The sequence below is a fragment of the Geotrypetes seraphini genome, chromosome 2 (assembly GCF_902459505.1).
Source record: "Geotrypetes seraphini chromosome 2, aGeoSer1.1, whole genome shotgun sequence".
Lineage (NCBI taxonomy): Eukaryota > Metazoa > Chordata > Amphibia > Gymnophiona > Dermophiidae > Geotrypetes > Geotrypetes seraphini.
Window position 1 is genome coordinate 504,061,987 of NC_047085.1, and position 121,466 is coordinate 504,183,452.

Genomic DNA, 121,466 nt, shown 5'->3' on the forward strand with positions numbered 1-121,466 from the left:
GAGGCTTACACACATATTCCTATCCATCTGACGTCCAGGCAATATCTGCGCTTTCTCATCAATCAACATCATTATCAGTACAAAGTGCTACCCTTCGGCCTGGCCTCCTCTCCCAGGGTATTCACCAAATGTCTGATTGTGGTAGCGGCCTATCTCCGCTCTCACAACTTTCAAGTCTTCCCTTATCTGGATGACTGGTTGATCAAAGCTCATTCCCCTCAGGCGGTTCTGCTTGCCACCAATCAGACCATTCACTTCCTTTGACTATTAGGGTTCGAAATCAATCTACCCAAGTCTCACCTCATTCCGACCCAGCGACTTCAATTTATTGGAGCCGTTCTGGACACTGTTCTGATGAGGGCGTTTCTTCCATCCGACCGCCTTCACGCCATCCTCCATCTCTGTCAGCAGGTGTTTCAACAGATTACCATTTCTGCGAATCACATGATGGTGCTATTGGGGCACATGGCTTCGACAGTACATGTCACACCCTTCGCACGTCTCCACCTGCGTACTCCTCAATGGACCTTAGCGAACCAATGGTCCCAAGCGACGGATCCTTGTTCACAACACATATCTGTGACCTCGTCTCTTCGACAGTCGCTTCTTTGGTGGTTGACATCTTCAAATCTATCCAGAGGTCTACTGTTCCATCTACCTCCTCATCAACTAGTCATCACCACAGATTCCTCCCCCTACGCCTGGGGAGCTCACTTGAATATCTACATTCAAGGGGAACAGAATTCCTTAGCGGACAATCTCAGCAGAATTCTCCAGCCTCACGAATGGACTCTCGATCCCTCGACTCTTCAGACCATTTTCGCTCAATGGGGCACTCCTCAAGTGGACCTTTTTGCAGCTCCCCACAACCATCAGCTGCCCCTGTTTTGCTCCAGATTCTACTCTCCTCACCGTCTGGCGCCCGATGCATTTCTCCTGGATTGGACCAGTCTCTTCCTATATGCTTTTCCCCCTCTACCGCTCATGCTGCAAACACTGTTCAAGCTCAAGAGGGAACAAGCCACCATGATTCTCATCGCTCCACGGTGGCCCAGGCAACATTGGTTCTCCCTTCTACTTCAACTCAGTTCCAGGGAACCCATACCTCTTCCACTGTTTCCTTCTCTGCTTTCTCAGCATCAGCAGACCCTACTGCATCCCAACCTACAGTCTCTGCACCTGACAGCTTGGTATCTTTCGGGCTGACTTCGGCTCACTCACTCCTTTCTCAGCCTGTCCGCTCTATCATTGATGCTTCCAGGAAACCGGCCACGCTCCAGTGTTATCAACAGAAGTGGTCTTGGTTTTCTTCCTGGTGCTTCTTACATCACCATGATCCCATGTCTCTAGCAGTGGGACTGGTGTTGGACTATCTTCTTTCCTTGTCTGACTCTGGTCTTCAATCTACTTCTATCAGAGTTCACCTTAGTGCAATTGCTGCCTTTCATGAGCCAATTCATGGAAAACCCCTCTCGGCTCATCCTTTGGTTTCTCGGTTCATGAGGGGCCTTTTCAATGTGAAACCACCTCTCAAGCCTCCTCCTGTGGTTTGGGATCTCAATGTGGTTCTTTCCGCTTTAATGAAGCCTCCTTTTGAAACTTTGGCCACAGCGCATTTCAAATTTCTTACCTGGAAAGTGGTCTTCCTTATAGCTCTCACTTCTGCCAGGAGGGTCAGTGAACTGCATGCACTAGTGGCCGATCCACCTTTCACTGTTTTTCACCATGATAAGGTGGTTCTCCGTACACACCCCAAATTTCTTCCTAAGGTTGTGTCTGACTTTCATCTAAACCAGTCCATAGTCCTACCTGTATTTTTTCCAAAGCCTCATTCTCATCCAGGTGAACAGGCTTTGTATACCTTGGACTGTAAACGTGCTCTGGCTTACTATCTTGAACGTACTAAGCCCCACAGATCATCTCCTCAACTATTTTTGTCCTTTGATCCTAATAAGTTGGGTCATCCTGTATCTAAACGCACTCTCTCCAATTGGCTTGCTGCTTGCGTTTCTTTCTGTTATGCTCAGTCGGGCCTGACACTGGAAGGTTCTGTCACGGGCCACAAAGTTAGAGCTATGGCAGCGTCTGTAGCTTTCCTCCGATCTACTTCCGTTGAGGAAATCTGCAAGGCTGCTACTTGGTCCTCAGTTCACACTTTTACATCACATTATTGTCTGGATGCATTCTCCAGACGGGATGGACACTTCGGCCAATCTGTTTTACAAAATTTATTTTCCTAATGGCCAACCTTCCCTCCATCCCTCTTTTTGTTAGCTTGGAGGTCACCCATCAGTCAAAAATATGCTGCCTGCTTGTCCTGGGATAAAGCACAGTTACTTACCGTAACAGGTGTTATCCAGGGACAGCAGGCAGATATTCTTGCGTCCCTTCCACCTCCCCGGGTTGGCTTCTTAGCTGGCTTATCCTAATTGGGGACCGCGCGCCTCTGTCGGGCGGGAAGGCACTCGCGCGTGCGCGGTGCGGCCTACTAGAACTTTCAAAGTTCTTAGAGTGCAATCACTCTAAAATTGTCCGTACCGGGGCTCCGTCGGTGCCGTCACCCATCAGTCAAGAATATCTGCCTGCTGTCCCTGGATAACACCTGTTACGGTAAGTAACTGTGCTTTTCTGTTATAACAATTTCTAAAATATTCTAAATATGTATTTAGGATTACATAAAATCATAATGTGTATTCTTAAAAGGAAGACTCTTTAGCACCACTTATCTTACAATTTACCAAAGGAATGCAAAGCTTGTTTTGAGAAAGAATGGTTATCTTTTTCTTAACCAAAACCTTTTTATAAGCTCCGCATGTCTTTCTACAGTCTTAAAGAATGAATTAAAAAAGCTCTTTCTGACCAAGATAATTTTCTCTGGACAAGTGACAGTTTTTCACAGACACAAAACCAACTAATTTCTTCTTCAATACCTTTGCTTTAAGATCTAGACAGGCTACATAAATTTTTCCTATACTAATAAGAGAAAAGACAGTTTATCCCAGGACAAGCAGGCAGCATATTCTCACATGTGGGTGACATCATCTACGGAGCCCCAACGCAGACAGCTTTTCAACCAAACTTGATTGAAGATTCAAGTTTGCTGTGCTGTACCACGCATGCGTGACTTCCTGCTCCACTAGAGGGCGCATCCCCTCCTCGTGGTCTCCAGTTCGTTTGTTTTCGTTTGTTGGCTTCTGCCCAACAACGTACCTTCTAGCACCGTGGCTTTCTTATTTTTTTACGATCGGAGAGTTGCTGTGCGCCTGTTTGTTGTTTTACATCGCTTCGCATTCTTTTTGGTGCCCGGAGGCTCCCGGGTTGTTGCGGCCGCGTGGCCTTGTCGGCCGCGGCCGGTTTTTTGCTTATGTCCCTGTCCTTGACCGGGTTTAAAAAGTGCACCCGGTGCAAGTGTCTTCTTTCTATCACCGACCCGCATCGCTGATGCATTCTCTGTTTGGGGGCTGATCATCCAACCGAGTCCTGCCCCCAGTGTGCTACGTTTCAGCCCTGGGCTCTTCGTCGACGTAGGGCCCGTATAGCAGATCTTTTTGCGGTCGACCAGCCCTCGACCTCGAGGTCGGCCTCGGCTTCGGCCCCGGCCTTGACCTCGGGTGCCTCGGCCTCGCCTCGGGACCCAGGCCCGAAGTCTTCGACGGCATCCAAGGCCTCGGCTCCGGGTAAGTCTCCTCTTCCTCTCACAGGTTCTACTCCCGTGAAGAAGCCTTCCTCGGGGACGCCGGCCGGGCCTAGTGGGGGTTCCCTGCCCATTGTTTCGGCGATGTCCTCTAAACCCTCGGGTCGTGCCTCCGCCACAAGGGAATACTCTGTATCGAGGTCGCCCTCGGTGGAGTGCACTATGGCACCGGACATGCCCTCAATGATGCCCGTGCCGGTTTTCCAGGATATGCTACGGGCGATGATCTCGTCGGAACTCTCCGCTGCGCTGGCCCATCTGCAACCGGCCTCGACCTCGCGTGCGCTGGACCAGCCTGAGCATCGCATAGGAACTCAGGGGGCCAAGGTGCGCCGATCCCGACGTTTGTCCTCGTCCTCAGACTCCTCCCCTCGGGCCTCGAAGCGGTCTTCCCCCCGCGGGGCGAAGCGTCACTCGAAGCACGCCGAGACCTGGGCCCGGAAGGGTTCTAAGAGGGCCCGAGGTTCCCCTCCGAAGCGGGGTCGCTCCCCGACTTCTCGTGCTGAGGGACCACTGAGGGTTACAGAGTTGTCTCTGGCTAACCCTCGGCTCTTACTCACTCCCCCTCGGTCCGGGGTTCCGGACCGAGGCTTGAGGCTTTCACCGAGGGAGTCTGGGGACCGGTCTCCGACGGGCTCCTTGAGAAGGCACAGGTCCTCGACCCCTGCGCGCTCTTTGAGTGCCTCCTGGGGTTCGGAGCGCGCTACGGAGCGGGAGGCTTCCCCGTCCTTTTCGGAGCCGGGACGGTCTCGTTCGACGTCGCCTCCTGGGGCCAAGGGAGCACCCCGCCCATCCTTTACTAGGTTTGTCCGGGACATGGGTCAGGCGTTGGATTTGGACCTCCAGGCTGACTCCAGATATTCGAAGGAGTATCTGGCGGAGCTGGTCATGCCGTCTCCACCTCCCTTCGGCTGCCGTTGAACCCTGTGCTCCGGCAGACCTTCATCAGGAATCTTGAGACTCCCTATATGGTGACGGCTGTCCCCTCTAAGATGGAGTTGAAGTATCGCACAGTACCCTGCCCGCGGTTCGAGCGCCCACAATTGTCTCACCAGTCGTTGCTGGTGGAATCGTCACTGAAAAAGTCTCACCCCTCCCGGGTCTCGGTGGCGGTCCCTCCGGGTCGTGAGGGCCGGACCCTTGATAAGTTTGGCCGCAGGCTTTACCAAAACTTCATGATGGCCTCTAGGGTGCTAAATTATTCCTTCACTTTCACGTCCTATCTCAAACACCTGATTGGATTGTTAACGGCCTTCCAGGCGGATTTGCCGGCATCTCGCCAAGGGGCGTTTGGCCTGCTCCTTGAGGATTTTGAAAATTTGAGGCTTCATCTGTTCCATGCGGCGTACGATGGGTTTGAACTTTCATCCAGGGTCTGCGCCTTTGCGGTGGCCATGCGTCGGTTGGCTTGGCTGCGCCTGGTCGACATGGACCCGAATCTGCAGGATCGGTTGGCCAACCTCCCCTGTGTGGGCAAGGAATTATTTGATGACACCATTGAGGCGGCTACGAAGCGCCTCTCGGAGCACGAGAAGTCGTTTGCTTCGTTGGTCAGACCGAAGCCTAAGCCTTCCTCATCGAGGCCTTATCGGGCTCCCCCGTGGCGCTATCCGCAAAAGTCAACTCCGGCCTTCTCTGGCCTCCGCCCAGACGTCAGCAGGCGCATCATAGGGCCTTGCCCTAGTCCCAGCCGTCTGCCATTGCGAAACCCTCTCCGTCTTTTTGACGGGGTGAGCAGATGGGGGCGGGCCCCCTCCGCACCAGTGACAGGCCTCCTCCCCATCAGGGGCTGCCTCAGAGCCTTTTTACCTCGTTGGGCGACCATCACGTCGGACGAGTGGGTCCTGGACGTGATTTCCTCGGGCTACTCTCTCAGCTTTCGGGAGCTTCCTCCCGATCATCCCCCAAGCGCGTGTCCTTCCAATCAGGCGCAGTTGTCCCTCCTTCTCTCGGAGGCTCGGGCCCTTCGCCTGCGGGCGGTGGAAGTGGTCCCTCCTGGTCAACGGGGGCGGGGGTTTTACTCCCGTTACTTCTTGGTACCAAAAAAGACCGGGGACCTGTGCCCGATCCTGGACTTGAGACGCCTCAACAAATACCTTGTGCGGGAAAAGTTCCGGATGCTTTCCCTTCCGGTGCTTTATCCCTTGCTGGACGAGGGCGATTGGCTCTGCTCCCTCGATCTGAAGGAGGACTACACGCATGTTCTGGTGCATCCCGCTTTTCGCTTCGTCCCCTCGGGTCTTCACGAAGTGTCTTGTTGTGGTCGCAGCGGTCCTGCGGTCCCGGGGGCTTCAGGTGTTTCCCTATCTGGACGACTGGTTAATCAAAGCGCCGTCCAGGGAGGGGGTTATCTCAGCGACCCGACAGACTATTATCTTTCTTCAAAGTCTGGGGTTCGAGGTAAACTTCCCAAAATCTCAGCTGTGCCCCTCACAATCTCTACAGTTCATCGGGGCCGTGCTGGACACGGTTCGCCTCCGTTCATTTCTTCCTCCGCCTCGATTGGAGACGCTCATCCGTCTGAATCAGCAAGTTTCTCTGCTGCCCTCGATTTCGGCAAAACGCATAATGATTCTCTTGGGTCATATGGCTTCTACCATCCATGTCACACCGTTTGCCCGATTGCATCTGCGGATCCCTCAGTGGACATTGGCCTCTCAGTGGCGTCAGGACCAGGACTCGATCTCCAGTCCCGTGACGATGACTCCCTCTTTGAGATGCTCGCTCCATTGGTGGATCAACTCTTCCAATCTTTCCAGGGGTTTGCTCTTTCTCGCCCCTCCACACCACAAGGTCTTAACCATGGACTCCTCGGAGTATGCTTGGGGGCTCATCTGGACGGACTGCGCACTCGGGCTGTGGTCAGCGGAGGACCGTCGCTGCCACATCAACGTCTTGGAACTTCGGGCCATTTATCTGGCCGCAGTGACCTTCCGCCACCTGCTTCAAGATTAGGTGGTTCTCGTTCGTACGGACAATCAGGTGGCGATGTATTATGTGAACAAGCAAGGGGGCACGGGGTCCTGGTCCCTGTGTCAAGAAGCTCTTTGACTCTGGGAGTGGGCGATTTCCCACAACATCTATCTTCGAGCGGTTTACATTCAAGGGGAGCGGAACTGTCTGGCGGACAAGCTCAGCCGCCTACTCCAGCCGCACGAGTGGTCGCTTCACTCTCAGGTCTTACGACAGGTGTTCGAGCGCTGGGGGACCCTCCAGATAGATCTGTTCACCTCCTCCCTCAATCACAAACTGCCCCTCTTCTGTTCCCGGATGTACTCCCCAGATCGTCTCGAGGGCGATGCCTTCCTCCTCGCGTGGGAGGGGAAGTTCCTCTACGCGTTTCCGCCTTTTCCTCTAATCCTGCGGACGCTGGTTCATCTCAAATCCACGCAGGCCACTCTGATACTGATTGCTCCTCGGTGGCCTCGGCAACCGTGGTTCTCCCTGCTTCTTCAACTCTGTGTCAGGAAGCCTCTACTTCTGCTTGTTTTTCCCTCTCTGCTGTCTCAGAGTCGAGGTTCACTGTTACATCCCAATCTGCGGTCTCTACATCTGACAGCTTGGTTCCTTTCCACCTGAGTTCTCTTCCCTTGTCTCAGTCAGTGAGGGAGGTTTTGGAGGCGTCTCGTAAGGTTTCGACTAGACTTTGCTATTCTCAAAAGTGGACTAGATTCTCTTCCTTGTGTTCGTGTCATCATCTGGATCCTGTCAGTCCCGGTGTCCTCAGTTCTGGAGTATTTGCTTCATTTGTCTCAGTCTGGTCTTAAGACAAATTCTATTATGAGTGCATCTTAGTGCGATTGCTGCCTTTCATCAGCAGCTTGATGGGAAGTCCCTTTGGTTTCTTGTTTCATGAGGGGTCTCTTGAATGTCCATCCTCCTCTCAAGCCTCCCCCTGTGGTTTGGGATCTCAATGTAGTCCTGGCTCAACTTATGAAACCCCCGTTTGAGCCTATGGATAAATCTCATCTCAAGTTTCTCACTTGGAAGGTGATCTTCCTGCTTGCGCTCACTTCTCCTCGAAGAGTTAGTGAGCTGCAGGCGTTAGTTGCGGACCCGCCTTTTACTGTGTTCCATCATGACAAGGTGGTTCTCCGCACTCATCCTAAGTTTTTGCCTAAGGTGGTGTCTGATTTTCCTCTCAATCAGTCCATTGTTCTTCCGGTGTTTTTCCCGAAGCCCCTCTCATCCTGGAGAAGTGGCGCTTCACACACTTGACTGTAAGAGGGCGTTGGCTTTTTATCTTCAACGCACTCAGTCTCATCGGAAGGTTTCTCAATTATTTTTGTCCTTCGATCCTAATAGGTTGGAACGCCCTGTTTCCAAGCGCACCTTGTCCAACTGGTTGGCTGCTTGTATTTCCTTTTGCTACGCTCAGGCTGGTCTCGCACTGCATGGTCGGGTTACGGGGCATAAGGTCAGAGCGATGGCGGCTTCTGTCGCTTTCCTTAGGTCAACACCTATCGAGGAGATTTGCAAAGCTGCCACTTGGTCTTCGGTTCACACTTTCACCTCCCACTATTGTCTGGATACTCTGTCCAGGAGCGACGGCCGGTTTGGCCATTCGGTTTTGCGTAATCTGTTTTCTTGAATTGCCAACTTCCCTCTGTCCCTTTTTGGTTAGGTTGGAGGTCACCCACATGTGAGAATATGCTGCCTGCTTGTCCTGGGATAAAGCACAGTTGCTTACCGTAACAGGTGTTATCCAGGGACAGCAGGCAGATATTCTCGCTACCCTCCCGCCTCCCCGAGGTTGGCTTCTTAGCTGGTTATATGAACTGGAGACCACGAGGAGGGGATGCGCCCTCTAGTGGAGCAGGAAGGCACGCATGCGTGGTATAGCACAGCAAACTTGAATCTTCAATAAAGTTTGCTTGAAAAGCTGTCCGTGTCGGGGCTCCGTAGATGACGTCACCCACATGTGAGAATATCTGCCTGCTGTCCCTGGATAACACCTGTTACGATAAGTAACTGTGCTTTGTGAACAGAAAATATTCTTAAATTAGGAAACCTTATACAGTGGAACCTCGGTTTACGAGGGTTTTTCAAGATGAGCAAAACACTCCCGCAAAACTTAACTTGCAAAATGAGCACCCCCCTGCCTGTGAACACCCCTCTCCCCCATGAGAACCACATTGCACCCCTGTGCTGGAAGCGGCATCTGCCTGCCCACCCACCCACGCTCCTTACCCCATCTGCTGCGTGCCGGTGCCAGTTAAGGAAAGATCCTCTGGCCTGGGCCTTGAGCATCTGCACATGCTCAAGGACTTCTGGCTCTCGTTCTCTCTGAGATCTCTGAGAGAACGAGAGCCAGAATGCCTTGAGCATGCGCAGATGTTCAAGGCCCAGCCCAGGCAAGAGGTGGGATTTTTCCTTAACCGTCACCAGCACGCAGCAGATGGGGTAAGGAGCTTGCTTAGGTGGGCGGGCGGGCAGGCAGATGCCGCTTCCAGCACAGAGGTACAATGCAGTTCTCGCAGGGGGGCATTCGTGGGCGGGGGGTGCGATGCCGGTTTGAGGGGGGGGGGGAGAGGAGGAGGTGGAACGAATGAAAGCGAATTTCCCTTACTTACCATGGGGAAACTCGCTTTGATATACGAGCAATTTGGTTTACGAGCATGCTTCTGGAACAAATTATGCTCATAAACCAAGGTTTCACTGTATTTTACATTTATTTTTAAGTTATTTTACCTAAATTGGGCAGGGTCAAACAGTTGACCTATCTCTTGTTTTGGGCCTCTTGGAATGTCCAGTGTCTGCAATCAAGCCTCAAGGACCGAGAATCTCCATGGCAATGATCCAGGTCAGCTAGGTCAAACTACACATGTCTACCTTCTCTGGACTTTCCAAAGTTTAAACCTCATAGTATTTATAAATTTTTTTAGAACATTTTCCTGTTTGAATATCACATACAATAATGCAATTGGTCAGTCATTGCCCAGGGAACCACATTTATGGTCACCTCTATTGATTCCAGCACCTGTAAGTAATGTCAGGTTGTCAGAGCGGTCTCACTCTGAAATTCCTGTGTCTGACACAGGAGCTTCTCTGTGGGTTGCGGGTTGGAACACCTCATTCTTCCTTGAGTTGAATCAAACTCCCAGATGCTTCAAGCACTGTGTTGGTTCTCGGTGGCTTTTCTGAAAATTGATTCAGCCTCTGCAGTAGCTGAATCACTTTTTGCATAGCCGGTCTGCCTCTTATCAGCCAATTGTCTAGGAATGGAAGTACTTGTATCCCCTTCATGCAGAGGTGCGCTGCTACTACAACCATCACCTTGGTGAAGGTGCATGGCACTGTGGTCAGAATAAAGGAAGGGCTGAGAACTGGAAGTGCTGCTCCAGCACGTGGAATTGCAAGAACATGTGCTCTGGAAAAATGGGAATATGTAGATAGGTCTCAATCAAATCCAGTGAGGTGAGAAATTCCCCTGGCACCACTGAAGCAATTCCTGATCTCTCCACATCTGGAAATGTGATATCTTAAGAGTTGCAATGATTTCCTTGAAGTCTAAAATTGGCCTCCAGTCTTCTGAGCCTCTCTTGGGCACTATGAAATATATTGAGTATCTGCTGGAGCCTAAGTGTTCTTCTGGTACAGGTTCTGTGGCCTCTTGATAGCCCTTGTCATCCCAATCCTCCTCAGACTGGGCCTCCCCAGCTAGCGCATGACAATGTTGCTGGGAAATTGTGCTCTTAGGGGGGAAATGCCCGGTGCTAGCATGGCTGCGATCCCTGATGTTTCCATGTGGCCCTTGTTAATCATGTAAACTTCAAAACTCATATTGATTAATTCAAGGGAGAACCCCTGTCCAGGACATCCAGACAGCTCCTGCAGATGCTCCTGAGCTCCTTTCTAGGGGTTTGCGGCAGTGGCACGGCTGTGCTTTGCTGGGGACATACTTGTGCTGCTCCCTAGCTCAAACCTCGACTTCTATTCCTGGTCCTCGTCGTACCATCTGAGCACTAACATTCCCTGAGGGACTAGAAGAGGCTAAGCCAGTGGCTCCCCCCCCCCCCCCCCCCCCCACCTTCCAATGCAGTACACAGCACGTGGGACACGGACATATAAGAATTGTCGTTGCTGGGTCAGACCAGTGGTCCATCCTGCCTGGCAGTCCTCTCATGCGGCGGCCCCCAGGTCAAAGACAAGTGCTCTAAATCAGTGTTCTTCAACCTTTTTATACCCGTGGACCGGCAGAAAAAAAAGAATCATTTTGTGGATCGGCAAACTACTAGGACTAAAATTTAAAAACCCCGTTTCCGCCCCATCTCCGCGAGCTCGGTCCCCACAAATCATCTGATCCCATCCACACAAGCCTCAGTTATGATTTTATATTGAATGTATTTTATTAAAGTATAAAAAGAAACAATATTCTGTACAATTGTCATTTTATAAATACAAATAATTCAGAGCAAGGATCAACAAAACCCCTGTCTCCCCTCCCCTTCACATATATCCCCTCTACTATCAAGAAAACTGAACAAGCCAAATTATTACAGAATGCTACACAGAAATATCATGCTAACAGAATACTGCAGTCACACATGACAGGAATAGTTTTAGGGGAGTGCAACTAGGGCAACTGCCCCCTGGTCAGAGAGCGCCCTAAGCCAGCTGGAAGCTAAAGAAGCACTGCCTGGGTTTTGCAGTCCCCAGTTATGTCTAACACCAGCTCTAGCAGGATATATATTTCAAATCTGATATATTCTAATCACAAAATAGAAATAAAATTATTTTTTTCTACCTTTTGTCGTCTCTGGTTTCTGCTTTCAATCTTCTTTTCACTCTTTCTTCCAGTGTCTGCCCTCTCTGTCTCTTCAATCCAGCATCTGCCCCTTCCATCCACTGTCTGTCCTCTCCCCCTTCCATATGGTATATGTCTTCTTTCTATGCCCCTCTCCCCTTTCCATCCAGCTTGTACCCCCTCTCTCCTTTTTATATGATTCATTCCAGCTTCACTGCTCTCTTCATTTTTATCTCTCCTACACCAGATCTATCATCGTTGTCCCTCTCTGCTTATTTTTCTGCTGACCCCTTCCTATCATCAATCTCTCTACTTTCTCATGCCTGTGTCTCCCCTTCCCCTCTTCTAATCTCTCTGCCAGCTGTTTCCTTCCTTTTTCATTCTCCCTTCCCTCCTCCTCCTGTCCAGCAGTAACTCTCTTCCCTTCCTCCCCTCCCAGCAGCATCTCTACTTCTCCCTCTCCAGTAGCAGCTGTCCCTTTTTTTTCCCTTGCCCTCAGGCTTCCCTCCAGGTCCAGTAGCAGCTGTCCCTTTTTTTCCTTTGCCCAGCAGCTTCCCAGACTCCTTTGACTCCTTTCCCTCCTCCCCTCCCAGCAGCATCTCTCCTTCTCCCTCTCCAGTAGCAGCTGTCCTTTTTTTTCCCTTGCCCAGCAGCTTCCCAGACTCCTTTTCCTCCTCCCCTCCCAGCAGCATCTCTCCTTCTCCCTCTCCAGTAGCAGCTGTCCCTTTTTTTCCCTAACCCAGCAGCATCTCTCCTTCTCCCTCTCCAGTAGCAGCTGTCCCTTTTTTTCCCTTGCCCAGCAGCTTCCCAGACTCCTTTCCCTCCTCCCCTCCCAGCAGCATCTCTCCTCCCTCTCCAGGTCCAGTAGCAGCTGTCCCTTTTTCCCCCTTACCCAGCAGCTTCCCAGACTCCTTTCCCTCCCACTTCCCAGCAGCATCTCTCCTTCTCCCTATCCAGGTCCAGTAGCAGCTGTCCCTTTTTTTTTTTCACCATGCCCAGCAGCTTTCTCCCCTCCCAGCAACTCTCCTTACTTGCCAGCGCTGCGATTCAGTAAGGCAGCCCCGGGTCCTTTGTTGGGTCACACTACCTCTGAGGAAAGCGGAAGTTGCATCATCAGAGGCGGCCCGACTCACCAAAAGCTCCAAGGCTTCCTTCTTCAATCGCTGCATTTGTAAGGAGAGCCACTGGGAGGGGAGAAAGCACAGTGTGAGGCTCCCTATTATCTCTCCGGCCCTGCGCGAGTGACAGCTCCTCGATCTTGCCGGTCCTGTGCGGACCGGCAGGAAATTGAAGAAGTTGATCTTGCCGGTCCTGCGCGGACCGGCAGGAATTTTCTGCGGACCGACACCGGTCCGCGGACCAGCGGTTGAAGAACTGTGCTCTAAATGAATCCAGCCTCACCTGCATACGTCCCAGTTTAGTAGGAACTTGTCCAGCTTATTCTTGAAACAGACTCCGAAAGAGCATTCCAGCTCTCCACCACTCTGAATAAAGAAGAACTTCCTTACGTTTGTACGGAATCTATCTCCTTTCAACTTTAGAGTGCCCTCTCGTTCTCCCTACCTTGTAAAGTGTGAACAGTCTGTCTTTATCTACTAAGTCTATTCCCTTCAGTATTTTGAATGTTTCGATCATGTCTCCTCTTTTCAAAGGAGAAGAGGCCCAGTCTCTCCAATCTCTCACTGTAAGGCAGGGGTGTCCAACCTTTTGGCTTCTCTGGGCCGCATTGGCCGAAAAAAATATTTCTGGGGCCGCGCAAACGCTGCAGCAAGACAGAGGAGGGAGCCGGCAAAATGGTAAACACCCGGGGGCAACAGAGGAAAACACTGCATCGCCCTCGACCGGGGCTGCACAAAATACTTCATGGGGCCGCATGCAGCCCTTGGGCCTCAGGTTGGACATCCCTGCTGTAAGGCAACTCCTCCAGCCCCTTAACCATTTTAGTCACTCTTCTCTGGACCCTTTCAAGTAGTACCATGTCCTTCATGTACAGTGACCAGTGCTGGACGCAATACTCCAGGTGAGGGTGCACCATGGCCCGGTACAGCGGCATGATAACCTTCTCCGAACTGTTCGTGATGCCCTTCATCATTCATAGCATTCTATTCGCCCTTTTTGCCGCCGCAGCACATTGTGCAGATAGCGTCAACGACTTGTCGATCAGAACTCCCAAGTCTCTTTTCTGGGAGGTCTCTCCAAGTACCGCCCTGGCGTGAATCCAAGGTATCGTGGCCTGAAGAACCCATTACACCTGTTTTTGAGTAAAATTAAGGTATATTGAGGCAGATAGAGGCTTTTATTTTCAACAACAGCCTGTGGGAGCTAAGCTGCGGTCCAAAAACTTGACTTTTTGATTTTAGAGATGGGAGATCCTTGCTGTAACCCCAGAACCCAAAAAAAACCTACTTTAAAAGATGCCACCCCCCCCCCCCCACCACCACCACCAATTCAGCCTGTTGCTCACTGTGTCATGCTGTGTGCTATTTGTAGTGAGGCTGCAGGCATTAAAGGGAGATCCTCTGCCTCAAACAAGTCTGGTATGTGGACTGCTTCTCGGGCCCAATAACCAGCCATAAATCTCAATCCCCACCGGAACCTCGCACACACAGTCGACGGGAGGAATTCAGTTGGCCCCGATCCTGGAAAACCTCCAAGGAGCCTCTCAGCCTGCACTCAAGCCCACTGCGGACAGAACCTGGGGCAAGCCTTGCTCCCAAAGGCAGTCTGCCCCTTCGATGCAGACCTCCAACCTGAGAGTCTGTGCTCTCCCGTAGCCAAAGATGTTCCACCACAGGGATCTTCTGCAGTACCGAAAAGCATCACAAATGGTAGAAAAAATAAACACGAGCAGAAAAAGCAGGCTCCAACCATCTCACTTGTAGAGACAAATGGGGAATTGGAGGACAGCCCAGAGAGATGGGAGGCAGAGCAAAAAGATGGTAATGTGGCTCTCTACAAGAATTCTCACTGGAATAGTTTAACTACCCAAAGGTTCAGGAATAATGTGTCTATCGCTCTAGAATAGCTTTGCATCACTCCATGGTGCATCCTCACTTTGAGTATTGTGCAGTTTTGATCACCGTCCCTGAAAAAAAGATACATTTAAATTAGAAAAGGTTCAAAGAAGTGTGACCAAAATAATAAAGAGGACGAAATAGTAATTCTCATTGTTCAAGCCTCATTCTGGGTCTCCAATAGCAATTCTCATTCTTGGTCTCCAATAGCAATTCTCATTGTTGCCAAGCCTCATTCTGGGGCTCCAATAGCTCCTCTCATTGTTGACCAAGCCTCATTCTGGGGCTCGTTAAGGGCATTCCAGGCCTCGTTCAGGCGTAGCCTCCATCTCCTCTGCTCTGAACCCTCTCTGGAGCGCCAAAGTCTTCCCTAGTCGCCAGTTTGCGTAGAAGGCATCAACTGCGTTTTGCTGCGAGCTGCCGGTGTCCTTTTTCCCGCCTTTTGGAGGGAGCCGCCCCGCCTCGGTTGCTCCTACCTGGCCAGCCTGCACTAACACTGAGATCGATCCCCTGGCCCCCGTGTCAGTCCCTGGGACTTTTATCCCCCAAAGAGGAGTGAAGAGCTGTGGGGTCCAGATACAGTCACTTCTCAGGCTTTAGGCTTGTCTGAGGCAGTAAGTCTTCACTTTCCAGCTTGGCTGAGGGAGGCATGGCACCAGCTGCACCTGAGTACTCCGCCTTCATTCTCTAGGGGGCACATCGGGGGGGGGGCTTTACTTCCTAGTTTGGGGGGGGGGGGTCCCTACCTCCAAAAACCCTTTCCTCGTGACTTTGACGCTTTTCCCTCGTTGCCTCGTGCTGTTTTTTGCTGCCCTCGTGCAGCTGTAAGGGCCATCTTGTAATTTCGGTCTCAATTTTAACCACATCTATTTGTCTTAAATACTGCTCATTTTATTCAAAATTGAGAAATATGGACTCCTCAGTGCCTTTGGCATCTGGTTTGTGCCAGATTTGCGCTGAGTTGGCGCCTGAGGAGCGCCCATGCTCTAAATGCAGGGTGGCACTTGATGGGGAGGAGGAGGGCTCCATGCAGTTAGCCCCTTCTGACAATTCGAGGGCCTCTGAGTCACAGGGTTCTCCTTCCCTTGAGCCATCGGAGAGCGACTCAGCGAAGCGCCAGTGTGCAGAACTCGCAGAGAGCATGGGGGGGCAGGGAGAAATGAAGGGGGTTAATCCGTCCCTACTGGGCTTTCCCCCTGAATTTGTTCAGCTAATGGTTGAAGCATTTAAGGGCTTTCAAAGTACATCTGGCTTTGCTTCTTTATCTCAAGGGGTTTCCCTTCCCTCTCATACTGTACATTCTGCCAGGGCTGCACAGTCTTTCGACACTGAGGTCCAGCCGGAGGGTGACCAGGATGACGGGGGGTCTGATTCGATGACCTTACTTCCCCACAAGGATTCCTCACTCTTGAAGGATGCTGGGTCCCAACAGAAGTGTCCAGATCGGAAGTCTCTGATGCTTCTTGATCAGGGAGAGGATGAAATGGTTAGCCGTCTGTTTAAGCCAAAAGCCTTGATGGAGGTTATTACAGAATCCTTGCGAATTCTGCACCTGGATTCCCCTCAGACCACTGCGGTTAAGAGAACAGTCATGAGCAGCGCTAAGCCACAAACTGCCTGCTTCCCTTCTCATCCGGACATCACCAAGATACTGACAGAGCAGTGGGATGTTCCAGACAATCCATTGCAGGATACGCAGATCATGAATAAGCTATACCCACTGGCTCAGGAATTTCAGGCACTTTTAACGTGGCCTAAGTTGGATTCTTTGTTAGTGCATATCACCCGCGACACTTCTTCATGCAATTTGGATGGGATGGTTTTCAAGAATTCACATGACCGCAGGGTGGAGGCAGTACTTAAAAAACAGTTTAGAACGCTGGCATTGGGGCTGAATGCAGCAGCAGCAACCTCCTTCGTTGCCCGTGCCTGTCATACTCTCCTGCGTCAGACTTCTGCAGCAGAGAAGGATGTCTACCCCGAGTTTCTGTTATCGGGGGTGGATTATGTAGCAGATGCTCTTTATGATATGTTTCGGGTTATGAGTAAAGGTTCGGCCTGCTCTATCTCTGCCCGTAGAATTCTCTGGATGCGACACTGGGATGGAGATTCTTCCTCTAAAGCCTCACTGAGTCGACTACCCTTTAAAGATCAGATGCTGTTTGGGAAGGGCCTGAACGATCTCGTGGCCTCTTCCAGGAAGAAAAAGGTTCCAGCTTTCCGACAACGTTTCAATAGAGCCAGAAACTCTCGGGGCTCAGCTTCAAATCCAGCAGTGGCCCCCAAGAAGTCCCAATGACGACAGGAAGAAAGCCAGTCTACCCCAGATTGCTCAGACCAATTGATGATGAACATTATTCGAGAATTATCGTCCCATCCTCCACACCTCTTCATGGACTCTCCCAGCGGATGCCCAGAGAAAATAAAAAAGGTTCAGGTGACAGTAATGCGGCTCTTAGCTCTGGTGGCCTTACAGCAGGTGCCTTTCATGGAGTCTGGCTTGGGCAGATTCTCCATCATGCCCATGAAAGACTTGGAGAATTCAAGACCCATCCTGGATCTCAAAGCGGTCTGTGCAGCACTCAAGATGCCTCACTTCTGCATGGAAGCATTGTGCTTTGTCAAAGCTTTAATAGCACTGGAAAAGTTTTTGACTTCTCTAATTCTCATGGAGGCCTATCTGCAGATCCCCATCTTTCCCGTGCAAGAAGTTATCTCCGGTTTCACATTCTGGGACAGTACTTCCTGTTCATGGCACTTCCCCTTGAAATTGGCCACTGCTCCACATATCTTCAACAAGGTGATGGTCGCTTCGATAACATATCTCCACAAAGAGGGGATAGAGGTGCATCCATACTTAGACGACTTTTAATCAGGGCGCTATTTAGGTGGCACGAGTTATCCACCTCTTGCAAGATCTGGGTTGCATAATCAATTCCCGGAAGTCATCTAACACAGACACAGTCCCTGGAGTGTTTGGGAGTCTGCTTCAACATGGCGGAAAGCCATGTTTTTCTTCCAGAGCCCTGTAAACTAAAATTGTGTCTGAAGATTCATGATATCCTTGCTTTCGGGGCTCTGACAGTTTGGCACTATCTGCAAGTGCTGGGGTTGATGGTGGCTTCCATAGAGGTCGTCCCTTGGGCAAAAGCTCTCCTTTGGCCTCTTCAGGATTCCCTTCTGTCCTACTGGTTGGACTCGCTTCAGATGGCACTGCCCTGGACGCTCGAGGCACACTGCAACAATTAGTGATGGCTCATGCCAGAGTCCCTGACAAAAGACATGCCTCTCTGCATTACCTCCTGGACAGGATGGATTTGATTAAAATCAAACCAATTTAAATCAGATCAAACTGATTTAAATCACTACTTAGAAAGACTTGATTTAAATCGTGCTTGTGACATTATGAATGGATTAATGGAATTAATTTACCAAAAAATTTTACGTTGCGTAAATATACAGCCTCATGCTTCATAAGTAAAATCTGATCCTTATTTCATGATGAATAACTTTTGGACAATAATGCACCTTAAAAAAGATCTAAAGATAATTTTATATTTTCCTTAAAAAAAACATTGATGATGGACGCCTGCCTCTTTGACTGGGGAGAGCATTGTATGAGAATGGCCATCCAGGTCAAGGTCTGTGGTCGCCTTCCCAGTGAAAATGGTCCAACAGACTGGAGCTGCGAGTGATTCGTTTGGTGTTGCAGTGCCTAGCAATGAACCTAGAAGGCAAGGCTGGTTAGAGTTTTACTGAGCAGGGACTCTCTCTTAATGTTTTAACATACAGCACTGTGTACAACTAGCAGCGTTTTAGAAATTATTATTATTAGTAGAAGTTTTCTCGGAGAATGCCATAGCGCTGGCTTATGTCAATAAATGGTAGCACCTGATGCTGGAGGCCAGGTGATGGTTCCATTATGTGGAAGGAAGCTCACCTGCTAGCGCTGTCTGTGGTGGGAGTGGACAATGTGCAGGCCGATTTCCTCAGTAGACAGATGTTAGATCCTAGGGAGTGGTCTCTAGCCCAGGAGGTATTCTCCGTGATTGTACGATGCTGGCGTGTTCTAGCGTTTGTTCTGATGGTGTCGGCAGCCAACAAGAAAGTTTTTTCGCTTCAGCCAAAGATGTGAGCCAGGAAGTGCCAGTTTGGATTCTTTACTGCAGCCTTGGCCTCAGATGAAGCTGTATGTGTGTTTCTTTCTTGGCCCATGATTAGCAGGGTCTTCAGGAGGATAGCAGCCAGCGATTCTTGTCGCTTCATATTGGCCGCATTATCCCTGGTATGTGGATCTGGTGAGGCTTCGGTTGTCTCAGTGGATCAAGCTTCTACTGTAACTGGGCCTTCTCTCTCAGGGTCCAGGGTGGATGTGACAGCTTATGCAGATGCCACTTGTGGATCTTCTGTTTTGTCAGCAGGCTCCTTTGTCGCCCCCTAGACTCGAGGGACTACTTTGATACGTCCCACTAGTGAAGACTCTTATGCCTTTTGCACTAGAAGTGAAGATTAGGTACTTACCTCAATAATCTTTTTAATAGAAAGGCATATGAGTCATCACATCCCTCCCTCCCTCCCTCCCTCCCTGTTAAATTTTTATGTCATCTGCTTACTGTCTCAGACATAGGTGTACTGTACCTTCATTTGATCGGCTCCTGCTCTGGGGTCTGCAGTGTTGACTATCCTGGACAGCTCAGCAATTTTTACATGGCCGCCTCCATGGGAAGCTAATGCCATACAAATAAAATTCTTCCTGTTTGAAAGGGAAAATAAAGTATACATGAAATAAGAGAGCATAACCACTTGACATGGATGTTACTTCAGTGTTAGTGCCTGTTGCGCTGTGGTATGGTTTTGTTATATGCTCATTTTCTAACCGATTTTCTTTACGGTCAGAGCAGACTTGAACTGGGTGGGGAGTTCCCTCTATCCCTCCTCTTTCTTTCTTTGTATTGATCTCTTGACTACATTGGTTCAAAGTAAGGAGCAAAGAGCAGTGTTGGAAGATGAACCGAAAAATATAGATGATGCCTTTTTCACAAATTTGGGAGTTCGGGAGCACAACCACTGGTCAAGACTTGTATGCCTTTCTACTAGAAAGAAGATTATTGAGGTTAGTACCTAAATCTTTCCATCCTTGGTATCTGTTCCCTTCCATCTGCACAGTTGGGAAGCAGGCTGAGGTTTCTTCTCGCCTCAGTCAAGAGGACGGTGTTGGGTGAGGTAAATACAGAAGATTCACTGTTCGCAGGGGTCAGATATGTCCTTAACATTATAGGGACTCTTAAAGATGCTTACATATATCTGAGCTTCAGTGTAGCTGTGGATGAAAATGGCATCGGGTTTTATGTGGTCTTAATTAATAACGGGGTTTATGTTTCTGGTTGCCCATTTTAGGTCAGTTATGAAATTGCTTTGTGCGTCTGTCCTAGAGTGCTTTCGAATGCAATTTTTTAAATTAACAGTTTCTATTGAAATTTAGTCAACGACATTAATACAAGCCAACAGCACAACATATTTGGCAGCGACAGAATTGATAAGAGCGCAGGTTTTCTTTAGCGCTCCCAATGTAAATCGAACGCATTTTTGTTTCAATAGTGATGATGAGTTTCTACTGGTGATGGGGGAGAGTGCTGGTAGATCTCACGTTTAAGGAGAATGCTTAACTTGATCTTGGGGTGCCACTGATGCATTTAGGCCATTCAGTTATTCATCTCTCATTTTTCTCTATTTCACTTCTTTCTGCCTTTAGGGTCCTTTTACTAATGAATTAGTGTGCGTTAAGTGCCGGGTAGCCTGGGCTGTATGGCACATAGCATGCATTAAATCCGTTAGTGTGCCTTATTAAAAGGACCTCTTTATGAAAGGGATTTTCCATGGCTTCCTAATCACAAGCGGATCTCACAGAAAAGAAAAAAAAAAGAAATTGCTAGCCTCGGCTGACTATTCATATAGTACATGAGGCAAACAGCCCAAAACCCCTACTGCATGCAGCTTCTTACCTACCGTAACTTGTTAATATGTAAGCAGAATACAGCACAATAAAGAAGTTGGTAAATAGCTTGCCATTATAGCAAAAATAAATCTTGATGGTGTGTTTGTCAAAATTGGGTTATTTTTGAGCTGCTTTTGGCATGAATTGGGCTAGAAGTGTTGCAACCCTGCTTAGTATACAGCTCTATTCTCCCCCTTGGGAAGTCATCAGTCTGTGCCCAAGAGGTGATGGAAGTCTTTTCTTCTTTTAATTTGTAGGTTTAACAGAAATCTCCAGCCTCAAATCTCAGCTTCTGCCTGTTCCTTCCTCTCCGCCCAGTGCTGCAAGAGACAAACCTTCAGCACTTCCCCAGCAGCTGTAAGAAGGAGCCTACAAAAGCGGAGAGGAAAATGTCTGCGGGTGCTTCTCTTCAGGTAGGAAATTGTCCCCAACCTCTTGCCTTCTCTCTGCAAACACTGTTTCAGATTTATTGTTCAAATATATTTTATTGAGCTCAACATGGAAAATAAGCAATAGTACAAAAGGTATCAGAACAAGCTCAAGTTATATCAAAAGAACCCAGAACAACCGACTACCCATCCTCCCAAACAACCCCCCTACCCCCCCCCCTCGTTCCTCCTTCCAGGTACAGCCCCTAGAACAGGGGTGTCAAAGTCTCTCCTTGAGGGCCGCAATCCAGTCATGTTTTCAGGATTTCCCCAATGAATATACATGAGATCTATTTGCATGCACTGCTAATAGATCTCATGCATATTCATTGGGGGAATCCTAAAAACCCGACTGGATTGCAACCCTCGAGGAGGGACTTTGAAACCCCTGCCCTAGAATGAGCTGTATTACAGTACAAAAATACGTATGCATACATAAAAACAAAAATAAGTATGCATACATAAAAGGAACACAATAATATAGAAAAAGATATCAACTGTTAAGCAAGCGGCTACGAGCCAAGGGAGTCATGGTGGTCCAAAAGGGTTCCCAAGTGCGCTGAAAAGAGCGCCTTGGTAGAGGAAAAGTCCAGCACATCCCATCATTCCCACATCAGGAGAGTAATCATCCGGCACCGCCAGAGAGAGTAGTCCGGAGCCTCCCCATCAAGCCATTTAAGTAGGATGCATTTCAATGCAAGAAGAACTGTCCACTTGAGGAAGGCAGCAGCCCCCCGTTTACGGGGGGAATAGTGGGGGACAGCTCCAAATAAAACCAAGGGAGAACGTTGGACAGTAATGTTCCAAATGCGCTCAACAAAGAGAAATATGGCATCCTAGAAGGAAAGAATGGTGGGGCAAGTCCAGAACATGTGTCCCAAGCCCGCCTCAGGGGCTTGACATCTAAGACAGACAGCTGACTCACGGAACCCAGAGATAAGCCCTCTTAGGAGAGATGTACAAACGAAGGACCAGCTAATAATGTTGTTCCCAAAAAGTAGTATATTTACAAAAAGCAGGCATCCTGCGAATGGCTTGTAAAATCACATCATCAGACAGGTCTACAGCAAGGTCCCGAGCCCAGGCATCCCTTAATCTGGCATGGTCAAACAAGGGGGACTCATCTTTCAAATGACGATGATGGAATTTAAGAGGAACAGGGAGTTGGGAGCCAATAGTAAAGGCCATAGATAACAACTCCTGACAAGAAAGCCGTTAAAGAACCAGAGGGTAGAGAAGGTAATGTTGAATTTGCATATATGCAAAATAATCAGTGGGCGGGAGATCAAATTCTTCCCGCAACTGAACAAAGGACTTAATCTTCCCATCATCGTCCACCAATTGAAACACATAATGAATGCCCCTTGCTTCCCACCGAGCAAAACTCGCTCCATGTACCCAAGGAAGGAAATAGCTATTAAAGCGAATAGGCAGGAAAAGAGTAATGGTAGAACTAACAGAATGAAATTTACAGACCCAATATACAGACCAAATTTACAGACCTTCCGCAAAGGACTGTGCAGCACCCTACGAGAGAGAGGCTCAAGCGAGGTAGAGGGAACAGAATGAAAGTATGTACTAAAATGAGTAGTCCGAAAACAAGAAAGTTCTAAAGAGGTATTGGTGAAAACAGAAGAACCCCGAAAGAGATCGTTAATATGACACATGCCGCAACCAATAGTCAAATAGCGAAGATTCAACACTGTTGCAGCTTTCTAACCTGAGACACTGCCCAGTCCAGAGGATCTCGACCAGTGCTGTAACTGAGGGAAGGCATTTTGAGACCAGAAGAGGGGAATTAAGGGAATCTCATAAAGGGAAATTTTTTTTTTAATCACAGATTGTCTAATTGGTCTTTGGTTACTATAATCCTGCTCTGAGATTGTATTCCATAGGTGAATTTAATATGTACAGAAACAACTGTCCGTCCCACAGAGGATCTGAAATGTGGGACTGTATTATGTGACTGTGAATTTTATACCAGCATCACTTTTCCCTGCCTCGTTGACCAGCATTGGGAGATCTCCTGATAAAAGTGCTGCAGAGGATGCTGAGTGTATTCCTGGTTTTTATCTCAGATGCAGGTGACATTTGAGGACATCGCTGTCTCTTTCTCCCAGGAGGACTTGGAGATATTTAGATGAAGGGCAGAAGGCGCTTTACGGGGAAGTGATGAAGGAGACTTATCAGACCTGATTTCACTGGGTAAGGGATCATTTGATATTTTTATTATGAATATTTGGGCATTGGTTATAAGATCTTGTGGTATGATTTGATGAGAAAGCGAGCGAATGCTGCAATGTACATGTTGGGTGTCAGAACCTGAAGGTGAGAATGAGGTTCAGCTGATTTGGAGTTTATGAGCCCTGGAAGATGAGGAACTGACTTTATAATGACTGGGTTGCTTGCGTATAGGGCTAAAATCAGCCTTTCTAGTGCAATGTGTCTAGAAGTCCTGAACGATAGGGTTACGCTTCTGAACCCACGGATTGCTTGCAGAAAGATGTCGCATCATTGTTTCTGCCTCCTCCTTAATTGGCTGACCCATATATCCTTGGTGTTGTCTTCTGCAAGTGGATTGAGAAGATGTTTTTCTGATCTGCTCTGACGGTTTGTTATTTTCAGGCTTTTTAAATCTGAATCCAGAGGCTTTGGTGCCCAAGAGGTCCCCACTAAATTAGGGTAATTCTGCCTGGGAGAAAACACAGACTCTCAGTGCAGCAATCTGCAGCTGGTAGGGCATCCCTTTGTGTACCTGTTCAGCCGTCCTGCTCTAATATTTGTGGAGCTTGTGGTCCATTTGCTTTGAAGCTAGCTCGCAACCTGATTTATCAGGTGCTTGAAATAGGTTGTTTGGCCCCATTGTGGTTCATTTGAGGTATCAGTCCAGCTTCATTCCATCTGGCATCCCAAAGATCACAGCTATTGGACCTGTATTTCCCTGTCTGAGGCAAAGGTTTTCTCCACCATTCCAGCTGCAGTCTGAACTGAAGTAGGGAGGCATTAGCATTGGCTCTGAGTAAAGGCTAGTGTAGCCTATGGGTAAAATTGGGGGTGTCTGAGTTTTTGGAGCCAGGAATAGGATCCCTCACCAACAAAAACTCCTTTTCTACAATTTTCTGACATTCCATAAAGCTAACCCAGGCCGCTTTTGGTGTGAAATCACTGCCGCAGCGGATATCTTAAATTTCCTAATTTTATTTAAAAAGCCTCTATCTGCCTCAAAACCCCTTGATTTTGCTTAAAATTGATAGGGATGGACTCCTCAGACCTTTCTCTATATCATGCCAGCATTGCGCTGGATGGCAGCTTGAGGAGCATCTGTGTTCCGTTGGCCTCCTCTGACACCTCTAGGGCTCAGAATCTGTAGGAAGCTCGGTTGTTAGGGAAGAAATCTCTTCCAGTGTCTACTAATGGTGATTTGGTGAAGCGCAGATGCTTAACCACCATGGAGCCTAAGAGGAGACTCAGCTAGTCTCTTCAGGACCTTCTAGACTGGGCTTCAGCCCAGATTTTGTGAGCCTGATATGAAAAGCATATTGCCAGGGTCTTCCCGCACCATCTGCAGATGCACCAGTGGCTGTACAAATGGGGTTGTCCCTCAGAGTGCACTTCCCCCCCCCCAGAAAAGGATTCGATTTGGGACCAAGAGGATCATTCATACTGGGGCAGCTGGGAGGTCAGAGTCCATGTCTTTGCTATCCAAGGGAGAAGCTTTGCTCCTCAGAGATGGCAGTTCGCAATCAGTGACTATTAGTCAAGAGGCAGTGGTAGCCCTTGACCAGGGTAGGACTCTACAGTACTGTAGGAATGGAACACAGCAAATACACACACGCAGGCTATGAGTTGGGAAGGAGGCGCTGCCAAGAGCTAGCTCAGAGTCCCTTTTATTATGCTTCTAAGCTAATGACATCATAGTAACGCCCTCGTTTACACATCTAATGAATGGTGGATACAAAGGTACATGCTTTTACATTGGTGGATACAAAGGTTCATGCTTTTACATCGTGATTACCCTCCCTTTACCTCGTGATCACCCTCCAACTCAACACTTAGACAATACCTGTGTTTTTGCACATCCTCAATGCCTGTCAGCTGATGTCCTTTCCAAATAATGACAGCTTAAATAAGATAAGGGTTAATATGTGACAGGGGTCTTGTGACAAGAGGGATGGGGGGAATTCCTCAGCATTCTGTCAAAAGGTGCTAACATTTTCCCTTGCTTTAGAATGGCTACGTGGCAAGAGGGGAGAGGGAATGAGGAATGATTCGTAATTCTTTCACAGGGCCTCAGATCAGTGTGCTAATATGACCTGGTATCAGAATTGTGTCCCTTCATGGTACTCCAACTTTTTAAAGTCAATAGCTCTCTTGGACATTATTATGGATTCGCTGCAGGAATTAAATTTAGAATCCCTGCAAGCTTTGATGTCACAGTGCTTATTTTATGAGTGGCTCAAAAATCGTAGACCATGTTTTTTCCCTCGCATCCAGACATCACTATGTCAATCACGGAGCATTGGGAGGCCCCGGAGAGTTCCCTACAGGTAGCTAAGATTATGTCAAAGCTTTACCCCATGGCTCCTGAATTTCAGCAGCTGTTTCTGCAGCCTAATGTGGATTCTGTGGTGGCTCAAGTCACCAAGCATACTTTCTTGCCTAGTGAAGGAGGTGTAATTTTAAAAGATGTGCAGATCCACCCTGTCATCCTCAAAATGTATTTTGAAGCCTTGGCTCGGAGGATTAAAGCCGCAGCAGCGGACTCATTCGTGGCACGTGTATTCCTTACCATATTGCATCAAATTCCAGTAATGGATAATAACGTCTTCCCCCAGCTAGTTCTGGCAGGGGTGGATTATGTGGCAGATGCTCTCTATGATATCATTAGAGTTATGAGCAAGATTTCTGCATATTCTGTCTCTGTCTGCAGAATGCGCTGGATTAGACATGAGCGGAAGTTTCAGCTTCCAAAGCCACGGTCTTATGGCCAGTTTTGCAAATCGTTACCCTAAAGCTTTGACAGGCAGCAGGCTTCAGGCCTCTAGAGGGTCTAGCCAAAGCAATTTTCGAAGTTCTCAAGAGAGTTCTTCAGTACTTGGGAGGTTACTCAGCTCAGAGATCCTATCAGGGATCGAGGCAGAGGTTTAGCTCAGCTAGACGTACTAAGCCCTCGGGATCTCACATCACACTAGCTTCCAAGAAAGCCCAGTGATACCAGGTCAGGGGCCCTGCCTCTCCAAATAGTAGGGAGATTATCAGCCTTTTGAGAGGCTTGGGTAAACATCAGCTTGGTCCTGAACATCGTGAATTCTTCAGCTAGAAAGTGATCAAAGTCCGAGTAATGGTGAAAAGGTCACTGGATATTCGAGCCATAGAGCCTGTACCTGACAAAGAATTGGACTATACAGTATATTTCATAGTACCCAAGAAAGGCTCAGATGATGGGTGACCAGTCTTGGATCTGAAGTTAGTCAATGCAGCTGAGAGTACCTCGCTTTCACTTGGAGACCGTGCAGTTGGTGATTGCGGCAGGGGAATTTCTGGCCTCACTGGATCTGACATAGGCCTACCTTCACATTCCCGTATTTCCAGCTCACAGGAGTACTTAAGGGTTCCATCTCCTGGAAAGGCATTTCCAGTTCTATGCAGTGGCACCATGCACTTTACGAAGGTTGTGGTGGCAGTGCATCTTTGCAAGGTGCGATTCAGGTGCACCTATATTTAGATGATTAGCTAGTCAGAGCTCCATCCAAACTGGAGGGAAAAAAACGGTGACACAAGCCATATGATTCTGGTGGCTCCAGTTTGGCCCAGGAGCCCATGGTTCGCTGCTACTCTCGCCTAATTTTCTGTCTTGGGGTCCCATTCAAATATTCGATCCGGGTACCTTTGGTCTTACGGCTTGGCTCTTAAAAGGGCTCGCCTAATAAAACGGATATTCTGATAAGGTGATCTCTACTCTCTTGGGTTCACAGAGGCTTTCTATCTCTCGGGCCTATTTGCATGTTTGGCATATCTTTGAGTGATGGTGCTCTACGTGTGTGTGTGTGGGGGGGGGTCCCTCCGCACTGCTTTGCTTCTTGGAGTTTCTGTAGGGTGGCCTGGAGCACGGCCTTGCCTGGTCCTCTCTTTGGGTACAACATGCATGGTCTGCTTTTGGCCTTTTCTCCAAATGTGCTCGGATTCCTAGAGCTGCAACATTTCTCCGAACACCTGTTAGGCTGTTGGTTCCTACCTGGGACCTCAATCTGGTGCTCGTTCGTCCACCGTTGAATCCTCTCAGTTCCTGTAAGTTGCAGGACCTTGGTCTTCTTGGTGGCCATTACTTCTGCGAGACACATTTCTGATCTGCGAGCTTGCTCTTGTAGGCCGCTTTTCCTGGAGTACTCAGGAGCAAGTTGTGCTGCAGCCGCTTTCCTCTTTTTGTACCAGAAAGTGTTTTCGTCTATTCATGTCCACCAGTTCATGGTCCGCCCGGTCTTGCATATTCGGGAGGGCTTTGTGGAGCAGAGGCAGTTGTGCTACTTGGATGTCTGTAGGGTCCTTCGCTCTTTTGTTCAGTGGATCCACAAGTTCCGGAAATTGGATCGTCTTTGTCCTCCTTGCGGGTCCTCGTAAGGGAGATGGCGATTCTGAAGCATGCCTTCTTCAAATGAAACCTGTTCCGGCATTTTTCAAAGTTAATTCTACTCGGGGTCAGGCAGCTTCTATGGCTGAGTCTTCTCTTGTACTTCCGGTGGATATCTGCACAACTGCGGTTTAGTCTTCTCTCTATTCCTTTGTGCAACATTGCCTTGTAGACATTCAAGCACATCGGGACATGGTGTTCGGTGAGCACATTCTAGTGGTGACCCTTTGGGGGTCCCACCCAAGATGGGTACTGATTTGGTATGTCACAGTAGTTTCTGTGCTGGTCTGGAGAGACGATAAGGAGAAATTAGGTCCTTGCATACTAATTTTCTTTCTTTTAGTCTCTCCAGACTGGCACAGAACCCCACCCTGTTGTGTTCAATGTTTTTTTTTCTTAGGGTGTTTGTTGTTGTTGGGGAGTTGCAAAGGCAACGGCATTGGTTCATCTGGTTTAACTGGCGAACTATGGGACATTTTTGGGAAAAGTTCTTGTTCTAATCAGTATCCAACAGTGTTTTTTCCTGGTCCATTTGAGATAGGCATATGTCTTCAACATGAGTATATGTGGTCGTAGGTTTTGGAATAAGCCTGGTATATTTCTGATGCACAGCCCACTTTTACTGATCTCAAAAGTTAGTGGCAGAGGAGTGTAAACCCATCAGTTTCTGTGCCGGTTTGGAGAGACTATAAGAAAGAAAATTAGCAGGTAAGGACCTAATTTCTCCTTTTAACAGTCTTTTTATGCTGTCACTTCCAAGGCAAATCTCATCTCGCAGACTAGCAGTGTGTGATGACAAATGTTTCAAGAAATAGTTTGTAAAAAAGAAACTGACCGATTCTTAAGCCACACACAGAAAATCCCATTGCAATCTTTCCTTTTAAAATCTTAGAAAACCATTACTGTCCTCTACCACATAAATAATACCTTCTATTTACTGTCAATCCAGCAGATCATTTGGATCACGAAAGGAAGAGGAAAAAGAGTCCAGGAGAAGATCCTGTAGAGATGGAACAAATCTAAAGACAATCGGAAAATCTGTGAGAATATTTCCCAGGGAACTGAGAGGAGAAACACAAGCAATCGACATCAGGATTATCAAATGAGCAGAGAGACCCTGCAGTGAACTCACCGAGTGGAGTCACTAACTGTGAGAATAGTGACATGGAGCTCACTAACATTGACCACCAGAGCCACATAGCAGAGAAAAAACCTTACCAAATGATGATCATCAGGAAGAGGGGAAAGTAAAGAAAGACCAGAAAGAATTTACACATAATGCATCCAGCACCAATTTTATTTGTTCTCAGTGTAATGAGAGCTTCCTCTTGTATTCAGAATTTAAAATGCACAAATGGAGTCGCACGATCCAGAAACCATTAACATGTACTGAGTGTAATAAAGGCTTTATTTGGCTTTCTTCTTTAAAAATTCACCAAAGGATCCATACGGGACTCAAAACTATTTACATGTACTGAGTGTAGTAATAGCTTCATTGAGCTTGCAACTCTAAAAATAAATAAAAATCACAGGAGTAGTTTGCAATTGCTGGAAGGCTGCTTAGAGCTTTTTTTGAGCTGGGAGATCTTGTTAGGGAACTTCATGTGCGGTTCCTCATTAGCGGGTGCCGTCAGTGGGAAGCCCTGAGAGATGCCATAAATCCATCGACATCTGCGGCCTGTGGGCACGAGCCCAAAAGGACATGACCAAAGAGGAGCACTCCTCTGGAGCCCAGAGGAGCAAGGAGCAGAATTTATCTTCCTTAGCAATCCTTAGGGGACGAGAAAAGCCAAGATAGGGAGTCACTATAATTAAAAAACCCATGGATCAACATGTGGTCCTTAAGAAGGATCCAGTTTCATCTGAAGTTGCGAGTACATTATCATTAGCTATCTTCCTGTCTTCTTCTGACCAAACCCCTCCACTACCTAGTAAAACTGAGTTATGACTCTGTTACCTAATGTTTCTTTAAGAGCTTAGCAGGAGAGAGTGTGAGCAGGGCAGGATTAATTCATCGAGGGCCCCTAGGCACCCAAGTACACTGGGCCGCCTGCCCCGCCCCACCCCTCCATGTGCCCAGGCGGAAACAAGAAGCTGCGTCAGAGGGAAGCTTTGGGCAAGCAGCAGTGCTTGCCTTGCACAACTACAGTTCCCATTGCCTTTCTTACCCGCATTGCTTGCTTGTCTTACTTTCCGTCGATGGGGGTGGGGGCCTGCATTGCCGATCGATGCTGGAGGGGCCCATCGCCATTTGGAAAAAACAATGTTGATGCCCTCCTTCATTGGGCCCCCCTGACCATTTCGGGCCCTAGGCACATGCCTACTTGGCCTATTGGTTAATCCTGCCCTGAGTGTGAGACCTAAAGCACGTACTGAAACTGGTCTCGACGCCTTCTGCAAAAGGTTCTGTGACCGACCAGCAAGATAAAAATATTACCTTACAGGACATATACCAAGTTGTTGTTTCTTGAACAGACCCATTTGTTAATAATAACTTTATTTTGATATACCGCAGTACTACAAACAGTTCAAAGTACCATATTTATTCAGAAGACTACCAGATTTATATGAATTTTCTCAAGAAAATGTGTTAAAAATTTCTAAACATGATAGATTACATCAAAATGAGCCATGGACACAAAAAAGAAAAACAGATAATATCATCGCTTTCAATCTGCCTTTTCCTTTTGATCTAGGAATTTAAGATTTCTGAACTTTTCAGTAACACATTTACTGCCTTTGAAGTTGTTAAAAATGTATTTGAGAGATCTTGCAATATTCTCAACTTGAAGCTCTTATCAGTCAAGAATCTTTCTTATGTCGCTAGAGGTTCTAAAGTTGTTCAGGAAGAAGGAGGTCTTGATCAATTAGCCTTTCCTGACCTCCTTGGCACGTCTTAATTTTTGGAGACTACTCACGAAGTAATCTCTAAGCTTGCCACGTTGTTAGAAACTTTTACCTCCTGAGGCTGTCAAGAAGCAGAATTTAAAGTTATATTTTTCTAAATGCCAAGTTTCTTTTTGTGGGCAGCAAATATATGTCTCTCCGAATACTTCTAGGCAGACTCAGTATCGAAAGAAACTTCCTACAGCTGAAGCCTAAAATCTTAGCTGTTGGAGCTACGTTTTTCCTTTGCGTTCTTTTAAATGTTTTTAATTTTTTATCAAATAGATATATATTTTCAGGTTCAGCTAATTTGGAAAAGTTTCATCAAAATAAAGCCTTTTTTTTTTTTTTCCAAATTTTTTATTTATTGAAAAATAATGCAAAACAATACAGCTTATAAAGCAGCACAAGGCAAAAAGCTAACAGTAACCAGAAAGTTCCCTACCCCAACCCCACAGCAATATAATGTACAGGAACTCTTCAGTACATTGCCTGAGAACACAACCAGTAGGAATGTTCCCCTCTCCCACTCCTCTGGGTCAGTATTACAATCAAATAACAGTACGGTAGGTAAGCAACTGAAAAAGAGAGAAAGCAAGACACATCACTGCTCAGGAAGGCCTCTCCTGCCATCGTATATAAGGATCCCACACCTTAAGAAAGGGTGTAAGGCGATTATGCAATAAAGCTGTCAATTTAGACATATGAAAAATACAATTCAGTTTATTCAACAATTGACTCCGTCCCGGGGCGATGAACTTGCTTCCAAGGGGCAGCCACTAAAAGTCTGCCAGCCGTAAAAATATAACAAGCCAATTTATGGGTTTTACTAGTCAGCCGGGCCAAAGGAAGGTGAAGGAGGGCACGGCCCATGGACGGGGGAAGCTTAAGATGCAGGATCTCTGATAAGACATCAAAAACCATTTCCCAAATGGGGATTACCCTCGGGTAGTCCCACCAAATATGAAGGAAAGAATCCCGTTGCCCACAATTGCGCCAACACAGGTCAGAGACATGAGAATAGACGTACTGGAGTGAGATACCACTGATACAGCATTTTGTATCCATTTTCCACCAAAGAGCTAGCTATAGAAATATGCAGCAAGAAGATAAATACTTGCTCCCATTTTATAGCCGGTTCCGCAGGAGGCAAAAAACCCTCCCAAAGTGGGGTAAATTTAATAGGAGGGGTATTTTGTTGAATAAGAGCCTTATAGAATCTAGATATGCAACAAAATAAAGCCATTCTTAATTAAAGTTTAATTTGATATTTCTAGAAGTTGGAAGAAGGGTTTAGATAATTAAGTTTAATGTTATTGCCTGTCATTGGTATGCTTAGTTTACTACCTTTAATTACTGATAGTCTTCAGAATTCTTGCATTCTCCATGTTGTGGAATAAAGATGAGACTTTTGCTTTTTATTGGAATATAATTGCTGGAAATTTTTTATTTCTTTTTGTTTTACTTTGTAAATGTAATATTACAAATGCTTAAAAAAGGGGGGGAAAAAAAAAGATCCACACAAGAGAGAAGTTGCTAAATCCTCAACTAAAAAAAAATAAAATAAATAAATGACCAACTGATCTACACAGGAGAGAAACCATTTACATGTGCTCAGTGTAATAAAGGCTTTCTTTATGCTTCACAAAAGAGAGAATGTTTGCTGTGGATGGGCAGACTGGTTGTGCCATTTAGCCTTTATCTGCCATCATGTTTCATTTACATGTGCTCAAGTGTGATCAAAATACAGTAAGGCAGGGGTAGGGAACTCCGGTCCTCGAGAGACAAATTTGCTCAATGCATATTCATTAGGGTTAGCCTGAAAACCCGATTGGCCTGGTGGTCCTCCAGGACAGGGTTGGGAACCACTGGTCTAGTGAATCCCCCCCCCCAATCCCCTAAACCAGGGGTAGGGAACTCCGGTCCTCGAGAGCCGTATTCCAGTCGGGTTTTCAGGATTTCCCCAATGAATATGCATTGAAAGCAGTGCATACAAATAGATCTCATGCAGATTCATTGGGGAAATCCTGAAAACCCGACTGGAATACAGCTGTCGAGGACCGGAGTTCCCTACCCCCACACTAAGGGCTCCTTTTATGAAGGTGTGCTAGAGTTTTTAGTGCGCGCTAGCCAAAAAACTACCGCCTGCTCAAGAGGAGGCGGTAGCGGCTAGCACGTGTGGTAATTTAGCATGCGCTATTCCACGCGTGAAGGCCCTAACACGCCTTCGTAAAAGGAGCCCTAAATGTTCCACACAGGAGTGTAATTAATGCTTTGTTCAATCTTAAGATGTAAAAAGGCACCAAAAGAGTCGTACGACAACAGTAAATTTGAAAAACTGATATCTTCTTGAACAATCTCACTCTATTCTTGGACAAGTGGGGAATGCAACTACGGTTGCCAGACAATTTGTTGGACCATAGCATAAAACTCACTTCTATACCGCTAAGTCAGGGATGCCCAATTCCGGTCTTCAAGCTCTACTGGCAGGCCAGGTTTTCAGGATATCCACAATGAGCATGCAGGAGAGAGATTTGCATATCAAGAAGGCAGTACAGGCAAATCTCTCTCATGTATGTTCATTGTAGAGATCCTGAAAACCTGGCCTGCCAGTAGATCTCGAGGACCGGAAATGCCAGACAATTTTTAGGAACATAACAAAACTCACTTCTATACAGCTAAGTCAGGGGTCTCAAAGTCCCTCCTCGAGGGCCGCAATCCAGTCGGGTTTTCAGGATTTCCCCAATGAATATGCATAAGATCTATGTGCCTGCTCTGCTTTCAATGCATATTAATTGGGAAAATCCTGAAAACCCAACTGGATTGCGGCCTTCAAGGAGGGACTTTGAGATCTGTGCGCTAAGTTCTATACAGTTCACAAAAGATAGAGAATACAGATTAAAACGGCAACAAAATATCTAATTTCCAAAAGATTCCATAAAAAGATGTGTTTTTAAATCACATCAAAACTGTTGGTAAGAGTTAGAAGACATAAATATGTAATTCAAATCCTTAGCCCATAAAGCTGCTTGAAAAGACAACAGGTGCTCTTTAAATTTTTTGAATTTACAACCCTTAGCACAGGGGTAGGGAACTCCGGTCCTCGAGAGCCATATTCCAGTCGGGTTTTCAGGATTTCCCCAATGAATATGCATGAGATCTATTTGCATGCACTGCTTTAAATGCATATTCATTGGGGAAATCCTGAAAACCCGACTGGAATACGGCTCTCAAGGACCGGAGTTCCCTACCCCTGCCTTAGCAGAAGGAAAAGAGAATAATGCATGACATTTCCTAGAATGTTTGGAGTTGCTAAGGATAAAGAGTCCATGAGATATTCTGGGATGAGGCCTGACAGTACCTTGAAACAAATGCATCCAAACTTAATCCACGCCTCAACCGGCAACCAATGCAATTGACGGTAGAAAAAGGTAACATGATCATACTTCTTCAAGTGATAGATCGAACTGCTGCGTTCTGTATTATGCGCATTCTTTGAAGTTTTTTTTTTGGCTCCAGCGAAATGCACAGTATTGCAGTAATCAAGTTGGCTAAGAACCAGTGATTGTACTAACAATCGAAAGGAATTTATATCAAAATATGCTCAATGGTTCTTAGGTTCCACAACACATAGAAACCCTTTCGGACTATTGAGTTTTCAACCCCTTCTCTCTTACTTTAGGACTGCTTCCCAGGAATCCAGTTGCATTTCATGCAAGCCAGACAGTAGGGCCTTGTCTTTTCTACTCATAGTAACATAGTAGATGATGGCAGATACAGACCTGAATGGTCCATTCAGTCTACCCAACCCGATTCAATTTAAATTATTATTATTTTTTTTCTTCTTAGCTATTTCTGGGCAAGAATCCAAAGCTCTAGGCGGTACAGTGCTTGGGTTTATTTTTCTTTAAACTCATTGTTCACGAATTGTACCTTGTGCTACAGAGGTTCCCTGCGGGGAAAGCTCTAACTGCGGGAGATCACAGACTTTGCGGAAAGTATGTTTCCAGGGGGTTGGCTGCCTGGCAGCGCACCCTCTGGACAGCCTGCATTTTTAGATTGGGGCTCAGGGACCATTTCCTTGGGAGCTTGCTCACCCCAGGTTCATCCACTAATGGGTTTGAACTCGGGGCTTCGTAGCTCCATGGAGGCTTGACCGAGATTGGGGCCAATTGCATTCTTCCAGCAGGTCGCATCCATGGGGGTGTCCGGTGATGGCGGAGGTTTCCGAATGTCAGGATCAGGCTGATAGGGCAGTGAGAAGACCAGCAGTCCAGTTTGCTTGCTTTTTGAGGCAGCGGATCTCCCTGTAAGCTGTTTCAGCTTCCTTCCTTGCAGTTTCCAGTACCTCATGCACAGTGAGTAAAGGGCTGACAGCCTGTTTAGGTGATTTAGGGGGGTCTACAAAAGTGGATTTTAGGCAGTTTGGGAATTAGCCCTAGGCCCCCCCTCTCCCCATCACTATAATCTAAAAATCGCCGTGTTTTGGGGGGTTCCTGTGCTTTTCCCAGGCTATTTTGTACACGGTGGTCATCGTGGATTTTCCCAATTTGAATTTAAATTTATTTTTTGCCTCTACAAGCTTCATTTTTGCAAGAAAACCGCTCAGATTCCCCAGGGCAGGATTCTTTAGATTCATTCCCCAGTTGCGCTGGATGGAGTCCGGTGTGCAGCCATGTTCCACGTGCACTGCAGGGGGAGGGGGGGAGATGTCATTGGATCAAGTTCCCTTGACCCCTGAAGAGGGTCCTGCCACTCTTTCCACCTGGGGGCACCATAAAAAGTCCAAAGCAGGCCCTGAGGACAGCGACATTGCAGCCCTGGTGAAATGCAGCCGCAATTTGACATCTAAACCTTGCAAGTCCTCCAAAAGTTCTGAGACGGGTCCGCAGGATGCGGCTTCCGTCTTGGATGATGAGTTTCCCCCTGAATTTATTAACATGATGTATCAATCTTATTTGGCAAAGAAAATGTGCCACCAGCCATGGGGACTCCTCCTTCCCAGGATACAAGTTTTAAGCTGTCTCCCTATGGCGCCCCTTCCTGTTGCTCTAGCGATTAACACCACCCTGGATTCTCTGACCATGCCTTTGCTTATGCCGGCTGGCACTACTACCATGGGGGATAATGCATCTCTCGTAGATCTCGAGGATCAGGATCCGGGAGGGACTTGGGTAATGACCCCATGGTGCAGAGGTTTTTCAGACCCATTAACCTGTTTTATTTGATTTCTAAGACCCTCCAGCAGTTGAAGCTGAAGGTTGATCAGTCTGCTATTGCAAATTGCTGTCTCATGAGTAACAAAAAACTGCAGTCTGCCACTGTTCCCTGATCTGGCCATTGTCAAGATGCTCATGGACATTTGGGAGGTGCCAGAGGGTCCCTTGAAAGGCGCCCAAGCCATGCCCAGGCTCTACCCAATGGCAGACACTTAACCAATGCTTTGCATCCCCGAAGGTTGATTCTTCAGTGGCAGAAGTTACTAAAAAAACACCAATGTAATGTAATGTAAAAGCACCTCTCTCCCCGGTGATGGGTAGTGCTAAAGGACCCTCAGGACCTCAGAGTGGCTGCCGGGCTGAAGGCGGTGGTGGCCTCTTTCATTGTGGCTAGAGCTTGTCACTCAAAGCTCCATCATGATCCTGACACCACAGTGATCCAGAATCTCGCCTTTCTGATCTCAGGAGTGGATTATATGGCAGATGCACTGTACAACATTTTCAAAGTATTTAGCAAACTGTTGGCCTATTCCATTTTGGCATGCAGGATATTGTGGATTCGCCAGTGATCCGGTGATTGTAGGAATGAGGCTTCCCATAAGGCTCAGAGTGTTATGAGGCGATCCTAATGGATGGTCTCTCACCCTTGTATTGAGTATCTTAACTCCCTTAATTACATAGCTAATGCTTTGCAAGGTTACAATTTCATCATGCATTTACAGTGCGGATTATAACAAGGTAACTCATTGTTTACATATCTAATGTGATTCTCAAAGCTACTATCTCACGTTACATATGAATACATCACAACAGTTACAATAAAGTGATTCTTTTATGTACACTTTTAATATGTCTATAATCTTACTATAGCATGTGACAATCCAAAGGTTATAATGCATGCTCCTTAAGCTCAGTGCGTGACAGAGGCCTGCTTTTGCATGTAGGCAAAGTTTGATTGTTGCCCATATAAGGAATTCTTAAGCGATAAGGGTAAATGTGTGTCAGGTTAATATGTGACAAGAAGCGAGGGGGGAATTCAGCATTCTGTCACAGGGTGCAAACATTTTCCTTGCTTTGTCTACGTGGCAGGAGGGGAGAGGGAATGAGAAAGGACGTAGCTTGATGAATACATTCACCAAGCCAAGATTGCAGTTTACCTGCTTGAAACGCTAAGGTCCTGTCAAAAAAAGGTCTTATAATGGACACCATTTGGCTTAGGAAAGGCAAATAAGTGAAAACTTCTTGTATTCCTTGATGGTCTATATAAATCAAAGTGAGGGGAAAGATAAACTGGAGACAATCCTGATATCAACTTAAAGCAGATACAAGAAAATTTGAATAGCACTCTTGCTTCTAATGCTAACCAATGCAATAAACGATAATACGGGCTGACGTGGTCATTCTTCTTCAGACCAAAAATCAATCGGACCACGGTGTTCTGAATTATTCTCAATATTCTTAAAATTTTTTGGATGATCCCAAATAAATAATATTTCAATAATCCAGAATAGGTAAGATCAATGATTGTCTAAAAGACACTGGATCAAAATATTTTTTAATGGTCTGTAATTTCCATAATATATAAAAACATTTTTGTACCACTAAATTAGTGTGATTGATCCAAGTCAGATGACGGTCAAGCGTGATTCCCAGAATTTTAATGGAACTGGTTATTGGATAGCCATGTCTGTTGAGATGAAGTGATGTTTCTGTTATTTTATCATTAGGGCTGGCTAAAAAGAATTTAGTCTTTTCTGTATTGAGTTTCAGCCTGAAATTGATAGCCCATTGTTCTATCTGAGATAATATAGACGATATCCGGTTTATAACTTCCAGTGAAATTATTTAAAGGAAATTTATTTAATAATTAACTACATATTTGTGTAAGGGGTCCAAGTTGATAGGAAGACCTTTCTCTTCCTAGGAGACCTGCACGCTACATAAGATTCCTATAACATAGGAACATGGAATTTATTTCTCCAAAACCAAAATGATGGTGGGCTAGGATTCAACCAATGATTAAGTATATATTTTTTTTTCCCCCAAGATAAAACTCTTGCTGTGTCAAAAGTTCTCAGCCAATCCCTTAGCTCCCATGCATGTGGTTTTTGTTAATATGATCCCTTCGAAAGAGAAACTCATAAAATGGCACACCACTTTGTGGCCCACTTATTTGTGGCAGCTAAATTGTCCTTGGCCCAATGGTGGAAGCAGGCAGCAGTCCCATCCTTGGGAATTGTTTTGATCAAGTTGGACTATTTTTGCTTAAGGTCTAAGTTGACTGCATTTCGTCAGGGGCGCTTTGTTGATTATCATAAATGTTGGGATTTATATATCTCCTGGCATAACTTGGAATGATACTTAGTATACTAATTTCTTTAATACTTTCTGACCCTACCTTCCATTTTTATATAATTTATTTTTTGTTTGTTTTATTTGTCTTTTTATTTTTATTCAGTCTATCCAACTCTCCCAGGGATCATGGAGTGGTTGGGAGGGGAGGTTGTAAAATTAAAGCTTTTAGATTTTCTCTTGGTATATCAGAGAATGGTAGGCGGGGGGGGGGGGGGGGGGGTTAGTGCTTGTTCTTTCATGATATTCTTTGTATGGCTTTGCTTATTTCTTAATAAAATCTTGAAGAAAAAAAAAAGAAACTCAGGACATGTTCCACCAAGGTCTGCTTAAAGTTCTTGAGGTCTAACCAAAAAGTCTGTATCGCCCTAAACAGCCATAGACCATGACCAAGATAATTCTCTTTTAATTGGCTTTAATGGCTTTTTCAATTATCATGCCATTTAAGCCAATTAAAAATTGTTAAGTTTCATGTGGCAATCTATATACTTTGGAGGAAAGGCAGGAGAGGGTAGATATGATAGAGATGTTTAAATACCTACATAATGTAAATGTGCATGAGTCGAGTCTTTTTCATTTGAAAGGAAGCTCCGGAATAAGATGGCATAGGATGAAGTTAAGAGGTGACAGGCTCCGGGGTAATCTAAGGAAATACTTTTTTACAGACAGGGTGACAGATGTGTGGAACAGTCTCCCGGAAGAGGTAGTGAAGACAGAGACTGTGGCTGAATTCATGAGTGTGGATTTCAGAGAGAGGAAGAGATAATGATGGTTACTACGGATGGGCAGACATCATGTTTCTATGTTAATCATCTAGGCGCCATTGACAAAATCAGGGCCTAATTTCTTACGTAATGCTGCAGCGGTCAGAGGGAATATTTAACAAAGCTACATGCCGCTAGATATTCCCTCCTACCCTGCCTCATTTAACCTTGTAGGAGCCTTTAATAATGGAAATGGATTCTGGACATTTAGGGGGGAAGTTATCATCATGGACTACTGTTGTTGGCTTATTCTATCACAAGTCAAGCTATTCGAGAACATTTATTTATTTTATTTATTGGGATTTATCAACTGCCTTCATGGAGAGATTCACCCAAGGCGGTGTACAGCAGGGTAGTTTAACATTAAAAATGTACATTTTTTTAAACTGCAAAACAATAGTAAAAAATTACCAAATATAAACATAATTTATTTATTTAAAAAATTTCTATACCGTTTAAACCTAAACAGTTTACATAATTTTACATACATAATTTCCTGAAATTGCCCTTGTCACAACATCTTCGTAATTGGCTCACAAGTGAATTCCACAGTTTAACCCCTGCACAACAGAAAGCCATTGTGCTGGTCTCAACATATTTTGGATTAACAGTACAATCAAGATGGCAAATTGAAAGCTAATATACCATGTTTCCCCGAAAATAAGACCGTGTCTTATATTAATTTTGGGTCCAAAAAATGCCCTAGGTCTTATTTTCGGGGTAGAGCTTATTTTTTTCATGTACATGATCATCTCTTCGTTCCTCTCCTTCACCCAATTCTTCTTTCCTTTCTCTCCCCTACAATTCTTCTTCTTTCCTTCCTCCCCTCACCCATCCCCTTGTGCCTTCCCTCTGCAGCATCCTTCTATCCCTCCCTCCATCCCATCTCTCGTGCAGCAGAACCCTTGCCCAGCTTCTAGCCTTCCCTCCCATCCTTGTGCAGCAGAACCCTTGAGCACCCCTCCCCCCGCACCACTGAACCCCCGCTGGCCCTCCCATCCTTCCTTCCCATCTGAACCCCACCGACCGCGAGCCATACCTCCCTCCAGAGCAGTGTCGGGCTAGCATCACTCTAAACAGGCTGCTTCGCGGCTTCTTCCGTCGGGGAATTCCCTCTGCTGCATCACTTATGTCATCAGTAACCCGGCACACGGAACGCTCTGACGGACACGCTGCTCTGGGGGGATATATGGCTCACTGTCGACGGGTTTGGATGGAAGGGAAGGATGGAGGGTCAGCGGGGGTTCAGTTGCGCGGTGGGGGGCGGGGGAAACACTGCTACCAGCACCTAGGGTTTATTTTTCGGGGTAGGGCTTATATTAAGACCTACCCTGAAAATCATGATTATCGGGGAAACACGGTAGAACTGCCATGCAACACGTGGTCTCCCTATATAAAAGGGGACCTGTGGTAAAATGTAACATAACATAACATGTTCATAAAATATAAAACTAAGGGGGAAAGTTAACCTTTTTTTGTGAGTGTGTGACACTGTGGTTAGAGCTACAGCCTTAGCACCCTGAGGTTATGGGTTCAAACCCACACTGCTCTTAGTGACCCTGGGCAAGTCACTTAATCCTCCTTTGCCCCAAGTACATTAGATAAAGTGTGAGCCCATCAGGACAGACAGGGAAAGGTGCTTGAGTACCTGAATGTAAACCACTTAGGCTATAAGTGGAATATGAATACTAAATAAACATTTGGATCTGATGATTTTGTTAAGTTGGCCTATAGCTCTACAGCTATAATCCATTTCTGAGGCCCATTCCTCCTTCCACTTGGGGAATTTATAATCTTGAAAACAACTGAGATCAGGCTGCAATTTGAAAACTGTATGAGAGTGCAGGAATTATGCGGTCATGCTCCTCAGGGGGGTAGTATCAGACAATCGACACCACTCCTGCGCATGACACATCATGATGGTGAAAGTATTTTGAAACAGGACGTGACATAGGGACATCCACTAATCGCCATCATCTTGAAAAAGGGGTGCAACATTGGCACAGTTATGATGTCACTTCCTGTGATGTCACCAAAAGGGGTGTGGTTTGGGCTGAGACCATGTAAAAAGAGGAACAGGGTTTGGGACACGGCATAACCTTACCCTTAACCTGCCTTTTTGCATAGCCCTGCCCCAAACTCTGCTTATATCTTATTCCATGTTAAAGCATTTTTCAATAGCAGCTTGTTTTTTTAATGCAATTTTGAAAAGATCTTTAAGGGCATCATTAATAATAGTCAAATATCATAAAGAGAGAGAGAGAAAAAAGAAAACAATATTCAATACTAAACAACCACAAAAGGGAGGAACTGAAAATCTAGAAAGGGGATGTAATTTTTACAAAACAATATACCCTAAAATCAAACAACTAAAGTGTGCAACATATATCATACTTCTGGAAGACTTTCAAATGAAGAAGGAACACTCAATTATTTTAAAGAAACACAACACTCGATATTCAGAAAGAAAGTTGTGTGGGTCAAAAAATATATACTTAACATTACAAGTAGTATAGTTACATAGCTTTCATCAAATCTAATTTGCATATTTTTGACAGGTGGCCACACCCCACCTCTAGTCATAACAGCCAATCAGAATCAAGGTTTCATTCAAACCATGCCCACTTCCTGCCTGGGCCATGCTCACGCCCCACCTCTTCAGATCATTCCATTGATTTCATATTTGCTCTATCAAGTTCTCCCATATATAGTGTATCCATTTTGCTTCTCGGTTGTGCTTTACAGGATCCTAGAATACATTTTCTCTAAAATGTTCTAATTCATCTACAGTTGGTGGCTTTTCCAGTACCCCTGTAGAACTGTTTGGTGTTCTCTCTCAATAATACATTCTGATTCCTCTCTTTTCTGTTTTCTTCATATCTCCTTAGTTTTTGTGTTTCTGCTGTTATTTTCAATTCATTACGGAGCAAATATAAATGTAAGATCTTCCATTATTAATTCATCATGTTCCAGTTTGGTTGGGTTTTTTTAATCTTTGTCACTATCTTTGGTGGTCTTTTTAGATACCCTTCTTTTCACAATAATTTATTTCTTCTTCAATTTGCTGTTTCCGATGAGCAGTTCTCATTCTCTTCTGAACTTTTTTTGCACAATATATGATATATTTCTTTGATGTTAATAGATGGCCCCTTTATACAGACTACGGCTTTATTTATTTTTCTAATATCTTTACTTTAAGTACTAAATTCATCTTTTGCCACATGGGTTAGGAGTTGTCATTAATTCTTCCTCCACTTAGGTTTTCTCCTGCTTCTTCCTCCTCTTTAGTTGACTTCTTGGCAGGTCCTTTATTTATCTCTCTCATTTGTGTCTCTGGAATCTCTATGCTTTCCTTTGAGTACTCTGTCCCAAGCTTCCTCTTTCTCTCTCATCATCAACCTTTTATTCTGGTGTTCCTATACGGATTCGTTCTCTTTCTCACTGCACCAGTTCTTCTTTTTGGGATCCTTTCCAAATCCCTTCCAGAACTTTTCTTCTGTCGCTTTGTTTCACACCACCTTTTTCCACTTTCTGTCCCTGCTTTTTCTTCAGTTGTTTTCCTTCAGAGGCTCTTTTTTCATTCTTGTTCACTCTCTACTTCATTTGAAGATGTTATCACCTACATACGTCTTTAAAATTAGGGCTCTTAGATTTGCATCAGCAGTTTTTGCAGCATTTCCCCCCCCCCCCCGAGTCATTATTCCTCTTTGACCCAGTTTTGGCAGACTCTCTTAAAATACCCGTCTTGATGTAAATATAGGGTTTGTAGCATAAAGGTAGTAATATTTCATGCCCTTTATCTGCAGGAGTCCACTTAACTGTAGTTAATCCTTTTAATGTTTTAACTTCTGTGGTTTATTCTTTGTTGCAGTGGCTCTATGAACAAGTTTTAGTGGTCTTTAATTGTGTCAGAGGTACTATTTTTTTTTTGCAGTGTCTTCTCTATTGCTATCACTATCTGTAGCCCTCATGCATAAGCTAAGACTGGACACCATTTTATCCTGGGTGATATGCAGTCAGTTTGTATTGGTTTTATTCTTTCCTACCAAATTTCAAGGGTATCGTCACCTTGCTGAGATTCGATATAGACTGTATACAACAAAAGTCACCACATGAAGGTACTCTGCAAGACTTGAGGAGAAAACTGTATTATCTCCCCCCCCCCTCAGATATGCAGAAAAATTCACGCTGCTGAATTTTTGTTGCCCTCTTTTTTGACTACTTTTTCTTTTGTGTGAATTTTCCAGTGCCTTTTCAAAGCTGACAAGAGGGTGAAGCTTTTATCGCACACATTACATGCAAATTCTTTGTGTCCCACGTGGACCATTTGATGAATTGTGAGATTTGAAAGGTGAATGAAGCTCTTATCACACCTTGCATCTAAATAGTGTCTGTTTTTGTGTGTATTCGCCGTTGACTGTTCAGCTTAATTATAAAATAAAGTGTTTATTACACTCAGAACATGTATATATTTTGCTTTGAGATTTCTGACTGGATCTTTTGGTGTAATTTTAGAGATGAAAGGTGAGTGAAGCTTTTATCACAATCAGTACATGCATATGGTCTGTGTCCCTTGTGCATCATTTGGTGAATTTTTAGAGTTGAGATCTGAGCGAAGCTTTTATTACACTCAGTACATGTATATGGTCTGTGTCCCTTGTGCATTATTTGGTGTAATTTTAGAGTTGAAACCTGAGCAAAGCTTTTATCACACTCAGTACATATAAATGGTTTGTTGTCCTTGTGGATCATTTGGTGAACTTTTAGAGTTGAAGGCTGAGTGAAGCTTTTATCACACTCACTACATGTAAATAGTTTGTTTCCCATGTGGATCTGTTGAATTTTTTGATTTGGAAGCTCAGCAAAGCTTTTATCAGACTGCTTAGATGTAAATGGTGTGTCCCCCATGTGGGTCATGTGATAATTTTTTAGAGCTGAGGGTGAAATTAATCTTTTATCAGCCTCATTAGATATAATTGGTGTGTCCCCCATGTGGGTCATGTGATAATTTTTTAGAGCTGAGGGTGAAATGAAGCTTTTATCAGACTCATTAGATGTAATTGGTGAGTCCCCCATATGGGTCATGTGATAATTTTTTAGAGCTGAGGATGAAATGAAGCTTTTATCAGACTCATTAGATGTAATTGGTGTGTCCCCCATGTGGGTCATGTGATAATTTTTTAGAGCTGAGGGTGAAGTGAAGCTTTTATCAGACTCATTAGATGAAAAGTCCCCCATCTGGGTCATTTGATAATTTTTTAGAGCTGAGGTTGAAGTGAAGCTTTTATCAGACTGATTAGATCCAAATGATGTGTCCTTCATGTGAGTCCTTTGATCATTTTTGAGAGCTGAGGGTGAAGTGAAGCTTTTATCAGACTCATTGGATTCAAATACTGTGTCCCTCATGTAGGCCATTTGATCATTTTTTAGAGCTAAGAGTGAAGCGAAGCTTGTATCAGACTCATTGGATCCAAATGGTGTCTCCCTCATGTGAGTCCTTTGATCATTTTTTAGAGCTAAGAGTGAAGTGAAGCTTATATCAGACTCATTGGATTCAAATACTATGTCCCTCATGTGGGTCATTTGATCATTTTTTAGAGCTAAGAGTGAAGCGAAGCTTGTATCAGACTCATTAGATCTAAATACTGTGTCCCTCATGTGGGTCATTTGATCATTTTTTAGAGCTAAGAGTGAAGCGAAGCTTGTATCAGACTCATTAGATCCAAATGGTGTGTTCCTCATGTGAGTCTGATCATTTTTTAGAGCTGAGGGTAAAGTGAAACTTTTATCAGACTCATTAGATCCAAATGGTGTGTCCTTCATGTGAGTCCTTTGATCATTTTTTAGAGCTGAGGATGAAGTGAAGCTTTTATCAGACTTATTAGATCCAAATGGTGTGTCCCTCATTTGAGTCTGATCATTTTTTAGAGCTGAGGGTAAAGTGAAACTTTTATCAGACTCATTAGATCCAAATGGTGTGTCCTTCATGTGAGTCCTTTGATCATTTTTTAGAGCTGAGGATGAAGTGAAGCTTTTATCAGACTCATTAGAACCAAATGGTGTGTCCTTCATGTGAGTCCTTTGATCATTTTTTAGAGCTGAGGGTGAAGTGAAGCTTTTATCAGACTCTTTAAATTTAGATGGTTTATGTCCCATGTGGATCATTTGGTGAATCCTGAGATTTGAAAAGTGAGTGAAGCTTTTATCACATTTACTGCATGTAAATGGTTTGTGTCTCGTGTGGATCTGTTGGTGAAGTTTTAGAGTTGAAAGCTGAGTGAAGCTTGAATTGCACTCATCACATGTGAATGGTTTGTGTCCTGTGTGGATCTGTTGGTGAAGTTTTAGAGTTGAAAGCTGAGTGAAGAGTGTTTCGCACTCATTGCAAGTAAACGGTTTGGCTTCTGTGTAGACCATTGGGTGCTTTTTCAGCACTGATGGATATTTGAAGCTTTTCTTCCACTCAGGACATGTCAACAGATTCTCACTTAAGTGACTCCCGTTGTGCATTTGGAGATCTGAATACAAGGTGAATTTCTTATTACATATGGAACAAATAAAACTTTTACATGTAGTTTCTTTCTGGGTTTTTTCCCCTTTCTCCTCTCCCTGGTGGACATTGGAAGTCACTTGATCACTATTATTAGTTTGGAAGGGTCTCTCTGATGGGTGTCTCTGATGCTCATGGATGTTAGTGAACTCACTGTCACGTCTCTCAAACGTAGTAATTTCATCCAATGAATCTCCTGTGAGGACTCTGTGCTTCTTCTGACGATTCTTTGTGTTTCTCCTCTTTGTTCTCTGAGAAATATTCTCAGAGATATGTTCTGATTGTATTTTGCTTTCTTCCATTTCCACAGGAAATTCTCTTTGAGTCTCTTCTCTCTGACAATCTGTTAGATACAAACAGAAGATATTAATCATGTGTTAGAAGCAGTTTCAAATATATTACCTGTGTATAATCAAATAATAGGTTTTGTTGCATTCACATTTTCTATGCATGGCTTAAGAATCAGGTCTGAATAAGAATATGTGCTAATCAAGGAATTTCTTCCGTTGCGATAAAGTAATGATCCAGACTCCTATTGAAAAACAAAACTGTTGGGTCAAGTCTGTCTCTACCCTAACTTACAGGATTATGGATTATTTATTTTACTTCCAGTGCTTGACATACCGCAAGGAATTCAAGAATGCGACTATACAATTAACAGTTGGAAAAAAAAAAGGTAATCAGGGGAGGAGACAAGAGGGAGAGAAGACAAGGTCAAGGAGTAGAAGAACCAAACAACTCAATAAACAAACGAGTTTTGAGTAACATAGAAACATGATGGCAGATAAAGGCCATATGGCCCATCCACAGTAACCATTATCTCTTCCTCTCTCTCTCTGAGATCTCACGTGCTTATCCCAGGCTTTCTTGAATTCAGATACAGTCTCCACCACCTCTTCCGGGAGACTGTTCCACGCATCTACCACTCTTTCTATAAAACAATATTTCCTTGGATTACTCTGGAGCCTATCACTTCTCATTCAGGAGCTTCCTTTCAAATGAAACAGATTTGACTCATGCGCATTTACGCCACGTAGGTATTTAAACATTTCTATCATATCTCCCCTCTCCCGCCTTTCCTCCAAAGTAAACAGATTGAGATCTTTAAGTCTCCTTATGTGGTCTGAACTGGACTGGCTCTACAAAAAATATTGCAAATCCTCATGTGATCTGAACAACTGCCCACCATACCTACTAGCAACAGCTTCCACCAAATTCAAAGCTAGCTACACGCTATGGTTGCAAACCACACTCAGGGAAGGCCAGTTCCCATCGGACCTTGGTGAAATCATAATTACCCCTATACTGAAAGACCTCAAAGGTCCAATAAATAACCCATCAAATTACAGGCCAATCGCCTCTATCCCACTATACGTCAAAATAATAGAAGGTCTAGTAGCACAACAACTCTCCATGTACCTAGAAGCCCACAACATCCTACACCCATCTCAATCTGGATTCAGAACTAATCACAGCACAGAAACTCTTTTGGTATCACTACTAGATATAGCCCGAAGACATCTCAGCCTAGGAAACAGATTGCTAATCATCCAACTTGATCTCTCAGCTGCATTCGACCTAGTGGACCATCCCATATTACTCCAGATACTAGACGCTATAGGAATCTCAGGTAAAGTTCACAACTGGTTCCAAGGCTTCCTTAAAACAAGAGCATATAGAGTTAAGTCAAAAGATACTCTATCTGAATCATGGTCTAACCCCTGCGGAGTGCCACAAGGATCTCCCCTCTCACCCATACTATTCAACCTATTCATAGCTTCCCTAGGCACCACCCTAGACGCCCTAAACATTACTTCTTTCAGCTACGCGGACGACATAACCATCCTCCTTCCATTCGACATCCAAGACCCCATCTCCACAGGACGCCTGAAAACTACACTGGAAACAGTAGAAAAATGGATGACAAATCATAAGTTGAAGCTGAACTCAGACAAAACCAAATTCCTACTCCTAGAGAAGGACAAAAAACCTTCCCTAACAGAACTGGAAGTAAACTCAATCAAGTACCCAATACAGAGCTCCCTCAAAATCCTGGGAATAGAATTAGACAGATGCTGCACTATGCAGACTCAAATCCACAAAATCATCCAAAAAGCATTCTCCACAATGCGAAATTTAAGAAAAATAAGAAAATTATTTAACAAAGATCAATTCAGGATCATTGTCCAATCCCTTGTGCTTAGTATTCTAGACTACTGCAACAGCCTCTACCTACCATGCCCAATCAAAACAATAAAACAATTACAGACCATCCAGAACACAGCCCTCAGACTCATTTACTCACTCAGCAAATATGACCACATTACCAACGCATACTTAGAATCTCACTGGCTACCGATAAAAGCAAGAACACAATTCAAATTCTACTGTCTTTTATTCAAAATAACCCATGGCACTGCACCCAGCTACCTAAACAACCGTTTTTATTACTATCTCTCACCCAGAAGAAGGAGAACACTGAACCTCTTCTCCTACCCACCCCTTAATGGTACTCGACGTAAGAAACTTTACGACAACCTTCTAGGGACACAGGCGGCTAAAATTGACCCTACCATCTCAAAATTACTGATCAAAACAACAGACATAAAAGAATTCCGAAAAGAAATAAAAACTCTACTATTCAAAAAATATCTCCCATCACTCTAACCACCATCATACACCTCTACAGTCTATATCATCAACATTAAGAAACCAACGTCATGAAATCATCAACATTATGTAACCACCTTCACTTATAGTTATTTGATGTTACTCTCTACCCGATGTAACTTGATTCAGTTGTTATGTACATCTTCTGTGATCTTGAATGTATTATAATTATTTACTATTTACCTGCAATTTACTCTTCTACTGTAATATACTCCACTGGAAATGCCCAGATATCTTCTAAATTGTAATCCGCCTAGAACCGCAAGGCACAGGCGGAATAGAAATCTCTAATGTAATGTAATGTAATGACGAAGACCATGAACCATTTTAGTAGCCTTCCTCTGGACAGACTCCATACTTTTTATCTCTCTTTGAAGGTGCAGCCTCCAGAATTGTACACAATGAGGTCTCACCAGAGTCTTATACAGAGGCATCAATACCTCCTTTTTCCTACTGGCCATACCTCTCCCTATGCACCCTAGCATCCTTCTAGCTTTCACCATCACCTTTTCAACCTGTTTGGCCACATTAAGGTCATCACATACAATCGCACCCAAGTTCCGCTCTTCTGTCGTGTTCTTCACCCCCTAAACTGTACTGTTCCTTTGGGTTTTGGCAGTCCAAATGCATGACCTTGTATTTCTTCGCATTAAATTTTAGCTGCCAAATTTCAGATCATTCTTCAAGTTTCACTTGGTCCCTTCCTCATGTTATTCACACCAACAAGGGTGTCTACTCTATTGCAGGTTTTGGTATCATCCACAAAAAGGGCAAATCTTACCTGACAGTGCTTCAGCAATAGCACTTACAAAAATTATAAAAAAAGAACAGGCCCAAGAACCGAACCTTGAGGCACACCACTAATAATATCCCTTTCCTCAGAGCGATCTCCATTGACCACTACCCTCTTTCATCTTCCACTGAACCAGTACCTGACCCAGTCCATCACTTTGGGGCCCATACCCAGGGCACTCAGTTTATTTATTAGATGTCTGTGTGGAACACTGTCAAAGGCTTTGCTAAAATGTAAATACAGTGGTACCTTGGTTTACGAGTGCACTGGTTTGCGAGTGTTTTGCAAGATGAGCAAAACATTTGCAAAATCGGCACCTCGGAAACCGAGCGTGCCTCGATTTGCAAGCACCCCCCCCCCACTAACCGGCACCCTCCCCCCCGCGATCCGGCACCCCCCCCCCCGCCACCATCGGGTACCCCCCCGCCGCCATCAGGCACACCCCCGCCGCGAGCTGAGGTCCCCCACCCACCCAAATCCTCTTCTTACTTCAGTGTAGCCTCCGCACCAGCACCGGCACCAGCATGTCCTGCCGGTGCCTGAAGATCTGCTTCTTGTGCTGGGCCTTGAGCATGTGCACATGCTCAAGGCCCAGCACAGGAGGCAGATCTTCGGGCACCGGCAGGACATGCTGGTGCCGGTGCGGAGGCTACACTGAAGTAAGAAGAGGGTTCGGGTGGGTTGGGGGACCTCAGGTCGTGGCAGGGGGGGTGCCTGATGGCGGCGGGGGGTGCCGGATCGCGGGGGGGAGGGTGCCGGTTCACGGGGGGGCCTTCGGGGGGGGCAATGCCAGTTCTCGTGGGGAGGGAGCAGCGCTGCTGGCCTTGGTGGGGGTGGAGGGTGGGAACCTATCAAAGCGAGTTTCCATTATTTCCTATGGGGAAACTCGCTTTGATAAACGAGCATTTTGGATTACGAGCATGCTCCTGGAACGGATTATGCTCGTAATCCAAGGTACCACTGTACATCACATCTAGCGCACTCCCTCTATCCAATCCTATGGTCATCCAGTCAAAGAAATTGATCAGATTTTGTCTGACAAGACCCGCTTCTAGTGAATCCATATTACCTCCGGTCCTATAATCCACTGGATTCCAGAAATTTCACCATTCTCTGTTTTAAAAGCATTTCCATTAATTTGCTTACCACAGAAGTCAGACATTTGAATCTTAAATCAGATAATCTTTTTTCTTCTTATGATCTTCCTACTTACTCTTAGATTAAGTCTTCTTTTAAATATGTATTTTTAGCCCGTTTCACTTAAATATTAATGCTGCTTTTTTTTTTTTTTTAATAATCTTCCTGATGTTGCTCTTCCCTAAGATGTTTTTCTTTTGGTTTTTTACTTTAAACAAATGTAGTTTTATCCCTGTATTCCTTATGTATTATTAATCGTCTATGGATATGTTTTTATGTCTATTGTTCAAATGATTTTATTTAGCTTCCAATTTTATTTTTGTGATGCGCATTGAAAAGATTTGATATTGCGTGTAAATCAACATTTTAATAAACTTGAAACTGTAATTCCCTACTTCTTCCTTCCACTTTTGTGGAGAAAGACCACATCCGCCCTTCTCCAGTCCTCCGGTACCATCCCAATTCTAGATAAGCATTGGAAAGGTCAGTAAGCGGAGCCACCAGAACTTCCCAGCAGCCTTGGATGTACACCATCCAGCCCCATCACTTTGTCTACCTTTAATTTAGCTAGCTCCTCACGTACACAACCCTCTGAAAATCAATCAGGGTCTACCATCCCTCCATTCCTAACCGCGTTTGTCTTCTGCAGTCCCACTCCCGGCGCTTCAGCCATGAACACAGAACAGAAATTTCTGTTAAGCAATTCAGCCTTTTCTTTATCAGCTTCTACATATTCCTCCCCTTCACCTTTGAGTCTCACAATGCCACTTTTGCACTTCTTCCTATCACTGATATATCTAAAAATGTCTCCCTGTTTTACCGTGTCAGCTATTTTTTCTTCCATTTGCATCTTTGCTTAATCGACTACTTAACCAGCCTCTCTTAACTCTTCCAAATATTTTTGCCTGCCTTTCTCTTTCTGCGTTTAGTTAATTTCCCCCAAACACATCTAATGTCATCTGAAATTATTTTTAGGAAGTATCTCGGAGAGATATTGGGATTACAGAATCTTGAAACAGTATTGATTTCTAGTTGGTATTATATCCCTCAAAAACAAAAACACTTGAACAGGGATTAGACCAGCTTGTATCAACTGAGTTTAACCTTATAGAATTTCTTGAAGATTCACAAGATATTATACAGGCTAGGGCTTGATTACATAAGAACATAAGCAATGCCTCTCCTGGGTCAGACCTGAGGTCCATCATGCCCAGAAGTCCGCTCATGCGGCGGCACAACAGGTCCAGGACCTGTGCAGTAATCCTCTATTTATACCCTTCTATCCCCTTTTCCAGCAGGAAATTGTCCAATCCTTTCTTAAACCCCAGTACTATTACGCCCTCTGGAAGCACATTCCAGTAGTCCACCACTCGTTGGGTAAAGAAGAACTTCCTAGCATTCGTTTTGAATCTGTCCCCTTTCAACTTTTCCGAGTGCCCTCTTGTTCTTTTATTTTTAGAAAGTTTGAAGAATCTGTCCCTCTCTACTCTCTCTATGCCCTTCATGATCTTATAAGTCTCTATCATATCCCCTCTAAGTCTCCTCTTCTCCAGGGAAAAGAGACCCAGTTTCTCCAATCTCTCAGCGTATGAAAGGTTTTCCATCCCTTTTATCAGACGTGTCGCCCTCCTCTGAACCCTCTCGAGTAACGCCATATCCTTCTTAAGGTACGGCGACCAATATTGGACGCAGTATTCCAGATGCGGGCGCACCATCGCCCGATACAACGGCAGGATAACTTCTTTTGTCCTGGTTGTAATACCCTTCTTGATTATACCTAGCATTCTATTTGCTTTCTTAGCGGCCGCTGCGCACTGTGCCGTCGGCTTCATTGTCATGTTCACCATTACCCCCAAGTCCCTTTCTTGGGTACTCTCATTCAATAACATCCCTCCCATCGTATAGTTGTACCTTGGGTTTCTGCTTCCCACATGCAATACTTTACATTTCTCAACGTTGAACTTCATCTGCCATCTCGCCGCCCATTCCCCCAGTTTGTTCAAGTCCCTTTGCAATTCTTCGCATGTGTGAATGAATTTGATAAGGCTTTAATCATGAGGATGTATTTTAAAAATAAATATACAAAATTTTGTGGAGATAAAGTCTTGATATTTTCTGATGTGGCCAGCCCACACAGCTCAAGAGAAAGAGCTTTTTGGCACTGAAACCCAGAGCTGTGGGATTAGGAGTCATTTTTTTCCTGAATTTTCCATGCAAATGCCTGATAAAATTTCAGAGTAAAGAATACATCTCTTGGGACTCAATACAATTGGAACAGTTTCTCAAAGTCCATGAGAAATAGGATCTGGGGGGGGGTTGTGTGTGGGGGGGTTTATTTGGTAAAAGGAGTTAATAAAGATAGTTTTTGTAACTGGATATTTAGGAAGATATCCTATCAAATTTCCTTCTGTTATTTTGGCCAAAATAAGACATTTTCCTCTTATTAATGTGGGCTCGATGGAATTTAATTTACATACTACCTGTAAAGCTTTATTTTCCTTTGTATATTTGTGATGCATTTCCATTTCTTTATATTTTTGATAATACAATGTAAAAAAAAAAAAATCTCTTTCCAAAATCTTTTTTATTGACATTTTACAGAATACAATCCAAACAAAAAAGCAGCATCACTTTCTCCACCACCCAACCAGTTCCTCCCTCAAAGCACTCACCCCACCCTCTTATCTCATATAAAGATACAGAAAGACTGAAAGCAATTAATCCCCTCCCCACAGAGCTCCCCACCCCCCTTCTCACCCACAACAACAGGACTGGAGTCGGTGCAGAGAATGGCCACCCGGATGGTCTCAGGACTCAAGGATCTTCCATACGAAGAACGGCTTGACAAATTACAGCTAGACTCGCTCGAGGAGCGCAGAGAGAGGGGAGACATGATCGAGACGTTCAAGTATCTTACGGGCCGCATCGAGGCGGAGGAAGATATCTTCTTTTTCAAGGGTCCCACGACAACAAGAGGGCATCCGTTGAAAATCAGGGGCGGGAAACTACGAGGTGACACCAGGAAATTATTTTTCACTGAAAGAGTGGTTGATCGCTGGAATAGTCTTCCACTACAGGTGATTGAGGCCAGCAGCGTGCCTGATTTTAAGGCCAAATGGGATCGGCACGTGGGATCTATTCACAGGGCAAAGGTAGGGGAGGGACATTAGGGTGGGCAGACTAGATGGGCCGTGGCCCTTATCTGCCGTCTATTTCTATGTTTCTATGGACCAAAGCACACAAGATTACAGCTATAATGGGGAGGAGTCTGATCTCCAGGCAACATAACTATCCCAAATTTTATGATAAGGAACCAACCTCAGGCACCGTAGCACCTTTAATTTACACATTAAATGTACATAAATCAGACGGCAGAGTAAGTGTCGTCGCTCAGGAACCATTGTGGAACGCCAGTGTTTTGCCAAGGCCAGGTGGGCCACAGTACAAACAAACAAAGCTAATCAGTTTTATCCCAGGACAAGCAGGCAGCATATTCTTAACGCATGGGTGACGTCACCGACGGAGCCCCGGTACGGACCTTTTTAACTAGAAAGTTCTAGTTGGCCGCACCGCGCATGCGCGAGTGCCTTCCCGCCCGACGGAGGAGTGTGTGGTCCCCAGTTTCTTCGTTTCCGCAGAGCGAAGAAGACGCATGTGTTTTCAACGGCTGTTGAAAAACTATTTTCTGCCTTCCCACTCGCGTACTTTTTTCATTTTTTCAGTTTTTTTCCTTTCGGATCCCGTTACTTTTCTTAAAAAAAAAAAAACTTGTCGAGTTTTCTTTATTTTTTTGGGCCGGCCCCGGCGGGGCCTGTTGCCACCATACAGGCCTCCAGCTTTGATTTTGCGGAGGCCGTGTTTCCCTTCATGCCCCCTCAACCGGGCTTTAAGAAGTGCCAGCGGTGTGCACGCCCGATCTCCCTCACCGACCCGCACAATTGGTGCCTCCAGTGCTTGGGTCCAGAGTATCGGGCTGACACCTGCACCCGCTGTGCTACGCTTAAAAAGCGTACTTTGAAAAATAGGCAGATCCAGCAAAATATTTTGTTTGGTACCGGATCTGCCATGGAACCGGCTGCGACGTCGATGGCACCCCAAAAGTCGGCACCGACGACATCGACACCACCGGACCCTTCCTCGGGGTCGTTGGGCCCAGGTAAGCCGGCTAAGAAGCCTCCCACTTCCCTTGAGTGCCCTCCTGCCACGGTTGCGACACCGGCCCTCCCGGCACCGCACCGGCCCCGCAAACGCTCCGCTCCGATCTCGGTGAGTGCCTCATCATCGGCCTCCTCATCGCCGGAGCGTAGAGCGGCACCTATGGTATCGAAGAAGAAAAAAGCGGTACCGGTGCCTCCCCTGGATGACCGCATCGCGGCCATACTTCAAACACAGTTACAGGAGCAGCTGCAACAACAGCTCCAGTAACTGTTGCTGGCGTTGCTGGCACCGCACCTTCTGGTACAGGACCGGTCCGAACCTCGCACTATCCCATCGGTGTCAACCCCCTCGGTACCGATTAATACCTCCATGCCGGTGCTCTTGGCAGAAACACCTACAGTGCATACCCGTGATGCTGCCGACCCTGTCCGGTCCCAGAAACGACATCGGTCTTCCTCACCCGGTACCGCCTCGGTGCGCTCAGGCAAATCTCTCTCAAAAACCCGCCATGCCGAGCCCCCCACACTGATGTCCAAACGTATGCACCCCGACATTAGGGACCCGGACTTGTGGGAAGACTCCCCTCACGGTACCGAGGAGGACGCTTCGTCAACCGACGAAGAACCCTCCATGACCGACACCGTATCAAAACCAAAGCAATCCTCTTTCTCCAAATTCCTTAGGGAGATGTCAGCAGCTCTTTCCATTCCCTTAGAGTCCGACTCTAAAAAGTCTCAAGCTTTCCTCGACGCCCTAGACTTTGAGCAACCTCCCAAAGAATTTCTGAAGTTGCCCGTCCACGACATCTTATGGGAAACTTTCTATAAAAACTGGGAGGCTCCCCTCACTGTTCCTGGAGCCCCTCGTAAATTGGATAGCTTGTACTGGGTTATTCCAATCCCAGGGTTTGACAAACCTCAATTGCCCCACGAGTCCCTCCTGGTGGAATCTACTTTGAAAAAATCTCAGGGTTCCAGTGTATATGCCTCCACCCCTCCTGGCAGAGAGGGAAAAACCATGGATAAATTTGGTAAGCGCCTTTTCCAAAATGCCATGTTAGCCAATAGAGCCAACAACTACACCTTCCACTTCTCCTTCTACATGAAGCATCTGGTGCAACAGCTCTCCTCCTTACAGAAATATCTTCCTGAACGTAAGGTCCCTCTTTTCCAGCAACATATTTCTAGCCTCCTCCAACTCAGGAAATTTATGGTTCGCTCCATCTACGACTCATTTGAGCTGACCTCTTGCGCATCTGCCATGGCGGTGGCCATGCGCCGTTTGGCATGGCTGAGAGGCTCTGACGACATTAACCACCAGGACCGCCTGGCGAACGCACCTTGATGCGCACGGTGATGAACTCTTCGGAGAGTCCCTGGACTCAACAACCCAGAAGCTCTCAGCACATGAGACCAGGTGGGACACTCTGATCAAACCTAAAAAGAAGACTCCACCTGCTCGCCCCTACAGACAGCAGTCTTCCTACCAGCGCAGGTTCTCGGCCAGACCTCTCAACCCGCCCCAACAGCAGCCTCGCCGACCTCGTCAACAGCATCAATCTCAGGCTCGCTCACAGTCTCACCAACCTGCCAAGCCTCTACCTCCGTCAAAACCATCTCAGCCCTTTTGACTTTTTCCTCCAGGGCATAGCCAGTCTCCCACCATCATTGCCTCTTCCTCAGCCTATCGGAGGTCGCCTCCAAATCTTCCTCAGCCGTTGGGAGGTCATCACATCAGACCAATGGGTCCTCAACATCATTCGCCATGGCTACTCTCTCAACTTCCAGACTCTTCCACTCTGCTTCTCACTCCTCTCAAACCCCCCTCCTCCTGAGGGAGGTCCACTCTCTCCTTCTTCTCAATGCCATCGAAGAAGTGCCTCCGGACCAAAGGGGTCAGGGATTCTACTCCCGCTACTTCCTGGTTCCCAAAAAGACAGGAGACCTCCGTCCCATCCTCGATCTCAGGGACCTCAACAAGTGTCTGGTCAAGGAGAAGTTCAGAATGCTCTCCCTTGCCACGCTTTACCCTCTTCTCTCTCAGCACGACTGGCTATGTTCCCTGGACCTCAAAGAGGCCTACACTCACATCCCAATCAATCCGACTTCACGTCGCTACCTACGGTTTCAGATACAGCACCATCACTATCAGTACAAAGTGCTACCTTTTGGCCTCGCTTCATCGCCCAGGGTGTTCACCAAGTGCCTTATTGTGGTGGCGGCCTTCCTCAGGTCTCACAACCTTCAGGTGTTCCCCTACTTGGACGATTGGTTGGTGAAAGCACCTACGTCTCCACTTGTGCTACAAGCCACTCATCACACCATCTCTTTCCTCCATCTCCTGGGGTTCGAGATCAACTACCCCAAGTTGCATCTGCTTCCCACACAGCGACTTCAGTTCATTGGAGCAGTTCTCGACACCACACTGATGAGGGCGTTTCTCCCCTCCGACCGTCAACGGACCCTGCTCCACCTCTGTCGTCAGGTGCTCCTTCATCACTCCATTCCAGCCCGACAGATGATGGTCCTCCTGGGCCACATGGCCTCGACGGTCCATGTGCTTCCTCTGGCGCGACTCCACCTCAGGACACCTCAATGGACTCTTGCCAACCAATGGTCACAGACCACGGATCTTCTTTCTCATCCCATCTCTGTGACATCGCCTCTTCAGCAATCTCTTCAATGGTGGTTGAACTCCTCAAATCTTTCCAGGGGTCTACTCTTTCATCTACCCCCTCACTCCATGATCATAACTACGGATGCCTCCCCCTATGCGTGGGGAGCTCACCTGGGAGGTCTACGCACCCAGGGACTCTGGACCCCTCAGGAGCATCAACATCACATCAATTTCCTGGAACTCAGAGCCATGTTTTATGCTCTCAAGGCCTTCCAGCACCTTCTCTACCCTCAGGTTCTTCTCCTGTGCACAGACAATCAAGTCGCCATGTACTACATAAACAAGCAAGGCGGCACCGGATCTCGCCTCCTTTGTCAGGAGGCTCTCAGCATCTGGACCTGGGCCACGGCCCGCAATCTCTTCCTCAAGGCTGTCTATATCCAGGGCGAACAGAACTCCCTGGCCGACAATCTCAGTCGCATCCTTCAACCTCTCGAGTGGACTCTGGACCCTTCCACACTCCACTCCATCTTTGCTTGCTGGGGCACTCCACAGGTGGACCTCTTTGCAGCTCCTCACAACCATCAGCTGCCCCAGTTCTGTTCCAGACTCTTCTCTCCTCATCGTCTGACCCCAGATGCATTCCTGCTCGACTGGACGGATCGGTTCCTCTATGCCTTTCCTCCACTACCTCTGATGTTGCGGACGTTATCCAAACTCCGCAGGGACAGGGCCACCATGATTCTCATCGCTCCTCGGTGGCCTCGCCAACACTGGTTCTCCCTCCTGCTCCAGCTCAGCTCCAGGGAGCCCATTCCTCTTCCTGTGTTTCCTACTCTACTTACGCAGCAGCATCGATCTCTACTACATCCCAATCTGTCCTCGCTCCACCTGACAGCTTGGTTTCTCTCGGGCTGACCTCTCCAGAGAATCTGTCTCAGCCCGTCCGTCGCATTTTGGATGCCTCCGGGAAACTGGCCACCCTCCAATGTTACCATCAGAAGTGGACCAGGTTCTCCTCTTGGTGTCTACTGCATCACCACGATCCCACCTCATTGGCGGTGGAAACTGTACTGGACTATTTGCTCTCTCTATCTGATGCTGGCCTCAAGTCCACCTCAATCAGAGTCCACCTAAGTGCCATCACTGCGTTTCATGAGCCTATCCTCGGAAAACCGCTTACAGCTCATCCTCTGGTTTCCCGGTTCATGAGAGGCCTCTTCAATGTCAAACCACCTCTGAAGCCTCCTCCTGTCGTCTGGGACCTGAATGTGGTTTTATCAGCCCTCATGAAACCTCCTTTTGAGCCTCTTGCCACAACTTCGCTCAAACTTCTAACATGGAAGGTGCTTTTCCTCATTGCCATCACCTCTGCCAGGAGGGTTAGTGAGATGCATGCACTGGTCGCCGATCCACCGTTCACTGTTTTTCAGCATGACAAGGTGGTTCTGCGTACTCATCCTAAATTCCTTCCCAAGGTGGTCTCGTCTTTTCACCTCAACCAGTCCATTGTGTTGCCTGTCTTTTTTCCCTAAACCCCATTCTCATCCTGGGAACAGGCGTTGCACACGCTGGATTGTAAGCGTGCCCTCGCATACTACCTTGACCGTACCAGGGCTCACCGCTCGTCCCCTCAGCTCTTTCTGACCTTCGATCCTAACCGTCTAGGTCGTCCTGTCTCTAAACGGACGCTTTCCAACTGGCTTGCTGCCTGTATTGCGTTCTGTTATGCTCGGGCCGGTCTCTCACTGGAAGGTGCTGTCACGGCCCACAGGGTCAGAGCTATGGCTGCTTCTGTGGCTTTCCTCCGTTCCACACCCATCGAGGAAATCTGCAAGGCTGCCACTTGGTCCTCAGTTCACACGTTCACTACTCACTACTGTCTGGATGCCTTCTCCAGACGGGATGGACACTTCGGCCAATCTGTGCTACAAAATTTATTTTCCTAATGGCCAACCATCCCTCCTCCCTCTCTGTTAGCTTGGAGGTCACCCATGCGTTAAGAATATGCTGCCTGCTTGTCCTGGGATAAAGCACAGTTACTTACCGTAACAGGTGTTATCCAGGGACAGCAGGCAGATATTCTTACGTCCCACCCTCCTCCTCGGGTTGGCTTCTTAGCTGGCTTATCTTAACTGGGGACCACGCACTCCTCCGTCGGGCGGGAAGGCACTCGCGCATGCGTGGTGCGGCCAACTAGAACTTTCTAGTTAAAAAGGTCCGTACCGGGGCTCCGTCGGTGACGTCACCCATGCGTTAAGAATATCTGCCTGCTGTCCCTGGATAACACCTGTTACGGTAAGTAACTGTGCTTTCTGGTGGGGTATAACCTGTTTTGGGAGCATTAAGTAGAAAGCATTCCTTCAACATAGGACAGTGCTTCTGGGCAATGTGAACTATCAATTGACCCACCATATTCCAATATGGCTTTAATACGACCACCATATATGTTGAAAGGTTCCCACACATCCACAAGACCTCCAACATAGATTCTCATGAAGGTCATAAGTCTGGGACAAACGTTGAGGAGTCATATACCATTGGTGTAGCCATTTTCAATTAATGAGAAGGCAAGTGGAATAGAAAAAAAGACATTTACATAATGTTAACCATGCAGGGTCTCCCGACTCTAAACTGAGGCTGCTTGTGCCTATTAGCTGTGCTTTATACTGGTACTATAAGTTTTAAAATAGTCCCTTGAAATGTTAGCCCAGTGTCTTGCAAACTTTCCGGCTGACGGCACACTAAATCCAGTTCCCCGGCCGGAAGGCACCCAGAAGTGTGCGGAGACCCATTGGGCCGTGAACCACTTCGGTGGAGGGATCCGAAAGGTGCAAGAGAGGAGCGTCATCTGCGCTGGCTGACAGCCTACAGGTCGTGCTTTTCACCGCGAGAGGCACGTTCTGTAGGCAATCAGCCAACGTGGATGACTCTCCTCCTCGCCAGTGTGTCGTGACACACCTGAAATCTCAGGAGGCACACTGATGCGCCATGGCGCACAGTTTGTGACACACTGTGTTAGCCTATGAACTCTAACAGAGACTTCCTATGCTTCCTGTTTAGCTTTAGGTCTCCCTTTCCCTAAGTCTGCAAGCATTTTCCCAGCACAGCCTTACCTGTGACGATCTCTTCGTCTCTGGGCATCTTCTCACAGCACCTCTTCTGGACTGGGGAGAGGAAGATGAGTGTGAGAAAAAAGAAAGCCAAGAGGCACTCAAGGAGAAGGAGGACTTATGGAAACATATGACCAAAATATTTGCAGACAACCTGTTTAATGTATCTGAAAACTGTCTTGATTTGGGAAAGTTGGCAGTAGTGCAAATTAATAAATCATAAAATAATTAAGGAAGAGCTGTTTAGACTAAAATGTTAGAGTCTGATGTTAACTGGCACCTATCCAGGTGCATCATACTGCTATAACTACTACTTTTAAAGATTAGGTTCTTACCTTTGCTAATCTTCTTTCTTGTAAATCAACACTTTATTCTGGGACCAGTGGGTTATTTCCCTCCACCTTCTAGGACTTTGTAGGAAGCCTCAAACTTTGTAGAAAGCCTCAAACTTCAGAGGCTTAAACCCCTCCCCATCTTACCTCATCACTGTCCCTGTGAACAACAGTTAGTCTTATAGCAGCCAAGAACTTCTGAAGAGGATAAGAATAAGAGAGAACTGGGGACAGCTCCCAACAAATAAGTCAATTCTGCTCATATCAACAAATGCAAAAATTAAAAATGAGAGAACATGTCATAAAACAGAAACTTGAACAAAACAGTGCTACAAGGAGATACAGCCTGCCAGAAGGGGGCACCTAATTGAGGGACCTTCCAAAACTAAATGCTAAACTCATTCTGATGGCACTCTTATATAGAACATAAGAACTGCCGCTTCTGGGTCAGACCAGTGGTCCATTGTGCCCAGCAGTCTGCTCATGTGGCGGCCCTTAGGTCAAAGACCAGTGCCCTATCTGAGACTAGCCTGGGTCTGGTCAGAAAACAGAAAAGCACAGTTACTTACCATAACAGGTGTTATTCAGGGACAGCAGGCAGCTATTCTCACAAGTGGGTGACGTGATCCAACGGAGCCCCGATGTGGACGCCTCACAAGCAGACTTGCTTGAAGAAACTCGAAGTTTTGAGTCGCCTGCACCGCGCAAGCGCGAGTGCCTTCCCACCCGACATCGGGCGCGTCTCCTCAGTTCAGATAGCTAGCAGAGAAGCCAACCCAGGGGAGGTGGGTGGGATGTGAGAATAGCTGCCTGCTGTCCCTGGATAACACCTAAGTAACTGGTAAGTAACTGTGCTTTATCCCAGGACAAGCAGGCAGGTATTCTCACAAGTGGGTGACCTTCAAACTAATCAGAATGGGATGGTGGGAGAGTTGGCAACTTAGGAGAATAAATTTTGCAATACTGTTTGGCCAAACTGTCCATCCCGTCTGGAGAAAGTATCCGGACAATAATGAGGACCAAGTGGCAGCTTTACAAATTTCCTCAATAGGTGTAGATCTGAGGAAAGCTACAGAAGCTGCCATTGCTCTGACCTTATGGGCTGTGACTTTACTGTGAAAAGGAAATCCAGCCTGGGCATAGCAGAATGAGATACAAGCCGCCATCCAATTGGAGATGGTACACTTAGAGATAGGACGCCCCAACTTGTTCGGATCAAAGAAGACAAAAAGTTAAGGAGCAGTTCTGTGTGGTTTGGTGCGTTCCAAATAGAAAGCCAAAGCACGTTTACAGTCCAGAGTATGAAGAGCTGATTCTCCAGGGTGAGAATGAGGCTTTGGAAAAAACACTGGAAGAGCAATGGATTGGTTGAGATGAAATTCTGAAACCGCTTTAGGAAGGAACTTCAGATGAGTGCGAAGAACCACCTTGTCATGGTGAAACACTGTAAAAGGTGAATCCACAACCAAAGCTTGAAGCTCACTGACTCGTCGAGCAGAAGTGAGGCCAATCAGAAACACCACTTTCCAAGTGAGATACTTCAGATGAGCCTTGTCCATTGGTTCAAATGGAGGTTTCATCAGTTGAGTAAGAACAATATTGAGGTCCCAAACCACTGGAGGCGGTTTGAGAGGAGGATTGACATTGAAAAGTCCTTTCATGAATCTGGAAACCACAGGATGAGCAGAGAGAGGTTTCCCTTCAATAGGTTGATGGAAAGCAGCAATTGCACTAAGATGAACTCGGATCGAGGTAGACTTGAGACCAGAATGAGAAAGGTGCAACAGATAGTCCATAACAGAAGATAAAGAGGAACGTTGAGGTTCCTTATGATGAGAAAAACACCAAGTAGAAAATCTAGTCCATTTTTGGTGATGGCATTGTCTAGTAGTAGGCTTCCGGGAAGCTTCCAAAACATTCCTCACAGATTGGGAAAACTGTAGAGGAGCTATGTTGAGAGGAACCAAACTGTCAGGTGTAGAGACTGCAGGTTGGGATGAAGTAGAGATCCCTGATGCTGCGTAAGCAGAGAGGGAAAAACTGGTAGAAGGTATGGCTCCCTGCTGCTGAGTTGAAGGAGAAGGGAATACCAGAGTTGCCTGGGCCACCGAGGAGCAACCAGACTTCAGCTTGACCTGCGTCTTTTGAATGAGAGGAAACGGAGGAAATGCATATAGAAAGAGATTTGTGCAGTCCAGAAGAAAAGCATCTGTCTCGAGGCGATGAGGAGTGTAGATCCTGGAGCAGAACTGAGGCAGCTTGAAGTTGTGGGGGGCTGCAAAGAGATCTATCTGAGGCGTTCCCCACAGAGAGAAGATGTGATGAAGGGGCGTGGAATGGAGAGTCCATTCGTGTGGTTGTAGAAGACGACTCAAGTTGTCTGCTAAGGCATTGTCCGCCCCCTGAATGTAGACAGCTTTGAGGAAGGAGTTGTGGCGAATTGCCCAATCCCAAAGTTTCAGAGCCTCTTGACAGAGGGAGGCAGATCCCGTGCCGCCCTGTTTGTTGACATAATACATTGCGACGTGATTGTCCGTGCGAATTAGGACTACACGATCGTGAAGCAGAAGCTGAAAAGCATTTAGAGCATTGAAAATCACCCTGAGTTCCAGCAGATTGATGTGGCACTGACGATCCGAACTGGGCCAATAGCCTTGAGTACGGAGACCATCTAGATGAGCCCCCCCAAGCGTAAGTTGAAGAATTGGTCGTGAGAACCTTCTGATGGGGGAGCGTGTGAAAAAGTAAGCCTCTGGATAGATTGGAAGAGAGCATCCACCAGCGAAGAAACTGTGTCAGAGCAGGAGTAACTTGGATGTGTTGAGTCAGAGGGTCGGAAACCTGCATCCATTGAGATGCCAGGGTCCACTGAGGAATTCTGAGGTGAAGTCTGGCAAAAGGAGTCACATGTACTGTGGAAGCCATGTGACCCAGAAGAACCATCATGTGTCTCACCGAGATGGACGGGTGACAGGAGACTGACTGACAAAGATGGAGAAGAGTCTCTAGACGTTGTTGAGGAAGGAACACTCTGAGTTGGACTGTATCCAGAACAGCTCCGATGAATGGAAGAGTCTGAGAAGGCTGGAGATGGGACTTCGTAAAGTTGATTTCGAATCCCAGACTCTGCAGGAACCAGATAGTCCGCTGGGTCGCTAGGACGACTCCCTGTGACGTGGAATCCTTGATGAGCCAGTCGTCCAGGTAGGGAAACACCTGAAGACCATGGTTCCTGAGCGCTGCGGCCACCACTACCAGACACTTGGTGAAGACTCTGGGTGACGAGGCCAGGCCAAAAGGGAGCACTCTGTACTGATAATGTAGATCTCCCACCCGAAATCTGAGGTATTGGTGGGAGGCCGGATGGATGAGAATGTGAGTGTAGGCCTCCTTGAGATCGTTTTGCTCAAGGAGGGGATACAGAGAAGCCAGGGTCAACATGCGAAATTTTTCTCTGACCAGAAATTTGTTGAGCACCCTGAAATCCAAAATGGAATGCAGATCGCCCGTCTTCTTCGGAACAAGGAAGTACCGGAAGTAAAATCCCTTGTTCTGCTGAGCCAAAGGAACTGGCTCATAGCTCAGAGCCGAAGCAAAGCTTGAGCTTCCTGAAGAAGAAGGGCAGTCTAGGCAGAATTGGAAGGATACTCTCTTGGAGGATGTTCCGGAGGAACTTGATGGAACTGAAGAGAGTATCCCTCCCTGATGACGGAAAGGACCCAGAGGTCAGTGGTAATAGTCGTCCATCGGTGGAAAAAATGATGGAGACGACCTCCGATAGGGGGAAAAACGGGAAAGGGCAGAACAACTGAGGTTATACTCTTTTCCAGACAGTCAAAAAGGCTGAGGAGCCTTAGGAACAGCAGGTGGTTGAAGCTACTAGCCTCTATGCGAGGAGCACACCTCAAGCAGATGGTACTGGAACCCACCAGAGACCAGGCAATCCTGGACCTGTTGCTCACTAACGGAGACAGTGTCACAGGGGTATCGGTGGGTGAAACCTTGGCATCCAGCGACCACAACATGGTTTGGTTCTGCCTCCAAAAAGGAACCACTAGGTCAAGGACATCGACTAAGGTCCTAAATTTTAAAGGAACTAACTTTCAGGGCATGGGCGACTACGTATACAAAGTGCTGCAAAACCAAAGCGCGACGGACAATGTAGAGGAACTACGGTCTACTCTGAAGTCTACCCTGCATGAAGCAACTAACATGTACATAAAAACAGTGAGAAACGACACAGAAACAATAGACCACAGTGGTTCTCCGTGGAGATCTCAGAACTAGTAAAGCAAAAAAAGAAAGCTTTCGTTACCTACAAACAATCACAACGACTGGAAGCTAAAGAAACCTATAGGCCAAATCCAGAAAAGTTAAAATGACAGTCAGGGAGGCCAAACTCAGGATGGAAGAAAACATAGCTAGGCAGGTAAAGAAAGGGGAGAAATACTTTTTTAAATATGTTAGCGACAGGAAGAAGAGCACAAGTGGAATTGGGCGCCTAAAGAAATCTGACGGCAGCTTTACAGATTCGGATGCAGACAAAGCAAAAATACTCAATAGCTACTTCTGCTCAGTCTTCACCTGCGAAGCGCCGGGATCTGGTCCTCAGCTACAGACAAAGGGAAGTTCGAAGGATCCATTCTGGGACATGGAAATTACTGCGAGCGAAGTCTACCAAGAGCTATCAAAATTAAAAGTAAACAAAGCTATGGGCCCGGACAATCTACACCCTAGAGTACTTCGAGAATTGAGTGACGTCCTGGAAGAGCCGTTAGCTTGCCTATTCAACCTTTCCCTTAGCAAGGGAAAAGTACCCCAGGACTGGAAAACTGCCAACGTTATCTCGCTCCACAAAAAGGGATGCAGGTCAGAGGCTGAAAATTATAGACCGGTGAGTCTCACATCAATAGTGAGTAAACTCATGGAAAAGTTGATTAAGAACAGATTGGACACGTTTATGGATGATGAAAGATTAAGGGATCCCCACCAGCATGGCTTTACACAAGGGAAGGTCTTGTCAATCCAACCTGATAAGCTTCTTTGACTGGGTAACAAGAAAACTGGATGGGGTTGAGTCCCTGGACATCGTGTATCTGGATTTCAGCAAGGCTTTTGATAGTGTTCCACACCGGAGGTTACTGAACAAGATGAAATCATTAGGACTAGGAGAAACACTGACAGCATGGGTACAAGACTGGTTAAGCGGCAGACTTCAAAGAGTAATGGTAAACGGTATTCCATCAAAAACGTTGACAGTGACCAGTGGAGTGCCATAGGGCTCGGTATTGGGCCCGATGCTATTTAATATCTTTGTAAGGGATCTGACTAAGGGACTTCGAGGCAAAGTTACATTATTATTAATGATGCTAAACATTGTGGGCAGGGCAACAGAACCTGACAGTGCAACCAAGCCCAGTACTATGGAGCAGGATCTGCTTTTATTGGAGCAATAGTCCAGTACTTGGCAATTAAACTTTAATGTATATAAACAACTAAAAATAAAAGAGAGAAAAAATCAATACAAAAAAGAAGGGCAAAACTAGTCAAATCAAACTCAGAACCCCTCACATTCAAAAGCATCAATAATATAAATATGATGAACGTTGAAATGCAAAAAAATATTATGATCTAAATATACTTATAAACAATTCTCAAAAGTTTTGAGAATTGTTTATAAGTATATTTAGATCATAATATTTTTTTGCTTTTCAACGTTCATCATATTTATATTATTGATGCTTTTGAATGTGAGGGGTTCTGAGTTTAATTAAACTTTAATGCCAAAAAGTGCAAGGTAATGCATCATGGGAGCAGTAATCCATACAGAACATACACCTTGAACGGGGAAAACTTAACTAGAACTACTGCGGAAAGAGACCTGGGAGTTCTCATCCGGGAAGATATGAAAGCTGCCAATCAGGTAGAGAAAGCGTCAGCAAAGGCTAGACAAATGCTGGGTTGCATCAGAAAAAGCTTTGTCATCCGAAAGCCTGAAGTCATACTACTGTTATACAGAACCATGGTGAGACTTCACCTGGAGTATTGTGTCCAGTTTTGGAGGCTACATTATCAAAAGGCTATGAAGAGAATGGAGTCAATCCAGAGAATGGCCACTAGGATGGTCTCAGGACTGAAAGACATCCCTTATGGAGAACGTCTGACCAGACTGCACTTATATTCTCTCGAAGAGCGAAGAGAAAGGGGGGACATGATAGAAACATTTAAATACATCACGGGACACATTGAAGTGGAGGAAGAAATCTTCTTTCTAAAGGGTCCTTCGGCGACAAGAGGGCATCTGCTGAAACTTAAGGGGGGAAGATTTCATGGTGACACCAGGAAATACTTCTTCACCAAACGGGTTATTGATGATCTTCCACGCCATGTGGTCGAGGCCAGTAGCGTGCTCGACTTCAAGAGTCGATGGGACAAATAGGTGGGGGCTCCACAGAGCTATGCCCAAAAGATGGATACCCCAGGGAGGAGGGTTCGTAATGATTAAGTGGGTAGACTTGCTGGAGGGAGGGTCCTGAGTGGGCAGACTTGTTCCTCTTTGGAGTTCGAATGTAATGGAATAAAGGCCATTTCTTTAGCACTCTCCAGACCAGTAGAGGTTAATCTTTACAAATGGGTATATATCCAATCATGACCAGCAGGTGGAGACTGAAAACAAAACTGTGGGACAGTATATAATATACTCCCTTCTCTATTTACCTCAGTCTTCTTTCAGTCTCCAGCAGGTGTTGAGTGATCTGTACCCATCTCCCTTGGTAAGGCTGTTGGAATTTGTTTAGGGGGTTTATAGTCCCTGTTTTTGGCCGGACGGAGCTTGGGCGGGCCCTGTTTGGGGGTCCGTCCGACCTCGGGGGTGTCAAACCCAGCGGGTCTCGAGCGGGGTCCCTCCCCCCACTTCCTCCACCTCCCCACATTTTTCTAGAGGAGCCTCAGCAGTAAGCCTTGCCCCCTAAATCAAGCAAGGCATATTGCTTCGAGAGCCTGTGGAGTCTGTTCTGTAAAAAAAAAAAAAAAAATCCTGAGGTAGTGCTGGTCTGGAGGGTTGTTTCCCTTTAAGAAAACTGTATTTTACTGTATTTTTTATCTAACCGGCACTTTTTTATAGCTAGGTCGCGTATGGAGCAATGAGCACTTCTAAGGGGAAAAAGTGCTCATTGTGCTCCAGGCGCGAGGCACTCGTGGCCGGCCTGTGCAAGCGGTGTTCAGGCCGGTGCGGTGGAGGAGCTCCGTCGGCAGCGGCTGCAGGTGCCCAGAGCTCCCCGCCAATGATGCCTCGCGAGTCGGCTGAGAGCAGTGGGGAAGCCCGGTCTTCCCCAACCGCCCACGAAGGGATTCCCCGAGCCGCTGACGGTTGGGTTGTTGGGGATTCCCTCTCAGCTGATGTTTTGACAGCTGATGCCGACTTGCCTGTTTTAGCGGCTGGGACTGTTCAGGCTTCTCAGCTGCTACAGGCTATGGAGGGAGCAATTTTGGCGGGAAAGTCACCATTTTCACAATCTGGCCCCTCCATTTTGTCTTCCACCTCAGGTGACCTTCCCCCTGTATTGGAAAAACAGGGGCAGGTTTCTGCTGGGTCCCCTGCTGTGGCAGGGAGTCCCTTGGGACCCTCGGGGGGTTTTTCCCCTGATTTCCTTTTTTCTTTGTGCAGAGCCTATTTTCAGGCGGCTGGGGGTCCCGGATGCGCCCAGGGGTTTCGGGGAGTGGGGTTTCCTCCGCGCTCCCTGCGGCTTTGCCTCTCTCGTCTGTTGTGGCGTCCCCTCCTCCTCCTCCCTTGTCCAAGCGTCCGCGGGTGTCGTGGGACGAAGATTTATGGTCTGAGTAGCGTGTCGGTCTGGATGAGGACCTGGACCCTTTTGAGGATTTCCAGGACCCTCTCGAGGGGACGGCCACTGGCGGCGGGTTGTTGGGTTTCCCGTCCTCCGGCGAAGAGGCATCCGTGGTGCGCCTTTTTCAGAGAGATGAGCTACCGGACCTGATTCAACAGGTTTCTTCGGTGTTGCGTTTTGAGGATGCGCCGCCGGAGACTCCGCGTGTGGGGGTCCCTCTGCTTCGGGGGATCCGTACCGTTTCCCGCTCTTTTCCCATGCATCAGGATATTCGGGATATTGTACTGGAACAGTGGAAAACGCCGGAGGCGCCGTTTCGTTTGGCGCACGTCATGGCTCGTTTGTATCCCATCCCAGAGGGGGATCGGGCTACTTTAACATCGCCAGTCGTAGACGCAGTGGTCTCAGCGATTTCTAAGCAGCATACCGTGCCTGTTGAGGGCGGTTCTGCCTTGCGGGACTCTGAGGAGCGCAAGTTGGAGAACATTCTTAAGCAAAATTTTCAGGTCTCTGCCTTTGGGGTCCAGGCGGCTATTTGTGGGGGGCTGGTGGCTCGCGCCGTGTTTTGGTGGGCTGAGCGTGTCCTGGATCAGGAGTCTGATGACTGGTCTTTGGTGGATCAGGAGGTGGCGAAGATTGAGATGGCTGCCTCGTTCCTCTCAGATGCTCTTTATGACTTGGTGCGGATCTCGGCTAAGTCTATGGCCTTTGGCGTGGCCGCGCGACGTATTTTGTGGCTGCGCGCTTGGTCGGCGGATGCTGCGTCCAAAGCTAAGCTTACTAAATTTCCCTTCCGGGGGTCTTTTTTGTTTGGGGAGGAATTAGATAAGTTGCTTCAGACTCTGACGGACTCAAAGGTGCCCCTTCTGCCTGAGAACCGTGCCCGCCCTGTGTCTCGGGGCGGCACTGCCCGGGGGCGTTTGCGAGAGTTTCGCAAGTATCGCCCTGGGCGTGGGGCTGCTTCTTTCCCGGCTCCAGGGTTTTCCCGGGGTCGGTTCTTCCAGCGCATGCAGCCCTTTCGGGGGGCCCATCGGGGGGCAGGGAATCCCTCCGCAGGTTCCCCCGCTTCCCGTCCTGCACAATGACTCCTTGCCGGCGCCTCCTTTGGTTCCGGTGGGGGCCCGGCTGCGCGACTTTTTCCTCAAATGGGCCGAGATCACGTCCGATCAGTGGGTCCTGGAGTTCACCTTGGACGGTTATGCCCTGTAGTTCGCCCGCTCTCTGCCGGACCTTTTCCTAGCCTCTCCATGTCAGACTCCTTGGAAGACGCAGGCTTTTCACCAGACCCTTCGGCGCTTGCTAGATCTCAAGGCAGTTGTTCCAGTGCCCCCTCCGGAGTGGGGCACCGGCAGGTACTCCATTTACTTTGTGGTGCCCAAGAAGGAGGGGACCTTTCGGCCCATTCTGGATTTGAAGGGGGTCAACAGGGCTCTCAAGATTCCCTTTTTCGCATGGAAACTCTGCGGTCGGTCATTCTGGCGGTTCAGCCGGGGGAGTTTCTCACTTCTCTCGATCTGACGGAGGCCTACTTGCATGTTCCCATTCGGGCCTCTCATCAGCGCTTCCTTCGCTTTGCGATCTTGGGTCGGCACTATCAGTTCTGTGCGCTTCCCTTTGGTCTGGCCACGGCTCCCCGGACATTCACCAAGGTGATGGTGGTCGTTGCGGCGGCCTTGCGGTCGGAGGGCATTCTGGTGCACCCCTACCTGGACGACTGGTTGATTCGGGCAAAGTCGTTGCAGGAGAGCTCCTGGGTTACGGCTCGGGTGGTGGAGTTTCTCCGGTCGCTGGGCTGGGTGGTCAACCTTTCCAAGAGTCAGTTGGTCCCGGCTCAGCGTCTGGAGTACCTTGGGGTTCTGTTCGACACCTCCTTGGAGAAGGTCTTCCTTCCAAAGGCCTGGGTGAGCAAATTGCAATCTCACATTCGTCTGCTTTTGGCGTCCCGGTGTCCTCGGGCGCGAGATTTCCTCCAAGTCTTGGGGTCAATGGCGGCGTCCCTGGACGTGGTGAGGTGGGTGCGGGCCCTCATGCGTCCTCTTCAGTATGCTCTGCTCCGGAGGTGGTCACCCCAGAGGCACGGTTTGGATGTTCCTGTCCCCCTGCGAGGCGTGGCGCGCTGCAGTCTGCGTTGGTGGCTCCGGACCCCTCACCTGGTTCAGGGGGTGGGTCTGGATCTCCCGCAGTGGACGGTGCTCCTTACGGATGCGAGTCTCCTCGGTTGGGAGGCTCAGTGTTTGGGTCACTCAGCTCAGGGCACCTGGTCCACGGAAGAGGCCTCCTGGTCGATCAACGTGTTGGAGACCAGAGCGGTCCGTCTGGCGCTGTTAGCTTTCCACTCCCTTTTGTTGGGCAAGTCGGTCAGAGTCCTGTCGGACAATGCCACGGCGGTGGCTTATGTCAATCGTCAGGGGGGCACCAAGAGCACTCAGGTGGCGCAGGAGGCGGCTCGGCTCATGATTTGGGCGGAGTCCCATCTTCTGGACCTCTCGGCCTCTCATATAGCTGGGGTAGAAAATGTTCAGGCGGACTTCCTCAGTTGTCACTTCTTGGATCCAGGAGAGTGGTGTCTTGGCTCCGTGGCATTTCAGTTGATAGTGCAGGCTTGGGGGCAGCCCCTGATGGACCTGATGGCCACGAGTGGCAACGCCAAAGTGCCCCGCTTCTTCAGTCGTCGCAGGGACAGTCTGGCCGAGGGTCTGAATGCTCTGGTCCAACCGTGGCCAACGGAGGGGCTGTTGTATGTGTTCCCTCCTTGGCCATTAGTGGGCAGAGTACTTCTTCGCATTGTTCACCATCCGGGTCTGGTGGTTCTGGTGGCTCCGGATTGGCCTCGATGTCCGTGGTATGCGGATCTGGTGAGGCATCTGGTGGCGGATCTTCTTCCTCTACCTCTCTTGGACGATCTTCTGATGTTCGACCCGTCTCCCTTCTGTCTTACGGCTTGGCTCTTGAAAGGGATCGCCTTAGTAAGAAGGGATATTCAGATAAGGTGATCTCTACGCTCTTGGGGTCCCGGAGGCTTTCTACCTCTCGGGCTTATGTGCGGGTTTGGCGTCTCTTTGAGGGGTGGTGCCGGGCGCGGGGAGTGGTCTCTTTTCGCGCTTCCCTGCCTACCATTCTAGAGTTCTTGCAGGATGGCCTGGATAGAGGCTTGGCTTGGTCTTCTCTCCGGGTTCTACTTGCGGCCCTGTCGGCTTTTCGAGGGTTGGTGACAGGTCAGCGTTTGTGGGCCATTCCTGATGTGATTCGCTTTTTGTGGGCGGCCAAGTTGCTCAGGCCTCCCCTACGGCCCTCTATTCCATCTTGGGATCTCAATCTGGTTCTCTCTGTTTTGGTGCGCCCGCCTTTCGAGCCGTTGGATGGCTGTTCTTTGAAGGACCTTACTCTGAAGGCGGTCTTTTTGGTGGCCATTACTTCCGCTAGGTGTGTTTCTGAGCTACAAGCTTTCTCTTGTAGGGCTCCCTTCTTGGAGTTTTCTAGGGAGCGGGTTGTCTTGCGGCCTGTTCCTTCCTTTCTGCCAAAAGTAGTTTCTCCTTTTCATGTCAATCAATCGGTGGTCCTCCCAGTCTTGGGTAGTCGGGAGGGCTCATCTGAGCAGCGGCAGCTGCGCAAGTTGGATGTCGGTCGGGTCCTTCGCTCTTATGTGCAGCGGACCCAGGAAGTCCGGAAATCCGATCATCTCTTTGTCCTTCTGGCGGGTCCTCGTCGGGGGGCTGGCGCTTCTAAGGCTACTATTGCGCGCTGGATCAAGGAGACGATTGCTTCCGCTTATCTTCTGAGACAGAAGACTGTTCCGGAGTTTCTCAAGGCTCATTCCACTCGGGGCCAGGCAGCTTCTTAGGCTGAGTCGTCGCTCGTGCCTCCAGTGGATATTTGTAAGGCTGAGGTTTGGTCCTCCTTGCATTCCTTTGTTAGACATTATTGGGTAGATGTTCAGGCGCGTCGGGACGCGGTGTTTGGTGAGCGTGTTCTGGTATCGGCCCTGCGGGGGTCCCGCCCGTGAGAGGGACTGCTTTGGTACGTCCCATTTGTAAAGATTAACCTCTTCTGGCCTGGAGAGTGCTAAAGAAGGAGAAATTAGGTTCTTACCTGCTAATTTACTTTCTTTTAGCTTCTCCAGACCAGTAGAGGTCCCCACCCTGTCTGTTGTTGGTGTTGTTGTTGGGGCTGTTTCGCGGGCAGTTTTTGTTTTTTGCTGCGGGTTCTGGTATTTTTCTAGGGCCGGGGAGAATTGAAGAACAGCGGCTGTGGCTCGGCTGGCGAGCTGTGGGGACATTTTCCTTCTGGTATTTCTCCTCTGCATTTTCCAACAGCGTTTGGGTATGTTAGTTGTTACTCCTGTTCGGAGTATTGTTTTCTTTCTGTTTTCCAGTTCTTGGTTCTGCTTGGCTATTCGGCAGACTGAGGTAAATAGAGAAGGGAGTATATTATATACTGTCCCACAGTTTTGTTTTCAGTCTCCACCTGCTGGTCATGATTGGATATATACCCATTTGTAAAGATTAACCTCTACTGGTCTGGAGAAGCTAAAAGAAAGTAAATTAGCAGGTAAGAACCTAATTTCTCCTTATTTTAACACATGCCAATGGTCTATTATTTAGTCTGATTATACAGTCTATGAATCTTTTCCCAAAACCCATATGTCTTAGCACTGCTTCCATAAAGCTCCATTATACCCAGTCGAATGCTTTTTCAGCATCGACCGAGACTGCCACCCATTCCGTTCCCTCCCTTCTTGCCTGCCATACCAAATTTAATACCTTCCAGATCCCATCCGCCGCCTGCCTCACACCTGATCCGGGTGAATAAGTGTTGACATATACAGTATGGTGACAGTCTATCAGCAAGGACCCTAGCCATAATTTTTGTATCTATCCCTAAAAAGGCTATTGGTCTATAACTGGCACATTGAATATTATCTTTCCCTGATTTAGGCAAAATTGTAATTCCCGCTAAACTCATAAAGTATGGTAACTGTTCCCTCTCTTTCAGATTATTAAAGAGTCTTGCCAGGAAGGGAGTCACAAACGATATAAACTTTTTATAAAACATTCCCATAAATCCAGCCATTCCCAGGGATTTACCTATTTTGATGTTATATATCACCTTTCGTATCTCATCCTCTGTTATATCCCCATCTAATCCTTGAGCCTCCATTTCTTGCAAGATCTCTAGATCTAATTGAAACAAATATTGGCCCAGAGAGGCCTCTGTTCCCTGACGTATATAATTCCTTATAAAATTCCAAAAACCTTTCATAACTATCTTCCTCTTTTGTTAGCATATCCCTTTCCTTAGAACGTAGAGCCATAATATTACCATGAGAAAGTTGGATTTTAGATTGTAAACAATTTTTATTGACATGAAAAACCGGCAGAATCAGAGGAAAACAACAGGTTACTGAAAACAAGGAACATGGGCAGAAGATCCGCATAACAAAGTACATCATGACAAAGACATGCGTCAGTTACAACCACCCACAAACCCTGACACCCATCCCCCCCGTTCCCCCCTTCCCCCAAGGCTCACCCACCATCCCTCCGCCCCTCCCCCACCCCAACCCCCTACCCTCCCAGGATGGAGAGGAATGCAAGGGCGTAGAAAAGAAAAACACCGACCAGATTCCCCCAGGGTCTGAACTCTGATGACCCCAGGGCACACAAATGAACAGGGAATCCCCTCCAAAAACAGCCCCCCCAAACCCATTCCCCCCCCCACCACAGAGCAGAGAGATGCAGGGATCCAGAACCGGCCAGGAGATTGCACCATTAAGGATAAGGCTGCGCCCCCTAGGGGATAAGGAATGTAAATAGGGGTCCCAAAGAAGCAAAAAGCACCGGCGACGTTTAAGGGAGCCCCCCACCTCACCTCCCAAAGAACTAATGCATGGAGATGGGCTCTCCAATGCCAAAAAGACAGAGGATTCGATGAGGTCCAGTGCTGCATAATACACCTGTGAACCAGGAGACACACCTTATGATACAGCTAACGAGCTTCCCTGGGCAAGGATCCAAAAGCCCCCGGTATATCCAGCACTACTTGATCAACGGTGCCAGTCACAAATGTATCCAAAAGGGAGCCCAAATATTGAACCACCTCAACCCAAAAAGCTTGAATGCACCAACAATCACACAATGAACAGAATAATAGCCTTACTGGGTCAGACCAATGGTCCATCAAGCCCAGTAGCTCGTTCTCACGGTGGCCAATCCAGGTTGCTAGCACCTGGCCAAAACCCAAAGAGTAGCAACATTCCATGCCACCGATCCAGGACAAGCAGTGGCTTCCCCCATGTCTTTCTCAATAACAGACTATGGACTTTTCCTCCAGGAACTTGTCCAAACCTTTCTTAAAATCAGCTACGTTATCCGTTCTTACCACATCCTCTGGCAACGCACGTTCCAGAGCTCAACTATTCTCTGAGTGAAAAAAATTTCCTCCTATTGGTTTTAAAAGTATTTCCCTGTAACTTCATCAAGTATCCCCCTAGTCTTTGTAATTTCTGACGGGGCAAAAAATTGATTCACTTGTACCCATTCTACTCCACTCAAGACTAATTTCCTCTATCTTGGCATCAATAAGTTTACCCCCCCAATCCTTTATCCAAACACATCATATCAATACGTGTATATATCTCATGAGGTGGCGTATAATAAGTATAAACCCTTCCTAGCAGATGGGTAGTCTGACACCCATCTGATAAATTTAATGTTTCTAGACATTTTTTAATTGTTTCCTGTCTTTTTTAGATCGAGCGCTCTTGCTACCCATAGAATCCCAACGAGGGCCCAACACTAAGGGCTCCTTTTACAAAGCCACGCTAGGACTTTAACGCGCGGAATAGCGCACGCTAAATTGCCGCAGGCACTAGCCGCTACCGCCTCCTTTTGAGTAGATGGTAGATTTCCGGCTAGCGCATGCTAATCTGGTGCGTTCGTCAAAACCGCTAGCACGGCTTTGTAAAAGAAGCCCTAAATTAAAATCCCCCCCCAATAAACAGTGATCCTTCTTGATTTTTTCAAAATAACACCCATGAGTTCTTCACAAAATTTCCCTTGATTACTATTTCGTGCATACAAATTCACCAAAGTCACTTTCTCTTCATTCAAATCCCCCAGCCAAATAATCCATCTCCCTCCCTCGTCTTTCCATTCAGCTTTTGTAATGACTTTCAATTGTCTGGCAAATAGTATCCCCACCCCTGCTTTCTTTTTCTCCTTTTTATTAGAAGCCCAAATTTGTACCGGGTAATCTCTATATTGAAACATCTTTTCTCCTATTTTTTGTAAATGCGTTTCTTGGACATAACATATATCAAAATTCAACCTTTTCATTTCTTTCAATAATAATTGGTGTTTTCGTAGTATGTTAAGCCCATTCACATTCAGACTTCCTAATCTTAATTTACTTCCTCCCACTCTTTAAATTTCCCTTTCACTTTATTCTCCTCGTCCTTCCTATCCATACAGATCTTACACTTTTCCCTTCCAGGTCCTCCTTGGGTCCCTTCCCCCCATATTCTTCTTCCATCCATTTCTCTCCCCCCTCCCCCCCTTCTTCTCCCCCCTTCTCCAAGACTTTGTGTGATTCTCCCACCAACCTCTAAGTGTAACATCAAACTTCTCCCCCCTTCCTCATACCTTTCACAAATCCCAATCACTCTTTTCCACAAACACCCATACATGCATTTCTTCTAACTCAGTAGGTCAAAAACCTACTATTTAACTAACTTCAATTCACTTATTTATATCCTAGTCACTGTTCTGCAGTCTGTCCTTCAAGTAGGGGGCCAAAACAACCATGGACCCCTGCCCCAGCTCCATTTGTTGCTCTTCTTGTTGTTTTCTCCTAGATCTCAAAGTAGTCCCCTGCCAGTGATACTTCTCCAACTTTTGTACCACTATTTTTCCCAAGGCCACTCTGGTCAATTCCATCAAGCCTTCCTTACACAAATAGTCCTCGGCCTCTATCACAGTTGTAACTCTCTTGTGGGTACCATTAATTGTTAACAAAAGGCCAAATGGAAACAGCCATCTGTAACGCAAGTTCTTCTGCTTCAGTACTGTGAGAATTGGGCAAAATTCCCCCCTTTTCTTTAGTGTAATAGCTGATAAATCCTGAAATATCTCAATACTATGAGTCTGCCAGGTTACCGTATCCAATTCTCTGGCCTTACGAATCAGTCGTTCTTTATCACTAAAATTGTGCAAACATGCAATTATGTTCCGGGGCTTTTTGGACAGTCGAGGCCCCACCGTCCTGTGTGCTCTATCTATTTTCACTGTGGCTGGGGAAGTTGTTTCTACATTCTCAGATGTTAAAATAAAGGCAAAGATTTCTTGCACCACTTTTATAGCGTCCTTAAAGTCATCAGTGTCAGGGACCCCTCGTATCCGTACATTTTGCCTCTGAGATCTATTCTCTAGATCTTCTATACAAGTCATATAATCCTTCAATTCCTTTTGGGTATCCCCCACCTGACCACGTACTGTTTTCATCATCACTTCTTGTTCACCAACTCTCCGCTCCGTTTTTTCTACTCGCCCCAACAGATCTGCCAGATCTTGCCTTATTTCTTTTACAGCATCTTTAATCTTCCCCTTTACCCCAGCCACTTCACTCTTTATTTTCAGGGTCCACTGTTGAAGTTCCTTTTTTATGGTCGATACTGCCAGATCTTTATGCCTCATACGAAGTGGAACCATTCACTCTAAATCCTCCTCTGACGCACTCTCTCCCAACTCACAAGGCGTCTCATGGGCGGTTCCAGGTCCATGCCGAAGGCCAATTTTCTCCTGCCCTCTATCTTGGGAGCGGCTTTCCTTGGGGTCTTTTTTTCACTGGCATCAAGACTCTCACTTTTTGGAACACTTTTCGGGTGTATTTCTTTTCTTTTTGACTCAGAACCTCACATAGAAGGGGGTATAGAGCTACCGGAGGTCAGAGCTCCTTCCTCAACTTGCCATCAAGGTTAGTGATGTCACCTGAAGTGACCTGGGTACAAATTATATTTCAAGGATAGAGATCAAATTGGGGGGGGGGGGATTGCGCTATATGTTAAAGAGGGAATTGAATCAAACAAAATAAACATTCTGCATAACATAGATAGCAGTGTGGAATCCTTAGGGATAGAAATTCCATGTGTGGAGGGAAGGAATATAAAGGTAGGGTTATACTGGAACAAAATGAGCAGACACATGAAGAAATGTTTTCAGAGATGAGGAAAACTAGAGAAATGGGCAACACTATAATAATGGGTTATTTCAATTACCCCAACATTGACTGGTTAAATGTTACATCGGGGAGTGCTAGGGAGGTAAAATTCCTAGATGTCATAAATGACTGCTTCTTGGAGCAACTGGTCCAGGAACTGACAAGAGGGGGGTGCTATTTTAGATTTGGTCCTTAGTGGAATGCAAGACATAGTACAGGAATTAACTGTGTTGGGTCCGCTGGAAAACAGTGATCATAACGTGATCAAATTTGAGCTGATGCTGGGAGTAACATTGCAAAAGAAATCTACTGTAGGGGCGTTTAATTTTTGAAAGGGCGACTATGATAAAATGAGGAAAATGGTTAAAAAGAAGCTAAAATGATCAGTTGCAAAGGACTGTAAACCAGGCATGGATGTTATTTAAAAATACCATCGTGGAAGCCCAGACCAGATGTATTTCACGTATCAGCAAAGGTGGAAAGAAGAGGAAACGAGAGCCGATGTGGTTAAAAGGTAAAGTGAAAGAGGCTATTAGAGCCAAAAAACATCCTTTGCACAGGTGTCAAAGTCGGTCCTCGAGGGCCAGAATCCAGTCGGGTTTTCAGGATTTCCCCAATGAATCTGCATGAGATCTATTTGCATGCACTGCTTTCAATGCATATTCATTGGGGAAATCCAGAAAACCCGACTGGATTCCGGCCCTCGAGGAGGGACTTTGACACCCCTTTAAAGAATGGAAAAAGGATCCAAATGAATAAAATAAGAAGAAACACAAGCACTGGCAAGTTAAATACAAAGCATTGATAAAGACAGCTAAGAAAGAATATGAAGAGAAACTTGCAAAAGAGGCAAAAACTCATAGCAATTTTTTTAGGTACATCAGAAGCAGAAAACCTGTGAGGGAATCTGTGGGACCGTTGGATGCTCAAGGAGCAAAAGGGATGCTCAGGGAGGATAAGGCCATAGCGGAAAGGCTGAATTAATTCTTGGCTTTGGTCTTTACGGAAGAAGATGTAAGAGATCTACCTGAATCAGAAATGGTTTTCAAGGGCGGTAATGCGGAAGAACTGAAAGAAATCTTGGTGAATCTGGAAGATGTACTAAGCCAAATCAACAAGTCAAAAAGTGATAAATCGCCAGGGCCTGATGGTATACATCACAGGATACTAAAAGAACTCAAACATGAAATTGCTGACCTGAAGATTGGAGGGTGGCCAATATTACGCTGATTTTTTAAAAAGGTTCCATGGGAGATCCGGGAAATTACAGACCGGTAAGCCTCACTTCAGTGCCGGGCAAAATGGCAGAAACGATTAAAAAAAATAAAATTGTAGAACACAAAGACAAACATGATTTAATGAGGCGGAGTCAGCATGGGTTCAGCCGAGGGAGATTTTGCCTCACCAATTTGCTTGACTTCTTTGACAGTGTGAATAAACATGTGGATAAAGGTGAGCAGGTTGATGTAGTGTATCTAGATTTTCAGAAGGCTTTTGACAAAGATCCTCATGAGAGGCTCCTAAGAAAATTAAAGTGTCATGGGATAGGTGGCAAAGTTCAGTTGTTGATTAGAAACATAGAAACATAGAAACATAGAAATTGACGGCAGAAAAGGGCCATAGCCCATCGAGTCTGCCCATACCAGTGACCCTCTCCCTGATTCTTACTCTCCTAGAGATCCCACATGAATATCCCATTTCTTCTTGAAATCTAACACGCTGCTGGCATCAATCACCCGCTGAGGCAGCTCGTTCCAATGATCGACCACCCTCTCGGTGAAGAAGTACTTTCTAGCATCACCTTGAAATTTCCCTCCTCTGATTTTCAGCGAATGTCCTCTGGTTACCGAGGGCCCTGTAAGACTGAAGATATCATCTTTCACCACTATACGCCCAGTAATATACTTGAAGGTTTCAATCATGTCTCCTCTCTGTCTTCGCTCCTCCAATGAGTACATCCGCAGTTTTTTTAACCTTTCTTCATACGTGAGATCCCTGAGCCCCAAGACCATCCTGGTAGCCATTCGCTGAACCGACTCAATTCTCAACACATCTTTTCGGTAGTGTGGTCTCCAGAATTGAACACAATACTCGAGATGAGGTCTCACCATGGATCTGTACAGTGGCATTATTACTTCAGGTTTTCTGCTGACAAAACCCCTACGGATACAGCCCATCATTTGTCTTGCCTTGGACGAAGCCTTCTCTACTTGATTGGCAGCCTTCATATCGTCGCTAATGATCACTCCTAAATCACGTTCCATCGTGGTCCTGGACAAGGTTTCACCATTTAGTGTGTAAGTTCTGTGTGGATTTTTTTTGCCTAGATGCATTATTTTACATTTTTTAGCATTGAAGCCTAGCTGCCAAGTTGATGACCACTGCTCGAGCTGTCTTAGGTCCTGCGTCATAAAGTCAGGCACACTGCTTTTGCCAACTATGTTGCATAGTTTGGCATCGTCGGCAAACAGTGATACTTTTCCTCTAAGTCCTTGGGTTAAATCTCCTATGAATAAATTAAATAGAATCGGCCCTAAGACGGAGCCCTGAGGTACTCCACTCCTCACTGCTGACGTTTTGGAGGGGGTACCGTTTACCATCACCCTTTGAAGCCTACCATCTAGCCAATCCTTTACCCATGTAGTGAATGTATCCCCTAATCCCATTGATTTTAGTTTGTTCAACAGCCTGCGGTGTGGGACGCTATCAAAAGCTTTGCTGAAGTCCAAATATATCACGTCAAGGGACTCACCGGCATCCAGATGTCTGGTCACCCAATCAAAGAAGTCAATCAGATTAGATTGGCAGGACCTTCCCCTGGTAAATCCGTGTTGATGTGGATCACGTAAACTTTCTTCGTCTAGAATTTTGTCAAGTTCCTGTTTGATCAGTGTTTCCATGAGTTTGCACACTATGGATGTAAGACTCACCGGTCTGTAATTTCCTGTCTCTGTTCTGCATCCCTTTTTGTGGAGTGGAATTACGTTAGCTGTTTTCCAGTCTAGTGGTACTTTTCCCGTGCGCATGGAAAGATTGAAGAGTACAGCTAGTGGTTCAGCCAGAACTTCACTCAGCTCTCTGAGTACCCTGGGGTGTAGATTGTCTGGCCCCATGGCTTTGTCAACTTTGAGTCTTGAAAGTTCGTGGTAGACGCTACTAGGTGTAAATTCGTAATCGCGAAACAGGTCATTTTGGCTGTCTCTTATTTGTAGTTGTGGACCATCTCCTGGCTCTTCACAGGTGAATACTGAGCAGAAGTATTCGTTTAGCAGTTCTGCCTTGGTAGTATCAGATTCTGCGTAGTTTCCATCTGATTGCCTAAGGCGTTCTATTCCATTTTTGTTTCTCTTCCTGTCGCTAATGTACCTAAAGAAGGATTTGTCCCCTTTTTTAATGTTCCGTGCTAGATCTTCCTCTGTTTGAAGTTTGGCTTCCCTGACTGCCTTTTTGACAGCCTTAGATCTGGCCAGATAGTCTTCTTTTGCCTCCCTTTTCCCAAGATGTTTGTAGTTGATAAATGTTTCTTTTTTCATTTTAATGAGGTCCGAAATTTCCTTGTTGAACCATTGTGGTTTTTTGTTTCTCCGGCGTTTGCTTACTGTTTTTACGTAGCGGCTAGATGCTTCGTTCAGGATGGATTTTAGATTTGACCACATAGTTTCCGGATTGTCAGTTTCTGCATGGTTTTGCAGCTCTTGATGGACAAAGTCTCTCATGTGGTTGAAATCAATTAGGAATTGGTTATCGGATAGAAAACAGAGAGTAGGGTTAAATGGCCATTTTTCTCAATGGAGGAGAGTAAACAGTGGAGTGCCGCAGGGGTCTGTACTGGGACCGGTGCTATTTAACTTATTTCTAAATGATATGGAAATTGGAACGATGAGTGAGGTGATTAAATTTGCAGATGATACTAAACTGTTCAAAGTTGTTAAAATACATGCGTATTGTGAAAAATTGCAGGCGGACCTTAGGAAATTGGAAGACTGGGCATCCAAATGGCAGATGAAATTTAATGTGCACAAATGCCAAGTAATGCACATTGGTAAGAATAACCTGAATCACAGTTACCGGATGCTAGGGTCCACCTTGGGGGTTAGCGCCCAAGAAAAGAATCTGGGTATCGTTGTAGACAATATGATGAAACCTTCCGCCCAATGTGTGGCAGCAGCCAAAAAAGCAAACAGGATGCTAGGAATTATTTAAAAAGGGATGGTTAACAAGACTAAGAATGTTATAATGCCCCTGTATCGTTCCATGGTGCGACCTTATCTGGAGTATTGCGTTCAATTCTGGTCTCCTTAGCTCAAGAAAGATATAATGGCGCTAGAAAAGGTTCAAAGAAGAGCGACCAAGATGGCAAAGGGAATGGAACTCCTCTCGTATGAGGAAAGACTAAAACAGGAAAGACTAAAACAGTTAGGGCTCTTCAGCTTGGAAAAGAGACGGCTGAGGGGAGATATAATTGAAGTCTACAAAATCCTGAGTGGAGTAGAACGGGTACAAGTGGTTCAATTTTTCTCTTCATCAAAAATTACAAAGACTAGGGGGCAGTCGATGAAGTTACAGGGAAATACTTTTAAAACCAATAGGAGAAATTTTTTTCACTCAGAGAATAGTTAAGCTCTGGAACGCGTTGCCAGAGGTTGTGGTAAGAGTGGATAGCGTAGCTGGTTTTTTAGAAAGGTTTGTTCAATCTCCTGGAGGAAAAGACTGTTATTGAGAAAGATATGGGGGAAGCCACTGCTTGCCCTGGATCAGTAGCATGAAATATCGCTACTCCTTGGGTTTAGTCCAGGTACTAGTAACCTGGATTCGCCACCGTAAAAATGAGTTACTGGGCTTGATGAACCATTGGACTGACCCTGTAAGGCTATTCTTATGTTCTTATAAGGCGTATAGGGACAGACGTAAAGATATCAATAGGTATACTTTAGAGCAGGGGTGTCAAACTCAATCACATTAAGGGTCTGAAATCCAAAACACAGGCTATGTTTTGGGCCAGACCCCACCAAATCTCTGCCTCAGACCCCGACCCCATAATAGTACTATTTTTTTTCATAGTACACCATTTTTCCATTAATTTTTCATATATACATATATAACAACACATAATGGTTAACCACAAAATTAAACTACACAAAGCACACTGTTTGCTTCTCAACATTCATTCCTACCAGAACACAGATAACCCCTATGCAAATACCGGACCACAAACTAAAAATACTAATATATACAAATGAAACCCTAAGATTCAAGACTCTGCATGCAGTACAACCCCCAGAGAAATAGAAACAATTTTCTTTCTTCCTGAACAGTGCAAAATACAGACAGCAGATGTAAATTCTCAAAATTGCCACAATTCAATCACTAAATTGAAAATAAAATCATTCCCCCTACCTTTGTTGTCTCCCTCCCTCCCTCCATGCTGTGCCTCCCTCCGGCGGGTGTCTTACCATCTGGCCAGCTCCCACAGGGTGTGATGCAGCGTTTTTATTACCGCCCCTGGTGATATCTTCTGGCCGGCTCCCTTCTCCTCACTGCCGCAGTGTGCACAAAGCCATGGGCAGCGGCTCCTCATGCGTCCTGCGCCTCATCTGGAAGCGTTCCCCCTGACGTTGCGACGTCAGAGGGAAGGCTTCCGGTTCAGGCGCAGGACGCCGCTGCCCGCGGCTTTGTGCTTTCTGCGGCAGTAAGGAGGAGGGAGCCGGGCAGATGATAACACCAGGGGCAGCAATGAAAACGCCGCATCGCACCGCGAGCTGCATAAAACAGCCAGGCAGACCGAATTCAGCCCATGGGCCTTGAGTTTGACAACTGTGCTTTAGAGGAAAGTCGGGAGAGGGGAGATATGATAGAGATGTTTAAATACCTACGTGGTGTAAATGCGCTTGAGTCAAGAATCATTTGAAAGGAAGCTCTGGAATGAGAGGGCATAGGATGAGGTTAAGAGGTTATAGGCTCCGGAATAATCTAAGGAAATACTTTTTTACAGAAAGGGTGGTAGATGCGTGGAACAGTCTCCCGGAAGAGGAGGTGGAGACAGAGACTGTGTCTGAATTCAAGAAAGCGTGGGATAGGCACGGGGGATCTCTTAGGGAGAGGAAGAGATAAAGGTTACTGTGGATGGGGCAGACTGGATGGGCCATTTGGCCTTTATCTGCCATCATGTTTCTTACCCAGTGAGTTCAGTTCTCTGTAAAGTTCCTCCTGACGTTCTAAGTACTTCCACTTCTTCTGGCAGACAGACACAGCGATGTCCTTAAAAGTCATCCGCATCTGAAATACAAATCAGAAACACACTCGCCACCTTCTGCATCAAATCCAGTAGGAGACCTCCCAATTCTGGTGTTCATTGGGCAGGAGGAGAGTCTGATGGGTACGTATATAATTCATAATCCATAACATGCTGTCCCAAAGCAGTTATATTCCAGGAGAGGGGAGGAGCAGAGTATATTCTAGATGTCCCTCGGGGACAGTGTTTGGCCTTGAAGAAATGGGAACCAGTAAATAAACGGACATCAGTATGAGCTCTGGAAGTGTAAACGAGAGATTTTGAGCTCAGGCTGCACCAGACATAAGTCTAAATGAGAACTGCCTCATACATCATTTAGTCCTGGTAAATGCAAACCATGCTATTCAAATCCTAAATAAATCAAGGTCAAACAATCACACCGGGGAAAAAATTGAAAATAAACTAGACTAAATAGACTCCCAAAAATCCACCCTATCAAACTCTCTGATTGTTAAAATGTAAAGTGCAAAAGTGCTCATAAGAATTTCAAGCTGAGATAAATATACTCCTCAAAGTGCCCTTAAAATGACATAATGTCACATAAGTTAACTCTAAAATGCAAAAAAAGTACATAAAAATATTTGAAAAATTCATGAGGAACATTGAATAGATATAAAATATAAGAGACACCATCAACAACTGCTATCATATCAAGCAGCCATATGGGGTAAAGACCTAGAAAAACTAATTGCACACACAAACAACTATGAAGAATTCAGGAAACACCTAAAAACTTACCTATTCTTGAAATACCTAGTTAACGAACCGGAACATCAACCCCCCTCGTAACATCACCACATACCTGAACTTGCAAACTGTTAACCCCAACCCCTCATTCACTAAATATGAATACTCTATGAACCTACGGAATATTTCTACTTCTGTGTAAACAACTTGGCACTTCCTGGCCTTGCAACACACAAACTAACGTTAACAATACTAATGTTATCAGATGTACATTGCTATACTCTTTTAGTCGTTGTACGAGATATACACTGCTATACTCTCTAATTCGCTGTATGTAAAACTTCTCTTGATTGTATTTACAGTTTCTTTTATTGTAAACCGCCTAGAAGTCGCAAGATTACTGGCGGTATATAAGAATAAAGTTATTATTATTATAAAAAAAAAACCAAGTAAAAAAATCATCAAAAATTCACAGAAAAACATATAAATAAATGTCCATTGGAAATATTGGCAACTGCAGTGTCCTCAGGGTTACACTTTTTTTGTGCCGTTATAATTCACAAGCACATAATTCACGGTTCCAGAGCAGGGTTATACATCAGATCCTGCAGAGCTGGGGCTGAGTGGGGAAGCGGGTAGAGATTTGTGCGTGGATATAATTCACAGTCACAGAATTATAGTGGCTAGAAACCAGTTACACACAGAATCTGGGACCTTTTAGGGGACTCCAGCTCCTTCTCCTTGACCTCAAGAGGTTTCTCAAAGTGTTCTTCTTTAGCCTCAGGTCTGCTTGGGATTCTAACCCTACTGTTACCACTATTTATATTTTCTATAGTGCTAAAGGCGTACGCAGCGCTGTACATTTAATATTCAATAGACGGTCCCTGCTCAGAACAGCTTGCAATCTAATTTGGACAGACAGACAGGACATAACATAACATACATAACATAACTTTATTCTTCTATACCGCCATATTCAAATGACTTCTTGGCGGTTTCCAAGGAAGAAGACTGGACAATCAGTGAATTACAAATAGTTAAAATACAACAATTTTCTTAAATATACTCAATATCGGATTATCATGACAACAATATCCACATTTTAAGAAATAAATTTATCAAACAATGCTGACTTAATTTGTTTTTGAAATACACCATAAGACAGCATGGCTCCACTAATGCAATTGCCTAACGAGGATTGCCTTAGGCTTCCTCTAATATCCCACCCCCCCTACCCCCAGTACTCTTAGTAACAGGATAACACAGTATTTATCAAATTCGTTTTCTATCCCGTCCACCCCAAAGAGCCCTGTAAATGGTGGCAGATAAAGACCTGCCCAACAGGGTGGCCAGAGCTTCACCTACCGCTCTATACAGGTTGCAGTCGAATATAAACTGAGATTTTAGGGCCCAAAAATGGGGGTCTCGGTTTATATCCTGATCAGCTGATATAAACTGAGACCGCCCCGCCTCCCTCACGGACCTGTTGCAGGCCTCCACTGGGCCTGACATAAGACCTGGTGGGCCGGGACAGGAGGGATCCCTCCCGCCTCTTGTCCCGGCCAACTCTTAACAATTCTCACCTCCCTCCCGTGTCCCCGATTGTAAAAATGTTACCATTTAAAATTCCTGTTGGTCCAGCATTGAGCCGGGGCAGGAGCGATCTTCTTGTGCCCCATGCAGAGCCGCTATCTGAAAGGCTTCCGCGAGTTCTTATGGCAACCGCAAGACTGTATGAACTCTCGAGGCTGCCACGGGAACTCACTACCTTATTTACTGGACTAGAATTAGGGTGGGGGGACGGGACACTGCACGCTCTGTAAGGAGAGTGAACGCTATTATTGGTGCTTACTTGCTTGAAATGCGAGAGTCCTATCCAAATAGGTCTTGTATCTGCAGCCAATGATTTTTGGATACGCAAATAAATTGCTACTCCTAGTTGTCCTTATTGGGTTATACAACACAAAGTGAGATAAAAGGTAAGTTGGGGCTAATCCCCAAATCATCTTAAAACAAATGCAAGAAAATTTGGGGAGATTCTGGTAGAAGGAACTTGTATTTGTATTTCTATATTTATACCCTGCCTTTCCCAGGGCGGGTCACAGTAAAGTACATACACAAACAGAATCACATACAATACAACAAATCAAACATCAATAGAAGATAATAATAATGTAAAGCCTCCCAAAATTACAAAGAGGCTACCAGTGCCTCGCATCAAAAAAATTATGGTCAAATATATTTTATTGAGCAATTAAGAAAACAAAGTGACACAACAAGGTCAAAAACCAGCTCAAAAGAGTTTGAAATAGTCCCCCAAAGAACCTCCCTCCCCCAAACCCAACCCAAAATTCCCCCCTCCCCCCCTCAATCTCCCCCCTCCCCCCCTACCCTAACCCCAATCCCACCCCTGGGTCCTCCTTCCAATCACCCAAAAAGAAACAAAGAGCAAGCTATACATAAAATGAAACAAAAGGATAAGCTCAACAAAAAGCATCAATTAAGTATCCGGCTACGAGCCAGAGGGGTCAAAGTAGTCCAAAATGGTTCCCAAGTGGTCTGGAAGAGGCGGCCCTGGCGAGAGGACAAATCAGTCACATCCCGTCGCTCCCACATCAAGAGAGTAATCATGCGACTCCTCCAAAGGGAATAGTCCGGAGCCTCAGCTGCAAGCCATTTCAGCAAGATGCATTTCACATCAATCAGGATAGACCACTTGAGGAAAGCTGCAACTCCTTTGGAACGTGGAAAGTAGTGAGGTATAGTCCCAAACAAAAGCAAAGGTGAGCTACGAATGGTAACATGCCAAAGATTCTCCACAAAAGCAAAGATAGCAGTCCAAAAAAGCTGTACCTGAGGACAAGTCCAAAACATGTGTCCCAAACTGGCTTCCGGAGCCTGACAACGAAGGCAGGCTGCGTTTAAACGAAAGTGAGCCAAATAAGCCCTTTTAGGAGAGATATATAAACGAAAAATCAATTTAAAATGTTGTTCCCAAAAGGTGGTATATTTACGAAATGCTGGCAGACGTCGGACAGCCTGAAGAAGTAGGTCCGAAGGCAAGTCTACAGCAAGATCACAAGACCAAGCATCTCGCAGCCGAGAATGGTCAAACAAAGGGCATTCATCTTTCAAGTGGTGATGATGGAACTTGAGGGGGACCGGCTCCTGGGAACCAGTGGTAAAGGCCGTGGACAACAACTCTTGGCAGGAGGCCTGCAAGGAGCTAGAAGGTAAGGAAGAAATGTAATGGTGGATTTGCATATAAGCAAAAAAGTCAGAAGGGGGAAGAGCAAATTCTGTTTGCAATTGAGCAAAAGATTTAGGGGTACCATCATCAGTAACCAAGTGAAATAAATAATGAATGCCCTTCGTTTCCCACCGAGCAAAACTCGGCCCATCAATCCCAGGCAGGAAAGAACCATTAAAGCGAAGAGGGAGAAAGGGAGAAACAGAGGAAGAAAGAGTGTGAAATTTACAGACCCAACGCCAAACCTTCCGCAAGGGTCGATGCAATACTTTCAGAGAAAGAGACTCAGGTGCAACAGAAGGGACAGAATGCAGATAGGCACTAAAGTGAACAGAATGAAAACAAGTAAGTTCTAGTGAAGTATTAGTGAACGCTGAAGTACCCCTAAAGAGATCGTTAATATGCCGCATGCCACAACCAATTGTCAAATAGCGAAGATTCAATAAGCCCAAACCCCCTCTATACCAGGGAGTTGCCACCCGCTTATAAGACAAACGAGGTCTCTTACCAGCCCAAAGAAATTTCTGGACCAGGCGCTCCAGTCTGCGCTCGTCACGAAAAGTCAAATAAAGGGGAAGGACCTGAAAAACATAAAGCCAACAGGGAACTAGCAGCATGTTATACAAATGCACTCGACCCAGAAGCGAGAAAGGAAGAGATTCCCAAAGATGTAACTTATTTTGTAAAGCCTGAAACAGCGGCGTCACATTTAACCGGTACAGATCAGATAAGTCCAGCGGAATGTGAACCCCTAGATACCGCAAAGTGGAATCAGCCCAACGAAGTGGAAAAGCACCCCTCCATGAAGTCCGTAAATCCGGTGGAAAAGGTAAGGCCAAGGATTTATCCAAATTAAGGGACAGCCCCGAATGAAACCCAAATTCAGAAATTAGATCCAGAGCTGCCGGGAGAGAGTCTTCAGAGCGGGTAAGAATTAAAAACATATCATCTGCATACGCCAGAGTCTTAAGTTCAAAGTCGCCAACCGAGAGACCTCTGACCTCCGCAAACCCCCGAAGAGTGCATAACAAGGGTTCCAAAGAAAGAAGGAACAGAAGAGGGGAAAGAGGGCAACCCTGCCGGGTACCACGAAGAATAGGGAAAGAGTCTGAGCGAGTCCCGTTGACAAGCAAAGAAGCATGCGGATTAGAGTAGAGGGAACTCACGGCATCCAAAAAGAACCCTCTGAGCCCCACATTCTCCAAGGTACGAAACAAAAAAGACCAGTGAATGCTATCAAACGCCTTGGATGCATCCAGGCTAACAAATAGCGTCGGAATTTGGCGAGAATGGCACTGAGCAAGAGCAAGAAGTACCTTGCGGACATTGTGTACAGACTGGCGGCCCCGAACAAAACCAACCTGATCCTCATGTATAAGCTGTGGTAAATGAGGAGCAAAACGATCAGCCAGCATGCGTGCGAAGAGCTTGAGGTCAACATTTATTAAAGAAATGGGGCGATAGGACCCCGGCAAATCAGCATCCTTACCCGGCTTCAAGAGCAAAGTAATAAGGGCCTCATTCACAAGGCGTGGAAAAGAACCACGGGCAGTAGCTGCATTAAAATATGCCAACAAAGGTCCATAAAGAGAAGGGGAAAGGAGCCGATAGAAGTCACCCGAGAACCCGTCTGGGCCCGGAGCCCGATCAGAGCGGAGCGATTTAATGGCAGACTCTAATTCAACCGCCCGGAACGGACTGTTAAGAGAAGAAATCGCAGCCTCCGACAAACGAGGAAGCCCAGAAGAGTGAAGATAGTCCGTCATCATCTCCAAAGAAGCATCATCCGGAGCTTCATATAACCGACGAAAAAAGTCAAATAAAACCCCGGAGATCTCAGAAGTTTGAGACACCACCCCACCGCCCCGGGTCCGCAAGGATAAAATCGGCTTCCTACCAGTCGTAGCGTTAACCAAATGAGCCATAAGACGTCAAGGTTTGTTCCCGTAATGAAGAAAACGATGTTGATAAGAGGCTTTGCATTTTTGGGAACGAGAATGAAGAAGTGAGTTCAAGGCCACCTGAGTAGACAGATAACAGTCTCGAGTCTCCTGAGAAGGGTGAAGAGAAAAGGACCGCTTCGCCAAATGTAAGGCCCGTTCGAGAGTAACGATCCCTTGGTTAATACGCTTGTTACGAGCACACAGAAATGAAATGATATGACCTCGAATCACCGTCTTCCCAGCCTCCCAAAACAAAATAGGATCATCCATGTGGGAAGCATTATTCGTTGAATAGTCATCCCATTGGGCCTGCAAAAAGGTAAGAAATTCCTTATCCTGTGCAAGATAGAAGGGAAACCGCCAGGACGATGCTCGGAGGTACGAAGAATCCAAGAAAACATCTACCCAAATCGGGGCGTGATCCGAAATAGACAGAGGTCCAATCTCAGCCAATTGAACGGAAGGAAACATAGAGGAAGACAAGAAGATATAATCCAAGCGAGACCAAGTGCCATGGGCATGAGAAAGATGAGTGTAGTCGCGAACTTCAGGATGCAGGAGGCGCCAAGGGTCCACAACCGAAAGAGAGTCACAAAAGTCCGAAAGAAGGTGACCCTTAGAACCCAAAGAAGAAACGGGAGATCCGGATTTATCCTGATCAGGAGTCATGACCAAGTTAAAATCTCCCAGGAGAAATAGAGGATCACCAGGAAAACGAGAACAAATTTGGAGCAACCGCTGCAAGAAGGCCGATTCACCAGAATTAGGGCCATAAACCACTAACAAAAGATAGGAGCGCCCTCCCAAGGTAAGGCGTAAAAGCAGGGATCGACCGTCAGACTCCTTATCCAAAACCTGGACACCAATGGGAGAAGACTTGCGGACCAATACAGCAATGCACCCATGACGACCCGAAGAGGAAGCAAAATACACCTCCCCCACCCAAGAACGACGCAACTTAAGATGTTCTGCATCAGTTAATCTGGTTTCTTGTAAACAGGCAATATCGGACCGATAGCGCTGTAGAGCAGCAATTATTTTGGATCTCTTAACAGGCGATGTAATCCCCCCTACATTCCAAGATGTAATTCTAAAAGGGGTACTCACAACTGAAAGTCAGAAAAGATGCAAAAGGAGAGAAAGGAATCCAAAAGAAAACTACCCCAAGGGCCCAGCCCCCCCCAGAGTAGCAGCGACCGCTTAAGGAGAACAATGCAGCAAACGTTATACAATAGAGCACAGCAAAATTGAGGCAAACATACTGAAGGAGGACCCCCCACCCCCCAAAACCCACCCCACCCACACCCAAACCCCCCCAACCCAACAACCCAGGATCCCCAACAACAACAATCCCGTCCCCTAAAAGAAACGGAAAGAGAGCCACGTTAAGATGTGTCAGGGGCCCCCAGTCCCCGTACCTCACACACCCCAGGTCAATCTACTACATCCACAACCAGGCCAGTCATCCAACAAACCACGAAACCGGGGATTGAAAGTTAAAAGAAACTAAGAAACATAAAGACACAAGACCCAGGACTCCTCAGCCCCAGAAGTCCATGGAAAGCAACCCAGCCTCCCCAGACACTCACCTAACCAACCACCCAACCTCCCATTCTCACAAGGCAATGCTGACAGGCACCAAAACCCAGGCTATAAAATCCGGCCCCAGACCCACAAGCGAGTCCCACGCAAGCAAACAGCAAACAACCCCCCTCTCCCCCCACAACAGCACTATCCAATGAGGCTCATGCACACAACTCCCCAGCCCAAACACAAACACCACAACCACTCACCAAGCAATCAAGAGACAACAGGCACACAAACAAAAGGGAGACAGGCACCATAGAAGCTACACAAGAAAGGCCCGGGTACCCAGTCCCAGAGGGTCTGAAAAAATATACTCTAAGCAGGGCAGTCGGGACCTCATGAAGCGTAGAGCCCACTGGGCCAAAGTCACCCTCACACCAGAGTCACACCCGACACCCAAACCAACGTCCCCAGGCAGCTCGTCCCAGAACAAACATCCAACAAAGTTGACTAAACCACAGTCATTCACATTAAAACAGCAGATACAAATGGTGAGAGGCACAAATATTTAGCACAAGTACCAGAGGGTAACAAACAAGAGTCAGGAAGTCCAAATCATGGTGCAGGCATATGGACTGTGGGGCTTAGGACAACTCCATAAGTAGTCAGTGGAAAACCCAGCCCATGTCAAGATATGCCAAATACAGGAGGTGCCAGGAAACCAAGAAAGCATCGCAGGGCTAGCCCCAACAAGAAATCAGAAACACCATTAGCCATGAGTCTGGAACAGGACGCCCCAGCCATGCCCAGTGCTCAGGGGGCTGAGAAGGCCCAGACTCTCCCGGCAAAGCATCAATGTAGGCTTGAGCTGCCTCCGCCGAGGCATAGGTAGCCCACCCTTTAGAGGTCCAAATCTTCAACTGCGCTGGATACAGAAGTTGGAAGCGCTGTTTTCGATCAAACAGCTCTGAGCACACTCTAGAGAAGCGACGACGACGCTCTTGCAGCGCTGGCGAGTAGTCTTGGAAGAGGCGCACTGGAGTCCCCTCATAAAGAAGGGTATTCCGATGTTGGCGGTACTGTTTCATCAGCTCCGCTTTGACCGCCAAGTGATGGACCTTGAATATAGTAACCCTAGTGCAATCACGGTCATCGGTGCGCTGGCCCAGGCGGTGCGCTCTATCAAGCTTCAGAGGACCCACTCCCGCCAGAAGGGGTAGTGCAGACTGGAGCCACGACTCCAGCACAGTTAAAAGGCGAGATTCAGAAACTGTCTCTGGGAGACCCACCAGACGGAGGTTGTCCCTTCTCGAGCGATTCTTGAGATCCTCCAGCTTGTCTGCTTGTTTCTGGAGCTGGGCCTTCACGGACGCCACATCCGCCGCCGATGCCACGTGGGAGTCTTCAACCATCGAGACTCTGTGTTCCAGCTCTCCTGTGCATCTGGTGGTTTCCCCCAAGAGGGACTCAAGCGACGCGAGCTGGGAGGAGAGCTGGTCGAAGCGGGAATCCAATGCCCACACCACCGACGCTGACAGTGCGGCAATATGTGCCTCCGATAAGGGGAGCGCGGAACCCGAGTCTCCCGCCGCCGCCATCTTGGAATCCAGCTGCGCCGACCTCGTCTCCCAATCTTTAGTACCGCGGCCGGACTTGGCGCTCATGACAGGGCTAGCGCGCTGGAGAAACCCGTCCATATACCACCCCGATGGTCAGGGGAGAAGTGGGACCCGAAAAGATAAAGAAATTATTCACGAAGAGACTCGGGGCCCCGGAGCACGAGTAAGGCACGTCTTACCCGGTCCAGCACATCACGTGACTCCCCATCAAAAAAATTAAAAATCAAGTCCCATATTTCATCTTACAGAAGAGGTGTTTCTTCAACACTTCTCCAACTACATTGCTGTCGTAAATATTCCGGAAGCTTATTCCACTCGCGAGGACCCACGCACGAAAACATGCTAGCTCTAGACACGGCTAGCCGCAGCTGTTTCACTGTCGGAATATGTGAGTCGCCAAGCGCAACATGCTCTGTGGTTCGTATGGCAGAATGCTATCCATCAAATATTTCGGAGCCTTACTGTGTAGTAATTTATAAAGGATTTGATGTTCTAATTATAACCAATACAAAGATAGAAACATAGAAATAGACGGCAGATAAGGGCCACGGCCCATCTAGTCTGCCCACCCCAATGACCCTCCCCTACCTTTCTCTATGAATAGATCCCACTGTCTATCCCATTTGGCCTTAAAATCAGGCACACTGCTGGCCTCAATAACCTGAAGTGGAAAACTATTCCAGCGATCAACCACCCTTTCAGTGAAAAAGAATTTCCTGGTGTCCCCGTGCAGTTTCCCGCCCCTGATTTTCCACGGATGCCCCCTTGTTGCCGTGGGACCCTTGAAAAAGAAGATCTCTTCTTCCAGCTCGATGCAGCCCGTGAGATACTTGAATGTCTCGATCATGTCACCCCTCTCTCTGCGTTCCTCGAGTGAGTACAGCTGAGAGAGGGGTGACATGATCGAGACATTCAAGTATCTCATGGGCCGCATCGAGCTGGAAGAAGATATCTTCTTTTTCAAGGGTCCCGCGGCAACAAGGGGGCATCCGTGGAAAATCAGCTTTCTGTCACATGGTCACTCTTTCTTAATCAAAACAGAGTTCGAACAATCGCATTCTGGGCTACCTGCAGCGCACTCAGTCCTCATACAGGTAAACCCAGAAGCACCAAATTGCAGTAGTCTAAGCATGATAAGTAGTCTAAGCAAGACAGTCCTAAGAATAAAGGCAGACAAGTGTGGATGCAAACTGCTCAACAGATGCAATTTTAAAAATACCTTTGTTACCACTGCACATACATGCCCCCTGAACGTCAGACAAGAATCCGGTAGAACCTCTAAATATTTTACCTCCGTGGATAGTGCAACAGTAGTGTCTAATAAGTCAATGAACAAACAAAAATATATAACCTTCGTTTTCTGGACACTCAGTTTCACAATGAGTAAGTTATCTGACAGTGAGTGGGAGTTAATAGTTGAAATGATAAGGTGGTATATGGGCTCTTAGCTTGGATTTGAATACTGCTAGAGACGGAGCATAACGTATTGACTCTGGCAGCCTGTTCCAGGCATGCGGCGCGGCAAGAAAGAAGGGACGGAGTGTGGAGTTGGCAGTGGAGGAAAAGGGTACAGATAAGAGGGACTTACCCATCGAAGTTCACAGGAGGGGTGGGAGAGGGAGCATAGGGGAAGCTAAGTATCCAAACCGAGCAGTGTTTGAAGAGAGAAAGCAGGAAAACTGGGGGCAATCTCCTACCTGAGCAGAAGCTCCTACAGGTATTTTCCTTGCTGCTTTTGTTCTTTGCTGGATTAGAAATAGACTGGGTCATATTCCTCAGGCTGTGGGATAGGGGTAGGAGCTGAGGGTGTCTCTCTTCCAATGCTGGGAGAAGGGAGAAAGGCGCAGAAACTTGAAATTTCTGGCTGGAGGTTTCTGGATTACCTGCAAAGTAAAGAAGACTCCACCTCTTCCTGACATCACAAAGGGAAGGGTGGAGCTTCACGCTGAGCCTGTTGAGAGATAAACAGGGGCTGATGCAGACAGACAGAAAAACAGCTGGCAGAGCTGGCTCAGTGCACAGATTCTACCCAGAAATTAACCAAATTCTGCTGCCATGCTGTGTGCAATAAGCATGCAAATCATTGTCGCAAATCTCCTTTTCTGTCGATTACATTAAAAAAAAAACAAATCAGAGTGGTCTGCATCCCCCCATGTCCTGTCCCCCCCTGATCATATCTTAATGGAGCAGGAGCACCCAGCATTGTGTGATGTATCCTGGAGGGAGGAGTTTCAGCCTGTCATATAAAGGAATTTTTCCTTTATTTGGTAGTTAGGTGGGGGGACTACCAAATAAGGCAACATTTCCCTTATATGGCAGGACTAGGACATGTGGGGGGTAGAGTTACCAGATTTTGTAGTTCAAAATAATAATAATAATAGTACATATTACTCAGAATCACTGTCCCATGGTAAAAGAATGCTTTCTTCTTAATGTGCCTTTCCCGGGCTATATTTCTCCAGCAAATTGTCTGGCTTTGTTTCTCTGTTCGGTGGCTTGCCTTGCACTAGCGAAATTCTGGAGGTCCACTGGGATTCCCAAACGATGCTACTTGTTGATCAGTCTTGATTAGGTTCATTTAATGTGCGCTACGGCGTCAGCAGTTGGATCAGTATCATAAAATCAGGGATCCCTATACCACTTGGAGATTGGTCACTTCTTCCTCATAACCATTACTCACGGGGGGTGGTAGGGTTGGTTGGGTGGATGGGGGATATTGGGTATGGGAATTCTAGCTTCTGATGTGTTACTTCGCATTTTCATATTGTATGTGGTGCAGTTTTGGGGGAAGGGGTGGGTTGGGTACAGGGATTTGCTTGTGAGTTTTGCTGTTATTATATGGCGATTGTTGTCTTTGTTTGTGTTTTGCATAACACCAATAAAAATGATTACACACACAAAAAAAGAGAACACGTGGCTCTGCCCCATTCTGCCCCCAGCCCTGCCTCTCCACTCCCAGGCCTATGCCCAACCCCAAACAAACCTCATTTCTTCTTCTCCGAGCTCGGAGCCACTTTTGGAAGGCTAGCACAAGCAGTTTCTCCGGCCTGCTGCTTGCACCAGCCTGGCTCCCTCTGAAATCACTTCTGGGTCGCGGGGCCAGGAAGTGACATCAGAGATAAAGCCAATGCCAGCGCGAGCAGCAGGCCAGAGAAGCTGCTGGGGAAGTACAGGGGTGGGAAGGAATGGGAGCAGCAGGCCAGAGAAGCTACTGGGGAAGTACAGGGGTGGGAAGGGATGGCACTAGAGTGGTGTGGGGTGTGCAAGGAACGGAAGGAGGATGGTGTGGAAGGAGTGGGGGGCACCTCCCACCCTCGCTACACTACTGTATCTGCACATGAACTGGAATGTTGTTCTGTACATAATATCTGCGTTGTCAAAAATTCTTGCACATAAAAATTTTGGCAAGGCTAATCCGTTATAATAAAACCCTTAGCGCACATGCGCACTTCAATCTCCATGCCTCCATGATCCGTGGTGCCATGCATGCACAGTGCCTGCCTCAGCTGATTTCCTGCCTTAGAAACATAGAAAAAAGCAGCAGAAAAGGGCTATAGCCCACCAAGTCTGCCCATTCCAAGTATCCCCTCCCCTGAATTTACTCCCTTAAAGATCCCACGTGAGTATCCCATTTTCTCTTAAAATCCATCACGCTGCTGGCCTTTATCACCTGGAGTGGGAGTCTGTTCCAATGATCCACTACTCTTTCGGTGAAGAAGTACTTCCTGGAGTCGCCATGAAACTTCCCTCCCCTGATCTTCAGCGGATGCCCTCTGGTGGTCGAGGGTCCCATGAGCCAGAAGATATCATCTTCTGACTCGATGCGTCCCGTGATGTACTTATATGTTTCAATCATATCTCCCCGTTCTCTTTTTTCCTCAAGTGAGTACAGCCGCAATTTTTTTAATCTTTCTTCATACGTGAGATCCTTGAGCCCCAAGACCATCCTGGTGGCCGTTCGCTGAACCGACTCGATCCTCAGCACGTCTTTTTGGTAGTGTGGTCTCCAAAACTGAACACAGTACTCCAAGTGAGGCCTCACCATGGCTCTGTACAACGGCATTATAACTTCAGGTCTCCTGCTGACGAAACCTCTGCAGATACACCCCATCATTTGTCTTGCCCTGGAGGAAGCCTTCTCCACTTGATTGGCAACCTTCATGTCCTCACCAATGATCACCCCTAGGTCGCGTTCCGCCGTGGTCCTAACCAAGGTCTCACCATTTAGTACATAAGTTCTACGCGGGTTTCTCTTACCCAGGTGCATTATCTTGCATTTTTTAGCATTGAAGCCTAGCTGCCAAGTAGTTGACCATTGATCCAGCAACAGTAGGTCGTGTGTCATATTATCAGGTAATAAGCTTTTGCCTACTATGTTGCAAAGTTTGGCGTCGTCGGCGAACAGTGATACCCTTCCTCTAAGTCCTTGCGTCATATCTCTTATGAATAAGTTAAATAGAATCGGGCCCAGGACCAAGCCCTGCGGCACTCCACTGATCACGTCCGATGCTTCGGATGGGGTACCGTTCACCACCACCTTCTGAAGTCTACCGCTCAGCCAATCCCCAACCCATGTAGTTAGAGTGTCTCCTAATCCTATCGATTTCAGCTTGTTCAGTAATCTTCAATGAGGGACGCTATCAAATGCTTTACTGAAGTCCAAATATACCACGTCCAGTGACTCTCCGGCGTCCAGTTGTCTAGTAACCCAGTCAAAAAAGCTAATCAGATTAGATTGGCAGGATCTACCCTGGGTGAACCCGTGTTGGTGTGGATCACGCAGTTTTTCTTCGTCTAGGATTGTGTCAAGATTCTGTTTCATCAGTGTTTCCATGAGTTTACACACTATAGACGTGAGACTCACTGGTCTGTAGTTTGCTGTCTCTGTCCTGCAGCCCTTTTTGTGGAGTGGGATTACGTTGGCGGTTTTCCAGTCCAAGGGGACCCTTCCTGTGCTTAGGGAAAGATTGAAAAGAACAAATAATGGTTCTGCCAGGACTTCCCTTAACTCCCTGAGCATTCTGGGGTGTAGGTTATCTGGTCCCATGGCTTTGTTTACTTTGAGTCTTGATAGTTCGTCATAGATGCTACTGGGCGTAAATTCGATCTCCAATGCCGGCTGACTTCCTGTCTTCTGACTATGCTGCCGCTGCTGGGACACCTCTTCTTCTCACCCCCGGACCAGCAGCAGCCGCGGTTTCATCAAGCAGCCGCGGGGCATTTGCTAGGCCAGCCTACTTTGATAATGCGAGGCGGGCTGGCTTAGCAAAAGCCCTGAGGCTGCCCAGGCTTGCGGATGCTGGACAGGGAGAACAGGGAAGGGAGAAGGGGTACTACTGGACAGGGGGAGGTAAAAGGAAGGGAGAAGGGCTACTGCTGGACAGAAGGGAGCAGGGAAGGGGTACTGCTGGACAGGGGGGAAGTAAAAGGAAGGGAGAAGAGCTACTGCTGGACAGGGGGAGCAGGGAAGGGGTGCTGCTGGACAGGGGGAGGTAAAAGGAAGAGAAGGGCTACTGCTGGATAGGAGGAGCAGGAAGCAAAGAAAGAAAGGCCTCAACGCCTCATTGTGCTAAATGTTTACACATCTACTCTAGCACCCGTTAATGTAACGGGCTTAAACACTAGTATTTATATATAAACAGAACAACGCGCAGATCCGAGCTGGCGCTTTAATTTTCTTTGGAGATATGTGCAGAACTATTACCTCTTTAAAATTGCGGGCACTTGTTTATAGTCACAGAAAGAAAGACAAAATTCTGGCACCTAACCTTTCTACCACACCTCAGACTTGGTGGTAAATTTCTCACCCTGTGCATGCTTTAAAATGACTGATTACTTCTGCGCATTGGTGCAAAATACCTAATAGTTTGATTACCATACATTTTAATACTCTGCATATAATCATGTATAAGTTGAGAAATTTAGACTTTAAAATGGCTTCATTAAAAGAGGACTTGCATAAATAGTGAGCAAACACTCAGGGGACCTTTTTCTAAGGCACGCTAGCCATTTTAACGCTAACACGTCCAGTATAGTCTATGGACACGTTAGCACGCCTTAGTAAAATGACCCCTCAGTATCCACTAAGTATAAATCTCACATGTGTTTTGCGAATTATTTTTCTGACTTGGGAGAGTGAATATATAAATGGTAACTACAAAACAAGCCTCAAAGACTCAACAAGCGTAGACACCGGCAATTAATGAGGCAATAACGATGCTCTTACAGAGGGCGGAAAAGCTACCTTTGCTTTCTAAAACTGAAACGAAAGAGCAGCAAAACAAAAACCTCTTATATTTAACATCACATCGTATGTCTATACCGCATAACCATAAGTTCAATGCGGTTTACAAATCTACAAGAAAGGGCCAAAGATAACTCCTCGGACAAGTACTTAGGGAAAAGATCAGACTTCAATTGTTTCCTAAAGTGTTCGTAAGAGTGAGAAGTAAGTAACAGTGAACGAAAAGTCTTTGTCGTGAAAAGCTGCTTGAAATGAAAGCAGATGATCGTGGCATTTCTTGCCTTTGCAGCCTTTAACAGAGGGAAATACAAACCGAGCATGTGATTTTCTACTATTCTTATGGGATGCAATTGAGAATCTGTCGGCTAAATAAAGTGGGGCTTGGCCATCGATGACTTTTGTAGCATATGCATCCCAGTTTAAAGATAATGCGTGCCTCCACGGGGAGCCAGTGCAACTCACGGTAGAAAGAAGTTACACGATCATATTTCTTTAGACCATCAATCAATCATACCGCTGTTTTCTGGATTAATTGTAATCTGGTACTATTTTGTTTAGTCGTAGTTAAATAAGCAATATTGCAATAGTCCAGAAGACTCAGTACTAATGATTGGGGAGGGAGATTTTAATTACATTAAAAAAATAAAAATAAGAGGAAGGGAAGAGGGGGAGGAGAATATAGGAGGAAAGGGAGGTTGCTGAGGGTGGGATGGGGGGGGTCACTGGGATGGGAGGTTCAAAGTGGGAAGAGAGGTAGGTTGGGGTCAGTCCAAATAAGACTTTAAGGGCTCCTTTTACTAAGCCGCGTTAGGGCTTTAACGTGTGGAATAGTGCCCGCTGAATTGTTGTGCATGCTAGACCTTAACGCCAGCATTGAGCTGGCGTTAGTTCTAGTCGCGTAGTGCGGGTTTAGTGCGCACTAAAATGCTGCGTGTGCTAAAAATGCTAAAGCAGCTTAGTAATTCAAAATAACATCACCAAGATTGATTATGACGTCACCGTTCCTCACAACTGACTGGGGAATCCTCTCCAAGCAGTGATAGACCAGGTCAACCGTGGGGGCTCCCTTTCCAGTGCGCTGATGGATTCTAAAGAAAAAGCAAAAACAAGTGGAATTGTCCAATAAGAAAAGGTGCAACAAATAAAGGTGTCTTTCAACTCATCTGGATAATCAGGTTATTCTTTATTCTTCCAAAAATACTCGACCCTATAGGCAATGTATAAAATCATATAAACACATATAGAAACATATAAACACTATAATAATAAAATGAAAATATGTGGTAATAAAAACATTAAAAACATTCAAAATATTAAAAATATTAAAAAGAAACAGCAAATTACATGTAAAAGTTTCTTTAAACAATGCAAAACAACATATACTTTAATAAACCGAACATAAAAAAAAAAAATGAATAATGACTAATATCGTATAAATTTATCATATAAATATCATATAAATTTAAAATCAACCATAACAACAAAATATCATATAGATTTAAAATCGAACATAGTTTAGATATCACAACAAAGCAATATAGATATTCTATATATTATTAATAGAAATCAATATATTATTACTAAGAAAATTATATGTCAATAAAAAATAAAAAATAAGGTGACTAAAAAACAATCAATGTATCATCCATAGGAGTCAATGTATTGTTATAAATAGAGCAAGAAAATGTGTATTGTCACTAGGAATAAATATATATTATTACTAGAGAAAACATATATAATCAATAAGTAAAAAACTATATAATTGATAAGCACAAAGCAAAAAGTATATCTAAACACTAGAGACAATGTACAGTGTAAAATTTAAGCATATATTATATTATGGAAATGTTGAACCAATTAACCAAAGTATACTTAAAAATAAACCAATAGCAACTAAAAGAGCAAATATCAATGTTAAAAAAGTAAATATAAAGATGACTAAAGCATACTGGATAAAATGAATGAGATATAAGAGCACTGCAATACCTTGGAGATCTTTGGGTATAAAAAACCACGAGTATGGACCACTTTAGAATACTGTATATATCTAAAATAGAAATTGTACACCAACTGAACAATATAGAACAAAGAGAGACAAAAAGGGCTAGTAAAAAGAAAAATAACCAGTAAAAAAGTGAAAATGTGCCACAAGTTGAAACGTGTAATGAAATAAAACATGAATATGTTGTGCCACAGCCCGATATACACTAAAAATCAAGAAGCAAAAATAAATAATCAAAAATAAAAAGAACGCTTACCAGAACGCCGTCGTGTTTTGCGCGCGTTCTAAAGAAAAAGCCCCAGGATGGCCTCATATACTATTTTATCCTGTCTCACACTCTGTTAGGGTCTGCAATAAACAACAGGTGTTTAACTTATCTCCCAGCTGGAATGTTCCTGAGATTCATAGTTCTTTCACATACCCACCAGATTCCCACAAGCCTGCTCCTGGGAAATGGCTGTACAATGGTCTATTTGAAATTGACTACCCTTATTTCAGGTAGAATGCACAATGAAGGTTCTGATTTGTGTGTTTGGCAGGCTGTATTACTTTGCTTTGATTAAGCTGCTGTTTGTTGCCCACCCTCACCCTCCTTCCCAAAATCTGCTGCCCTAGGCAATTGGCCAGTCTTGCGTAATGGTAGGCTAGCTTTGCTTGAGGCCTCTCAGAGAAAAGGTACTGCATTTGGAGCAAGAAAACCCTTGCAGTCATCAGGTGCAAGTTCACAAGAATGCAACAAAAAAGCAAAGGGTCATACGTCCCTTCCCCAACCCAGTCTCTTTTGTTTTTTTATGCTGGAAAAACAGACCTATGAGAGCTTTTCCAGAAAGAGGCAGGTGACAAGCAAAGCCTCAGCATCATTATACCTCCCCCTCTTCCTAGTTTTTTCACTTTTGTAATGTACTACTACTACTATTAATTTCTAAAGCGTACACAGTGCCCTACATTCAACATGTAATAGATGGTCTTTGCGCAGGAGCTTACAATCTAATTAGGACAGATGGGGATTGGGAATTTTTTGCGGACAGAATGATAGGATGGACATAGGACATGTATGTAGTTACATAAAACATCCGTCTCTGGCAGTGTTCAAGGCCCAGTTAAAAGCCCACCTATTTGAGAGTGCTTTCCACTCCTAACTCTACGGACCTTTATGTGAAGAAAATCAATAAAAACAAGAGAAAAAGGAAGCCGATATGGTTCTCCAACCTAGTGGCTGAGAAAATAAAGGCGAAAGAGTTGGCGTTCGTGAAATATAAAAAAAACAAGAAGAGGAGAGCAGAAAGGACTACAGGGTGAAACTGAAAGAAGCCAAGAGAGAGATACGTCTGGCAAAAGCACAGGCGGAAGAACAAATGGCTAAAAATGTAAAAAAGGGAGACAAAAATGTTTTCAGATATATTAGTGAAAGGAGGAAGATGAAAAATGGAATTGCTAGGCTAAAAGATGCTGGGAACCAATATGTGGAAAGTGATGAGGAGAAAGCGAATGTGCTAAACAAATACTTCTGTTCTGTGTTCACAGAAGAAAATCCTGGAGAAGGACCGAGATTGTTTAGCAAAGTTACACGAGAAAATGGAGTAGATTCTGCGCCTTCACGGAGGAGGGTGTTTATGAGCAACTTGAAAACTGAAGGTGGACAAAGCGATGTGACCAGACGGGATCCATCCCAGGATACTAAGGGAGCTCAGAGAGGTTCTGGCGAGTCCTATTAAAGACTTGTTCAACAAATCTCTGGAGACGGGAGTGATTCCTGGGGATTGGAGGAGAGCGAATGTGGTCCCTATTCATAAAAGTGGTCACAGGGATGAAGCAGGAAACTACAGGCCGGTGAGCCTCACTTCAGTTGTTGGAAAAATAATGGAAGTTTTGCTGAAAGAAATGATAGTGTACTTCCTTGAATCTAATGGGTTACAGGATCTGAGGCAACATGGCTTTACAAAAGGTAAATCGTGCCAAACGAACCTGATTGAATTTTTTGATTGGGTGACCAGAGAGCTGGATCGAGGACATATGCTAGATGTAATTTACTTGGATTTCAGCAAAGCCTTTGATACAGTTCCTCATAGGAGGCTGTTGAACAAACTTGAAGGGCTGAAGTTAGGACCCAAAGTGGTGAACTGGGTCAGAAACTGGCTGTCGGACAGACGTCAGAGGGTGGTGGTTAATGGAAGTCGCTCGAAGGAAGGAAAGGTGAGTAGTGGAGTCCCTCAGGAATCAGTGCTGGGGCCAATCCTGTTCAATATGTTTGTGAGTGACATTGCTGAAGGGATAGAAGGAAAAGTGTGCCTTTTTGCAGATGATACCAAGATTTGTAACAGAGTAGACACCGAAGAGGGAGTGGAAAAGATGAAAAAGGATCTGCAAAAGTTAGAGGAATGGTCTAATGCCTGGCAACTAAAATTCAATGCAAAGAAATGCAAAGTAATGCATTTGGGGATTAATAATAGGAAGGAACCGTATATGCTGGGAGGAAAGAAGCTGATATGCACGGACGGGGAGAGGGACCTTGGGGTGATAGTGTCCGAAGATCTAAAGGTGAAAAAACAGTGTGACAAGGCAGTGGCTGCTGCCAGAAGGATGCTGGGCTGTATAAAGAGAGGCGTAGTCAGTAGAAGGAAGAAGGTGTTGATGCCCCTGTACAGGTCATTGGTGAGGCCCCACTTGGAGTATTGTGTTCAATTTTGGAGACCGTATCTGGCGAAGGACGTAAGAAGACTTGAGGCGGTCCAGAGGAGGGCGACGAAAATGATAGGAGGCTTGCACCAGAAGATGTATGAGGAGAGACTGGAAGCCCTGAATATGTATACCCTAGAGCACAGTTCTTCAACCGCCGGTCCGCGGACCGGTGTCGGTCCACAGGAAATTTTTGCCGGTCTGCGCAGGACCGGCAAGATTGACTTACTTCAACTTCCTGCCGGTCTGTGTAGGGCCGGCAAGATCAGCATCTGAAGCGTGCGCTGGGCCGGAGAGATCTTGGGGAGCCTCCGACAGTGGCTTTCTCCCTTCTCTGCAGCTCTCCTTTACTTCCCAGCACAGCGATTCACAAAGGCAGCCACGGGGCTTTTGCTGAGTCGCGGCTGCCTCTGATGATGCAACTTCCTCTTTCCTCAGAGGCGGTGCGACCCAACAAAGGACCCGAGGCTGCCTTCTGTGAATCGCTGCGCTGGGAAGTAAGAAGAGCTGCTGGGAGGGGAGAATGCCACTATCAGAACCTGCTGGGCAAGGGAAAAAAAGGGACAGCTGCTACTGGACCTGGAGGGAAGGAGAAGGAGAGATGCTGCTGGGAGGGGAGGAGGGAAAGGAGTCTGGGAAGCTGCTGGGCAAGGGAAAAAGGGACAGCTGCTACTGGAGAGGGAGAAGGAGAGATGCTTCTGGGAGGGGAGGAAGGGAAGAGAGTTACTGCTGGACAGGAGGAGGGAAGGGAGAATGAAAAAAGAAAGGAAACAGCTGGCAGAGAGATTAGAGGAGGGGAAGGGGAGACACAGGCATGAGAAAGTAGAGAGATTGATGATAGGAAGGGGTCAGCAGAAAAATAAGCAGAGAGGGACAACGATGATAGATCTGGTGTAGGAGAGATAAAAATGAAGAGAGCAATGAAGCTGGAATGAATCATGTAAAAAGGAGAGAGGGGTACAAGCTGGATGGAAAGGGGAGAGGGGCATAGAAAGAAGACAGATACCATATGGAAGGGGGAGAGGACAGACAGTGGATGAAAGGGGCAGATGCTGGATTGAAGAGACAGAGAGGGCAGACGCTGGAAGGAAGAGAGTGAAAAGAAGATTGAAAGCAGAAACCAGAGACGACAAAAGGTAGAAAAAAATAATTTTATTTCTATTTTGTGATTAGAATATATCAGATTTGAAATATATATCCTGCTAGAGCTGGTGTTAGACATAACTGGGGTCTGCAAAACCCAGGAAGTGCTTCTTTAGCTTCCAGCTGGCTTAGGGCGCTCTCTGACCAGGGGGCAGTTGCCCTAGTTGCACTCCCCTAAAACTATTCCTGTCATGTGTGACTGCAGTATTCTGTTAGCATGATATTTCTGTGTAGCATTCTGTAATAATTTGGCTTGTTCAGTTTTCTTGATAGTAGAGGGGATATATGTGAAGGGGAGGGGAGACAAGGGTTTTGTTAATCCTTGCTCTGAATTATTTGTATTTATAAAATGACAATTGTACAGAATATTGTTTTTTTTTTACTTTAATAAAATACATAAAATCATAACTGAGGCTTGTGTGGATGGGATCAGATGATTTGTGGGGACCGAGCTCGCAGAGATGGGGCGGAAACGGGGTTTTTAAATTTTAGTCCTAGTAGTTTGCCGGTCCACAAAATAATTCTTTTTTTTCTGCCGGTCCACAGGTGTAAAAAGGTTGAAGAACACTGCCCTAGAGGAAAGGAGAGACAGGGGAGATATGATTCAGACGTTCAAATACTTGAAGGGTATTAACTTAGAACAAAATCTTTTTCAGAGAAAGGAAAATGGTAAAACCAGAGGACATAATTTGAGGTTGAGGGGTGGTAGATTCAAGAGCAATGTTAGGAAATTCTACTTTACGGAGAGGGTGGTGGATGCCTGGAATGCGCTCCCGAGAGAGGTGGTGGAGAGTAAAACTGTGACTGAGTTCAAAGAAGCGTGGGATGAACACAAAGGGTCTAGAATCAGAAAATAAGATTAAATATTGAACTAAGGCCAGTACTGGGCAGACTTGCACGGTTTGTGTCTGTATATGGCCGTTTGGTGGAGGATGGGCTGGGGAGGGCTTCAATGGCTGGGAGGGTGTAGATGGGCTGGAGTAAGTCTTAACAGAGATTTCGGCAGTTGGAACCCAAGCACAGTACAGGGTAAAGCTTTGGATTCTTGCCCAGAAATAGCTAAGAAGAAAAAATTAAACATTTAAATTGAATCAGGTTGGGCAGACTGGATGGACCATTCGGGTCTTTATCTGCCGTCATCTACTATGTTACTATGTAACTCCTCTCACCTTGGGTTCTGCATCCCCAACCCTGTATGTCATGTCTGTCTGTCCAAGTTAGATTGCAAGCTCTTCAGAGCTGGGACTGTCTATAAATGTAAAAATGTATAGTGCTGCGTACACCTTTCAGCGCTATATATAAGTGATAAGTAGTAGCTGTAGTATATATGAAGAGGAATATCCAGCCTTATTTACTCTTTTTTAGATATCTGGAACAGGCAGAAAAGACAGTTTATCCTGACACCTTATTCTGCAGCCTTCAAACTCTGCTGCATCTCAGATGTCTACTACAGCATTGTACAGCACTCACCATGCTAAGAAGGGAGGGCAATCAACCAAAAACTCCAAAACACACAGGTGGTGCTACGCTCATAATGAGGCTTGGAACGCATCGAAAGAAGCTATTGGAGCACCAGAATGAGGCTTGAAACACATTGAGAGCGACTATTGGAGCACCAGAATGAGGCTTGAAAAGCGCCGAAAGGCCAGCCCTTCACACTGAGGTTTGAAACTTTGAATAGTGACTATTGCTCAAAAAAAACAGCAAATAACGTAAAGAAATTCGATGAAAAATCTACAACTTAAGAAAAATAAATTATCGCTGCTAGTCTGCTAAAAGTAGGCCACGTGGGTGGGATACGACCCACTTCTCTGTGGGGGAGGGGGAAAGAGGCGGGGAATACTCCTCCTCTGTTACCGATTGGTCAGAATCGTTCCGGGGCGGGGAAAGGAGGAGGATCATTGTTTTCCTTTTAAGTGGTGATTGATTGCACTGAGCCCTCAAAATCTAAAGCTGTGCAGGGAGGGAGGGTTTTAATTTTAAATTATAATGTTATATTGGAGGGAGGAAGGGAAGAATTATATTGTGATTAAAAAATGATAATAGAGTGTATATGATTGTATTATAAATCACTTGTTGAAAGTTTAAAAATGAATATATATATTTTTTTTAAAGAGAGAAGGGCAGGAGAATGGCTGCAGGGCTTTCTGCTGAGCAAGTAGGAGATTGGCAGGAGGTGGGCAGCAGGGGATGCAGGGTCAGGCAATGCCACCCAGCCTCTGATAAACACAGCGCACGGGGCAGTGGAACAAAAAAGACACGGACCTGTCACTGCTCAATACCTTCTTTGGGTTCCAAGAAAGAAAGGGCCGCTCTTTATTCCCTGCAGCCCCTGCCTCCTGGTTCCCCTCCCCTCACACACCAGTTGCTCCTCTGTTTCTCCTTCCTGTGATCTTTTTAGATTCTCCCTCCCTTTCCCTCTTTGTGTAATTTGTTCTGAGTGAACTTCCTGAAATAACCAAGAACTGGATTTAAAATTCAAACATAGCAAAATTGATGGCCACATCATATTTGAATTTCAGTAACAGCGGAAACAGGTGAAGTAATAGGCAGTATAACTAAAGATGCACATACTGTACTTCAGAGTTATGTAATGTAGATCAGTGGTTTCCAACCCTGTCCTGGAGGACCACCAGCCAGTTAGGTTTTCCGGATAGCCCTAATGACATGGGGCAGATTTGCATGCCTGTCACCTCCATTATATGCAAATCTCTCTCATGCATATTCATTAGGGATATCCCAAAAACCTGACTGGCTGGTGGTCCTCCAGGACAGGGTTGGGAACCACCGATGTAGATCACCTCACAGGTTCCTAAAGACTAACCCCCCTCTTCTACGAAACTGCGCTAGCGGTTTCTAGCGCAGAGAGCCGCGCTGAATGGCCCGCGCTGCTCCCGACGCTTATTGAGTTCTCATGAGCGTTGGGAGCAGCGCAGCTCCCCGCGCTAGAAACCGCTAGTGCGTTTTCGTAGAAGAGGGGGTAAGTGGAACAAAAGAAAGGGAGCATAAACCCCACGTAAAATCGAACAAGAGAACAATTAGGTGGGTCCTTTTACTAAGGCACGTTAGCTGTTTTAGGACCCCCTAGTGAAGAGTGGGATACACCACGTCAACCTTGAGGTAATCTTTATTGTTGTGTTTATGAACTCAAACTATAATACATATAGCAGTGGTTCCCAACCCTGTCCTGGAGGAACACCAGGCCAATTGGATTTTCAGGCTAGCCCTAATGAATATGCATGAAGCAAACTTGCATGCCTATCACTTCCATCATATGCAAATCTCTCTCATGCATATTCATTAGGGCTAGCCTGAAAACCCGATTGGCCTGGTGTTCCTCCAGGACAGGGTTGGGAATCACTGACATATAGAACCACATAAATCAAAAGTCCCATAAATTAATTCATTCAATATTCTCTACCATTTTCCCAGGGGAGCTCAGAATGGTTTACATTAATTTATTCAGGCATTTTTCCCTGTCTGTCCCGGTGGGCTCACAATCTATCTAATGTACCTGGAGCAATGGGGAGATTAAGTGATTTGCCCAGGGTCACAGGAAGCAGTGCGGGGTTTGAACCCACAACCTCAGGGTGCTGAGGCTGTAGCTTTAACCACTGCACCACACCCTCCCTATGTTGGAGAGATCCAGTGGACGACTTCTGTACGAGATCTGTAGATGTTTCAAGTCACTTTTACAGCCTAGCAGATGCTTTCTTTTTAAAATTTGTATTCCCAACATTGGAATGACACCTAGCAGACCCATAACCACACCCCTCCATCTGGAGGTCGAAACACAGACCGTGTCAGGTCATCCACTGGATCTCTCCAACATAGGATATTTTATTTATGGAACATTTTATTTATGTGGTTCTATATGTATTATATTTTGAGTTCATAAACACAAAAATAAAGATTGTCGATCTCAAAGTTGACGTGGTCTATCCCGCTCCCAAACTAGTTGTTCCCTAAACAACGGCGGCAAATGTGTGGCGTTGTGTGGCGGCAGCGAAAAGGGCGATGTGTGGCGGTGGCGAAAAGGGCGAACAGAATACTAGGAATGATTAAGAAGGGGATCACGAACAGATCGGAGAAGGTTATCATGCTGCTGTACCGGGCAATGGTGCGCCCTCATCTGGAGTACTGCATCCAGCACTGAAGGACACGGTACTACTCGAAAGGGTCCAGAGAAGAGCGACTAAGATGGTTAAGGGGCTGGAGGAGCTGCCATACAGCAAAATATTAGAGAAACTGGGCCTCTTCTCCCTCGAACAGAGGAGATTGAGAGGGGACATGATCGAAACATTCAAGGTACTGAAGGGGATAAACTTAGTAGATAAGGACAGGTTGTTCACCCTCTCCAAGATAGGGAGAACAAGAGGGCACTCTCTAAAGTTGAAAGTAGAGAGTTGCGCGGGGACAGAAATCCCACCCATTCCCGTCAGGATCCTCTCCATCCCCACCCATCCCTGCAAGGAATTACCTCCATCCATGCCCATCCCCATAAAAAGCAGGAATTTCTTCTGACAGGATCATCAATTCCAGTTTCTTTTGTGTTTGCGCTGCTGTTTTCCTTGTGGAATCTCTTTGGAGGAACCCTTTTTTTGTTTTCTGTTCAGGTAATTAACTTATAAACCCCCTCTTTTACTAAGGCTGACGTGTCCATTATATTATATGGACAAACCCTACTTCCAAAGCCTTCCATCCCCGTGGGAGTCCCGTTGGCTAGAGGGGGGTCACTGTGGGAGTCCCGTGGGCCAGAGGGGGGTCCCCGTGGGAGTCCCGTGGGTTAGGGGGGGATTCCCGCAGGACCTGCAGGATTCCCGCAACCCCCCGTTCCCGTGCAGACCTCTAGTTGAAAGGGGATAGATTCCGTACAAATGTAAGGAAGTTCTTCTTCACCCAGAGAGTGGTAGAAAACTGGAACGCTCTTCCAGAGTCTGTCATAGGGGAAAACACCCTCCAGGGATTCAAGACAAAGTTAGACAGGTTCGTGCTGAATCAGAACGTACGCAGGAAAGGCTGGTCTCAGTTGGGGCGCTGGTCTTTGACCAGAGGGCCACCACGTGAGCAGACTGCTGGGCATGATGGACCGCTGGTCTGACCCAGTAGTGGCAGTTCTTATGTATATATGTGCTCAGTTTTTATTTAAACCTACATTAATAAAAGTTGTTGTTTCCAAGGTTGATGTGCAGAGTCCCACTCCCCACTTGGTTTCTTTTTCTGTATTGTTTAACTTGGGGGTTGGTTTACCTGGTTTCTGTGGTTTAGACTAATCTTTGGTATGTACTGTCTCCCAGGGCAGAGCCCTGTTGCTCATTCTGCGCCCATTAACGCAGATGCTGGTCCGACATCAATTGCCTCTAGTGCCTACATTTGGTTTTGCGCATTGGCCTGCAAATGCTTATACTCAACCCCCAATTGTAACAGGTCACCTAAATGTTAAGCGCCATTTGGAGGCGTAAATTTATGGAATACTACCATGCACACTTGCCTCTGGCCTTCAAGCCAACTTATTTATGTACGTTAAAAGATAGAGAGAATGTTGCTACCGCTAGTTATGAAAGAGGACGCAAACGAATCAGAAGAGATTATTTATAATAATAATCATTTTTATATCTCCATGTTCAACACCGAAGATGATATAATAATTGTTTTACAACCTGAATGCACTGATTGTCTCAAAATGGCGATTTTGAGACAATCAGGGCCTTAGGGCCCCTCCCACTGCATCCCAAGATTGAGAGGGGGGAAGGCCCTTCATTCTCAGCATGCGGCCCTTTAGGCGGGAGGGAGTCTTGTCTTTGGAAGGTACAGCGGGGGTCCGGGGATGTGGGGGGGGGGTCCAGAAATGTTGGAGGATGTCAGGGAGATGTTGGGGGAGAGGTGTGTAGGGCTCCATGGCTCAGCTGATCTTGACAGGGGGGGGAACTCCATCAGCCGAGCCAGCAGAAATCCCTAAAACCAGCTCAGCTGATAAGGATTCCTCTGCCATGATCAGCTGATAGCAAGCCCTCAATGTGCTGTCCCCCACCCCCCCATCTCTGGGTAGTGGGAAGGGGTTGTGACCATTGGGAGAGTAAAGGGGGGAGTCATGCCTTAAACCCTCCAGTGGTCAACTTATCAGTTTGGTCCCCTTTGGGGCACTTAGACCTGTTTTACTTTGGTCTAAGCCCCAGCATGTAAGTTCAGCCTAGGATGTCCTGGAAAAGCTTCGATTATCTTTAGGACATCCAAGTGGAAGCCCGCCTGATTCCCACCTATAACATACCTTCCAACATGACCATTTGAGCTCTGGAGGACGTACAGCAGCTTAGAAGTGTTGCTGAACATCCAGAAAGTTTGCTTTGATTATCGGTACTAGGACGTCCAAGTGCTGATTTAGGCAGGTTTTTGGATGTTGTAGTTTTGATTATGAGCCCCATAGTGTATTTAATGAGCATGGACTCTGCTATGTGTATGAATAGCCTTTTCAAAGTGAACATCTTAAAAGATGTCCATCCAGCTTTAATTTTAAAACCCTTCAATTATTTGATGTTTTGTGACTATTTATTGATTTTTATGTCTGTATTTATTATATTGATGTATTGTTTTTTTACCTTCTTTTGGGGTTATGAGTAACTCATGCCTCGTTATGATGAATCAAAGATCCTCAGTTACATTCATTGAATTTTATTTATGTCTTTTATTTTTATTAAGGTCTATTTTGCATTAAGATATTTTCTATCAAGTTCTCATACAAATATTCATGTTTTTTTATTTTTATTGAGGATTGTTTTGTTTCACATAATCTGTCAAATTGACTATCTGACTAAAAATGTTGGTAAGTTCCAATTGATTTCAGTCATTGAACACAAATATAATTATTTGAAATATTTTATATTGTTTTATTACTGCTGTTTTGTTGGACGATTTTTATAATTTGTGCACATTTTGTTTTTAAGTCATTCATATGATATTGTTTTATAGAAATTATGTTTATTGTTTCATTATTATTATCTTTTTTTGATGCATCTGGGAAGGGGCATAAGGCTCTGATTGGTCCAGGCACATAAGGCCCCACCCATAGGAGGGTCCTTAAACAACCTGGGTCAGCCAGAGCCTCAGGCCCCTCCCTGGTGCATCCCAAGATGCACCAGGGAAGGGAAGGCCTATCATTTTGAATAAATTAATATAAACCATTCTGCATTTCCTTGAGAAAACAGTATAGAAAATTTAATAAATAAATAGTGTAAAGAGTTTCAGCCTCTGATAACTAGAGCTGGTATTGTGATATCATAACCTCATCAGTGATGTCACAATGGCTCGATTGTCCTAAACTTGGCTCACTTTTACTACATGTTGATTTCTAGTGATGCAGTGGTTAAAGCTACAGCCTCAGCACCCTGAGGTTGTGGGTTCAAACCCGTGCTGCTCCTTGTGACCTTGAGCAAGTCACTTAATCCACCCATTTGCCCCAGGTACATTAGATAGATTGTGAGCCCACCAGGACAGAGAGTGAAAAATGCTTAAGTACCTGAATAAATTAATGTAAACCGTCCTGAACTCCCCTGGGAGAACAGTATAGAAAAGTGAATATTTATTTTAAAAAATTTATTATTTATTTTAAAAATTTCTATACCATTGAAAACTAAACGGTTTACATGATTTACATACATAATATTATAAAAATATAATAAAACAGACACACAAACAATCCTCAGAAATCATATCTACAAACTAATACCATGCGTTAGTGGTAGAATAACACGTTTTAATGGTGACTCATGTTCAGAACTACACATATAAATGTATTTGTCAATGAACCTCATTCCTAGGTCTAGGCACACGGAGGAGGACCTCAATCTCTCAAGCACACTACAGCTGTGCATTATTTTTTCTTTATCATGTTTCACGTTTATGTACGATTTGATAAAATGCCCATCACAATGCATCTGGGCCATTTACAGATCAATAATTAAAACAGATAGAGAGATGAAGGGAGGGACAGATATGCAGAACAGAAAAGAAGACACATGATTAGCAAGATTGTGAGCCTTTGGGACAGTCGGGGAACTCTAAGTACTTTTTCTTCATTTTAATTATCTTACTTAATTGCATCTCTTGTGTATCTACTGTAAACCGCTTTGAACCTCACAGTATAGCGGTATACAAGAAATAAAATTATTATTATTATTATTATGATAGGCTAAAAAGAGGAAAGGATTTAAGTGTTTAGTACAGGCTACTATCCCGACCACATCCCGAAGCTAATCAAAGGAAGGTAAATCTTCTCTATTTTCCCTTTACTTTAAAGATTTGTATTTCATTCCTCCTTACCTAATGTTATGAGTATGTTAAATTGATTGTAATTTTGCATTTTTAACCCTTTCAGGACCAAGGGACATATTTGTCCCATAACTTTAAAATCCTATAAATTTTGATTGGGATAGTCTACAGTTCTAAATTTGATATGTACGGATTCCATAGGATACTGCCTTTATGTAAACAAACTGGTTCCGACATTCATTCATTAGCGTCGTTGCCAGATTGACGAGAAGATTCACTTGCCACACTGTCCATAAGCCAGAAGTTTGATTTTTTTAAAAAAAAAATAATGATATTTCACAAAAAAAATCAATATTTTGGCATCTGCAAGCCCTTTTTACCATAAAAATGTCGTCAAAACCACAAAAATTGGCCTACGATCCTTATGGTCCTGAAAGGGTTAAAGTACTTTTATTTATTGTATTGTCACCCAACAAATGTAATTTTAAACTGTACATCGCTTAGAAGTATGATTAAGCGATTAATCAAAAAATGTATTAAACTTGAAACTTGATTACTCAAAGGCATCTATATAGAAATGTTTTGAAGTCAGATTTAAATCTATCTGATGACGATTCCAGCCAAATATGAGTCGGGCGTGCAGCACGGTCACCACACATCCCAGGCAGCTCTGCCTCTGCCTCAGGAGACCCGATTTTAAGAGCCTAAGATGTGAAGATGCCTGGATCCAAACGGATGATTCCAGCTAGAGAATTTTTTTCCCTGTCCCAGCAGGAACTCATTTTCCCGTCCTCGCGAGTTCTTTTGCTGTCCCTGCCCCATTCCCGCAAGCTCCGTCCTCATCTGCACGAACCTCAAAACGCTTTAAAATCATACCTGTTCGAAGCTTGGGCGGTTAAGGCAGAGCTTACAGGAATGGGGCACGGACAGCGACAAACTCGTCGGGATGGTGAAATTGAGTTCCTGCAGGGACAAATTCTCTTAATTCCAGCACATCAGGCAGAGATTTTGACCTGCGACGGGTGCATATATGACGAGAAGTTGCTGGTGACCGGTGCAGTCGACTGCAGTTTGAAAGGCTGGGACCTGAGGAACGTACGGGAGCCTTTGACCTTTATGGCCATGCTTCTGCTATCAGGAGAGTACAATTTCCACCATTTCATGGAAACGGATTGGCCTCCTGCTCCTCTGACTTCGCTGTGAGATTCTGGGACTGTGCCAAGCCTTCCCCCTTGTTTTAGACCACTGTACGACATTCAGAGTTTACGGGTGGACTAAATGTAAGCTTTCACACACCTGGTCAGGTGACAGATTGTGCCTGGAATGAAACTGTGAAGATCGGTGTCCGGTCAAAAGCGTGCGAGACAATCGCGCGTGGACAGACCTGCCCAGACAATCGCGCGCTGGATTTCAACACTATTTTAAAGCATTCCGAGGGTGTGTGTGGGGGGGGAAAATCCCTCCACTTTACTTAGAAATGTTGCCGCTCCCGTTGTGTGGGGGGGGGGGGAACTCCTCCCCCATTACAGAGCAAACTGTAATTTTTCCCTAAAAAAACAGGAAAAAAGGCTGTTTCCTCTGTAATTGATGACTGATGGAAATGAAATCAAGTCCTTTCTGACTTTTGTGCTATTATGCATATTATATCTATTCCTTTTTATTTAATTTTGTTTAATTTTCATTTAAAATTTTCTTAGAATTCTATTGTAATGTAATGTAATGTAATGTAATTTATTTCTTATATACCGCTACATCCGTTAGGTTCTAAGCGGTTTGAAGAAAATATACATTAAGATTATAAATGAGAAGTAAGAAGGTACTTTAAAAATTCCCTTACTGTCCCGAAGGCTCACAATCTAACTAAAGTACCTGGAAATTAATAAAGAAGAGAAAATAAAGATGGTTGAAAAAAGAAAAATTCTATGTGAACTTATAGGATGGAAATTAAACTGACAGTGAAGAACTGTATGAAAAATACATATGGAATTCTATTGTTTAACTGTTTCTCATTCCATTCTATTCATATGCAGTCCTTTACCTTTTCTTTTTTCCTCACTTCTAATGTTTATTTTCTCTATATATTTTTATATTTAATTCTTAAAAGTATTTTCTATTTAATTAGTTTCTTTATAATACTTTATTATTTTTTTATTTTATATTTTTATTACTTTATTTATTATTTTGAAATGTACGTTTTATTTTTAACCGTATGTTATTGAGAGTTCTATGTATTCTTGTTAGGATGCTTTATATTTCATTTCCGCTATCTTTATTTTCCTATCTACTATTTGCTAATTTGTTTGTCTTTGGTACTTTAGTTAGATTGTGAGCCTTCGGGACAGTAAGGGAATTTCAAAGTACCCATTCTTTATTTATTTATCTTATTTTATTGTATCCTTTAATGTATATTTCTATGTAAACCGCTTAGAACTTAACGGATTTAGTGGCATATAAGAAATAAATAACATAACATAACATAACATAATGGGGGTGAGTTCCCTCCTCCCCACACCCCCCCTTCCAACGGGAGCGCCAACATGTCTAACTAAAGTGGTGGGGTTCCCCCCACACCCCTTCACGGCGCTTTAAAATAGTGTTGAAATCCAGCGCGCTGACGTCCTGCGCACGATTGTCTGGGCGGGTTTATCGGTTTCGCCTATGAGCCATGAAGATCTTATATCCCATCACGTCTGACAGCACCCGTGTAGAAGCCACCATCAACGCTAGCTTGTCACTTTTAATTTAATTGTGTGTGTTTTATCGTACCCCGCACAGAATTCTTGGATGCTGCAGGTAAGACATTTAAAAACAAACACATTGATTATAGCTAATCTTCTTACCTTTCCCATTCATCTATGTTTATGTCCATGAGCTCGCCTTGTTTCTACCATCATCTTTAGCTCTGATGCACTTTGTTGTTCTGGGTAATGTATGGCCTGTGTGCATTCTTCCTTTTTTTTCCCCCAAACCATACTGCAATTGTTATGCCCCCTTGCTGAGATCTGGCATAGATTTTATACTTCAAGGAAGCCACTTGAAAGTAATCTACGAGTGTCGGAGCTTTTACCGCTGCTGCCGGCGATAAAAAATGCTAACATGTCTTCATAAAAGGGGGTGTAAGTTTACATCTCAGGTCTTGCTGGTCGTTTCAAGGGAGGATCTTAATACCATATCCATACAGTTGGTGGAATACTCTACGACTTGACTAGCCATTGACTTTTACCAGAAATCCAGATCTGCAACTAACTGCTGGAAAGGTTTTGAGGCAAACCTTTCCTCCCTCACCCCATCTCACAAAGCATTCAGTAGCAGATTTAATGAGCTGGGGGAAGGAGAAGGTTTGCCTCAAAACCTTTCCAGCAGTTAGTTGCAGATTAGGATTTATGGCAAAAGTCAATGGCTAGGTCAAGTCGTAGAGTATTCCACCAACTGTATGGATATGGTATTAAGATCCTCCCTTGAAACAACCAACAAGACCCAAGATTACATTACATTAGTGACTTTTATTCCGCTATTACCTTGCGGTTCAAGGCGGATTACAGAAGAGATTATCTGGACGTTTCCAGAAGTGTTAGAGTTGAGCGGATTGGGGATTGAAATGCTTCCTGCGGTGTTAAGTTTGTCTTGATGGATTTCTTGAATAGCAGGGTTTTTACTTCTTTTCTGAAAATTTTGTAGTCTGGTGTCGTGATCAGTAGATTGGAGAGTTGGTGGTCTAGTTTCGCTGCTTGCGTGGCCAGTAGGCTATCGTACATTTTTTTGCATTTGACGCCTCTGATTGGGGGGTAAATGAATGGTGTCTGGGTTCTCCTTTGCCTGGTTGTGGTTTCAAGTTTCTTTATTTTTGATATACAAGTGTCTAAACGGTGTACAATATAAAAAGATTGCAAAAAAAAACAATTAAAAATAAATAGATAAAAACAATATTTTATCAGATATTAAAAATTCTAGATAAATTCAGGTTAACGTACATGCAACAGAAGGAAAGTAGGGGAGGGAAAGATTGTTTAAAATACATTGAAATAAAATTAATAAAAAGAGGACGGTAAATGGGGAGTGGCAAAACATTAGGAGGGAATCACTTCAGAAGATAAGGCGGTTGTTCAAGTAGGCTGGGCTGTCTCCATTCATGGCTTTAAATAGTAGAATTTGAATAGTATTCCTGCTTGTATTGGGAGCCAGTGTGAGTCGAGGTATGTGGCGAAGTGGTCGTATTCATTCAGCGAATAGATCAGTCTCAGAGCTGTGTTTTGTACTGTTTATAGTTCTTTTATCACAGGGATCTCAAAGTCCCTCCTTGAGGGCCACAATCCAGTCGGGATTTCCCCAATGACTATGCATGAGATCTATTTGCATGCACTGCTTTCATTGTATGCTAATAGATCTCATGCATATTCATTGGGGAAATCCTGACTGGATTGAGGCCCTCAAGGAGGGACTCTGACATCCTTGCTTTAGATCAGGGATCTCAAAGTCCCTCCTTGAGGGCCACAATCCAGTCGGGTTTTCAGGATTTCCCCAATGAATATGCATTGAAAGCAGTGCATGCATATTCATTGGGGAAATCCTGAAAACCCGACTGGATTGCGGCCCTCAAGGAGGGACTTTGAGACCCCTGTTTTATCATGACTGTGGGCCACGGGAGATAGAGGATGTTGCAGCAGTCTAAACCAGTGGTTCCCAACCCTGTCCTGGAGGACCACCAGACCATTCGGGTTTTCAGGCTAGCCCTAATGAATATGCATGGAGCAAATTTCCATGCCTGTCACTTCCATTATATGCAAATCTCTCTCATGCATATTCATTAGGGCTAGCCTGAAAACCCGAATGGCCTAGTGGTCCTCTAGGACAGCGTTGGAAACCACTGGTCTAGAAGTCCTAGGATCGTGTCACTTTGTTTTATCCTGAACTGCACTGGTTGCCTGTAGAGGCCTGTGTGCTGTTTAAATTGGGCTGTTTTAATTACAAAGTTCTTTACGGTTTAGCCCAGGGATAGGGAACTCCGGTCCTCGAGAGCCGTATTCCAGTTGGGTTTTCAGGATTTCCCCAATGAATATGCATGAGATCTATTTGCATGCACTGCTTTCAATGCATATTCATTGGGGAAATCCTGAAAACCCGACTGGAATACGGCTCTCGAGGACCGGAGTTCCCTACCCCTGGTTTAGCCCCTATTTACCTGGTTAGCATTTTCTCCATAGCTACGAATAAACATAGCAGAAAGACTCAAGCTCTATTCAATTTCTCTCCTGTAAAGAAGGGCTGCAAAAGTAAGAAATTTCTTAATCATTCTTTAGCAAATCAGGCAGCCTCCCATGAAAAAGAATTTTGTTCATGTTACTCACAGCCGACTCCTATGGACAATTTGGAAAACAGCTGAAAACGTATCTTTTCTCTAAATACTTGTTCACTTAACTTACTTCACCTACACATTGTGTTCATTATTGATAATCTTTTGTAAACCGCGTAGAACTTTTTGGTAACACGGTCAATAAATACAACGTAATGTAATGGACTAGGGATTGGCCAAAAAGACTCGGATACTGTGAAAAAACCAACTATAATAGATAACACTTCCACAATGGTCAGATGCACACTGTCTGATGGTGTATTGAAAAGCAAAGTGCAGAGTACCGATCAACCAAGATAAGTTGATATTTTCATCTATCACATAGTATATACACATTGGAGAGGCTGGGGCTCTTCTCCCTGGAAAAGCGGAGACTCAGAGGAGACATGATAGAGACCTACAAGATCATGAAGGGCATAGAGAAAGTAGAGAGGGATAGATTCTTCAAACTTTCAAAACAAATAAGAACAAGAGGGCAGAAAAAGGTGGAAGCTCCCTCTCGAGCTGTATGGGTGTCTCGTTTGCTATCTATGGGAAAGATGGAGGTAGCCATAGCAAAGAGACGACATAACTATATCGTCTATTTTCATACCTGGAGGAAGTTGGAAGATATACTGGATGCTCTGTAAGGGACCTTCTAGGGACCCTTGCCTTGTCGTCTGCCGGAAGAATGGGGTGGGGGGGGGGGAGGGATGGGGATTGTGGATAATTGGAGAACTTGTATTAAGCTGGGACATGGGGGATGTGGGCGTTTGTTTATTCGACATGAGTATATTTTGTTTTTCATTTACCGTTATTAACCTGCTGTTTGTACATGACATTCTTTGATGTATATATATACTGCTGAGTATATTGTATTGCTTCTGGGCATTGTTAACCATAAAAGTTTCTTTTCAATAAATACTTAAATATTAAAAAAAAAAAAAAGAACAAGAGGGCATTTGGAAAAATTGGAAGGGGACAGATTCAAAACAAATGCTAGGAAGTTTTTCTTTACCCAGCGTGTGGTGGACACCTGGAATGCACTTCCAGAGGATGTAATAGGACAGAGTACGGTACTGGAGTTCAAGAAAGGATTGGACAATTTTCTGCTGGAAAAAGGGATAGAGGGGTATAGATAGGGAGCTACTGTGCAGGTCCTGGACCTGTTGGGCCGCCGCGTGAGCGGACTGCTGGGCACGATGGATCTCGGGTCTGACCCAGTGGAGGCATTGCTTATGTTCTTATGTAAGTAGTGCAGTGTTTTTCTAATTAAAGGAGGTTTTTTCAGCCAGTGAGGTTAACGCTCAACCACCGTTATTCCACCATTGTGGAGGTGGGAGGGCCCTCGTCTGAGGCTTTTTCCTCCGTTGAGAATTGCAATCTCACTCTGCACTTTGCTTTTCAATACACCATCAGACACTGTGCATCTGACCATTGTGGAAGTGTTATCTATTATGGACTAGGGATTGGACCATGAGCTAGAATTGTTTTCTGTCAAAGAATTTTCGGATTTGCCTTAAGTTTCGCATGACCGCAAATGATTTCTGTATTGTTTTGTTGATTTGTGGTTGCACGGGATGGAAACTTACACCTCCTCCCCCCTTTGATGAAGACATGTTAGCGTTTTTTATCGCCGGCAGCACCGGTAAAAGCTCCGACACTCATAAAATTCCTATGAGCGTCGGAACTTTTACCGCCACAGCCAGCGATAAAAAACGCTAACGCTGCTTCATAAATGGGGGGGGGGGGTTAATTTTCTTCCACTCAAGAGATATCCAACAGTACAGCAGGTGCTGCTACTGAATTTTTATGTGGTGCTCTCCTGTGGAATATTTAGTATACTGTCAGGTGTAATGATTGGTTGAAACATTTATTACACCTGGCACATATAAAAAGGTTTCCTTTCACTGTGGATCACTTGATGTTTTCAGATGTGAAAGCTGAGCGAAACTGTTGTTTTACATGCGGTGTGTTAAAGGTTTGTTTCTATCAGGGGCAACATTTTTAGTTAATCCCCATCTCTGAAATTTATTCTACTCGCACTCGGTACAGAGAAGGGTGACAAAAATGATAAAAGGGTATGGGATGACTTCCCTATGAGGAAAGGCCAAAGCGGCTAGGGATCTTCAGCCTGGAGAACAGACGGCTCAGGACAGATATGACAGAGGTATTTAAAATACCGAGTGTTGTGGAAAGGGTAAAGTGAATCGTTAAATACTAGGATTAGGGGGCATGCGATGAAGCTACTAAGTAGTAGATTTTAAACAAACTGGAGAAAGTATTTCTTCACTCAATGTGTAATTAAAATTCTGGAATTTGTTGCCGGAGTATGTGATGAAAGCAGTTAGCTTAGCGGGGTTTTAAAAAGCTTTGGCTAATTTCCTAAAAGAGAAGTCCACAGGCCAGTATTGAGATGGCTTGGGGGAAATCCACTGCTTATTCCTAGGATAAGCCGCATAAAATCTGATTTCCTCCTTGGGATCTTGCCAGATACTTATGAGCCGGAAGGGCCACTGTTGGGAAACAGTGCTTGATGGGCCTTTGGTCTGTCCCAGTATGGCAATTCTTATGTTCTGAAGTACATGCAAATTGCTCATTTGCAGTCTTTTCAGATCTGATGAACAATTGAACCTCAGTTCAGCTGAAAGGTTTATTTCTGCTGTGGATCATTTCATGCCTTTCGGTAGCAACTGTTGAATTAAAACTTTTACCATATCAGTATATATAAGTGATTTCTTTTTTTTTTTTTTTTTTTGGGGGGGGGGAATATCTACAAACGACTGTGTTTTACACATACCATGACAGTAAAGAACCTCACTGCTAAGTCAGGGTAGGTAGAGTATGATTTAGACAAGTTCCTGGAGGAAAAGTCCATTGTCTGCTATTGAGACAAACATAGGGGGAGCCACTGCTAACTCTGGGATTGGAAACATGGAATGGTGCTACTATTTGGAATTCTACCAGTTACGTGTGACCTGGATTGGCCACTGCTGGAAACAGGATACTGGGCTAGATGGTCTGACCCAGTATGATTGTTCTTATCTTTAAAATTTACTGCCAATACATGCTGTAGTACTTGCATTGTGCCATAGACAGCTTCCTTTGGGAATTTATAAGATGTTACATGTATAGGCAGCTTACCCAGTTGTGCTTGAAAGTTCCTTTTATCGAGCTTGTAGCAACACAAAATGATGGGAAATATTTGTGTATTCTCCCATCACATTTTCTTGGTCTCAGATTACATTTCTTAGTCCCTGAAGATCTTTTCTTCCTTTCTCTACACAATTTAGAGTAGTCATTTGGGGCTACCACATCTATGATCAAATCTGTTTA

At 45.6% G+C, this 121,466-nt stretch overlaps 2 protein-coding genes across 5 annotated transcripts; one reads left to right on the plus strand and one right to left on the minus strand.

The window, feature by feature from the left end:
* The first annotated feature begins 14,745 nt into the window (after positions 1–14,745).
* On the plus strand, positions 14,746–29,040 carry LOC117354537. 3 transcript variants are annotated; one of them, XR_004538211.1, is made up of 4 exons: positions 14,746–15,069; positions 20,708–20,863; positions 22,957–23,083; positions 28,456–29,040. XR_004538211.1 is itself a non-coding variant. In XM_033932242.1 (4 exons), exon 1 carries the CDS (start codon positions 15,366–15,368, stop codon positions 16,752–16,754), a length of 1,389 nt encoding a protein of 462 aa, XP_033788133.1. In that variant the 5' UTR covers positions 15,203–15,365; the 3' UTR covers positions 16,755–19,568; positions 20,708–20,863; positions 22,957–23,083; positions 28,456–29,040. The 3 variants fall into 3 exon arrangements, 2 of the variants coding, with proteins under 2 accessions (XP_033788133.1, XP_033788134.1); XM_033932242.1 differs by lacking the exon at positions 14,746–15,069 and adding an exon at positions 15,203–19,568; XM_033932243.1 differs by lacking the exon at positions 14,746–15,069 and adding an exon at positions 15,203–19,568 and having other exon boundaries at positions 28,459–29,040.
* A 10,872-nt stretch (positions 29,041–39,912) lies between these two features.
* Positions 39,913–101,032, minus strand: LOC117354526 (oocyte zinc finger protein XlCOF6-like). Of its 2 annotated transcripts, none has more exons than XM_033932217.1 (6): positions 100,974–101,032; positions 100,702–100,762; positions 99,725–99,803; positions 83,330–83,429; positions 59,768–59,818; positions 39,913–45,620 (listed from the first exon to the last, which is right to left on the minus strand). In XM_033932217.1, the coding sequence occupies exons 4-6, from the start codon at positions 83,427–83,429 to the stop codon at positions 43,183–43,185; spliced, it is 2,589 nt and encodes an 862-aa protein (XP_033788108.1). In that variant the 5' UTR covers positions 99,725–99,803; positions 100,702–100,762; positions 100,974–101,032; the 3' UTR covers positions 39,913–43,182. The 2 variants fall into 2 exon arrangements, with proteins under 2 accessions (XP_033788108.1, XP_033788107.1); XM_033932216.1 differs by having other exon boundaries at positions 99,694–99,803.
* Between the last annotated feature and the right edge of the window lie 20,434 nt (positions 101,033–121,466).

Excerpts from the sequence above, each read along its gene's own strand:
- LOC117354537 (XM_033932242.1), top strand. The coding sequence starts at position 15,366 with ATGGACTCCTCAGTGCCTTTGGCATCTGGTTTGTGCCAGATTTGCGCT.
- LOC117354526 (XM_033932217.1), bottom strand. The coding sequence starts at position 83,429 with ATGCGGATGACTTTTAAGGACATCGCTGTGTCTGTCTGCCAGAAGAAG. Across the intron at positions 59,819-83,329 it reads CAGAGAACTGAACTCACTGG|TCCAGAAGAGGTGCTGTGAG; the intron begins GTAAGAAACATG and ends TCCTCTCCCCAG. Across the intron at positions 45,621-59,767 it reads AGACGAAGAGATCGTCACAG|ATTGTCAGAGAGAAGAGACT; the intron begins GTAAGGCTGTGC and ends TGTATCTAACAG.